General features: G+C 34.5%; 3 protein-coding genes and 1 long non-coding RNA gene across 10 annotated transcripts in view; 1 reads left to right on the top strand and 3 right to left on the bottom strand.

Annotated features, from left to right (window-relative positions):
- Positions 1-66,900: 66,900 nt before the first annotated feature.
- LOC145324757 (diaminopimelate decarboxylase-like) lies at positions 66,901-125,177 on the bottom strand. The gene is made up of 16 exons (XM_080167367.1): positions 125,155-125,177; positions 92,357-92,424; positions 91,551-91,657; positions 90,918-91,000; positions 89,954-90,070; positions 89,638-89,682; positions 88,712-88,836; positions 88,393-88,465; positions 87,094-87,142; positions 85,752-85,812; positions 85,254-85,304; positions 68,641-68,742; positions 68,065-68,159; positions 67,754-67,835; positions 67,354-67,454; positions 66,901-67,162 (listed from the first exon to the last, which is right to left on the bottom strand). The coding sequence occupies exons 2-16, from the start codon at positions 92,417-92,419 to the stop codon at positions 67,024-67,026; spliced, it is 1,293 nt and encodes a 430-aa protein (XP_080023493.1). The 5' UTR covers positions 92,420-92,424; positions 125,155-125,177; the 3' UTR covers positions 66,901-67,023.
- Positions 78,624-84,857, bottom strand: LOC145324758 (uncharacterized). 3 transcript variants are annotated; one of them, XR_013881321.1, is made up of 4 exons: positions 84,375-84,857; positions 83,925-84,048; positions 79,352-79,457; positions 78,624-78,768 (listed from the first exon to the last, which is right to left on the bottom strand). It is a non-coding gene; the product is annotated as an uncharacterized LOC145324758 (long non-coding RNA). The 3 variants fall into 3 exon arrangements; XR_013881319.1 differs by having other exon boundaries at positions 79,352-79,461; positions 84,375-84,856; XR_013881320.1 differs by lacking the exon at positions 84,375-84,857 and having other exon boundaries at positions 79,352-79,461; positions 83,925-84,179.
- Positions 104,809-131,151, bottom strand: tkv (serine/threonine receptor kinase thickveins). Of its 4 annotated transcripts, none has more exons than XR_013881317.1 (19): positions 131,051-131,151; positions 130,565-130,598; positions 130,342-130,407; positions 129,980-130,106; positions 129,332-129,431; positions 128,912-129,051; positions 128,242-128,294; positions 127,279-127,376; positions 126,127-126,201; positions 125,805-125,912; positions 125,230-125,331; positions 111,929-111,994; positions 111,222-111,319; positions 110,775-110,964; positions 110,220-110,297; positions 109,685-109,762; positions 108,510-108,646; positions 106,617-107,969; positions 104,809-106,466 (listed from the first exon to the last, which is right to left on the bottom strand). XR_013881317.1 is itself a non-coding variant. In XM_080167365.1 (18 exons), exons 1-18 carry the CDS (start codon positions 131,084-131,086, stop codon positions 107,879-107,881), a joined length of 1,677 nt encoding a protein of 558 aa, XP_080023491.1. In that variant the 5' UTR covers positions 131,087-131,151; the 3' UTR covers positions 104,809-107,878. The 4 variants fall into 4 exon arrangements, 2 of the variants coding, with proteins under 2 accessions (XP_080023491.1, XP_080023492.1); XR_013881318.1 differs by having other exon boundaries at positions 104,809-107,294; positions 107,423-107,969; XM_080167365.1 differs by having other exon boundaries at positions 104,809-107,969.
- A 1,504-nt stretch (positions 131,152-132,655) lies between these two features.
- The window catches only part of LOC145324754 (structural maintenance of chromosomes protein 5-like), a 25,402-nt gene continuing 13,878 nt past the window's right edge, over positions 132,656-144,179 (top strand). Inside the window, exons 1-19 of one of the 2 annotated variants that reach the window (XM_080167363.1) lie at positions 132,656-132,721; positions 133,166-133,242; positions 133,343-133,491; positions 133,915-133,950; positions 134,198-134,350; positions 134,779-134,838; positions 135,227-135,280; positions 135,488-135,634; positions 136,174-136,274; positions 137,030-137,123; positions 137,401-137,464; positions 138,478-138,563; positions 138,899-138,975; positions 139,619-139,708; positions 140,078-140,152; positions 140,626-140,695; positions 141,602-141,682; positions 142,207-142,338; positions 142,691-142,780. In XM_080167363.1, the coding sequence (XP_080023489.1) occupies positions 132,696-132,721; positions 133,166-133,242; positions 133,343-133,491; positions 133,915-133,950; positions 134,198-134,350; positions 134,779-134,838; positions 135,227-135,280; positions 135,488-135,634; positions 136,174-136,274; positions 137,030-137,123; positions 137,401-137,464; positions 138,478-138,563; positions 138,899-138,975; positions 139,619-139,708; positions 140,078-140,152; positions 140,626-140,695; positions 141,602-141,682; positions 142,207-142,338; positions 142,691-142,780 (1,662 nt within the window). In that variant the 5' untranslated portion in view covers positions 132,656-132,695. Of the gene's footprint in view, positions 132,722-133,165; positions 133,243-133,342; positions 133,492-133,914; positions 133,951-134,197; positions 134,351-134,778; positions 134,839-135,226; positions 135,281-135,487; positions 135,635-136,173; positions 136,275-137,029; positions 137,124-137,400; positions 137,465-138,477; positions 138,564-138,898; positions 138,976-139,618; positions 139,709-140,077; positions 140,153-140,625; positions 140,700-141,601; positions 141,683-142,206; positions 142,339-142,690; positions 142,781-144,179 lie in introns of both variants that reach the window. The other variant, XM_080167364.1, reaches the window with a different exon arrangement.

Raw genomic sequence — 144,179 nt, 5'->3', positions numbered from 1 at the left:
CTTTTTTTTGGCAAACAGCATTAGTGATAGATTATTACTTTTGAATGTTTAAAGCTTTTCTATACATAGGGTGTGTCCTAGAGTGTAAATAGCAGCCACTCCCCATCCCCCCCCCCCCCCGGAAGCCTCTAGGGGCACTTGAGGCTAGGGGGAAGTAGACCCCTCCCATGTTAAACTGTAGTTTTAAAAAGAAAGTTTTAAACATTTTTTGTGGGGAGGGGGTGTTATTTTCTTCAAGGATGGTGGTACCCCCCCTAAAATAGTTAGCTACACATTAAAGGAGAAGCATATCGGTTCAGTGGATAGCGAGACAGGCACACAAACAGACAAAGATCCTTTTAATTTATAATAAGGATATCCTTGGCAGGTACTAAATTATAGAATTGTTTAAATATATTTCATATTATTTAAAAGATCATTATAAAGCATAAAGCAGAATCTTAACAGAAAACATATCTTGGTTCAAAGACGGAGTTACAGACAGACAGACATCTTGTTACATATACTTAAATGTTGACTAACTTGCATTGTTAAATTAAATTCTATGTTGTTGAATGTTGCAATATATGTCTCAACTAAACAATGCTAAACTGATCACATCTATTACTATCAAAGTGTATGTAGAATGGATACAGATTTTTACATAAAATTGTACTTTGACCCTGTGGTAAGCTGTTGGCCGTTTGCTAAATCAAGACAAATCGTCAAGGTTAGCCCAAGAGCATAAGTCTTTTTTTGTCTGTAGTTTAAGATTGTGATTACTACTGACCTAAGCTGATCTGTTTGAATTCTCCATTTTAGAGAAGCTACCCACAAGTCCTGTGATGGTTTTAGACTATTTTTCCCTAGATTTAGGTATTATGATTGTTTTAGGTCATTTTTCTGTCCTTCTCTACCTAATAAATTTTAAAACTCTAGATGACAGGGGCGAAGCTGCTGGTAATTAATAGTTCAATTAATTTCAACTTTCACGTGTGGTCAAATGAAAGTTAAAGGGATTGTACCAATAAATGTTTGAAATGTACAATGAAGAATAAAAGAGAATGTGCAACAACAATAGATTTATAATTACTTGGATGTTGCACCAGATTTTCATGTACTTTAATAAAGTGATACAGCTGCACTATGTTCCTGACAGTGACAAAAAATCGATTTTTACATTTTGGAAAATACACTTTTAAACAATTGTTTAGTAATATACACAAGTTTTTGGAAATAAAGCCGAAAGAATTAGCTCTTTACTATGAAAAATAAGAATTTGATGTGTAATTACACCAGAGGTTTGGAATTAAGTTCCTTTTCATCAAAGTAAACAACTATTTTTTCGGTCAACTAAACTACATTTCAAATCAGTGTGAACCAATTATTTTTAAAGCTATTTTTAAGTATTATATATTTTTGGAATCAGTATATAATAATTTATACGTTTAGCCTTTAAAAGAAGTCAAATCTCCATTTTTTGTTGTAATTGTAGGTACTTTTCTAGACATACCCGTTTCTTGTAAGATAAACAATTTTCTTGAAATGAAAATTTTACGTTTGGGTCCAGAACTAAAAATGGCAAAGGATGGCAATAAAATCCTCTCGTATGAGTAAATTAGAACTATGTTAAATATCATAGAACCTTAGCCTAATCTCCCGAAATCTAGCGAAGTTTGCTTTTTTAAGCTCTTAAGTAACTAGGGTTAACCAAAAAATAACAATTTTTAAGTCATAAAAGTAATATATATTTCTTATTACTTAAAACACTTATTCAATTAAACTTAAAGTAAAGAAAAGTTTTAAAATCAAATAAATGATTATCCAATAATGTTTAAGCTCTTATCTGAACTATACCTTTTTATTAGGGGGGGAGGGGGGGGGGTTGCTCGATATATATTAATCTTGGATCCCATTAAAGCTAGAAGTCTAAAAATTTTGTATGTGTTTTGCTTGATCAAGAAAAAATATTCTGATTTTATATTTTTAACATTATATACTCCCTTTACTCTTTTATTGAGCAACCTTTCACAAAAGGTTCTTTAATACTTATTAACAAAGAAGAGTAGAATTTATGTTGATTAAGATAGAAACTGTTTCCTTTAAAGTAAAATGAAAATAAAAATTAAAGTCTTACATATCTATGATCTAAAGGGATAAGACAATTGCTGATAAATTAATGTATATCCCCAATGCTAATACACAAAATTGCCCCTTCTATAAATTACAATTAGTTGTTGAAATGTTTGGACACTCAACTAATAAACCAACCAATCAAATTAATAAAGTCTAAAAGTTGTTATGCCTACAAATGAGAAAACACTATTATAAAACATTGTGGACTAGAAAAATAAACAGCCCATTGTTCCACCCCTCCCTGCTAAAAAAAAAACACACAGAAAATGAGTAAGAAATTGACTGATCTGTATGTAAACTTTGTATTAGAAATCTCAAAATATAAATTTCAGGGGCAGCAGTCTGCGGTAAAACGGCTGCAGATTTTCATTAAATTTTAGTTGGTCGTGTAATGTTGTTAGATTAGCTTAAGTTTAAAATTTGAAGTCTCTAAGTCAAAAATTGAGGTAACAGGAGCTAATTAAAGATTTCTTGAGACCTGCAGGACCTCCAGGATAATACCTGGAACCGGAAATTTACTTGAACAACTAGATTTCATATTGGGATGTAGTATTATGGGATATTATAGTATTTGGTAAGATGAAATGCTAAGTTTAAGTCATGAAAAAATATTTTTGCTCTTTACCTGTATGATCCTGCCAGGTATCCTGGCATCCTGTGCCCGCCAGGATGGAGATATTCAACTTTCAGGTATGTGTCGTGCCCATTTTAAACAAGTCACTCAGTTAAAGATCTATATCTTTCACACACACAGAAAATGAGATAGAAAATACCTGTAAGGGGGGGGGGTCGCCCCCCCCCTCAACTGTTAAGGGTTACCTAACATTGATTATTGGGTTGTGCAATATCTTTTGATATAATTCCCGTCAATGTAGCTCAAAAACAAAGGAAGTTACAGCTTCTGAAATGTGCTTATTAGACTATCTTTACACCCCCCTTGACGCCCTTTGTGTAAAACCCCTATTATAAGTATTTTTCACAATTATTTTAAAAGATATATGTATACTTATTGCTTTTTAAATAAAATTTCATTAAAATGTTCAAATATACACTCTCTATGATTTTTTGTCATTTTTCGGGATTTCTGGAACACAGTGAGCTGGCTTAAATAACGATACTCCCAATCCCCCATTTACTGTATACCGTCCCCGATTACAAACTGACCAATAAATGCGGTCTTTATTAGCAACCTAAATTGACGTAAAATTTTCCCCTGTCCATATATCCACATATACTATATCCATTGCAACAACAAAGATGGAAACAGTCAATGTCAAAATCAGAACTGTGTCCAGTTATCAAGGATATGGACATTGCAATCATTTTTTAACTTTTCCTAATCTTAAAAATAGTACTTTTGAGATATTGTTTATTTTATTTATGACCTACAGAAAAGAGAAAAAAATTATTTTTGTCAATAAATGAAATTCTCTTATATACATGACAGTATTATTAAACTTTTAAACAGAAATTGTTTAATAGTTATTTCTCGTATCGTATTATAAACGGCTTTCCGCGGATATAGAATGTACAATTATAAGATTAAAACTAGTTTTTTTAGCCCCGAGGTGCCGGAGGCACCGGCTAAAAAAGCTGATTTTAATCTTATAATTGTACATTTTTATATTCGTAGAAAGCTGGATATAATACGATGCTAGACATAGTTTTTTCGTATGGATGAGAACCGGTTCCTATCCACCGGATTCGAATGAATACGAGAAATGTATATCATTACTTTTTACATATTTAAAACAAAATCATAATGTTAATGAATTAATAACTTATCACAATATTTAGCAAATACAAAAATTAAAATTGACTACCTTTTGTAAGTAAACGTTAAAAAGTGTCTAAATAAATAATCTATTTTTGTGTGATAAATCTGTATTTGCGATGATACTTTATGAGAAAAGTAAGAAGATTTTGTTTTTTCTCCCCTTGAAGAATAGTGTAGTTATTCACGTTGTGCTATTAGATGGAGAAAGGCAGGGATCTAAAGGGATAAGACATTAAAGTAAAATACATAGAGCGATAAATAGTATATGTAACAACCACCCCTTTTCAAAGACCTTCTACCGACTTTGGGTTGGGTCTTTGAAATCAGCTGAAGCTTTCAAAAATGTAAATACAGCCGGGTGCTGGCAAAAGAACCAAGAGCAAATTGTAAACTAATGTTAACACAAGGACGCCCAAGCTTTTTACTTAGAATGGGGGTAAAATGAGGATTTCTATATGTTCAAGGGGAGTAATGTAATGTATTTAAAAAAAACTTGAGGGTTGTAAGGGATAAACACCCCTTTACCCCTTTACTTTGACGTCTATGTATCAGCTATAATGATTTCTGCATTTAACCTAGTTAATTTTGTTTTTGCATTGTTTAAATACTGTTCATTTGTTGAAAAATATTTTGAAAATTATCTATTGATCTCATGAAACTGACAATAACCCAATTATTGAAATAAGGACATAGTTAATTTGCCACCACCTCAAGGGAGAGCTCAACCCTTTATGGAAAAATAATTGAAAACAACGTAAATACAGGCAAAAAATATATTTGGGAACATCTTCAATATATTAGTTTGGAGATGCGATCCTCAATTTTCAAATTCTTTGAACGTACATATGAGACTTTTACAGAAATGCTTCGCATCCACAACTATCTATCTATGCTTGATATAAAATCAACACTATATAGATCATATTATGAACCTTTGATTGACACGTGCCCTGCAATTAACTAGTAGCACTCAGGGGCAAGACACAATTACTTTAGCTAGGCCCAAGGCATTATTTGTATCAATTTATGCACTCATAGGCCTGTTTCTACCTATATGACACCATATATGGGTAACGAAAGCCTATTCATGGTAATCTGTATGTGATTTGCTAATAGTATATGTTTATTAAAGATATTATGTTTATAGTTAATGTAATCATATAAACATCCAGTACATATATGTATGCCTACAACTATGCCTGATTTACGTCACATATTAACACACAGATATTTAATTGCACAGACAAACACTAAAATCCTGGTCCAGAGCTAATGTTATAGCATGTACCTCTTGAATTTATTCAGTTATTTACTAACTCTCCTACCATCAACTTCTCTTTCTGGCTTTAAAAAGGTAATGACTTAGTTGTTTGGCATGCATTGTAGTTTAAATTTAGGCCCCTTAGTACTTAGCATGAATTGAGCTCAGGCCTTATGTTAGAACTCTAACACTTAGCACAATTCACTGCTTGGGACTTAGGGCATATTTCTGTCCTACTCTACTTATAATCTTAACACTTATCCTGTAAATATTTCCATACTTAACTTATGCACTTGTGATATAAATACACTTTATAAAAACATTTTTCCTTCCTTAATACTTAATATACTTATATGATTCTGATCGAATATAAAAACCAACCATTTATTCTTAGGTTAAAGCAACATAATACTTCGCGTGGGTCTTTTGTTGAGCTTCCACCAGCTCAACCAAATTCGTATTATACTTGTGGGAATAGAGGGTTAAGCATTCTAAACAAACGAACCGACGATGAGAATGTCTATGTGTATTGCATTAAAATTAGGTTTTAGTAGTACTCATAGAAGAGCGGTCTCCATACCTAAATATGGACAAACGCCCCATTCGCACACACAATGGTGCAACTTACCGGTTGTATCTTAGAAAAATTTTACTTCATAAATTTTTTTCTTTTTTTTCCTTACCGTACCCGAACCGCCTAAGGCAGGTATTTTTACCAAAATCGAATAATTGTAGCTATGGCAAAATCGGATTTACCAAAACCTGTGATACTATTTGAGAGCAAGGTTAGGACTATGAGGCGTTTGAAGAGATAGGGACTGAAAGGCACGACACAAATGCAATTGAGAGCCTCGTGTACGAGCAGTTGCACTAGCTGACACTCTAGAGGCCCTAGAGAATGCTAGCATATTTGTGGCCATTGGTCGCCGCCCTATAAGGACACTCGCACTGGTTGACACTCTAGAGGCCCTAGAGAATACCAGCACACCGGCACCTCCATGTCTGCCTCTCTTTAGTAAAACACTTGGGTTGGAATAATCTATGATTGAGCTATGTGCAAAATTTTGATTTCTGGACTTAGTCAGAATTTTGAAATTTAGGAGTTGTGCTAGGTGGCGGAGTATATATATAAATCTTCGGACTTAGTATGATTTTTACTTATTCGAAAATTCTCTAAGTGTTGAAATACTTGAATCTTTGATACTTAAACCAGAACTTATTAAGAATCAAGCATGGAGTAACTTTTCATTTATAAGCTATCAAAATACTATTTGTAAAGGACCATTTTGAACTGTCTTATTAAATGAAAACTTAGGAGCAAATCCTATAGAACACGGGAAACGCTGTTAGTTGGGATACATATTGTCTTTGGAGCCATGTTTCTGAAACAATATGCCGAAAGCAGTTAGTACTCTTGAGTCGTAGTAAAGGGCCAAAAGATTATTACAAACTTGTAGCATTTATACTCAAGTTAAACTGTACTAATACTTTGGTGCCGTTAGAACCGATTTTCTGAGATTTGCACTTACTTATACATGCCTAGGACTTATATTCTTAATGCAATTCTGATTTATACGCGGGTGTATCAAAATAAAACTATTGCCTCTAAAATTTTGAGTTAAACAAAATACTTCAAAGTCTCAAAGATATTCTCAACATCGATCGGTTGGAATGATATAAGTGTAGACAAATTGCTGTATGTAATCAGAGAAATAATTCCTGAGACTCTGAACAAAATATTCCACTTTTGGACTTAGCACCGTTTCTATTTCTTTTGTTACAGAGAGAATCTCGAATTTCTGGACTTATAGTAATTTTTATGAAATTGTGAACTTGGTTGGAAATTTACCAAAATTTCGGACTTGTAATAATTACGATTTTTCCAACTAGATTAACAAATTTCATTTTCCACACTTAAAAGAAAATTTTGTCTTAGAGTATTTTTGTCTTAGCCAAAATATTCCAATTATGGACTTAGAGAGATTCTACTTCTTTTGGTGAACGATAATTCTAACACTCTAATACTTTATAATTTTAAAATCCTTAACTTAGCGAGATTTGCATTTAGTCAAAATATTCCAATAGTGGACCTAGAGTGATTCTACTTCTTTTGACTTATAGGCAATCTCTAAAGTAGCTTTGTGAATGAACTGTTAGGAAATTTCATCTCGGACAAAATATTCCACGTCTGGACTTAGAGTAATTCTATTTCTTTTGTCTCAAGAAAATTCCACTATTTTTGTACTTAGCATAATTTCATTGAAAGATTTTTGGACTTAGTCAAAATTCACTAATTTTGTACTTGGTATAATTTCAAAAAAAAAAAAATCTTTTTGACTTAGTCAAAATTTGCTAACTTTTTGTACTTAAGATAATTTTTGATTTTTTTTTCAAGCCGAAATCTATTGATTTTGTACTTAGAATAATTTCATTAAAGACTTTTTGGACTTAGTCAAAATTTTCCAACTTTGGACTTAGAGTGATTCTATTTTATTTTGACTTAGAAAGTTTTTAATTCAATCTTAACTTAGAAAATCTTTTTGTTTGTATGTTCCTTACAAACACATACATAAATATAATAAGCAGTTCACTCAACAATAAGTAGGACATGAAAACTAAATTTTTACTCACTTTGCTAATGCTAACATTTCTATTTCATGTACCACCAGGATTCAGCAGTGAAAGTGAAGACAAGTTAATTACTAGTGATAGTGACCATTAGTGATATAAAAGTATAGTCAACAATATAGGCCCTATATGTACTGAATAGCACACTTTAAGAGACAAAGTTCTATACACCAAACGCAGCAGGAGGTTGCAGCAGCCTACCTTGGGAGAGTAGGACGTCTCTAAAAGAAGTAGCAGAAGTACTACGGAAAAGTACCCTACTGTCTTTAAATATCCGGAATCATAAAATTTTATATCGAGAAACGTATGTTTACTTAGGCTTACTAGCACATAGACTATAACCAAGTAACATAAAAGTGTGTCTACATATAGCCCAGAATTTTTATAACCTAACAAATTACTTTTAGATAAGTTAGAAAAAAAAGTGCACTAAAATCAGTCAGATTAGTTTTCAGAAAAAAAAAAGAATAAGTATTGCTTAATTCAAAGTTGATAGGCTCCTTTGAAGTTTGATTGACAACCTCCACATTCTAGGTTGGCCACCTAGTGTAGGATCTCACACTTCCTCAGAGTAAACTTGCACTTGAATATTGTAATACTACTAATTATAATTAGATTACATCCGGTCAGATAATTTTGAAAACAATCTTTACATATATAAATATAGGAATATCTAAATTGTATATCCCACTACAGTTATAAGAATTGAAGTCATAAGTGAAGCCCCAATTTTGCGCAAATTACGTTATAGGATTGGAAGGAAACCCCTAATACAACTATAAGTAAGAGGTGGCGAGATCTTTGACATTCAGGCAAAATTGTTGCAATATTATTAGAATATAGACGATCCTTTGGGAGTGAACCTTAGTAAGTTATATTCATAATAGCCTTACAGGAATAAGTAGATCGTAAGCTATAAACACATATCCTTGGAGTGAAGTAAGAGTTCAACAAGGATTATAAATTGCTGTTTCTTTTCTCGACAACCATAATTTGCTAGGAAAGTCGACTCCTGAGCAAACTAAAAGTTAATTTGTGATAGTATATAAGCATACCCAAATTAACTCCGCTGCAAACATTACTTAACTTAATAACCAATTTGAATAGCTAACTAGCTCAAATTGACTCCATAAATAAAGCTATATAAAAGTTAAGTAGGAGTGTTTCTACAGTTGAGCCTAATTAAGGATAAGGGTGCATTAGCGCACATCTTTAGAATATCAATCAAAAGCTCACACGTACGTATATACGACGTAGAAACAACTATAGGTGAAGCATATATCATACCCTAAACACAAGTTAAAGCAAAGAGTTGTTAACTTAAACAGATTCTTGATTGTTTTAAACTATACCCATTATTTGTAATCATCTCGAACTTCCGCTATTTTTATCATAAAAATAGTACAACATTCCACTGGCATCTAAAAAGAACTTACAATTAGTTCTAAGACTTTACAACTGTTATCATGTCATCTGCCCGCAAGCAAGGCCAGCAGGATGATGAAGCTGGTAAGGAAACCACTCCTTGTCGGGGACGCTCGACAACACCTGGTATGAACACCCCTTCAGCTAATACAGACATTAGAGACTCCGATGCTTATGAGGAAATACAAATATCCAATTTAGAAGAGTCAGAACAAATTGACAAAAGGAATATGAGCCCTGAGGTGAATGCGATATCTCTGGCCTCACTAGCAACACAAGCTAACTTATCAGACTCATGGAAAACTGTTTCCCACAGGCGGACAAAAGTAGCAGAACCAGCAGAAGAACTTCTACTCTCACAGAAACTGAACACAAAACAACTTGGTAGACCCAACAAGAGTGGTTCACTCGAAGTTGGAAGGCATCTCTGCACAAACTGTACAACGAGTATAGAACACAAGAGAATCCACACCACCAACACTCCGAAATCTAAAGAGAGAAGAGCTAACTACAGAGACAGACAAATTGCCAAAGTAGAGGCCATCTCAAATTATCATAGAAGAAAAGCCACCGTTAAAGAAATGGCTACAAAGTCACCCAATCCCAAACCTCATCACAGGGATAACAGGGACAGGCATTCTCAGAGGAATACCAAACGGGATTATCAGGCTTCTTATAGGTTATCACCTGGACGCTACTGTGTAGCATGTGGACAATATTCTCATGACATATCTGATGGATGTAGATTACTATGTGATGATACAGGGCGATTATACCCAACTGTAATGACATCAGCTTTCTGTACAAACTGTTATAAGACATATGGTAAAGAGTTATACCATTCTCGACACTTATGCCCTGGAAGGCCAGCCATGATGGAATTATACCATAGTGGTAAGGTGAGACCTAGTGGTGTCTTCAGGCAAACATATGAAGACTGGGCTAAAGCCAATGCTGAGGAATCATCTAGAGATTGTAACCTCAGTGGAATCACAGCTGCCACAGCAGAAATAGATCTCAATGAACCTAAAGATCAAGTAGGAGATAACATTACACCAGCAAAAGAGGAAGAAAGAAAATTGTACCTCCATTGCTCTGGTTGTATGCCAGAAGAAATAGATTGTAAATATGACTATGATGTACGCATGACAGCTTTACTTGACTCAGCAACAGATAAAAACATCATATCAGCCAGGTACTATAGCAAGTTGTTCGGTATAGTAATGAACGACGATGAAAATCAGCTGGAAGAAAGTCATGATCTACCAGTTACACGTGTAGATCACAAGACTCCCGAATCCAGAGAAGTAACCCTCATGATTCGCCCCACATCATTCTCAAGCCGTCACTACCCAATTCCCTTCTCAATTGTAGCTGAAAACCATGAGGATGTCGCACCTATGATAATTGGACTAAATGGTATTAGAAGCCTACAGCTAACATGGACGCCTGTCACAGACAAATACCGGTTAGCACCGTGTTTGTATTCCATTCTTCACCCTGAAGGACCGCTGAGCAGTATCTTCTGTTCTGAACTTGAGCTCCAGCTCTGTACAGGAGTAGTTAAAAAGATCAAAGCTAAAGAAACCCAAGTGATAGTAATGAATATCAACCACTTTTTCAACCTAGCACCTGGAACACAAGTAATCCTCAGCGACGATCATATTTCAAACGAAAATGCAGGCATCAAAATCTTACCTGGACAAACACAACTCATTATCAATGATGATGGACAACTCAGTGGCAGAGCTTTAATAATCAACAACTCCGATCACACTATCACCAACACAGTTATCACTGGTTACATAGAGTCCAGCGACCAATCTATTGTCAGAGAGGTAGTCGTTGATTTTGACTTCTCAGGATCATTCATATATGGACTACCTATGCTACCAGAAGTAGACGAATCTGATGACGAATTGGATCAACTTGCCATAGCACGAAACACGCCAGCTATTAATTAGATCACTCTACTTAATAGTAGCCAACCCAATAACACTCTTATTCCAATCTGAAACACAAAATCAATTATTACATTGATTAACTTATTAAGCTGATATATACACTTTAATTCATACAGCTGTCAAACAGGGCACTCACACATCATGAGTGATCTTAATCTGATTATCATCTTAATGCTAAATAACACTCCAGTCTCATCTACTCCTGAATACAGTAAATTCATTGAACATATAGATGATGATGTAGAAATTAGGTTAAGGTGTATGGTCAAGATTGAAAATTTCACACAATACTTTTTCACAAAAAAAAGAGAGAGAGAAACTTGAATAATAATATAGCTGATATTTTATGGCATAATTCTAAAATCTTCATACATTCACGTGTAGATAAAAGAAAAGATCCTGAACAATCAACAGTGCCAAAATACCACTGGGACTTTGTCTAAAAGACTATTATTACTTGTGAAGCAAACTTTACACTAAAACTCACCCTAAGACAGACAAGACAAAATTGTATAAAACAAAAATATATATTAGGACATGACCTAGATAGTACACTCCACCCCAGGAGCCCAGTATGCTTAGGGAGTATCATTAAATTGATTGAACTATCTAAAAACGAAGTCAGAATTACTGAACATATATTTTGAATATTCTGAAGAAAGTTGTGGGGAATACGCACATAAAAGATAGAAAATTTAGTTTGAGAAAATCTCACTTACCTTGAAAAGTTGTAACTTTTCCTTGGTTCTAGGCTTACATGTCTATCGCAGTATAAATTGAAAACAAGTATATCAGTTTCCAAAAGATATATGGACTTACAGATTTTACTGAAGGAAGACTTTTTATGCGCATATTCATAACAATAGGCATAAATGAACCAATAGCGCATTCGATCTCACTTATACCTTCGGGTTGGATGAACTTTTATCTCAATCCTAGCACAACGGTGAAACTTAGAGGACACTATGAAAGTTTGGCAATTGGACCAATTTTGGTAGAATTAACTAGCACATTGACATGTAAAATAACCCTGTCAAATAAAGCTAGTACCACTTCTAGCTTTTATGTAATAGTCTTATTATATACTGCATTATTAGAACTCACAAACCACTTTTACCACCTGATCTAATCTTTATATAAGCATACAATACTATATCACCCCTGGTGATAAGATACCAAACTTAGCATTGCATTTGCAAGCAAGGAAAAACAGTATTGAATCGCTTGAATTTAAAATTTTGATTATCTCAAAATCCCTATGAATTATAATTCCCAAGTAACCTTGCAGTTAATATTAAGTCTAAGAAACACATCTCGGATACCTAACCCATCAGCCTTTAATAATGACTGAAATATATGCCCAAAAACCGTATTGTGGCAAAAGTGCATCTAATTTGTATATAATAGTGATAAAGACAAAATTGATTAAAGTCTGTACGAACAAAACTATACTTTTCATACTTTTATTATGGAAACACAATAACAGTATATATTGTGATATGCCACAATTTCACCCATCAATGATTTTTATTTAAAGATCTAGTAATTACGCAAAAACCATTGCCTTCCCTTAAAGAAAATTTCAGTCAAAACAAAATTAAGTTTTACTTTCTTGCATATTGTACTCAGACTTCTTTAAAACTTTAAAAAAAAAAAAAAAAAAACTTCAAGCGAAAATTCCTTCAGAACTAAAATATAACCCAAATACCAATGCATCTTGTCAAACAAATGAATAACAGGTATATTACAATTCTAACCAAAGTAGATTTGAACTGTTATAACAACAACACAACTAATAATAATGCCATAAAATATTTAAGTTATAAACCATATGAACCAATTATAGCTCATACTATAAGAAGGGAACACTTTTGCTCTTCTTTCCTTACGCAATATTATATGCTGTACGCAATTTTTGATAAAACAGGGATAATTAAAAGTTTAAATAATAAAAACTCCCCTATATCTATTTTAAAAAGATGCCAAAACCTGTTTTAATTGCTAATTAAAAATAAGATTACAACTAAAAACCACATAAAAAAAAAATATATAAAAGTAAACTTACAGAAAATTCATGAAATTAACTAAATACTTTCCACGTGAGACCAATCCTAATATCACACATACCCTCTCACATATTAATAAATTGCAAGTGTTCAAAATAAACATGGTTGAAAGGAGATCTGATATAATACAGACAAGTTAAATACCCTTTCAAAATTAAAGAGTTTCAAACCAATTGGCTAATATTTTGACACTTTCATAGAGAATACAAAAGAGTAATTATAAAGTCTTACAATAAAGTCATGGACTAAAAGATAACTAACTAAGCGAGATGCTTCCGCTTACAAGTTTGGCCAAAGCAAAATCTGCGACAAAAAAAAAATAAAATATGTGCACAAGTCATTCCTTTACGCACAAATAAGCAACATAATGACTATCATCATAACAAAACGCAAACTTAATTAATACAAAGCCTATAATCCTGCACACGTACAGAATTCATATCTATATAACATTAAACATAAATTATAATATCAAATTTCAAGAGATATAAATCAAATCCAATAACAATCACTTGCATTTCCGTTTACCCTGTAAACTCGGGAACAATATAATAGCATGTTATTCTAATCTGATAACAGAGATATCATAATTTATGTAGAATTTTCCCACTCAAGGGTATATATCCAGTGGTAAAATTTACGTCTTCTCTCTTGACAGGGGGAGACCAACCATATACAATACATGTCGACTAAATAAGTCGATCCCTTCAAAAATATTTATACACAAAAATATATAATAAAAGGAAAATTGTATATGTATAAGTTTTGAATCTGTATAATCTAAACAGAGTCAAACGAGTAATACAAACTGTACAATTATACGCATGTCACTGCGTAACCCAATATATACAAAATTGAGTTAAAAGTTAAAATATCTAATACTTTTGTGTAAATCACGCAAGCATAAAAACATTATTAGACAACCTATATATAAATGCCTTGAATTGAGATGAACTTGATTAGTTATTAAACTTATAACCAATCTACATACAAAAAAAAATTATGTCAAAAACTTTAATTATAGTTAGAAACCGGAAACGCCCACTCAGGATCTAGCAGTAGCGAAAGTGGGATAATAAATAGATTTTGGAAAAATAAGTCAGTTTATCATAGAACTCCAAGCAGTGAAGACCTTAACTATTAGTGTAAGTGTACCAGTCAGAAAAATAGCTTTTGATTGTGGATATAAGCATCTAGTAAATAAACTTAACTGTTTAACAATGTATTCTAAGATAATATTAATAATACTAAGTATGTACTACTATAGTACAACAGCAGACACAATGACAGATTTGATACCCACTCACTATCAAAGTGGAGAATATATAGGCTACACAGCTGTAGCAATTCGATCCATTCAAGTTGATATATCTGTAGACAATACAGCGCCTGAAATAGCAATCTATGATGGCCTGAAGAATCAAGTAGACATTAGCTACGATGGACGCACATTCACTTCAGCACAAACTAAACTTATAGGCAAGTTATATACCAAAAAGATTAAGGACTTGCTTAATGACGTAATAAAACTTATTCGCGACATCAAGGAAGCTATTGAAACAATAACTCCTTTAATAAGTTCTAACCGCATTGAAGTGACTAATAACGTAAATAAGCTTTCTTATAAGCTAGATCATGATAAGTTTGACTTTACACAGTTATTGCTTGCGGAGATAGTACCACAAATTGTAAGTGGTATAATCCTTCATGCCAAAGCAGCTAACTTTGTGCAAACAGCAGAATACTCTTATGTTGATAGCTTGAGCAACTTAGCCATCACGAACTTAGAAGATCTTAAAGCAGACTTGAACTTCAGACTTACTCTAATTCAAGATCTTGCAAAGACAGACATCACAGACTCTATTAAAACTTTTGTAAGGCAAGAACTTAACTTGGACTATACTCATAATCTTGGATTAGAAGTCCAAAGTCGTTTAAGTGGTGGCACCACATCATTCACCACTATCCTATCCATGGAATTAAGTTCTGAGCCAATAAAAATCTACAGATACGCACCAATTCCTTTTGATGAGTGCTATATCGATTCCATTTATTACTTGGATAAAACCAAAAGAGTTTACAGACAATCTTATTATAACGCTTATCTACCGGTTGAAGCTGACCAGTGCCTTAAAGGACTACTTAGCGTTAATGAAACATTGATAACCAAACACTGCCCTTTGGCAAAACAGACTTATCCCTACACTCATGTGCAAGATGGAATTGTCTTTACTAGCTTGAGCGAAAATACTAATCGCAGTTTAGAGAATGCATCAATAACTATTACATCCACTCCTTTTATTATAACAGGAGGATCATATAATCTCACATTAGGAGATACAATAGCACAGTTCGCATTAGGATATGACCGACAGACCACGGCACGAACTTTACCATTTGCGTCAGAAGCACTGTGCCCACCAAAACCTAAAGAACCATTGACCATTAGAACTATCTTCGCTCATATAGAAGAAATAGCTATATACGTATCAATAACAATTATCATGGTTATAATATCAGACAGGATCACTACATTCCTAGTCAGACTCTTGAAAAGAATATTAAGAGCATTTCAGAGGAGTTTGCGTATACGCGGTAGAACGCTTGTCCCTCAACGACCAGACGCACATCATCATAACTTAACGGTAATCTACGGCCGGAGAGGTCACCCCGCCGCGCATACCGCTAGTTATCGACCTAGAAACTCAAACAGAATAGTTAGATAAATATACAAGTTAACATGTTTCCTATGACTTAACTTCTAAAGCATTCAGATGGAAAGACTAACGGACATTCCCAATGATATAAAAGACCTTGCCAAACGGAAAATATAATACTCTCGTAGTTACCTATACAATATTGTATTTGTATTCTTGTATATTTCTTATAAAAATCTCCACGTTATTATCATAGGAGTTATCTAAAAGGGTAATGATAGAAACGGTAAGAAAATAAACCACATATATAGTAACTATGATACCAAAAGAACATAGTATGTAATAGTATTACTCATTTTAATTGTTATAAAATAAGCAAGCTTTAAAACTAAGCTAAACGCTTCCTAAAGGTAACAATTTAATTTAATTATTATCACTATTAACGTGACAAACAAACAAGTAACGCTTATAGAGTAAGCTACGTAATTTTATACAATATTAAACCAGTAATTAACAAGTTATGTATGTTACTTAAAAATCTCTATATTTATTTTAACAAAAGTAGATAATCTTTAGAAAAGGTATAAAAATTTGACAAATATTTCTCTTTGGTGAAAATTATAAAGTTAAGACAATTTCGAAAACAGAATATAAACGTTCATTTAACAAAAATCGTTGGAAAACAAAATTGTGATAATAAGAAAGATTTCTGACAAGTTTTAACAAATTTAGTTAATATTTTTTTTTGGACTTAAGCTGTATATTGGCACATAAGAAAAATTCCGAGATCATTAAAAATAATTGAGCAATAAATGCAAAGACTTATATGTATATATACAGGCACACAGCTTATCAACGACTCTACTTGAATCAGGAAATTCTATTTGGCGGAAATAAAAAATTTTAGATTTAATTTTAATGACAGGCCTAAGAAAATTTTACCCCAAAACCTAAGTTTCACGGTTACTGTAGCAAGAATTAAAGGGATGTAAAGATCTATAGTTTTGAAGAGGAATGATATATATATTCTAAATTTTAATAAGTTAAATAATCTTCCTTAATGAAATTACCCGATCCATGGAACTACTTTAATTACTCAAATATTAAAATTTACAAACAGTCCTTACATATCTCTCTTATAAGTACTTGAATAAGCATATTTAAATAGCTTTGGCTAACGTCAGTCATTCAGTCTACTTAGATATTGGTTACAAAAATATATGCTATTTACAGGTCCTCTATATATATCACAGCACAATTAAAATTCACGATTAATGCACAGGGATGGATATAAATGAAAAGATCAGAGAAAAAGGTACTGAGGCGCAAGTTCGATTAAATATCTATATACATAACCCTTAAAGCTAACAAGAATGAATAAATTGTGATATAAGGCTGAAATTAAAATTGTAAGTATAATATTGAGGAAAGAAATTTAGTTCAACTAGGGCTAAAGTAATTGAGATTACACGAAGTTTTAAATTAGGGGAAATAAAATACAACCTTATACCAATATTTCCTTACATACTAGGTCCCTTACAAACTAACATGTAATGGTATAACAAAATAACAATGGTGTAAATTATTTGGTCTTGTACAGTATGAAAGTCATAACGTTTAATATTTTACTGAATAGTAATCACTATTTTGACTAGTTACATAAATTAAGAATCTTGTCACAGGTGTCTGAGCAGTCTTTGTCTAATAAAATTTACAATGTCTATGACCAAGCTAACATTCGCCACTTCAACGCGTACGCTTAGGGCCAGCAGAACCCCGTCGCCGAGGGACACCTTCAGCATCGGACTCCTCTCTGCTGTTATCCGACGAACGCACAATTGAGGTCAGGCTAGCAGTCTCTGAGGCAGTCTCTGGTGGAAGAGATGGGGTGGGAGTCTCGACTGTAAGACGCAGCCGCTCTAAACCTCCAACCACTCTCTCTGGCAATGGGAACCGAATCTCACTACCCATGGAACCGAATTGGCTGGATGGTATATCGATCTCGAACACGTTCACCAGAGGAAGGGTATTTTCCGCTTCCTAAAATAGGGAAGTAAATATTAGTGAAAATAGAAAATCTTAACAAATAATCAGGGAGAAATATAATAATGTCTACCCATATATACAATTGAGCAGCTTTGAAACTTTTAGAAAATTTTATTAATTCTGCTAAAGTCATGATGCTAACCAAGGGAACGGAAAATAGCACCCTGATTAAAATGACTTATTGTAAATACGCATAGCTAAAGTCACCAACTTCTTTACCTCACGACACGTAGCTTTGGCGACTAATAATATTAAACGAATGTAGCAAACTTACCGCTGAAAGGTCCGCTGCAGATGGGGAATCAATTCGACTCAAGCATAGGGATGAACTATAGCTGGATCCTTCTGCAGATCCTCCAGAATTGGGTGGGCTAAACCTTAGCATGTTTGTATAGTGTTCCTCCAGATTGACTGAGTTGGTCGCCTAAAATATAATAAATCTTATTAGTTTAATCGCAATATTAACAATGAGTCTAGGAAAATCAGGAAATGAGAATGCCTAAAATCCTGTAAAGCTATATGATTAGGTAGCAATTCAACCCACTTTATACTAGAATTAAAATCTTAGATCGGTTCAAAAATGCTTATGCAACCATACATTTTAAGATTAATATTCTACCAATAAAAAGAATTTTAGTTGCAAATACCTCTAGATACGTGTACAAATATGCGGTCTCTTTCTGAAAATTAATAGAAAACTAAAGCATGGATACTTACATGTAAACGCTCTGTTTGATCAACAATCAACGGCCGGAAGCCAGGACTTCCCGTCGAGGTTTCCAAGCCCACAGGCACATTTCTTCCAGTAATCCGATCCTCAGGGGCAGACAAACAGTGTACGGCAAACAGGCCAATCCTGGACCTCACTTCTGCTGGAGTCGATGGACTAGCAGAGGGAGCCTAAAACAAAAGGAAAACATTAAAGTCTTGATCCAACATTTGAACCCCAATGAGAAACGTGCGGCACGAGCAAACTCTTAACTTTCCCAGAGGGAAATAATATTAGGTTGCTACTTAAGATTTTAGTAAATGTTAACTGGTATCTCAACTTAATTGCGGTAACCGAGCGGATTTCTCTGGCGACATAAAACGACGACAAACGGTGAGCGATATATATGGAAGAGCCGAAAGTCAATGTTGAGGAAGTGAGAATAGGACAGAACAACCATACACCAACATGATGCTTTATTATACAAACCGGGTGGCTAGAAAAAAGAAAATTATACAAAACAAAAAAAAAGAAAATATACAACAGAAGAAAACTCACCTGTGTATCCGACAGAATATCATCAATCTCAGAGGACGCGGCTTCATACATGGTGTCCGACGGCTCCGCAGTTGGCGACATAGCCCCAGCTCCAGTCCTGTTAGTCCTGTTACTGCAGTGGAGAAGCTCAATGGTCCTGACGCCTATGTTTCGGAGGCGCGTACATACATCTCTTATCCAGCGAGCCAGCGACCTGTCTGAGGTGTTGTCAACACGTGTGAGAGTCTCAAGCCCTACAGCGCCGAAGAAGACCACTATAAGAGCACATGAAAACAAGCCAAACCCCAACAACATGTTAATTAAGCCATCCATGTTGAAGGTGTCCAGACTCGTCTTCTGGTCTCTCCCCAACTCGGCAGACCCAGAATCACCTCCGGCAACATCGTCACCAATGTCACCGCAGGAGTTCTGCATCACCGAATTGAGGAGAGACCAGATGATTTGTATCGTTCTACTAAGCATCAGTGAGAGATGCTCGTTGCCGAACATCTCCCCTTGATCCCTTTCGGACTCTACAGTACTTGTGCCCCCATAGTCATCGACATCAGCAAGGCTTGGCATCCCAGACTGGTCGCTGTACACTGAACTCGAGTCGTCTAAGGAGTTTTCAAGAAACGAGGAATTGGCGAGAGTGGCCGCAGCCGCCCTCATTGATTCCTCGAATCTTTCCTTAATATTCTGATGCGCGTCCAGGCTGTCAGGCACATACATTATGAGCGAATGTAAATTTAAAATAAGAGGACTATTGATTCTGAAAGGCAATATAGTGAAGTTGATTTTATGAAAAAGACTGTACACACGAATATTTTTTTTGTATTTTAAGCAACTATGGTTGAACCTCCTAACCATTAAAACTTTGATTTATCATCTAGAAGTAAAATTCTTTAAATTAAAGAATATGTAATTAATTTTACATGATTCAATGCTTGAAAATAGCTATCGTTAAGCTATTCAAACATTAAAAACTTTATTTTATTAGATTCAATTAAGTTAAAGAATATGTAATTAATTTTACATGATTCAACGCTTGAAAATAGCTATCGTTAAGCTATTCAAACATTAAAAACTTTATTTTATTAGATTCAATTAAGTTAAAGAATATGTAATTAATTTTACATGATTCAACGCTTGAAAATAGCTATCGTTAAGCTATTTAAACATTAAAACTTTGTTTTATTAGATTCAATTAAGTTAAAGAATATGTAATTAATTTTACATGATTCAACGCTTAAAAATAGCTATCGCTGAGCTATCAAAAACATATTCATTATGATGTATCAAGCAATTAAAAACTTATGTACTAGCTAAATCTGAATATCTTCAATGATGTTTTAAAAACACTTTAGATAAAGCTAGCTAAATATAATTTTTGTAAGCGACCATTTTTTTTATATATAATATGGTTGAGTTACTCGTAACGTAAATAATCTATCAATTAACGTCATTATAATTGAATTACGTAAAAAGAAAATCTTATTTTTAAAACCTATAGTAAAGTTGTTTTAGAAGATTTGAATCAGGACTCAAATAAGTTTTGATTATACAAAGGGAACGCTGTAATCAAAAGTTAAAACGAGTAGAATGATGGAATATATCTGTGTCATTATAAGTTTTGTTTACGATGAACGAATTTAACTTTTTGCAGACGGAAAACGTAAACAAAACAAGGTACGTCAATTTACTTGCTGACTCAGACATGTCCTATCAAAACTACAAATATTATATAGAACAAAATTGTCATATATTGAAGATGTACCCATATTGCTTCAAACCCACTTTCGTTTAAAAATACAGTGATAAAGGTCTTATCGACGAAGAAAAATAAGATTCTTGGGTCTTAAATAATGGCTAACGAATGCAATAATGAGCACATCAACAATCTATAACATAAAAACATTCATATAAAACAAACGAGTTACTATATTTTATCACTTTTATATAAATTCTCTTGGAATTTAGCGGTAAAATTAAAACACTCGAACGCAAGCTCCGCTCGCAAAGACAATTATTATATAAATGAGCATAATTACTGGGCCGCCAGCTTTTTATAACCTCGCTCAAATCCAACCCCTATCACTTTTGACCGCCCAAACATAAACAAAGGGTTGACAACTTATTGTTACGTAAAATTTAATTAAGGACGTCGAACGATATATTTTATAGATATTACGTTTAAAAGGTACACTTAATAGCGACGTAATGTAAGATATTAGTCTTTAAGATGATTAAAATTTATTCATGTTAGAAATAACATAAATACAGCTAATACCAACAATGGTATAAACCATATGTACATATACAAAATATACAAACAAAGGGTTACCAACTTTTGTTAGTAAAATCTTATATTTTTACATATATACGAGTAATGTAACCAAAGAAAATAATACGATATGTAAATACTAATTGTACTTATACATTTTTATATAAAATGTTGTTTATATTCAGGAAACAGTTATATTTAACAGAAATAGAGATAACTAACCAATCCATTATAGGTCTATCTGTAACGAAAGAATTTCTAGAATATCCCAGGGATAAAAGGGTTAATAAAAGATTATTAAAACTTCTTTTGTTTAGATTACCATAGCCAGGATACCCCAAGGAACCGGTTGGAGCACGCGCACTAACTCTTTTTAGGATCTACCATGGACCAGCCTGGAGATAACCTAGATGATCATGGAGTATTGGAGCCCTATCACCACCCTACCTTGGACGGATTGCGGTTGTGTTCCTGTCAACACCTTGACACAATAGACGAGAACAACAACATCATCACCACACCTGAGTACGATGGATTCTCAGAGAACCTGTCCATCACCATCAGGAATTTCTTGTTAAATACAGCCCTGACTACCAGAGAAGATAGTAGAGTGGAGACCGATAGTGACACCAGCTCCAGCAGCACACTGTCCCTCTCTACCGATGACCTCAACCAACTCTACTATGACCTGGAAAATCACTCAATCACCTTGGACGAGAATGGAAACGAGGTAGCACAAGTGGACGCCCTTGGCTACATATCTACCTCACCCCCAACCTCAACCTACACTTCGAACGAGAGCACTTCACCACCTAGTTCATCATCAGAAGAAGCTGAACTATCCAGAACAACCAATGCAAAAACATTTATTGATGTGACAAAGTTAGATAAAACTAAACCCCTCAAGAAAAGAATGTATTCTATTTGGGAGGTTTATCATCTTGTATACCCAGCTATGAAGATACGCAAATCATATTTTCTTAACGGAAAGCGTATTTAACTTAGCTTGGAATACATTTATAGTTTATTATATATGCCTATATACTGGGACTACTAAACTTTTTCTTTTTCTCTTTTTTCTTTTTTAACAACTTACCCCCATTGGAGATGCGATCCTCAATTTTCAAATTCTTTGAACGTACATATGAGACTTTTACAGAAATGCTTCGCATCCACAACTATCTATCTATGCTTGATATAAAATCAACACTATATAGATCATATTATGAACCTTTGATTGACACGTGCCCTGCAATTAACTAGTAGCACTCAGGGGCAAGACACAATTACTTTAGCTAGGCCCAAGGCATTATTTGTATCAATTTATGCACTCATAGGCCTGTTTCTACCTATATGACACCATATATGGGTAACGAAAGCCTATTCATGGTAATCTGTATGTGATTTGCTAATAGTATATGTTTATTAAAGATATTATGTTTATAGTTAATGTAATCATATAAACATCCAGTACATATATGTATGCCTACAACTATGCCTGATTTACGTCACATATTAACACACAGATATTTAATTGCACAGACAAACACTAAAATCCTGGTCCAGAGCTAATGTTATAGCATGTACCTCTTGAATTTATTCAGTTATTTACTAACTCTCCTACCATCAACTTCTCTTTCTGGCTTTAAAAAGGTAATGACTTAGTTGTTTGGCATGCATTGTAGTTTAAATTTAGGCCCCTTAGTACTTAGCATGAATTGAGCTCAGGCCTTATGTTAGAACTCTAACACTTAGCACAATTCACTGCTTGGGACTTAGGGCATATTTCTGTCCTACTCTACTTATAATCTTAACACTTATCCTGTAAATATTTCCATACTTAACTTATGCACTTGTGATATAAATACACTTTATAAAAACATTTTTCCTTCCTTAATACTTAATATACTTATATGATTCTGATCGAATATAAAAACCAACCATTTATTCTTAGGTTAAAGCAACATAATACTTCGCGTGGGTCTTTTGTTGAGCTTCCACCAGCTCAACCAAATTCGTATTATACTTGTGGGAATAGAGGGTTAAGCATTCTAAACAAACGAACCGACGATGAGAATGTCTATGTGTATTGCATTAAAATTAGGTTTTAGTAGTACTCATAGAAGAGCGGTCTCCATACCTAAATATGGACAAACGCCCCATTCGCACACACAAGTTCAACATTTGTTGCTAGATGTCACTAAAAACTTGATAATTTTGATTTGCAACAAAGTATTCACATCATTAGGAAAATGTCTTATTAATCACAAATAACTAGGTTTAAAAATGCAGTAGTGTAAATCGAAAAAGATGATTATGAATATAATTGTATAGTCAGGAGCCTAGTTGTGAATAATTGATAATGGCAGTTTTAAATACTTCACTTCAGTTTAGACAGAAATGGCAATTTTACACAAAAATTGTCCCTTTCTTTTTCAAAAAGCAGAAGAAAGCATTAAACAGCTGAAATTAGAAAGCAAAGTTTAATGAAATTATTTTTGTCTGCAACGCTCTAGGTCTTTGCAATTGGAAATCAAATAGTAAGCTCTTTATACATCTATACTATAAATTTATTGATAAGACAATGTCTGATACCCCTTAGATAGATCATAATTAGTGGTTGAAACGTTTGGATACTCAACTAAATGAACCAACCAATTAATATTCAATAAAAGTTCCCATAATTAATTGTTAAGCCTATGAATAAAAAACCGTTATAATAAGACTTTGGTTACTGGTGTTATAAACATTCAAATGTCCCCTCTCTTCCTGATAATAATCCCTCAGGTGATTCACCTTCTTGGGTAATGGGTAATTTTGTGCATCATCATTGGAAATAACACCTTAACTTTCTACTATTATGAACCTAGTGTGAATTCTCAAGTTGAATGTGGATGTTGAATATATAATCAAAAAATCAAAAGAAAGTATTCAACATTCATTTCAAATAGAGTAGGATACATACACACACCAAAAACAAGGATTAATTTATACATACCACAGTTATGGAATCTTGACGACGAAGATTTTTTTATCCAATCTTGACAAGTGAGGTATTTTTGGAAAGAGGAATATATATAGAAAATGCCTATGAAAATTAGAAAATCCGCAGAAATCATATTTGCAAGTTATTTGCAAAAATCTGCAATGCTAATTTGCAAAATTAATTTCATGCCTTAAATGACTTATTTAGAAAAAATCTTTTTATGAAATGTGTTTATTTATAAGTTTAGAACATACTTAGGGCAAAAAAAATTTCTTTTGTGTTACTTTTTTCACCTTATATATGAAAAAAGCAGTTTCTCACATTTTATGATAAAAAAAGGTATAGGAACAAAAAATATGATTTTTCTTGATGTAAAAACAATAATTGGCATAAAATCTATTATCCTAAATGTAAAAATCAGATATAGAATCCTCTTTAGAGCAAAAATAGTGCAAAAAGTAACCAAGACATTTTTGCAAAGCATGAAAATCTGAAGAAAATAGTTCTTTTTGATTTTGATATACATATCAGATAAATGTATATAAAATTAGTGATCAAAAACTATAAAAACAAGTTATAACTTTTTCAACCCTATCATTGATTAAAATGCACTTTTAGGTTTACTTATTACCAAAGTAGCACATAAAAACTCTTTTTATTAAGTTATTGAACATAATAAATTCAAATCAACAATTAGGCGTTTTTTATAATGCAGTAGACCATTTTGTAGTTGGTTTTTTGACATTTATTTTGTTTAATTACATCATAAAAAGAGTTTTTATGCACTACTTCGGTAATTCTTAAACCTAAAAGTGCAATTTAATCAATGACAGTGTTGAAAAAACTTATAACATGTTTTATAGTTTTTAATCACTAATTTTATATACATTTATCTGATATGTATATCAAAAGCAAAAAGAACTATTTTCTTCAGATTTTCATACTTTGCAAAAATGTCTTGGTTACTTTTTGCACTATATTAGCTCTAAAAAAGGATTCTAATTTTGATTTTTACATTTAGGATGATAGATTTTATGCCAATTATTGTGTTTACATCAAGAAAAATCATATTTTTTGTTCCTATACCTTTTTTTATCATAAAATGTGAGAAACTGCTTTTTTCATATAAAAGGTGAAAAAAGTAACACTAAAGAAATTTTTTTTGCCCTAAGTATGTTCTAAACTTATAAATTAACACTTTTCATAAAAAGATTTTTTCTAAATAAGTCATTTAAGGCATGAAATTAATTTTGCAAATTAGCATTGCAGATTTTTGCAAATAACTTGCAAATATGATTTCTGCGGATTTTCTAATTTTCATAGGCGTTTTCTATATATATTCCTCTTTCCAAAAATACCTCACTTGTCAAGATTGGATAAAAAAATCTTTGTCCTTGAGATTCCATAACTGTGTATACTTTAGTAGCTTAGCAAGTTCAATAAATAGTTGCAAATAACTAACTAGTGGTTACCTAAAATAGCGAACCTAATCAGTTCAGTATTTATTGAGATCTTAAGCTTCAGACAAAATAAAAACTTACTGCTTTATATAATAAGATTAAAACTGACACACAAAATTAAACATGTTGTTCTATGATAGCTAAGCAATAACAAATAAACAAACATTGAGAAAAAAAAAGAATAGAGGGGACACAAGCTATATAAAACAATACCCACGGGGTTGAAACCTTGTACCAATGTTAAATTTGGTCTTTGGATATCAGCAAATAGCGTCAGAAATATAACCACAGTTAAGACGCTACAAAAGAGCAAAAAGTAATCTTCTAGCAGACGAAAAGAATCCCACAACTTGGGCCAGGTAGTTGTCTGGCCTATACTTCTATACTTATACATTTATTAAACAAACAATCAGAAGCCATCGTTGAATATAAATGTTTTAAACTTATAAAAATATCCTAGATCAGAGAATCTAAACACGAACGATTTCAGACTCCTATGTTAAATACTGGGACTTACAAACGGACAAGCTGTGTGTTGTAGAGTAGCTGCGACTGTGAAAATGATAAAGAAATAGAGAGATTATTTGTCAGAGGGGTGAAGGCAGATAAAAAGGTATTGATGGAGTAAAAATAAAATTGATAAAAATGCTTCAGATGTAAACGTAAAAATCATTATCATTTGGTAAATCAAGTATGACAAAATTCATGAAAGCGAATATTTACAAATATAATAGTGGTACAAGAAGAAAATTGAAAATAAGGGAAAATAGAGTGTAGTTTAAAACTAATTTGTCTTAAAATTGGCAGTGATGCTATTATGCCAATTTCATTATTTGTAATGGTCCTAGGAATCAATTTTAATAACCAAGTCATTACAACAACAATAGATGTATTAAGTATAAAAGTATAACCCAGACAACTACCTGGATCCAGTCTTGCTGACCTTTTTGGCTGCTAGCAAATCCCTTTATGCTCTTTTGTAGCAACTTTGCTGTGTTAACATTCCCGACGCTATTGGATGATATTCGAAGACCCAATTGAAAGTCGACACAGAGTCCACAGGGTGGGGAATTACAGTTATTTACCCCCTTCCAAATTTATTGCTTTACTTTAGTAGGAGTAAGGATATCTTTAAAGTTTTATGGTAAATTCACTGAGTGAAAAGTCTTTGATACTTCCCAGCTATTTATTGAAATATATTTCGGTTGACATTGCACCCTCTTCAGTCTTAAGTTTAGTTGGCGGATGTTAAAGCAAAAAAGATAAAAAGTGAAATAAAAAGATTTAAAAGTATCGAGATAGTTTCAAATCTATAAAAAATAATCTTAACTGAAACAAATTGAGAATGCATGGCCCTGCCCTAGATATACCACACTTTTCTGGGATCTTGCTGAGTCAAGTATCAACTGTTGGGAATATCAAAGGATGACTCCATGCAAAATTTGAGCCGGATCCGGCCAAAACCGGCCGTGAATTTTATAAAAAACCGGTTTTTTCCGGTTTTTAGGGGGTATCTGTAAATCGATTCAGCTGGAGCAAAACCGGTTGGAGGTACAAAAAATTTTACTTCACATGAAATTTAGCCAATGCAATTGCCTACAAAAATGTAATTCATCATCAACTTGATTGGACAACTCTTTCCCCTCCTAAATGTCCATTAAAACCTCGGAAACGGCAAAAATCGCCAAAAATCACGCCTTCGGCGTCGAATAACGGCTAAACGGTCAGTCGGAGGCGAATGAAACATAAATAAAGAAATGTCCGCCTCAAAAAGTTGTTCAATATCAAAGAGATGCTTGAAGTCTCTAAAACGACTCCTTCCCCTCCTTTAAGGGGAAAAACTGAAAAAACGTCATTTTCAAAAGTATGCCCACTTCGTGGGTGTGGGGGGCACTGAACCCGTCACCCCAGGGTCACCAAATATAAATTCTAGGCGGCTCACATTGCTGAATTTTCACCAAGTGAAAGTCTTGTGTCATTATCTCTTATGAGAAAAAAGTTATTAATGAATTAAAATTTCAAATTGTGATTTTTTGATGGATTTCTTTGATGAAATGACAGGCCGGTCAATTTTTAGGCCATTTTTTGCGGTTTTTGGGCCGTCACGCCCAAACGGTTTGAGATAATCTCACGGGACCTTTTGCCCAACCTAAGTCTGGTTATTTGTGAGGTCTAAGAAAAAAAAATCCCGGATTGGATGAAGCCCGACGTCGCTGCGCGCCGTCAAAAATCGCTGGTCGGCTCATTTTGCCCCCTCAAACCCTCACCTCGTGCCATTTTTCTGTGTAAAGATTATAATTATAATCTTTTGCGTAAGTCTGATTTTTTTCCCTAGACCTCACAAATAACCAGACTTAGGTATATCTACCCTGCCCTGAAAGGAGAATAATGGTTGACAGATGCAGAATATATTTACTTCATGTTTTGTGGAGTATCATCATTTCTACAAAGTGTGTCATATAACAAATCACTATAATTGCTAATAAAAGCCAAATAACAAATTGCCACTAAACCTTTGATTTTACTTCATCATAGATAACAACCTTTAAAATTAAAAGCGAAGCTTTTCTATAATTAGGTTAAATCTGTCCATACATTCAGAAAGGTAAGTTTAGGCCTGTTAGAATTGTTTTATCCATTTCATACTTTGCATGATGATTCCAGTAAGATTTAGAAAGCGAAGCAACTCTATAATCAGTACTAGAAAGTCCATTTAAATCTCATAATCATTTTTTACATGCTGACAACAATTTTTTATACGAAATATTATCATATTAATCCTAATTTTGGAACAATGATCTTTTTTGACAAAAACTTTTGCTGAAGTTCCATTATGTGGAGGTGATTGTACACCTTGTTTTGTTCTCTCAACTATCAACTGTAGAGTAAGTCAGGGAGGGAGGGGACATTGGACTGTAAATTATATCATCAAAAGTATTAAGACATCCATATATTATCCGTTACCTTAAAAACGTTGGGTACTATTATTGAATTTAATTGGTGGATACGATATAGTGGTATCCAAACTACTAAATATTAATCTACAAAGAAGTAAGTTGGGGATGTTTATCATTTTCGTTCATTGTCTTATCCCTTTATTTCCCTGATAGTAAGTAGTGTGAAGTTCAAATACTTGTTCAACAATATATAAGACTAGGTAGAATATGCAAAATTATAATATAGAATTATGTATGTAGATCTCACCACTTAATATGATACAAACAGATTTAAAACAGCCTAAAGCATTTAAAAATTCAAGCTTTTGGGATTCATATCAGTTTGCAATTGCAATTTTTCTCCTCTTAGAGCCATTAATTTTTTAGTATGGATTTTTTTAAAAACACTTTTCACACATCAATAGGTTAACACTCTTACCCTATTTTCAGCATTCTAAATGAATTAATCTCCTGTTTTAAAGATTTGCATAATTAGTAATTACATACAATATAATATACATAGTTGTCTATCTATTATATATTCTGTCCTTAATCTTATCTGTTAGATAACAATTCAAATTGCATTTCAAATAATGCATAAAAATTAGACATTATTATATCAAAGAGGGAGGGGACATTGGACTGTTTATTACACTAGTCCTAAAATTTTTATAATAACGTTTTCTTATTAGTTCACTTAACAACTTTGTGGACCATATTAAATTATGCTTGGTTGCTTTGAAGTTGAATGACCAAACGTTTCAACCACTAATTGTAATGTACAAAAGGTAAAATTTGTGTATCATTATTAGGGATGTACATCAATTTACAGGCCATTGTCTTATCCCTTCAGATCCCAGTGATTATTAGACAAATAACATCTTATATGCTTCGCTTCTGTGTATAAATCATTTGCTTTTACAATATAAATGTTTTCAAAGTAATTAATTTATAAAATTTTCTGAACCAAAATTTTAAATTAATTTTTTAAGAAAGATAAAAATTAGAACATTTAGGTCATTATTTAGTTTAGTTCATTTTAAAAGAGTAGGTTCCAAAAAGAAGATTTTAAATAGATTTCTAAAAATATTTTCTCAGCTTTTTTTAATAGTTTTGAATAAACTATGAAACATAGAATATTCATTTGATTATAATATTTTTAAAAATTTCTGCTAATGATATTTTTTGTAAACTCAAACAAATCATTTTATTTTCTTCATATATTACATCCTTATATAAAAGTAACATGATCTGTGTCTGTATGTACAGAAGAATCTCACAATTTTGATAAAATGATTATTTTTCTCGTATTAACTCAATTCCGATGGATAGGAACCGGTTCTCATCCATACGAAAAAACTATGTCTAGCATCGTATTATATCCAGCTTTCTACGAATATAGAAATGTACAATCATAAGATTAAAACCAGTTTTTTTAGCCGGTGCCTTCGGCACCACGGGGCTAAAAAAACTAGTTTTAATCTTATAATTGTACATTCTATATCCGCGGAAAGCCGTTTATAATACGATACGAGAAATAACTATTCTTAAACAGTTGAATAACTTCAATGAAAATACCCTTTATAAAGTGTAAACTACAATAAATGTATAAGTATAGATGTATAACCCAGACAACTACCTGGCCCACGTGGTGGGGATCTTTTTTTGTCTGCTCTTTTGTAGTGACTTGGCTATATCTATATTTCTGAGGCTATTGGCTGATATTCAAAGACCTAATTGATAGTCGACATAGGGTCCCCATCCCGTGGGTACAGTTACATAAAGCTCGTGCCCCCTCTTTTTTTTACTTCAATCTAACTACAAACTAATGAGTAAAACTTCCTATTTTTACACTTTCTTCTAGTTGTTGAAACTTTTAAGACAAAAACAAACAAAAATGCGAAGAGTAACAACATTCTTCAACAAATTTACAAAAATAACTTTCAATTTCAAATAATAAAACAAGGACAATTATATTCTGAAGTAGCTAGGAATAGAAATAGAAGAGTAGAAGAATATTCTGAACCCTTTTTTCGTCAAGAGAGAACATTCCTAGCAGACAAAAGTATTGTTTACTTTCGACTCAAGCTGATGTGGATTCTTAAAAAATGATATACTCGCTATTCGATAGTGAGGCAAAATTATTTTTGTGAAAAATCATCCAAAAGCACATTAAAAATCTACAAAAATTAAACAAAATCATATGTTAATAACCCTCTTAAGATTTTATTTCATTTTTGTAAATTTTTTTATTCGATTTTGGAGGATTTTTCACAAAAATAATTTTGCCTCACCAGCGAGTTGCCAGCCTAACTTTTTTTTTAAGAATCCAACTTTGTTTCAAGCTTTCAAATTGTAAACGAAATTTTTGGGCAATTAATTCTGATTCCGCAAAGCTTTCTACTAAGAAAATATACTGTTAACAGCGGACTTTTATGTATGTATGAAATGAAAAAAAACATGCCTTCGTAGGAAAATGTGTACATAATTTCAACCAATGAGATCCAATGTAAATTCCGATGCGATTCTCCTATTGGCTCAATCAGACATTCCCTCTCTTTCTTAGTACCTTTATTTAGCTAGGTATCAAATTTATCTTTCAAAATTATATTATAATTGGCAGTTCTGGTCAATAAATCATTGAATTTCTCCTAAATGTCTGATTTGATGTTTGACACATTATGATATTTTACTAATAACAGCATGGTATTAGATGGATTGACGTATTTACAGACGGACACCTAGTATAGGATGACTTTGCTACTAAAACCATGTATAAAACCATTGATTTTTCTCTATTTTTATTCTAAAAAGATAAATTCTTTCTGGTATAAAGATTATGAAAATGATATGCAAATGTTAAAAAGGTTTTATCTTAAAATAGATTCTACTTGCAAATTTTTTTTTTAAAACCTAGAAATTTATATTTTCATTAGAGGTCACTAGAGGCACTTGACGTGGTAAGTGATTGAATTCACCCGCCACCCCCCAAAAAAAGAAAAAAAAATAGGGGGAGAGGGAATTATTTTCTAAGGGCAATTCTGTTTGAATTGTGGTGGTACCATCTGCCAAAATAGTTATAAACCTTCACAGGACCTACCCTGTAAAGGAGAACCATATTGGTTCAGTTGTTAGTGAGATCCTTAGGAAAAATCTATCATTAATTTTACAAAACTATGAATTTTATACTATTATGCAATAACAAAATATTTTCCCTTATTTAAATTAAAAATTTTAACCTACAGAAAACTTCACTTACATCATTAAATTGTGTATTAAATTTTCAACATTAAATAGAAATATGGATAGATATTTAAAATGATTTAAAAGATACTATAAACCCTCTTTGAGTTTTGGCGTTATCTTGAACTTTTGGTAAACACCCCCCCTCCCCCCTCCCTCCCCAATCAAACAAAACTACTACTAGGGGGCCGAGCGCCCGCGGCTAGGCAGGCTAGGTGGCCGAGCACTCGTCTAAGCGGTCCAGATGCCGAGCGCCACGGCCAGAGATATAGTTTATACTTTTGTTAGAAGGGGGAAACTAAATTTACAAAATTGAGAGAAAAAAAAATCCTAAGAGGATAATACCCGATTTTTCTTTCTTATTAAGAATTCTGGTGATCAATCAACAGACAGAGTCTTTTGATTTATAGAGTAGCTACGTCACTAAAAGTTTTTATGTTAGAAAACTGTGTCAAATACCATTGGAAAACGTGTCAAAATACTGATCACTCCTTTCTTTTAATGAATCAAGACAAAGTTTTGCATTAACAAGGTATGGAGGATTCATTGGGCTTTAACTTATATTGGCACCAAAACTTTTGTTACCATGATTTCTTATTTGTTGGTTCAAAGTTGTGAACTCTTATTCAATTTAATTGGTTGGTTATAAACTATCAGTGTTCAAAATTAAACTGTGATAAAGAACGTTCTGAACGAAATTGAGGGGGGATGGTGCCAATTTTTGATTATTTTAAAATTATATATTTGATCCCCCCTACAAAACTAATAGTTTTAACTTAATGTTTACCTCAGCAAAACCCCTTTGACAACACTTACAAAATTTCTCGCAAGCTCTTTGGTTTCTACAAATTTTCATATCCAAAATGTTAGTGTTCATATTCCCTCCTACATACATTACATATATACTTTATTACCAGAAGTAAAAAATTTTGGGAGGGGTAAAAATATCCCCCCTTCCCCACCAAATGATAAACTGTGATAGTCCTGATTGAAGCTTCACAACTTTGTCTTGATTCCATACCAGATAGATGTGTGGGGAAATAGAAAATAAAAGTGTTGTCAAACTATTTTGTTTATCTTTAATCATGTTCAGGAAGAAGGTACTTGTCAGGGAGTGAGGGAGGGATGGGACATTGAGCTGTTTATTGCGCTAGTCCCCAAAGTTTTATAAGTCTTATTAGTTAGCTTAGCAACTTTGGGGACTTTTATTGATTTTTGATTATTCAACTAAATTAAGTGTCCAAACGCTTTAACCGCTAATTGTAATTTTAAAAATTTTGCGCATTAACATTGGGGATGTACATTAATTTATCAGCCATTGTCTTATCCCTTAAGATCCCTGAGATGCTTGTCCACTTTCTTGTTCCACCAACATTTCAACAACAACATAAACATTAGTTTAGTTTTCAAAATCAAAGCTTTTATTTTAGGGTCTACTTGTCATTGTGTCCATTTTTCAAATTAAGAGGTAAGGGGGGGGGGGGGATTCCGTCCTCGATTAACCGCCTGGAGGGAAACCGCTGAAAGGCCTCTTTCGAAAAAATTTCTGTCCGTTTGGATGTAACTAAGTATGAATTAAGATTTGCAACAATCCATGTTACAAAACTACTATATAATTATACTGTTCATACGTCAATTCCACGTCTTTATTATTTAAGAAATTTAATTTGATCTAAAGAAAAATTTAATTAAAGATTATATTCTTTGAATAATCCATCAGAAATTTATGAGTTACAAATGTATTCAAATTTTATTAACAAAATATATGTAAAAATTGCTAATAATATAAAATTTGTCAAATATAGAGCTTCGCTTTTAAGAAAGACATTTCTTCATCATTTAAAGTGCAAATTCTACACAATAAAAATGCATTTTGTTTTCTGTTTTATTATGTTAAAATCTCATAAAACAAAAGAATGTCCATTGTTTTTTTTCTTGAATGTTTCAATTTGTTAATAAAAACGATGCTTTTCTTCATATTATGTCTCTTTGCCACAAAAGCGCTAAGCATCAGTTAACATTAAGCTAGAAAAAAAATTTAGTCGAGTGATCGAAAGGGATAAGACAATGACCGATAAATTGATACACAAAATTACCCTTTCTATAGATCACAATTGGTGGTTTTATCATTTGACCACTTAACTTAATGAACCGAAATTCATTAAAGTCCCCAAGATTGTTAAGAAAACAAATAAGTAAATATTATTATAGAACTTTGGGGACTAGTGTAAAAAAAACAGCTCAATGTCCCCGCCCTCCCTAATAAAACCCCATCATATGACCTAGATATTACATGTATATGCAAGTCTTAACTGATTTTTATTCAGAATCCGTATGTCAATACTGTTAAGTACACAGGAGATATATAATTATCCAAAAGAAGGGAAAAAATAAGAAAAGTACAAATACATTGATTATAAATAAGTCCATCAAGATTTAATTCAAAAAATAAAGATTGTATTTTTAAAATTGCTTTTTATAGGTTAGGTTAGGTTATGTTGGGTTAAGTTATTGGCCCCGCAGTGTTAGAGCCCCCCGCAGGGGCTAGAAATAGGAAAAAGCTACTGTGAAAAATATGAAGAATCGCCCCTTAAGGTTCGCTGCCACGAAAAGGAATATACCCATAAAAAGTAGAGGGCTTAATTCCCACCTCTCCTCCTTTAAACAAATTTCTATAATGGCGTCTAGGGGCTGAGCCGTTTGAGTTTATTATTCCGAGTACGTATCTCTGACAGCAATTACGTGGTTACATTATTGAAGAGTCTCAACGTGGTGTGGCTACACTTTCGCACATGTTTTGCACCAGCAAATCTTCAGAACTGCATTCTATTATTTTAGCCCTTAAGTTTTGCTTACTCTTTATGATTAACACCCCTTCTAAGTTTATTTTTAGTACTTTCCCAAAATTTGGCTTTTTAGCACCAATGAACCCTTTCCCTCCTTATTTCTAAAAGTATTTTTTTTTTAAAGAAGGGTTATTTTTTTTCTTGCAATAGATCCCAACCATGCGGGGCAAGTATCCGATATAGGGTCGTAATCAATAATCAACACATGATTCTTTGTTTTGTGTAAGAGCAGTAAATTTTATTTATTTTTGAGAATTTAAAACGCCATGAGAATATAATAACATGCGTAAATGAATGAACACCATCTTAACACACGTTTGATAATTCTTCAATCTCACATCAATTCTTGGCTGGATCTTTAAATCATTTTAGTGGTGAGCCAGGTCGGTGTGAGCCAAATTTCAGCCAATCACAGCACGGCATTTCATAAAATGCTGTGCTCCCATTGGTGGAAAGTTGGCTCACCCCGATCTGGCTCACCACTAAAATGATTTAAAGATCCAGCTCTTGTGTCTCAACCAGGGATCTTAATGGATAAGACATTGGATGAAAATTATTTGTAAAAGTTACCATCCATTGTAGATTAAAATTATTGGTTGTAAAGTTTGGGCACTTTTAGTTTGGAACCAACTAACTAAAGTTCAATAAATGTACCCAAAGTTTTTGCGTCAACAAATAAAAAACGGTGTTTAAAAATCTTCGAGTACCCTTACATTTTCAGCCCAATGTCCCCTCCCTCTCTCCCTGGTCTCAACACATTACCAATGCAATGCAATGCAATGAAAGTAAAACAATAGAAAATAAAATAGATAAGTAGAATTTAAAATAGAATAAACAGAGGCTAGTAATTAATTGGGTAATTAAATATGGCAGCAATTAAAATTTTCCAGGCCCAAGACAGTCTACTATTTTTTTCATCCCCAAATGTCAATTTTATAGATATCCTATTATATTAAGTAGCAAGTTTTTCGATTTCGATTAAGATTTCGATAACTACTGAAGCGATTTAGATCTTCAGTTTAAATATGCTTCTCATGGGTCCTGGGAAGGTTTTATGCTGTTTTAAGATTTAAGTCTTGGGAGTTCCAGGCTGTTTTTTTACCAATCGCTACCCCTTCAAATACAGAGCCCATAGATGCTTATGACGCAACCATATAAAAAAAAATCCAGAAATAAGAAAAACTAAAAAATTTTATTTCTTATTTTTTGGATTGTAAGTAGAATTTGATATGCTAAAATCACTCACTTTCAATCTACTATTATGAAGATTAATATACATTTTGTACTTTAGTTCTACAATCCTTCTTTTAATGTATTCTTTACACTTCTGTAAGCATTATCAAAGAAATTCTAGACTACAGACAATATTTTTCGTAGCGCAGCTAGCTACTCTATATACAGTGCAAATAAGTCTCTTCACATCAATATTAAAGTCTGAAGCCATATTAGAAAGAAAACAAATTGACCCATCCCTTTAATTTTTTTAATCAAAAGAAAAGGGAAAAATCGGGAATGGTCACTTTCGTAACATCGCCCCATAAGGGGCGATTCGTCGTATTTTTAAAATGGCTTTTTATAGGTTATTTTAGGTTAGGTTAGGTTATATTGGGTTAGGTGATTGCCCCACAGGGTTAGGTAAATGGCCCCGCAGGGTTAGAGCCCCCCGCAGGGGCTAGAAATGGAAGAAAACCTACTGTCAAAAATACGAAGAATTGCGCCATAAGGAGCGATGTTACGAAAGGGACTATACCCGAAAAATCTTCTAGATGCAATTTTTCTTGGGATTTACTCTCTCTAAAATTATGTGAAATCTTCATGTGATTAAAGGGGTTAGTATTATATTATACTTTTTTCATATTGCCATTGCTGCGCTACATATGGAATTATTCTTGTTTTGTCAAGCTTGATTTAACCCTTTATAGTTGCGAATTAGTATGAATAAAAATAAATACATATGTATAAAGACAATTGATTTTTTAAGCTACATTTTGTAATTTTTTCCTGTAAAATATATTTCAATATGCTGTTATGTGTGAATAGCTTAAAATTTAATAAACTGATTGAGTTCTTCATTTTATAAAAGCTTCCCATAGGTCCCGTGATATTTCTATGCTATTTAATTTTATGATTGAAGTCTTGGGATAGTTTGAGGCTATTTTTCTTACCATTTGAATACGGAGCTGCTAGGGGCGCAGCCACTTGTTAAAAACAGTGTTAGGTCAATACCTTTAACAATCTATGATTTTCACTCAAAATACAAAATTTTTTGACCTCCGTGTTTACTAAAACAGAAAAAATGTATCAAACATTTTTTTAAGGTCAAACTGACATAAATTACTAAAAATAAGAATTTATAAATTTTGTTGAATTGAACCAACTCCCTGAAAGATATTCAGTGCAAGCTTTCAATAAGATTTGAATTGACAGTCTCAAGAAGACCTTTTCTCCACGGAATAAGATAACTCTTAAAATTAAAAAAAGACATTCCAGGGCGAAAAAAAAAAATATTTACAGACATTTTACAACCCTAAATATAGTTAAAAACATTCCCAGGACATAAAAGAAGCTCCTCTGTAAAGGAAAACCATATCAGTCCAGCATTAAGTAATATCTTTTAGTGCATAAATTCTGACAGACAAACATCTTGTTACGGTTATATCTATAATACAAAGTAGAACGATGTTTGTTTGTCTGTCTGTTTGTAGCGAAGGATCTCGCCAACCGCTGAACCGATCGGGTTCTCCTTTACAGGGTAGCTTCTCATAGGTCCCAGAAAGGTTCATAAATATTTTCTTGGGGTCGACTAGCCCCCCCTCCCCGAAAAAAAATCCCCCCCCCAAAAATAAAATTCTTTTTATATTTTTCTTTTAAATCTAAAATACGAAAATTTGGTTTGATCAAACCTCTTGGGGCAAAGCCCCTAGAGGCTAGGGGCGAAGCCGCTAGTTTATATTATAATCTAATATACAATATACATACTTGATACTCAATGCTATATGTTTTTTTTTAATTTAGGTTATGATTCTATATATTTGTATTTATTTTAATAAACCATCCGATCCGTGATTATATGTTTAAGATTACACACTGAATTCAAAACTAATACCAAACTTGGGGGAAAATTGTGTTAAATAAAATTCAGTCCAAGTTGTTGTGTAATAAAAATCATTGATTGGAAAAAAGTACTTTCATTCAAACATGGTTCATTTAAGAGAATTTTTAATTTTGTATACATAATATCAACGCTCGATAGCCGCTTTTAAGCTTTGAATTTTTTTTTTTAAGAAGGATTGCCATATATGGGTCAGGTTTAGACTACCAGCTATTTTCAAACTTAAAATTTTGAAGTCCCTGTGGCTTTCATGCGGCTGACACGCGGCTGTCGAGCCCTTCAAAATATCGTGTATCTAACTTAGGAAATTAAAGTATAAGAGAAAGTTGTTTGAAATACAATACAAGTAATTGTATATTATTCAAATATATGTATTAAAACATCAAAAACAAGCACCAACCAAAATAAACATTTCATTTTATTTTTAAACATTTTTTGTTAGTTGCGATGAAACTCTACAATTAAAATTTATATAAAAAGTCGGTCCACCGTAGAACGCATTAGTTGATGAATTTTAAAATTCCAAAAAGTTGAAGATCTTTATTTACCTTTGCTATATAACTGTAATTTGTTATTACTAGGAACCTAAATATATATTTGTTATTGTTTAAAAAGAAAGTAATAATTACTTTAATATTAGTTATTCTCTTTATAAAATCAGTTATACCATTATAATTTACTTTAGCATTTCAATGTTTTTTTTGTAAACTAAATTGCATTAAAATAAAAGTAATCATTGCTAACATTTTTATCATATATCCATTTAAATGACATTATGAATATAATATTATAGTACATCGTGCCCTTTTGCTTCAACGGATAAACACCGTTAGAATGATATTTATGGTGAAGGTTTTGACATAAAGTGTTTATTCACATCCACACATATTTCTCATTATAAAATAGTCATATCTGCATATTTTATTACAACAGCACGCTACAATCTCACCATAATACACACATTTCTGCAATTTGGCTATTGAAATTTTTTTGTGTCATATACCTTTGCGAAATTGAATGCACACCCTGACACAGAACTGTCGCAAAATTATTGCACAAATTCAAATTTGAAATAACCAATAAGTTTGAACAAATACTGGGTGTCCTTACATTTCCAAAAAATAGTGTTTCGCATTCGCAAAAAAAAACATTTTAGCAGATAATTGAGTGTGAGAGAGAGAGAGAGAGTGTGTGAGAGAGAGAGAGAGAGAGAGAGAGAGAGAGAGAGAGAGAGAGAGAGAGAGAGAGAGAGAGAGAGAGAGAGAGAGAGAGAGAGAGAGAGAGAGAGAAAGATAGATAGAGATAAAGAGCTCTTGTAATTTGCTATATTGATAAATTTGTGTAATTGAACGCACACCCAATTTAAATTTCAGTAACATCAAGATTAACTGACCTAATAACAATATTTCAAATATATAAATATTAATGGACGGGGTTATATTTAGCAACACGATGTCTGTCTATAGCGAAGGATCTTGCTTACCACTGAACCGAATTGTTTTTCTTTACAGTAAAGACTTATAACTATTTTGAGAAAGGGTTCAGTGAACAAAATGTTTACTTTTTAAATTTCAAAACAAAAATTTAAATTTGGGTATATAGATACCTTCCTCCCCTCTTTGGTAGTGCCTCTAGAGATCTTAAGCGTCGTAGCCGAAAAAAAAATACCCCTCGTTACAAGATTTACAAAAATTAGTGTCATCTATAGAGAAAACCAAAAATAAACCCATACAAAAATCGAAATAGATAACTTTGGTAGTTGTTGTCAATAAATTAGTATAAATTATTACAACAACTTAAAGACAAGATTTAAAATCTTTGCAAGTCTTATTTACATATACATGCAAGTATCTAAAATTTAAAGCTTTTATATTACTGTATAACATTTTACATTTCTTTTTTCATAAAAATATTGATAGCTTGTAATTGCTGCGGTACTTATGGATTTAATTGTTTTTGTAATTTTGTAAATTTGCAATACAAGTCAGCAATGCAACTTAATAAGGTGTGTTTTCAAATCTGCAGAAACAATCGAGTTTGTAAGGTTTTTTTTATATTCACTGGCATTTGCCATGAGAGAATGGATTTCATATTACTTGTATCTTACATCAGATTTTCATATTCTCCAATAAAGCGAAACTTGTAGCTGGCTAAAATAACAATCCACCCCATTTACCCCATCCCCTCTCCTTCTATTGAATGACCACTAAGTGATGTTCATGTTAGCAATATAATGCCCTCAAGATTTATTTGAGGAAAAATTGTTAATTTTTTGTATGTTAAAATCCTTAAGTCAAGATATTCTTATATAAATGTAACAGGATGAATATCTGGGGTAGTGAAAGAACTTCTGAAATATTATTCAAGCGTCTCATAGATCCAGGGAAGGTATAACTATTTTGGAGGAGGCTACTTCAAACCTCCCAAGAGAGATCGCCTCTTAAAAATCCTCATCTTATTAGAATTAAGCATGCTATTGTACAATAAACCATGAGCTTAAACTTATTATTTCTAATTTGGAGATATGTCAAATAAATTATCTTTTTGTGTATTATCCCCATCTATCATATAATCTTAATAATTGAAATTTACAAATTAATTGTAATTTCTGAAAATAGATATTAAATCTTTATTTTCATTTCATTTGAAAAGTATTTAATCTGCTAAATTTAAAATTATTTTTAACTTTAATAAGTTTTTAAATATAAAGATCTAAAAATTGTTAAAGGTAGTTAAATCTCAAATATTGTTTAGTAAATATAAACTTTATGACATTACAGGGCAGTAAGGTATCAAGCCTGCTTTAGAAAAAATCTATTTAATCATTTTTTTTTCTATCTTCTGGAAATAATGCATTGGTATAAAATAGCAGAATTATGTGACATTTACCGTCCATTATGCTATCCCTGCTAACCCTGACAGATACTACTCACGGAGGAAGGGTACATTGAACCGTGAATTACAGTGGTAATCCTCAAAACTTTGGGTACTTTTTAGGGTTGGTCGGATATCCGGCCGGATATCCGGCCATTTTCGATATCCGGTCGGTTACCGGATATTGAAACTATCCGGATACCGGATATCCGGCTGATTTTTACTACCGGATATTCGGTTATCCGGCCGGATATCCGGTAATTTGAGGATATCGAACGTTAGCCAGATATCTGGCCGGATACCGGATATTGAAACTATCCGGATACCAAATATCCGGTATCCGGTATCCGGCCAAAAAAGTATCTGGCCCAACCCTAGTACTTTTATTGAATCTTAATTGTTGGTTAAACCAATAATTTTGATCTACATATGGGGTAATTTTGTTTATGAGAATTTGGGTCTGAAATCTATTCATCATGTATTGTCCTATCCCTTAAGATCCCTGGATGTTACTGCACCACAACATTCTATGTCCCCGCCCACCACAAAACATAAGAGGGTATATTTGCCAAATGTTGCAGCCCAAAGTTATTCACAACAAGTATTTTTTAACTCTTTTTTAACACTAACAGCTTATCATCAGAGGTGGATTCTTTAAAAAAAAAATTGCCCCACTAATCGCTTAGTGGGGCAAAATTGTTTTCGTGAAAAATCCACCAAAATCACATTAAAAATCTACAAAAATTAAACATAATCATAGAAGGGTTATTAACATATGATTTTGTTTATCTTTTTTTTGTTTTTTTATTGTGATTTTGGTGGATTTTTGACGAAAACAATTTTGCCCCACTAAGCGATTAGTCAGGCAATTTTTTTTAAGAATCAACCTCAGGTCTGCTTTTGATGGTTGAGAGAGAAAGTAGAAAATTAACCTAAAACCATCCCACGAATTATAAAAATAGCCTAAAACAATACCGTTATTTATAAGAAACTTTCCTAAAATTGAGAATTCAATCGGTTAAGCAGTAGCGAGATTTTAACTTACAAACCAAAACATATGAAATCCCTTGTATTATAAGGAAACTATAACATTCATATCAAATTAAATTTTCGTAATGTGGAAGTCAGTACTTTTTATAAACACTTTGGCTACAGGTGGACTTTTTCTTATCGGGTTAAACTTTGAAGAATTCTAAACTTGGGTAGCCCCAAATATACAAGGTGACACCCTAATTTTTTTCAGATCTTAAACATTAAAATATTAATAATGCATTTAATATGATGAAAGTAAACGCAGAATAAATACTATTTTATATAAATTTTTCAAAGTTTGTCAGAGCTCTATGGGCTTTACTAAGAGATATATTATTATCTGGATGTTGAATCAGATCTATTTTTACTCTCATAAAGTTATACTAGCAGCTGACTAAAATAACGGTACACCCCATTCATACCCTTTACCCCATCTCCTCCTCTCCTACTGGATGAACGAAATGACCAATATACGACAAATTGACGACAAATTTTCCCCTGTCAATATATCCAAGTATATCCTAATTCCACTTGTACAAATCGGAATTGGCCATCAGAACTTTTATTTAGAGGCCACCCTGTTCGAATTTCACAATTTACATAACCATACACAAACACAAGGTGTTTATTATTTTAGTAGCAAACCTACATTATAACTTTTACCTTGTCTGTCCGTACGTCCGACCAATCAGAAAATGTGAAATACTCGACAGCGTTGGCTGTTTATTTTCCTCTTTATCTTAATTCGAATTTTAAATAGGATATTGATTAAAGTTTATGTGCACTCCACGCCATAACTAAAACCTTTGAATATAGGAGGAAAGTATTGACCCAAAAACAGGCGCTATATAACCTTTACATATTTTATGAATACCTATTACAATCATATAAAAAAATAAACGTCTTTTTCTCCAATATTCAAAATAAGTGGCTACCTCCAAGAGGCCTAAAGTAAATTGGTTTGATCCACTATCTTAAATTTCAATTATAAAAAGGAAAAAAATTGGAGGAGTGTTATTTTTTCTAAGGATGATTTTTCTTGTGATGTTCGAGGTATCCTTATGGAAGCTTTAGTGTGAAGCAGTAAAGTTGGGCTTTTTTGTAAAGACAGACAGATAGAACTCCTGCTACTTAAATGTATGAATAAAGTAGTATATCATTTAATGAAAAGTGGCAAAACAAAAAGGTTTTTTACTATTTTTTAATTATAAATTGTTAAAAGTTATGTTATTGTTCTTTTTTAGATTTATAAAATTTGTTTTATTGTGTTTTTGTAATGTATTTATTAGATTACATTTGTTAAAGTAATAATCTATTCTAAAATGCATACATAGAAGAATAGAAGAAAGGGTTATATGTTTAAAGCGTAAGATCTAACTAATGAACTGATTTGGTTTTACATCTTAAGAAAGTTTCACATTGATCCTTCGATGGTTTTAGGATATTCTATTTTAGATTTAAGTCTTTGGATGGTTTTAAGCTATTTTTCTAGTCCATCTCTGACCCTTTAAATACAGAGCCACTAGATGCTAGGGGCGTAGCTGCTAGAATATTTAAATATCTTCTTATCTTGTAAAATTTCTTATTGATTATTGCTTATAATATCTATTTTTATGCTTTAAAGTTATATTTCATTTAGTTAGAAAATAGCATTAACCGTTCTATCGAATTAAATTTAAAAGCATACATATATAGGATTATATCACTTTATTAATACTTGTTTATCACAACATTGAGTATTGAATATAAATGTAGTCTGCAGTCCTCAGGAGAATAAAAAATAAATTGCTCCATACTCTGTCCCATGCCCTGTTCTCTTTATAAACCTTCCCCTTTATTAACACTAACCTAACCCCCCAATAACCCCCCTGTACTAAATCTCTTCCGCGTTAAAGCAATTCCCTCGGGGCTATGAAGGGGGGAGGTGTTACGGACAATTGGTTCCACGAGGTTGCCTCTGCCGGAGATATAAGACTCGAAACTCCGACAAAAAGATTCTCCGCTGAATATATAAAACTTGGAATTTCTTAACATTTTTTTGTTAGGAGAACTTTTTGATGTATTTTAAAGTTATTTAAAAGTATTTTATGTAAAAGTACATTTTACATAAGAAAGACTTTTCAAGCTAAGAAAGAGGACCTTGTAAAATATCAAATAACTTGTAATATCTATAATTAAGTCATTGGCGGCAAACACTGAATTAGAAGATCAAGCTGAAAAATTTTAAATAAGCGTTCATATTCGACCTAAAATTCCAATATAATGAAAATTAAAAAAAAAAATATAGTATTACTCAGGGATCTAAAGGGATAAGACAATGGCCGATATGTTGATATACATCCTAAATAATGATACACAAATTATCCCCCTGTATAGTAGTTAAAACATTTGGACACTAAACTTAATGAATCAACCAATCAATATCCAATAAAAGCCCACAAAGTGGTTAATCCAACGAATAAGAAAGCGTTATTATAAACAAAGATGGGGACTAGTGTAATAAACATCATTAGTTCTGAAGGGTAAGATTGTGCATAATGTAAAAAGCAAAGCGTTTCTATAATTTTAGGTCAAAAACGTAGGTACATTATTATAAAAAATGCTGAATATATTAGATTTTTTGCGATGATTTTACATACCTTTTTGTAACAGCTAATACTTTGCTTTTATATTATCTTCCTTTTTCAGTAAGAAAGCTTTTCTATCAGTTTGTCTGTCTGTCAGTTCGTCTGTAATGCTACGAGGGAAATGTGATTATCTTGGCCTCTATTCAAGATACACGGCTGAAACTCCTTATCAACATTCACATCATTAAGGAGCACAACTAATTTAAAAACATCCATTCGGCATTCTGCAGCTTTTTGGCTACTTTTATATTTCCCCAAATCTTTGGTGGTTTTGGTTTCGATTTTAACAATTGTTTTGGATATAACAAAATATAATTTCCCGTGATTTCTCTCTCAAGTAAATGTATATTATTACTTTCAACAAATGCTCTTTAATTAGCATTGTCCATATTCTTATACATGATTCTTTTGTGCTTTGCTACTTATGTTGTCATCCTTGTTTTACTTATCAACAGGGTTGAGCCGGATATCCGGTCTGGTCGGTTATCCGGCCGGATATCCGGTCATTTTCAATATCCGGGCGGATACCGGATATTAAAACTATCCGGTTACATGATATCTGGCTGATTTATTGACGCCGGATATCCGTTTATCCGGCCGGATATTCGGTAATTTACCGGATATCGAACGTTGGCCATATATCCGGCCGAAACTGGATATTCGGCCGAAACTGGATATCCGGCATTAGAAATTAGTCGCATATCCGGTATCCGGCCAAAAAAGTATCCAGCCCAACCATACTTATCAATAATATGAACTATCTAGTATATATATAGTATTGACAAAATAGCTTTGTTATTTTATCTGCTGAGACTAAGTACACACATTTATTATATCATATTATTATTATTATTATAATTCAATATTTATATGCTCCACACAAATTAATATTATTTTTATATCTTTTTAAGAATTCTTGAGGCGCTTGAGGTAAATTTTTTTTTTTTGGGGGGGGGGGGGAGGGTGGTAAGACAGCCATCCATTTTCAATTCTTAATCAAAGAAATGCGTTATAATCTAGGGGTGATTTGATGTTTATTACAATATGATCCCAAAGTTTTAGAAAAAGTTTTATTCGTTGGCATAACAACTTTGGGGACTTTTACTGAGTTTTGATTGGTTGGTTCAAGAAGTTGAGAGTCAAACCATTTCGACCACTAATTGTAATCTACGGAAGGGGTAATTTAATGAATTTTTATTGGAGATTTACATCAATTTATCGGCCATTGTTTTATCCCTTTAGATCTCTGATAAAAAGGTAAAATTTTCAACAAGAAAACCTTGTTTGTACTTTAAATTGTCTGTTTAGAGCTAAAAGGGTAATTCTGGGCAAAAATAATATATTATATTATTTTATTGGATAGAAAACTAAATGTTTTACCACTGCCCTCTCTATTGTTTAGTCAGATACATGAATTCTGAGGAGCTTCATATCTGTCTTAATTAGAGTAGGTAGATTTTCCAAGATTTTTTATTTTAAATGTACTCTTAACATATTCTTGTTAGACATATTAAGAATACCAAAGTTAAAAACATTATTTTTGCCCATGAGGGCTAATCTTAAAATTAGATGAGGGCTATTAAACCCAGGTATAAGGTATAACCAACAAGCGAAATAAATATAAAATAATATTTGGGGGGACAAATGGAGAGGTCGTCAATTCTACGATGTGTTGCCCCCCAACGACAGCTGAAAAACACATATAGGTTTCGTGATGTTTGTCTGAATTAATTTCATTGTTGGTATAAGCTGTATTAAACCATCTATTAGAAAGGTCTGTAATCCCTTTTTGTATAAGAACATAAATTCACTTTAGAATATAGTGTAATTGAATTACAATGATATAGTTTCAAAGGTAATGATATCTTGATAAAAGAAAACGCAATAAAAATAGATTATAAAAATAATAAAATGGTACATGTATGATATTGTAATGCCTGTCCCAATGCAGAATGGTTAAATCATGTACCTAACCATAGTTTATTCCCTCTTAACATAATAATAAAGTCCAGAACAATTGCACACAAAACTTTTATCTTTTTCATTTTTAAAAGCGAAGCTTTTCTATAATTAGGGTCGGTCCGTCCGTCCGTACGTCCGTACGTCCGTCACGGATAGCTTTTTTCGTTAATTTAGACATGTTAGAATTGTCCTATCGATTTCAAATTTTGCATGGTGATTCCTTTAGTAGTTAGGTACGATTTAGAAAGCGCAGCAACTCTATAATCATTACCAAAATGTCCGTACGTCCATTTTAAACATGTTGATTTTTTTACTTTTTTAAAATAGCTTTTTTTCGTTAATTTAGGCATGTTAGAATTGTCCTATTGATTTCAAATTTTGCATGGTGATTCCTGTAAAAGTTAGGTACGAGTTAAAAAGCATAGCAACTCTATAATTATTACCAGAATGTCCGTACGTCCATTTTAAACATGTTGATTTTTTTACATTTTTAACAACAAATTTGTATGTGAACTAATTATCCGATTGGTCTGATTTTTGGTATACTGATTCCTGGGACAACAAAGTACAATATTATAAGCGAAGCAACTCTATAAGCAAGTCCTAAAAATGTAAGTATGTCCATAATCATTATCCTGTATCAAGCAGTTTTTTAACAAATTTACTTACAATTTTGCTTTGACTCTTATACATTCGTATTCTGATTATTCAGTTCTGATATTATACAAGTGTTAATGTCCGTTTGTCCTACCGTTTCAGAGCTTCGCTTTTATGGATGTTGTCATCCTTGTTATTTCAACTTTTTTTCGCGCATTATTTATTGCAAAAAGAGTTACTGAGCTGTATGCAATATTTGGTTGAAAAAAAACGTGAATGTTTTGCTTGTAAAGGTGTAATGATTGGGCATTATGATAAAAAATTATTTCATGCACTTTTGAAATTCTATTTGGATATAATATTGGTTAAGCCCCTTGCCTTAATGGGTTTAGTTAAACACATAACAATTATTTAAATTTTTATAGAGTAATTATTGGCTATGAAAAGAAATAACACAGGACAACCAGCTGCTTTAATTTACAGGCATGATTTTTTTGAATTCGTAAAAATAAATCATAATCAAACGCTTTTCTAAGTTCAAGGTGGCCTTAATGGCAATCCTTACACTAAAGAAACAGGATGTCTGTTTGTGTGTCTGTACCGAAGGATTTCGCTAACCGCTGAACCGATCGGGTTCTCCTTAACAGGATAGCTTCTCATAGGTCCTGGGAAGGTTTATAACTATTTTGGGGTAGGGTACCCCACAACCCTCCCAAGAGAAATCGCCCTTCAAATCTAAAATAATAATTGGGTTATCAAATTCAACTCTTCCCTCCTCAAGTGCCCCTTGAGGCCTCTAGGGGCGTAGCCGCTAGTTAATTAATATATATAAATCCATTGAAAACATTCTCTCAAACAAAGTAAACTCACTCCCCCCCCCCCCCCAAATATTATAAATAAATTAAGAATAAGGGGTAAGATGTATATCTTCGTTTTACTCAGGTAGGATTGGGTTATATTGGATACTGGGCAGCCCATGCCCGGCCCACAGTATAGGCTCCGCAGGGTAAGCATGAGGATAAAACAACAGCCTCCTTATTTTCAATTTATTTTGAAAATTGGGGGATGTGGTAGCACAAATTTTTGCATAACCTTGAGAAAGCACAAAAGCATAATTTATATGATGCATTCTCTTCGACTCTTTAATAAAAAGTAAAAGTAAATGAGTGGAAAAATTTGAAAAATGAAATTTCCTGCCATTTATTTTGTGGTCATCTATCTGATATTGTTGATATTTCATGTCTTGCAAAATATATCATCTAAGGTGATAAAATAAGTAATATAGAAAATATAAAACACAATTTAAAATCTACACGCACGTGTTTCAAAGTAAGATATGTTTTACAAGTCTATATACCAAATTATGATAAACAAACTTAACCCTTTGTAGATTATAATTAGGGGTTAAGATGTTCTGACACTCTAAACTTAATGAACAAACCAATCAAAATTCAATAAAAGTCCCCAAAGTTGTTAAGCCAACAAATAAGAAAGCGTCAATTTAAAACTTTAGGGTATGGTGTAATAAACAGCCCAATGTTCCATCTCTCCCTGGGTGATTTAGTTATTATTCGGCCACTACTAAAAAATTAACCTTAAATATAAGGTACCTTGATGCTCTGCACCTAATATCAGAATCTTGGACAATCTTAATTGAATTTTCAACAAAAATTTCTTTTAGTAGTGTATAGCAGGAATGGAGGGGACATTGGGCTGTTTATTACACTAGTCCTCAAAGTCTTATAATAACGGTTCTTATTTGTTAGCTTAACATCCTTGGGGACTTTTATTGTAAATATTTTAATTGGTTGGTTTATCTAGTTGAGTGTCCAAACGTTTCAGAAGGGGTAGTTTTGTATACCTATCATCATTGCAGTTCACGATAAAATATTGCTGGTAACGAATATTGCCAAAAATCTATGCATTTTAAAGGCTGCTAGCTGCCAAACAGCTGAACGTACAGATCATACCCGCAAACCATTTTAAGCGGAATAAGAAGGCCTACAAATAATTTGGAATAGCCAAGATCCAATGATGCACAGGGAAAGCTTCACTGAAGAAAAAACGCGTAAAATAGGCCTTTTCGCGCATTTCTCTGCACTGCGATATAATTATGCATTATTGATTTATGGCTATTCCAGATTATTTGTAGGCCTTCTTATACCGCTTAAAACAGTGTGCGGGCATGATCTGTACGTTCAGCCGTTTGGCAGCTAGCAGCCTTTAAAGATCATAGATTTTTTGCAATATTTGTTACCAGCAATATTTTACCGTAAACTGCAGTAGATCCTTATCTTATCCCTTTACATCCCTGACTGTGTAGGAAATATCTACCCTAGGGAGCGGCAGCCGTACACTTTTATTCCAGCCGGCTGCGGTTGTGTATTTTTAAAAATATTGTGTTTGGTACTATAAATCATCAAAAAATCAAAATGTATGTTGACAAGGATGATAGCATCCATAAGTAGCAAAGCACAAAAAATCATGGATAAAAATACGGACAAGGAGATATAAAGAGCATATATTAAAATCATGCATATCGGAGAAAAAATTCACGAAACCTTTCTTACAATTGTTCTAGGATGTGATAGTTTGTATGATGACTGACAGACTGAAGGTCAAAGTAAATTAAATACCGGATGCTCAGAACAACGAGAAATTTAATTTTAATACTATATTCTAAAAAAGTTTAAATCGAACCAAAAGCAATAAATATATGGGAAATGTGTGAAAAATATAAGAGAAACAGAAGTTTCAACCTTATATCTTTTATAGGAGCCGAACAAATCATGTTTCAGCCTAAGACATACGGACATTTCTAATGATAGAGTAGCTTCGCTATTACAAAACTTTGGCGGCTGCGGGTTTCAATCCCTGCAGTATAAAGTTTGTGGACAAAATTTGTAATTTATATTTCACAAATATCAAATATGGTTCTAGAAAATTAAATGTGAGTTTATATACGTCAGTTTTAATACTATATACTGTTTACATATAACCAAATACATGAATATGGTATTATCAGGTATCTGAAGGGATAGGACAATGGCAACAAATTCATGTACATCTCCAATGATTATCAACATAATTATCCCTTTTGTAGATTGCAATTAGTAGTTGAAACTTTTGGACACTCAACTTAATAAACCACCCAATCAAAATTCACTAAAAGTCCCCAAACGTTATTATAATACTTTGGGGACTTGAGTAATAAACAGCCCAATGTTTCCTCTCTCCTTGGGTATAACCAACTAGAAGAATAATATAATTTTGGTTTTAGATAAAATGTTATTAAAAGCGAAGCTTTTCTATAATTAGGGTCGGTCCGTCCGTACGTCCGTAACGGATAGCTTTTTTCGTTAATTTAGGCATGTTAGAATTGTCCTATCAATTTCAAACTTTGCATGGTGATTCCTTTAGTAATTTGGTATGATTTAGAAAGCGTAGCAACTCTATAATCATTACGATAATGTCCGTACGTCCATTTTAACAACAAATTTTAATGGGATCTAATTATCCGATTTATCTGATTTTTTGCATATTGACTCCTGGAACAACAAAGTATACTGTTATAAGCGAGGCAACTCTATAATCAAGTCCTAAAAATGTACGTATGTCCATAAACATTATCCTGTATCAACCAGTTATTCAACAAATTTACTTACAATTTTGCTTCAAATCTTATACATTTATATTCTGATTATTAAGTTCTGACACTATACAAGTGTTAATGTCCGTTTGTCCTACCGTTTCAGTGCTTCGCTTTTATGGATGTTGTCATCCTTGTCATTACTTACATCTATTACAAAACAGCGGAGATCACGAATTAGTTTTTTTATTAATACAGCTATTAACTGATTACTTTTAGACTTAAATCAAAACAGCACTTAATATCACGGTAAAATAATATTTAAAATGCTAGTTTTTAATTTTTATTTTTTGTATCTAGCATATCATAACACCCTTTTGACTTTCGTAAATGTATTTAACTTAACTTTAAGAATTGACTTTTTTTCTTCATAAGATTATACTCTTCTTTTTTCATGTGAACCACTGTTGTTTTATTTTGAAGCTCTGCTTTGGGATAATACGTAATTTTTCATACCCCGTAATAAAAAGTAGTTAAGATTGTCTGTATATTAAGGTTTCTATTGTGGTAATACGGCAATAGACGGACGGGTAGTTTACAGAGTTGCTACGCAGTGGCTTATCATGTCAAGCCTTCTGCACTAATCCTATTATATCACCATTCACCTCATGACCGCAGATGACCCCGTTGCGCAGCGGTCAAACTGGACTGGCTAAATAGGGGAGGGGCACGGACACTTCGCAACCCCGCCCCTCAGGCAACTATACAACCGGGAGATGGTGCCTTCCCTTTTACCACAGCTACCCCCACAGAATGTCTACCGCCGCGGGCTACGCCCTTGTCTCCCACACCCCCTTCAAACCTAACCTATTGTTATAATCTATTTGTATATATATAGTAACCACCCATTGTAAATGTATTCAGTTAAATATATAATTTCTGTATGAGTAAATCCTGCTAGTTTGTTTTGGTAGAATACTTCAAGGCTAGGGCTCGTTGGATTCGAACTCGCAACCGGTGAGGTGAAACGCTTCGGCTTACCACATCTTGGTGTCAGCGTGTTTCAATCCAGCCCTACAGAAACTAGCCAATTCTACCTCTGATTGGACCCTTTTGCAAGTAAGGGGACAGTCAGCTGCCAACTGAGAAGCCAACTGACCCGCAAGACGGCCTATTTAGGTCGATTTTCCATCATTTTGAACGCATTATGTAGGCCTCTGGCCTATGGCAAGCAGATTTAGCCTGCTAAAAGCGCCAGTTTACGGCGTTTTTCCGTACCGTGTGGGAGTAGCGCTAGGTGCGCAGCCACGGTAATCGGATAATTTAGCTCAGACGGCTACAGAACTGAGTCTAGATTGGCAAGTGTAGCTGGGACAAGCCCCAGGACACCCAGGCCAAATCTACGAGACGGACAGCTAAGTGCTGGTCTCCCTGAAAAGGCAATGTGTGGCTGCGAAGCTTTAGCACACAAGTAAGGCCTACCACTGCGACGGATAGCAGAATTTGAGCCAAAGGCATGGCAGGACGGGACATTCCCTGCCGTTGCCTCCCAGGATTCGAACCCGAGGCGCTGCAGGAAGGGCCATTCCCTGCCGCCATCTTTCGGGATTCGAACCAGCGGCGCTGCAGGACGGGACATTCCCTGCCGCCGCCATCCATTTGACCCTTGCAGGACGGACATTCCCTGCTGCCGGTGCTTCCAGATTCACACCTAGAGCTCCTAGTGATAACTACACATAAGTGTGTATAAATGTCAACCAAGTGATAAAAAGAAATATAAAATTGTTGACCCAGTGATAATTGATAAGCTCTAGTGATTCGAAGCTACAGTATAAGCCACCACCAGCGGTCTGCACACACCATGGTAAGCGATACTACCATAGCTGCGGTTCGGCCACCGCCGAAGTTTCTGCCGACCCCAGCCGAGCAGGAGGCCCCCTTGTCTCAAGGGCAGGACCTCCACTTCCCCTGCCACATCAGGGTGAGGTTCCCTACTCCTGACCCTGCCCAGCACGTACAGGTTGATGCCATGGTAGATTCTGGCAACCGTGTACCAGGGTCTGCCGTCATTTCTGAACACCTCATGCACGCAATGGGCGTGCAGCGAATGTTGGTTCCAGACAACACCCAAATCCTGACTGCTAATGAGGAAGGGCAACCCCTTCAGGTAATTGGAAAATTATATGAATTATATATGGCAGTCTCACACACTCTTATACTCCATCTGTACCACGTGACTGTGGTACGGAATCTCTCACACCCTCTGAACCTAGGAGGGTACTTTCTCAAGGAGTTCGGAACTAGGCTCTGTTTCGACATGCAACCCCCCTGCTTGTGGGTGCGTGGGGAGTTTATCCCACTCCGTGGCGTCCCCATAGACCGGGAGACAGCCGAGAGAGAGTTGAGTTACGAGGGGCCTCTGCCAGGCCCACTGCCAGAGCAGCCGCGTGTAGTCGAGAAAGGCACGCACTGGGTGGATGCTGCGCTGAACGCCCACAGGGGGACCAACCTGCTAGCCATGGGGTTGCCCCCAGTACCCAAGGTGCCTCTGGAGAACCTGCCAACGACGTTTCCCGAGATTTCCAGCCCTCCAGAGCCTATCTTCTCCGCCGACACCTTCATCAACGGCCAGCCGTGTCCACCTGGCCCCCTCTACCTGGGGCCCCCAGCCATCCAACCGGCCAAGTCCGAGCCCAGGCCCGTCAAGTCGCGGTCTGATGCACTCGGAGCCACGCCCAGCCCCCAGGAATCAGCCTCTCCCGGCGCCGTGCCCGTCAAGTCGTGGCCAGACGCCCCCGGAGCCACGCATGGCTCCGATGCCTCAGCCTCTCCCGGCACTGAGCCCGTCAAGTCGCGGCCGAACGCCCATGGAGCCAAAGCTGGCCCCGGCACCCCGGCCTCTCCCAGCGCCGAGCCCGTCAAATCGTGGCCGAGCGCCCTCGGAGCCACGCATGGCTCCGACACCTCAGCCCCTCCCGGCGCCGAGCCTGTCAAATCGCGGCCGGTGGCTCCCGGAGCTGAAGCTGACCCCGTGCCAGCCACGTACAGGCTAAGCGCTGTCACTCAAACCGATGGCCAACCACCCCAACTCCGTACGGCCAAGAGGGTGGTCTTGCCTGGCCGCGGTGTCATGGCTGTCCCTGTTGAGCTAGTGGGACACCGTACCAAGGATGCCATCCAACTATCTGCCCCAGAACAGAGGTTTGGGGAGTATCTTGTCATCCCAGAAGGCCTGTATGCGCACAGGCCTGGCTCCGCCAGTGTGTTCCGAGTGCTGGTGGTAAATGAGGGGGAGATGCCTCTCCTGCTGAACGCCGGCCTCCCCGTGGCTGGGGAGCTGGTAAAGCCCGACATTCTGGAGGTTTCCGACAAGCCTCCCCCTCGTATCCATTCGTTCCAAGAGCCTGTTGAGCCCCCAGATATGCAGCAGCTGTGGGCAGCCCTTGAGATGGAGGAGAACGAATTTCTGCGCAAGGACCCCCTGCTCAAGAAGGAGGTCTGGACCATGTTGTCAGAGTACAGAGATGTCTTCTCAGACTCTACCCCTGGCTGCACTGATGTAGTAGAGTTACAGCTGCGCCTCAAGCCAGGGACCCAGCCGATCCGCCAGAGATTTAGGGATCTGAACCCGCGGCAGGAGGCTGAGCTGGAAAAGCAACTGGACACCTGGCTGCAAGAGGGAGTCATAGAGCCTTCAGACTCCGCCTGGAGCAGCCCCCTGGTGCCCATCAAGAAGAAGGACGTGAGTACCCGCTGGGCCGTCGACTACAGGGCCCTCAACAAGTGTCTTGAGCTGGACACCCCTTGCCCAGGATCCAGCAGCTGGTAGAACGAGCTGGGGGACACCGCGTCTACAGTGCCTTAGATGCGGTGGCTGCGTACTACACCATCCGAGTGTCCGAGGACAGCCGGCCCTGCACCGCCTTCACCACCCCCAGAGGCTTGTACCAATGGAAAAGGATGCCCTTTGGCCTAGCTACAGCACCATCTGTCTACTCCAGATTTATTGCAGGGGTCCTGAACCCATTAGGCATGGCCAACCTCCAGTCATATCTTGATGACGTCCTGACCTTTCACCAAGACACCTGGGCCCACCTGGCTAGGCTCCGGGAAGTCTTGGAAGCCCACCACAGGGGAGGAATCCGCCTCAAGCCAGCCAAGACCAAGCTGTTTCGAGCCAAAGTAGACTATCTGGGCCACACCCTCAGCCGTGAGGGGATAGCCATGCAAGAGGATTATATTGACCGCATCCTTGACTGGTTGGCCCCCATCACCCCCAAGGACCTGCTGGCGCTCCTGGGGTTCTTTGGCTACTACCGCTTGTTCATCCCCGAGTATGCCGACCTCACCTATGAGATGAATCGGCAGAAAAACGGCCAAGACACAGACCTGGACGGCCGAGATGGAAGCCCAGCTGGTACAGCTCAAGGACAAGTTTCGCCAAGCCCCCATCCGAGCGCCACCCAGGTTTGACTTACCAGCCGTATTCCAGCTCACCACAGACTTCAGCAGCCGCGCCATCTCTGCCATACTCAGCCAATGCCAGGACGGCAAGGAGAGGCTCATTGCCGCCGTGGGGCGCAAGACAACCGACCCCGAAACTCGCTACCCGTCCTGGAAGGGAGAGATGGCCGCCATCATGTATGGAATTCGGAAATTTCACGGCATCTTGTCCTACCGTAGTTTCCAGATCAACACTGATTCCTCAGCCTTGCTACAGATGAAGTCGCTGAACACATCCACAGGGATGGTGGCCCGCTGGCAGGAGGAGCTAGCGGCCCTATATTTCACTGTCTGCCATCGTCCTGGCACCCAAAATACCAATGTTGATGCCCTCAGCCGCCGGGAAGACGATAATATGCCGACGGCCACCGCCGAAGAATTAGCAGAACAGGCTGAATACCTTCACACCCTTTGCCAGCTAGGGGAGCCGGCAGCTGGCAGACCCTCCGCAGCACGGCTGGACCCGGCCCGAGTCTTAGAAGCACAGACACAGGATCCCCTCCTGCTCCGTGTCCGCCAGTGGGTGGCCGACGGAAAGGCCCCAACTAAGGCTGAGCTGCGAGGCAAGGACCGGGACGAGCAGCAGTATGCCAGCCGCTTCGCAGCCCTGGGACTCGACGAGCATGGCTGCCTCACCACCACCGACCAGACCCTGACAGGGGAGAGGACAAGATACCTGCTGCCTTTGGCCCTCCAGCAGGACGCGTTTTTCCTGGCCCATGGGACCCCCATGGCTGGGCACTTTGGGATGGACGCCACTATTGCCCGCGTTGCCATGCATTTCTGGTGGCCCAACCTGTCCCGTGACGTCCGCCTGATGGTTCAGACTTGCCCTGAGTGTGTACAGAAGGTCACCAAGGAGAGGCTGAAGTTAGGAATACACGTGCCCTCCCACCAGGGGTATCCACAGCAAGTCCTGTTTATTGACCTGGTGGGGCCCCTACCAGAGAGGCCAGCCGGGAACCGCTACATCCTCACCTGTCAGGATGGGTTCAGCCGGTTTGTCAGCCTCTACGCCATCCCCAACAAGCGCACTCTCACGGTGGCTGAAACCCTACTGCACCGCCACCTGGCCACGTTCGGATGTCCCCTGAAGATCCACTCCAACAATGGGATGGAATTCACTGGCCAGGTATTCAAGGAACTGGCCTCCAAGCTTGAGATTGGCCTGACACATCCGCCGCCCTACAACCCGCAGTCCAACCGGGTGGAGAGGTTCCATCGGACGCTCAACACAGGCATGCGGCTGTTCCTGGACAGAGACGACAACAACTGGGAGCCACACTTGCCTGCCATTGCCTTCGCCTACAATACCAAAGCCTGCAGATCCACGGGCGTGACCCCTTTCCTGGCCTACTTTGGGAGAGAGGCCAAGCTTCCGGTGGACATGGTACTCCGGCTGCCAGACACTGAATATGCCTCAGTCCCAGCCAACGTCCAAGCCCTCCTGCAACGATACCATGCCGTGTACGACGCAATCCAGCAGCGAGAGGAGGGAACCATCCGAAGGAGCGCGGCCGCCTACGAAGGCACGGCCAAGTACAAAGTTGGAGACCTGGTCTGGTATCTGGCCCCCCGCTTGGTGCCAGGGAAGTCAGCCAAGATTACCAAGAGGTGGACTGGCCCTTGGAAGGTAGTGAGACAAGCCACGGACGTCCATTACGTCATCAAACCTGCCTCTCCAACAGCCAAGATCTCGGAAATCACCGCGCATGTAGGCCGACTGCGCAAATACACCGGAGATGTAACTGCCCAGCAGATTCCAACAGACATCCAAGGCAACCTGGACGGCGACGAGGACGCCACTGAGCTGCCAGCCGGAGCTGCGGCGCTGCCAGCTAGTGACCCAGGACAGTTTCCAGTGTACCAGCCGGCAGCCGCCGCCCCACAGCCTAGCGGCCAGGATCGTGACCCGGTAGAAGAGAACCTGCAGCAACAACTCAACGAACCACCGCTGCCGCCGCCAGCCCCAGAACCGCCTAGGGATGCAGTCTGGAACCCTGATGCTGACATGGAGCCCCTGCCTGCCAGCAGCGAGCCTACAGGAGGAGAAGCGGCCACTGAGATGGAAGTGGCGGCCCCAGAGGGTGAAGCTGAAGCGATGTGTCCCCTACTGATGACAGCCGTCCCCATCCGAGTGGGAGCTAAGAGGCCGAGCAACCTGGACCAGGCAGGCGCCCCCATGGAATTCTACGCGCCTTCCTCCATCGTTGTTCCCCCCTTGGGAGCCTCTAGAGTGAGCCTAGGCCTCCGTGTTCAGTTACCAGCCGAGACAGAGCTAGTCCTGCAAACAAGGCCAAACTTCCAACGACGGGGCCTGGCTGTCGCCAACCCGCGGCTGGAAGCCAACCGGGAGTTGACAATGCTGATATCCAACCACAGCCAGACCGAGCAGCGAGTGTCCCGTGGAGCCTGTATAGCCAGAGCTGTCCTGCACCGAGCTGTGCCCCAGGAAGATGTTGTTGTTCGCAGACAGAGGCTGCCGTATCCCCAGGTTCAAGGCCTGGTGGCTCGGGAGCCCCGCAGCCCTTGAAGGGGAGGTTGTGGTAATACGGCAACAGACGGACGGGTAGTTTACAGAGTTGCTACGCAGTGGCTTATCATGTCAAGCCTTCTGCACTAATCCTATTATATCACCATTCACCTCATGACCGCAGATGACCCCGTTGCGCAGCGGTCAAACTGGACTGGCTAAATAGGGGAGGGGCACGGACACTTCGCAACCCCGCGCCCCTCAGGCAACTATACAACCGGGAGATGGTGCCTTCCCCTTTACCACAGCTACCCCCACAGAATGTCTACCGCCGCGGGCTACGCCCTTGTCTCCCACACCCCCTTCAAACCTAACCTATTGTTATAATCTATTTGTATATATATAGTAACCACCCATTGTAAATGTATTCAGTTAAATATATAATTTCTGTATGAGTAAATCCTGCTAGTTTGTTTTGGTAGAATACTTCAAGGCTAGGGCTCGTTGGATTCGAACTCGCAACCGGTGAGCTGAAACGCTTCGGCTTACCACACTATAACTGATGAGTCGATTGATGTCCCCATTTTATGGAAGCTTCACACGAGTCTCGGGATGGTTTTAGGCTATTTAATTTTTAATTTTAAGTATTTTATGGAAGGTTCTAAGCCACTTTTCTGCTTTCCCTACTCCTTTAAATATATAAGTATACATATATAAAAACTACTTGTTTATTTAGCAGATAATTAAAGCAATACATCTTAACAAAACGGTTGTAATAATAATATGTAATAATCTGTTGTATTTCCAGCTTTATAATGATAGATAGGTATTGTTTAGTAGTGCACTTACTATACCTTAAATATATATTGTTTACAATTAGATATTAATGTATTTATTTGAAAGGATTTGAAAGGATAAGACAATGGCAGATAAGTTGATGTACATCCCCAATAAAGATACAAAAAATTACCCGTCCTTTACATTATAATTAGTGAATAAACGTTTGGGCACTCAGCCTAATGAACCAACTAAAACTAATTCAATAAAAGTCCCAAAAGTGGTTCAGTTAACGAATAAAAAGTTATTATAAAACTTTGGGGACTAGTATAATAAACATCTCATTGTCCCCTTCCTTCCAGATGGTTATTCTTAAAATAAAACAATTAATTTATGAATTTAATTATCGTTCATAATCTTTGTTAAGTCAAGTTTATTTCAGCACAATGAATAATTTACATTTTAAACTAGGAAGGAAAGGTACAATGGGCTGTTTATTACACTAGTCCCCAAAATTTTTAATAACATTTTCTTACTTTGGACTTTTATTGAATTTTGATTAGTTGGTTTATGAAGTAGAGTGTCCAAACGTAGTAGCCAATAATAGTAATCTACAGAAGGGGTAATTGTGTATCATCATTGGGGTTGTACTTTAATTTATCGGCCTTTATTGGCTTTTTTAGAATTTTTTAGAATTTGCACTCGCAGTTATACACTTATCTGCGCAAATTAATTTTTCTAATAAAAAAAACATTAAAGATTAATGTAGAGAATGAAATAGATAGATATATTTATATAAATATATTATTATCATTTCATTAAATATATTCATATCTACTCTATTTTAGACTAGCGGCTACGCCCCTAGAGGCCTCTAGTGGCATTTAAAGTTTTTTTTTAAATATCTAATTTGAGAAATAATCTGTCTATGGTCAATCAGCTGTTAAATTCATGTTTCTACGCAGCGCCACTACGCTACGTAGAGACATTCATACGCTAGCGACACTATGCAGCAGAAATATTTCAATTTTTTTTCGATTTTATTGTGATTTCTCTTGGGAGGGTGGTGGTACCTTCCCCCAAAATAGTTATAAACCTTCCCAGGACCTATGAGAATCTACTCTGTTAAGGAAAACCCGATCGGTTCAGCGGTTAGCGAGATCTTTCGGTACAGACACACAGATACACAGACACACAGATTCACAGACACACAGATACACTGACACACAAACAAACATCCTGTATAAGGATAAGGATACAATATATTACTATATTAAAGTAAAACAATAGATGGGAAGGTGTTAATAATTGTAAGTCCCCACCACATTGACCCTGTAATATTAAAACAAGTTGCTACAAAAGAGCAGAAAGCAATTTGCTAGAAAAAGGTCCCCAACACTGGACCCTGGTAGTTATCTTGATTGTACATCTATACTTATACATTTATTATTACTTTATAAACAAAATAATGCTATTAAATTGATGACCACTAGAAAATTGGTATTATGAAGTCTAACATTCTACAAACAAACTGACTTTTAAGTTTTGCTAAGTCTTAACTGTATGTAATACTAAGAATGTCAGACACCTAATGTAGCAGCAGAATAGAAAAATAGGAATCATTACCATAAAGTACAAACGTTCATTTTAAACTGGCTGATTTTTAACCTTTTTTGTCAAAAAATTTTTATGTGATATAATAATTCTATTCATCTGATTTTTGGAATGGTGATTCCTTCTACAACAAGGTAGAATGAAATAAGCGAAGCATCTCTGCAACCAAGTCCTAAAATGTAAGTATGTCCTTAAACAGTATCCTGCTTCTACTCAGTTTTGCAACAAGTTTACTTTCAATTTTATTTCCACAAATGTATTTATATTCTGCTTATTCAGTTCTGACACTCTTCAAGTGTTTATGTTCGTTTGTCCTAACATTTCAGAGTTTTGCTGTTAAGGACGGTGTCATTCTTGTTTAATTGATTATCCTATTATAAGTGCAAGGTACTCGTGTTCCAATAAGCAACGTGAATAGACAATGATCTTAGTAACAAAAAAAAGTGCGAATTCACTTTCGCATATTGTCACACCAGAAGAGTGTATTAATGGATATATTATTACTTGGATCTCACACCAGATTATCATATACTCTAAAAGTGAAACTTGTAGATTGTGCTAAAATAACGATCCCCCAATCTACACCTTTTACCTAATTCCCTCCCCTCTTACTGGATTAACGAACTGAAAAATAAAAGATGTCATTGTCCATGTTAGCAACCTAAATAGACAAAAAAAAATCCCCTGTCATAATATCCACTTGTATATTCTAATCCATTACTAAGTATCTTTAATAAAAAATTGTTATTAAAAAAGTAAAAAAAATCAACATGTTTGAAATGGACGTACGGACATTCTGGTGACGATTATAGAGTTGCAACGCGTTCTAAATCGTACCTAACTACTACAGGAATCATCATGCAAAGTTTTAAATCGATAGGACAATACTAACATGCCTAAATTAACGAATAAAAGCTAACTATCTCGGACGGACCGACCCTAATTATAGAAAAGCTTTTCTTTTCATAATGTTAATGAAGCAAAGACAAAGTTTGTTTTAATACATTGTGACTTTGTAATGTGATGCTTCAGCTGAAGGGAAGTCACACCAAGTAAAATAAATTATATATTATTTTCAACATCATGAATTCAACCAAAAAAACACAAGAATAATAACATCCATTAGTAGCAAAACAAACTATTTGGTTTGGGGAATAGTGTAATCAACATCCCAATCTCCCCTTTCTTCCTGTACTGTACATTTTAGTTTCTTAGGAGAATTTTTTTTTCCCGGAAAGAATGTACCCTCCCATTGAATAGTTTTGAACCTTTTCTAGACCTATAAGAAGCTTCACTGCAAAGGAGAACCATATAGTTCGTTTGGTATGGTATGTACAAAGACATCATGTTACTTTTATTTGTTTTTATAAGGTACCAGTAATGCATTTATCATCTTCTCTTGTAAAGTGAAACATGTAGCTGGTTGAAATAACGATCCCCCTCCCTTCCACTCCTCTCCTACTGGATGGATAAGCTGCCCAATAAATGATGTCCATGTTAGCAACCTAAATTGACAAAAATTTATCCCCCTGTCATTATATCCATGTATAATGTATATTCTATATCCATTGTACAAAGATAGTTACAGAGATGATATTTAGTTAAACGTAGATAGTAAAAAATCACACATACTTTTTGTGAATTAAAATTTGACTTCTAAAGTAGTTTTTCTACTGCAAAAAAAAGTTATGTTTAATAGTAAACCAAATATTCTTGATGCAAAAAAACAATGATAGTTTTATTCTGTTTGCATTTTCGCACGTTTTATTTCAAGGTCAGGTTTTTGCGAAAATTTTTACATTTGGATAGTGCGAAAATCAAGAAAAAATCTTTTAGATTTAAATATAATCAATTTTAAAGAGAATGATGTTTTTCACTTAAACAATTTAAGAGTTATAGGAAGCTTTTTAATGGATTGAAAAGATAATTATTATTACATAGATATAACTACATAGTTAGTAGGCCCGGAAATTAGGTACTAATTACTTTATTTTCAACTAGAGGCTGCGCCCCTATCATCTATTCAAATGGGTAGGGAAGAACAGAAAGTACAGTAGAACTCAATCAGTTAAGTAGCTTTGAAATTTTAAGATTCAGAACAAAAATATAGTATTTTATCTAATAGGATAGTTTTGTGATTTAAAGTGCAATTATAAATAGCTGAGCAATCGACAAATTTACTGAATTGTTACAGGAATACCCATCTGAAGTTTAAACAAATAGGATGACTCTAACATTAATAGTCAGAACTACCCGAAACAAACGAAACAGATCTACCATAATCGTAGAAAAGCTTAGCATTCGAAAATGAAAGAACTAGTTTAACTTTATGCATAGATGAATATTGATTGTTGTGTTTTGAATGAAAGTTAGGCTTGAAACACTTGCAATATTTTGACGAAATCATCGCTTCACTCAAAACAACACCATATTTTACTGTACAAAATTATTATTAATTAAACATTTGCTGGTCGTACCTTGTAGCTTGTTTGAAGCAAGTTACTTAGAACATCCTATTACTATCTATAATGCAAAGTAGAATGATGTCTGTCTGTCTGTCCGTCTGTCTGTCTGTCTGTCCGTCCGTCCGTCCGTCCGTCCGTCCGTCCGTCTGTCTGTCTGTCCGTCCGTCTGTCTGTCTGTCTATCCGTCCATCTGTCTGTCTGTCCGTCCGTCCGTCCGTCCCTTAAGATCTCGGTAACCACTGAACCGATCGAATTCTACTCTTCAGGGAATATACCTACTGGTCCTGTGGTGGTTTTATGCTATTTTCTTGGGGGGTGGGACACCCCCAACCCCCCAAAAATAAAAAAATCCCCCCCCATTTTTTTTTGTTGAAGATTTTCTAAGTTCTTTTTTATTTTATTTTTTTTTTAATTTTTTATTATTCTATTTTTTATTTTATTTTTTATTTTATTTTTTTTTTTTTTTTTGCTGAAGATTTCCGTGGTCCTTTTACGAATTTCGCCTTAATTTTTTTTTTGATCACTTCTTGGGGCAAAGCCCCTAGAGGCTAGGGGCGAAGCCGCTAGTTGAATATAAAATAACTAGCAGTTTTTAAAAACCTTATAAATTATGTAATACAATTCCACGCCCCTAGAGTCTTAGCATTTAATAGTCTCAGTGGCTGCTATTCAGCCAATAAATTCCATTTGAAATTGCCGAAAATTAGATGTTTTGTTGGCGTAAATTTCTTTTAGTGTTACTGAAGGGAAGTGGGTAAGAAAGGGAGAAATAAGGGAAAGGGTTGTGGGGAACTTTTCACTTAGAATTGTTTTTCAGAATCACATTCACTTTTCCCTGAATAGCCTAAATTAGAGGCTTTCAAAAGCACAACCCAAGTAAAAATTTGAAAATATCTACTAATTTTTCATTTTTCTATAGATACTTTACTTTAAAAGATAAAAAAGTTTTTTTTGTAAAAAGTAGAATAAAAATGCTGGAAAATATGAACACCAAAAAAAGTTTGTCAAAGTCAATAGTAAGTTTGTAATACAACTATTAAGTCATCATTTTTTAATAAACAAACATTTATTATCAAGGATATAAGGTTTAAAAATTTAGAAAGTAAGCGTTAAGATAGGCCCGGAAGGTTAAAGCTTTCCGTAGGGATGATGTAACCAATGTTTTTTTTTACTAAAAATGGGGTAATATTTTCTTTTTCTCACATTAGCAAAGCTTATTTATGATTTCATTTGTTGGTCCGTCCATCTGTCAGTCCGGGAACACAGTAATAGTGTCTGACTGATTATGACGTAACAAAAAAAATTAGCCAATGAGAGACAACTATAAATTTTACCATTGGTCAATAACGACCTCTCATTGGCTAATTTTTTTGTTACGTCATAATCAGTCAGACACTATTACTGTGTTTTCAGTCCGGACTTTATGAAGGAATTGTGGCTTTTTAGGAGCTGCTATTCATGATATACTGATCATGCTACAAAAGACACAACTATACAATATTATTATATAGAGGTTTCGTGACTTCTATGTGCTTCGCTAATTATGGATGTTGTCAACATTTTTTTCTACATATTTTTAGTGTTTTATTAGAAAAATCTGCGGCATTAGCGTAAATGTTAACGTGCCTGCTTGCTGTGAGGGAGGTGTCAGGTTCTAGTCTGGTCCACACTGCATTATATTAGAAACGTTAAAAATGCAGGCGCATTTCATTAAAATAAAAAGTAAAAATAGGTCGTGCAATCAAAGGGTTAGTTTTGTGTTACTTGACCTAATATTCTTGCCCTCTCAATATGATCACTTAAAATTGAAGGAGAATCCCGCCCTAACGATGTAAGGTTTCATTAGGTATTAATAAAAGGAAGCTGACCCGATTGTTCAGAGTTATTCTATTCTCCAATGACCTATCATAGCTTTGTGATAATCGAGCAAACATACATTGATGTATGATAAACTGTTTATTTGAACTCTATTTTTAGGCTGTATATTCACTTTCGCATAACATCATATCTGAATAATAAATATATTAGTACAGATATATAACCCAGACAACTACCTGGTTCCAGTGGTGGAAATCATTTTTGTCTGCTAGCAAATTGTTTTCTGCTCTTTTGTAGCGACTTGGCTGTGTTAATATTTCTGAAGCAATTGGTTGATTCTAAGACCCAATTAAAAGTCTGCACAGTGTATCTAACCTGTAGGAAGAGTTACATACAGCTATTGCCCCTCTATTCTTTTACTTTCATTTCTGTATACAGTTTTATATTCGCACAATAGCAAACAAAATGGAGGTGGTGAAGTAAAGGGATAAGTAAGTACAAAGGGCACCCACATGATTTTGGGACCAAAAAAATCCTCTGAAAAAAAAATATTTTAAAATCCTTAGTTTTCATAAATTTAATATGTTGATTTTTATCCCATGTAAATTTTACGCTCAAGTTGGCAAAAATATTTTCTTCACTAAAGTTGAATTTTCTCCCCACATTGAAGCCCCCCCCCCCCCCCCCGACTCCTCCTCTCAAAAAAGCTTGGACGTCCTTGAAAGGAAAAGATCATTGAGGTTTTAATAACTTGTATTTCTGATCATTCAATAACATAATACGTACGCGGAAATTATTGCACACCCATTTTTTTCCGAGAGAATTATCCTATAAAATGTTGTTTACCAAGTTACAAAACTATTTATCATTGGATAAAGTCAGGGCTGGCAGGGATAGGACAATGAACTATTTAAAAATCTTCCCATCAATTCTAATATATCAATGACATCCTTGTATGGATTTAAACTCCATGGTATGGCTGAACTAAAGCTTTCAATTTAATTTCTATTTTTTTCTGAAATTTCAATGATAGAAAAAAAGGGTTGAATATGAAGTTGATAAGAGTCCCTCCACAGATTATGACGTCATACGATAGAATAACCAATGAGAGGCCAGCATAAATTTTACCCTTGGTCAATTACAGTGTATTCTGGCCTCTCATTGGCTATTCTGTAGTATGACGTCATAATCAGTGGAGGGACTTTAATCATCTTCGTTGAATATCAACTTATTGATAATAATTACAGCATGCTGTTGAACAGTACTGGCATGAAACAATACAGATTGTTCAAATACTACTTTTCACTTACGTAGTAATTTAGAGGCAAAATTGATTATCTTTAAGAATCATTTTCTTCTTATTTTACTTTTATCTGAACCTATGCTGTTTTATTGATGGAATGATCTAAAAGCCAAACTTGTTTCTATAGGTGATGGAAAACGCCTGTTTATTGGTCAAGGCAAAATGATAGGAGAAATGATAATTCTTCTTTATTAAACTATCCTTTTATCTGGTTTATAGGATCTTATGTCTGTAAGATGAAAAATGTTTAAATCAATTTAAATAGGCCTTAAGGTAAATTATTTTTGAAAACAAACTCGATATATTATTACTTTGATGTTTCACCAAAATTTCAAGTCTTTGATAAAGTGGTGCTATATTCACTAATTCAATACATAGAATATCTTTTGCCATAAATAAACCAAAAATATTGTCTAAACAACGCAGAATGAAAATATTTCTGAGAACCTTAAGGCCACTTGAATATTAGTTTTGGCAGTCTCCTTGTTACTTATCCTTGCACACAACACAAGAACGGTTTTCTACACAAAAAGCACAGAATTTATTAATAAAAAGATATGGTTTCCGTAACTCAATTCATTTATAAATATACCGTTAAATAGTTATTTTAATTTGAGTTAATTTAAGTTACTAATGATCATTCCATCAAATGCCAAAAATTCGAAAATATTTGATTAATTTAGGAGTATAATTATAAATTGTATATAATAAATTAGGGATAGTTCAATTGCAGATAATTTACTTTCCAACCCATTAACGCAATATTCATCAAACTGTTAATTATTATCATGACTGCTCATTTGTTGGTTAAAACACATTTTTATTTAATAATTGAATTGTACAGAGCTGCAGTGTCCAGACTTTTCAACCAATAATTTTGTTTATTTTAATTGCTATTCATCATCAATTTATGGTCCTTTGTCTTATCTCTTGAGATTTCTTGACGATATTAAGAAAAAAAGGAAGGATAATTAAAAAATCTTCTATTGACCTCACCTTGTATGATTATAAGCAATGAGATGTTACATCATATGTGTAACCGCATCTGTTAATGACAAAGGTGCTTGTAAATACTCCACTTAACCTATATTTCATTCTTGTATAATATGTAATTGTATTATTTACTTATGTAACTGTGTTTTTATCATAACTATACCATATTTACAGTTTGTTAATTCATCTATTTTTTACTCATCAAAAGGCACAAAGACTAATTATATTTATTAATTTTATATTTACTACTAATGAGTGACCTATGATAACAATCTATAAATTTGTTTATAATGTTTACATTTGATCTGAAAAACATTTTAAAATTCTAATTAATACAACTACAACTAAACTAATTGAGATTGTTCTTGACCCCAGAAAGCCATACACTCTTCAATAGTTTCTCTCTTCTTAAAACATTCCAGCTCAACTATTCCATCCTGTCTTCTATATCCATACACACCTCCAGCTAAGATGGAATTATACCTAGAAATATTTAGATAATAACAAGTATCTTAATAATATATTCTAGCTCAACTGTTCCATCCTGTCTTCTATGTCTTCTGTATCATGTACTAGAGAGTACATAAGTACACAAGTACTGATCTACAGTACATAGACATAGTATATGCCCCTGGATCATGTACTAGAGAGTACATAAGTACACAAATACTGACCTACAGTACATAGACATAGTATATGCCCCTGTATCATGTACCACTAGGATGTCTTCTGGTTCTGGATTGGACAGCTCAACTTCCTTTGCCAGGTAATCTCCCTAAAAATATCAAAACCTAATTTAGCCAAAACCAAAATTCTTTGGCTATCCTAAGTTTTACATATTCCTTTACATAGTCATCTATGTATGGCTAAGGAAACCATAAATTTTAGGATGGCCTATACAATTTTTTAGGATTTATCCCTTATCCCTTGAAAACATGTCTTTTATCCACAAGTCCTAAGTTAGTGGTCTAATGTGATTTGGGCTAATTCCTTTTACTGTCAGTCTTATTGTGCTCATACTAAATCCTTTATATATAAAGTTGAAAACACTAAATAGTTGCATCAAATTTAAACCTGGAAGCAAAGAGGTCCTCCAATGTCAACCATTATCTCTTCGCCTTCCTTTTTCTTTCCATCAGCAGAATAAATAGAAAACCTTAACAAAACATATGAAGATTTTTTTGTTCTGTTCTTAAAAAAAAAATTAAGAAAACCTAATTTTGAATATGGCTTTTTAGCAGTTTTTTTATTTAAGTTTTATGATTTTACAATTTGATTTAACTTCTGATAACCAACAAAATCTTTGTTTTGTAATATCCAGGATATACCAATTATTGAATGTAAAAAAGAAACTGTGTACTTTGTAACATATTATAAGATTATACCTGTGTTTTCTAACCTGTGGACAGTACACTTCAATTGGAAATTGATTTGTACCCAGATGAGTCATCAGAATGGGCTTCTGTCCTAATACCCAATTCTGAGAAATAAAAAGTTCAATATTTTTATATTATATGTACAGATTCTTTTGAACCATGTTAAAATTTAGTTTTAACATCAATATTGGTATTAGGTTAGATTAGTAACACCATTGAAGAATATGATGATTAGGAATATTGTTACATATAGGATAATTTACTCTTTTCATGTGAAGTCTATGAAAAATAATTTTTTGGATCAATGGGTTAAAAAAAATAACAAATTCATACACTTTATATAGCAGAAATAATCCAATCCTGACACCTATCCAAAAAATATGTAAATTTGTAAAGAATTTATAATAGTTACTAAAATAAACATTAACTAGCAGATACACCCCTCAGAGAATTCTATTTGATGGGGAGGATAAAATTCAACTAATTAAAAAAAGGAGAGGTTATTTTTTTCATATTGGTTTAGTGGTAAGCGATATCCTTTGGTACAGACACACACAGATCCTGTTACTTTATTATGAGGAATACTTTGACACTCTGTATTTTGGTGAGGCTAGTCCCTGCTTTCAGTAACAAACTTCTTCCAAATTCTGTCACTATTTCATATTTCCCACTAAATAACTCAGGGATCTAAAACAAAAAATTTCTTAAAGGGCGAATATAGGTTCGATATGATATGAGCTTATATGAAAGGTGCCATTTCATACTTTTAGAATATCTATGCCAAATTTAAAAATTCAAAAAAATCCTTAAGTAGATTTTGCAATTTTCTGTTTCAATTGAACATATGATAAATGAGATTGCCGACAAACCGTTTATTTTAGCCCTTTACAAGACTTTTTTTTTGACTACTTTACTTATGTTCATTCAATTAATACATTTGCACGCATCTTTTAAGATCATAAAATCATTAATTTTCGTAATTTTAAATGTAATTATTTTAATTACAAATAAGCGTACGTAGGTGTGACGTCATTGACACGTCACACATTCCACTTTGATAAATATTCATTACTAAACGTATTTTTAATGCAATTATCTACCCCTGTGCGTATATGTCAGCTGATTTCAATATCAAACACTCTTTCTAAAGTACGTAGTATTTCATAACAACTGGTTTCGGCAGGATATTGAACAATTATTTTGAAAATTATTTACTCTTTATTATTGAACTATTATGCTTTCATGATTACGTTTGGACTAGTAGCCTAAACTTCATAGATGTGTAGACTGTAGAATAACCATAATTATAGAAAAGCATTGTTTTTATTAACCTCATATTTCTATTTACCTACCTTATTTTGAATCTACCTAAGTTTTTTATTTTTACGGGAATTGTTGTGTAAGGAGCTTTACCACTTCAACCTCCCCTTTCTCTTTTTTGATTAACCTTCTCCCTGTCTCACTCTATTGTGGATTAGCTGTCTGGGATACGTCTAATTTTTGCTACTCTCTTTTTGATAATTTTGTTCTAATCATAGTATACTTTTTTATTATTTTTTACCAACTAAATATTTTTTTCCAGCAATTTCATGTTCTTGTCAGTAAAACACACTCTGAATCTGACACCCGTCTACACCCTGCTCGATTTTGGTTTAAGGGGAATGACAAATGTTTACTTTAAATATTACTCAATATGTTTGTCCATCTTATTTGATCTTTGCTTTCATGGATATTCTCATTCTTGTGAAGTTGGCTGAGACCTCAAAAGTTTAAAAGACTTAATTAAATAATATTTTTTTTAATTTCAGGTGAAAATGTTTAAAGTGGATGAAGTCTAAAAAACCAGATAAATAAAGTTCAACAATTTACAGATAAATACAGGTAAAAATAAGGGAGGATTTTTTTGAGTAGCGAAGCTACTCTATGATTCACTTTGTCCATGCGTCAGTCCGAGACGTAATGAGGGAAATTTGATTTTTTCGGCTGCTATTTAAGATACACACTATTCCTATTAGGGTTGGGCTGAATACTTTTTTGCTGGATACCGGATACCGGAAAACCGGTATCCGGATAGTTTCAATATCAGATATCCAGCCGGATATCTGGCCATTGCTTGATATCCGGCTAATTACAAGACATCCGGCCGGATATTCGTTATCCGGATAGTTTCAATATCAGGTAACTGGCCGGATATCGAAAATGGCCGGATATCCGGCCCAACCCTAATTCCTATGTATGACAAAGGCACATCTAGTCTTAATTTTTTTGCCTGTCTGTCTGTCGGTCATGAATTAGAAGACATAAAACTTTTTAAAGATAGACAGATGAAATTTTCAGTGAAGATTTATATGACATGCAATTCTAGTCTTTACACAGACATAAACCTTATTTTTTAAAGGTTTCATGATATTCTTTTAATTTTAATATATTCTCTTTCTGTCCCTTTTTTCCCTTGCTATGGCATAATTTCGCTCGTAATTTCAAGAATTAAAGATAATTTGACTCTTAAGTATGTATGCTAAACGGTTGACATATATTTAGGAAGGTGAATCCACCCCTCTGACAATAAACTAACACCGCCATTGTTGCCTGCATTATACTTCACTCAATTTGGGTTTAAGGGGGTATCTGTGCATGTCACTAATTTTTTTATTTTGAAGAAATTTCATATTTTTCAGGAAAGTTATACCATGAAGTGTCACTGAAGAAATTTAGGAAGACAAACATACATACACAGATCCTGTTACTTTTGTATAATGATAAAAATAGTAAAATAAGGGTAGAAATTCTCAATCCACAGTTTTTTTTAAAAGCTAAGCTTTTCTATAATTAGGGTAGGTCTGTCCGTCCATGACGTATAGCTTTTTTCGTTAATTTAGGCACGTTAGAATTCTTCTATCGATTTCAAATTTGGCATGGTGATCCCTGTAGTAGTCAGATACTAATCAGAAAGCGTGGCAACTCTATAATCATTACCAGAATGTCCGTACGTCCATTTTCAACATGTTCTTCTTTTCACTTTTTTAACAACAAATTTTTATATAATCTAATTATCCGATTGATCTGATTTTTGGTATACTGATTCCTGGGACAAGTACAATATTATATATAAGTCTATAATATTAATGAAGTCCTTAAAATGTAAGTATGTCCTTAAACATTAGTTGCTTTTGTGGAGAACAGTATGGAGCTGCCTTTTCCCGCCGAAATTTTTTCCCCCTGTTCTTGCCATAATCGACAATTTTCAAACATCTGAGATAAACTTTTTTTTCATAAAAATTTCCCTTATATTTTCACTTGACACTTGTAAGATTTTACAATTGCAATTTTTAAAAGCGAAGCTTTTCTATAATTAGGGTCGGTCCGTCTGTCCGTAACGGATAGTTTTTTTCGTTAATTTAGGCATGTTAGAATTGTCCTATCGATTTCAAATTTTGCATGGTGATTCCTTTAGTAGTTAGGTACGATTTAAAAAGCATAGCAACTCTATAATCACTACCAAAATGTCCGTACGTCCATTTTAAACATGTTGATTTTTTTACTTTTTTAAAAAGCTTTTTTCGTTAATTTAGGCATGTTAGAATTGTCCTATCGATTTCAAATTTTGCATGGTGATTCCTTTAATTGTAAGGTACGAGTTAGAAAGCGTAGGAACTCTATAATCATTACCATAATGTCCGTACGTATATTTTAAACATGATGATTTTTTTACTTTTTTAACATCAAATTTTTATGTGATCTAATTATCCGATTGATCTGATTTTTGGTATATTGATTCCTGGGACAACAAAGTATAATGTAATAAACGAAGCAACTCTATAATCAAGTCCTAAAAATGTAAGTATGTCCATAAACATTATCCTGTATCAAGAAGTTTTTACAAATTTACTCACAATTTTGCTTTGACTCTTATACATTTATATTAGGATTATTCAGTTCTGAAACTATACAAGTGTTAACGTCCGTTTGTCCTACCGTTTCAGTGCTTCGCTTTTATGGATGTTGTCATCCTTGTTTTAATATTGACATGTTTGAAATATTACAAGTGTCACGTAAAAATGTAAGGGAAATTTTTATGAGAAAAAAGTTTATCTCTGATGATCTAGAACTGTATAATTTGGCGAAAAAAGTAAAAAAATATTTCGGCGGGAAACGGGGGTTTCAGCGGGAGCGGCTGTTCTGCCGCCGTTTCTTCACAGTTCCATATTGTTCTCACAAAAGCAACTGCTGTGCCGAATTTTAGAGATGTAACTCTTTTATGGGCTAAGATCATGTGCGTTTTACTTTTGGTTTCAAAAAGTGGCTCATCCGCCTCCCCCCTTTACAATTTTGCTTCAATTCTTATACATTTATATTCTGATTATTCAGTTCTGACACTCTACAAGTGTTAATGCCCTTTTGTCCTACAGTTTCAGAGCTTCGCTTTTATGGATGTTGTCATCCTTGTTCTTTCTATTTTGAGGTTGCTAGGTAATAGAATAAATATTCTCCGTAAAATTTTTATTTTCTTTAAAAATAAGGGGGGGGGGGGCTAATGACATTTAAACTTAAACTGTGAGCATAATGGTCTAAATATTGAGCTAGACACTTGAAAATGGTACATAAGCATAGTCCCATAGATACTACATCTAAATGAAAAAAAAAATTTTATTTTTATTTTAAGGTTAGGTGTAATTTGATGTAAAAACTCACTTTTAATTTTTTTCTTAAGCTTTTTCCTTAGAAACTTTTTGTCTATTCATAAGGACATTATTTAAGATGATTCAGCAAGTTTGGTACCAAAAATTAAAAAAACCTAGATTTGATATATGACACACAAACTTTAGAAAAAATGCACTTTACTCCTTCGAGCCACTCACCTAGCCTACTGGGGTCGGACCCCGACTTGCTGAATCATCTTAAATAATGTCCTTGTGTAATAGACATAGTGTATACAAGGAAAAAACGTAATAAAAAACAATTAAAGGTAAGTTTCTACATCAAAATAGACCAAAAATGGCCTAATAACCCCATTTTTGCCCATTTCCGCAGGGTTTTTCTTACCTGACCTAACCTAAAATTCAGTATCAAATTTTGGGAGGGACGTGTGGGCTTGTGTTTATAGTTATCGACCTAATTCTTTTTGTAAAAGCTCTTATATGACTGGATGTACACGGAAAACTTTTAAAATTAAATTTCGGGACTTTCCTTCTAGGGGCTAGTGGAGCAAAAGACCCCCCAAAACACTAAAAATATGAGTTCTGAGCTTATTTTTAGAGATATCAACCTGATTTTTTTAATGAAAACTTTTTAAAATTAACTGAACTTAGTAACCATTACACATTTCATTTTGGGACTTTCCTTCTAGGGGCTTGTGGAGCAAGAGACCCCCCAAAACTAAGAATAGGAGTTCTGAGCTTATTTTTGAAGATATCAACCTGATTTTTTTTTAAAGAAAACTTTATTAAAATAACTGAACTAAGTAACCATTACACATTTCATTTTGGGACTTTCCTTCTACGGTCTTGTGGAGCAAGAGACCCCCCAAAACTAAGAACTGGAATTCTGAGCTTATTTTTGAAGATAACAACCTGATTTTTTTAAAGAAATCTTTTTTAAAACAACTCAACTAAGTAACCATTACACATTTCATTTTGGGACTTTCCTTCTAGGGGCTTGTGGAGCAAGAGACCCCTCAAAACTAAAAATACGAGTTCTGAGCTTGTTTTTTAAGATATCAACCTGATTTTTTTTAAAGAAAACTTTTTAAAAATAACTGAACTAAGTAATCATTACACATTTCATTTTGGGACTTTCCTTCTAGGGGCTTGTGGAGCAAAAGACCCTCAAAACTAAGAATAGCTTATTTTTAAAGATATCAACCTAATTTTTTAAAGAAAACTTTATTAGAATAACTGATCTAAGTAACCATAACACATTTCATTTTGGAACTTACCTTTTAGGGGCTTGTGGAGCAAAAGACCCCCCAAAACACTAAAGATATGAGTTCTGAGCTTATTTTTAAAGATATTAACCTGATTTTTTTCAAAGAAAACTTTTTTAACATAATTGAACTTAGTAACCATTACACATTTTATTTTTGGGCTATACTTTTAGGGGCTTGTGGAGCAAAAGACCCCCAAAACTAAAAATATTAGTTCTGAGCTTATTTATTAAGATATCAACTAGATTCTTTAAAGAAAACTTTACTAAAATAACTGATATAAGTAACCATTACATATTTAATTTTGGGACTTTCCTTCTAGCGGCTTGTGGAGCAAAAGACCCCCAAAAACTAAAAAAATAAGTTATGAGCTTATTTTTAAAATATCAGCCTGATTTTTTTAAGAAAACTTTTTTGACATAACCGAACTAAGTAACCATTACACATTTCATTTTGTAACTTTCCTTCTAGGGGCTTGTGGAGCAAATAACCCCCAAAACTAAAAATATTATTTCTGAGCTTATTTTTTAAAATATCAACCTGATTTAAAAAAAAACTTTTTAAAATAACTGAACTAAGTAACCATTACACATTATTGATATCTTTAAGAATAAGCTCAGAACTCATATTTTTAGCGTTTTGAAGGTCTTTTGCCCAACCAGCCCCCAGAAGGAAAGACCCAAAATGAAACCTGATTTTTTTTAAAGAAAACTTTTTCAACATAACTGTACTAAGTAACCATTACACATTTCATTTTGGGACTTTCCTTCTAGCGGCTTGTGGAGCAAAAGACCTCCCTAAACACTTAAAATATTTTTAAGAGCTTTTTTTAAAGATATCAACCTGATTTTTAAAAAAATCTGTTGTGGCTACGTAGTTTAGTTATGTGAAAAAAGTTTTCCTCATAAAATTAGGTTGATAGATATCTTTTAAAATAAGGTCAGAACTAAAATTTTTAGTGTTTAGGGGGTCTTTTGCCCCACTAGCCCCAAGAAAGAAAGTCCCAAAAACAAAATCTGTAAAGGTTACTTAGTTCATTTATTTTTAAAAAGTTCTTTGAAAAAATCAGGTTGATATCTTTAAAAATAAGCTCAAAACTCCTTTTTATAGTTTTGTGGGGTCTTTTACTCCACAAGCCCCTAGAAGGAAAGTCCCAAAATGAAATGTGTAATGATTACTTAGTTCAGTTATTTTTAAAAAGTTTACATTAAAAAAATCAGGTTGATATCTTAAAAAACAAGCTCAGAACTCGTATTTTTAGTTTTGAGGGGTCTCTTGCTCCACAAGCCCCTAGAAGGAAAGTCCCAAAATGAAATGTGTAATGGTTACTTAGATCAGTTGTTTTAAAAAAGATTTCTTTAAAAAAAATCAGGTTGATATCTTCAAAAATAAGCTCAGAATTCCTGTTCTTAGTTTTGGGGGGTCTCTTGCTCCACAAGACCCTAGAAGGAAAGTCCCAAAATGAAATGTGTAATGTTTACTTAGTTCAGTTATTTTAATAAAGTTTACTTTTAAAAAATCAGGTTGATATCTTCAAAAATAAGCTCAGAACTCCTATTCTTAGTTTTGGGGGGTCTCTTGCTCCACAAGCCCCTAGAAGGAAAGTCCCAAAATGAAATGTGTAATGGTTACTTAGTTCAGTTATTTTAATAATGTTTTCTTTAAAAAAATCAGGTTGATATCTTCAAAAATAAGCTCAGAACTCCTATTCTTAGTTTTGAGGGGTCTCTTGCTCCACAAGCCCCTAGAAGGAAAGTCCCAAAATGAAATGTGTAATAGTTACTAAGTTCAGTTATTTTTAAAAAGTTTTTATTAAAAAAATCAGGTTGATATCTCTAAAAATAAGCTCAGAACTCATATTTTTAGTGTTTTGGGGGGTCTTTTGCTCCACTAGCCCCTAGAAGGAAAGTCCCGAAATTCATTTTTAAAAGTTTTCCGTGTACATCCAGTCATATAAGAGCTTTTACAAAAAGAATTAGGTCGATAACTATAAACACAACCCCACACGTCCCTCCCAAAATTGTGTACAAACTTCCCCCCCCCCCCCCTTAACTAAAACATCCATAACAGTCGGACTGCTTTTCCCCCTACTTCAACTATTTGTGTCGCTGATTAAGTTAGATTTTGAATTAAGAAATATAAAAGAAGTTAATACCTAACTACTTTTTATCAAAAAATGCGAAGAAAAAAATGAGATGTTACTGCTGCTATGTCTAGTGAGCGACAAAAAAAATAGAGAGTAGGGGGAATGCCTTGGCACAACATAGCCGCAACTCATTACCGTGCTTTTCAAGACAAAGGTCGAGCTATCAAAGAGTTCATTGTCTAATGGATGATCCCTTACTTGATATCCTTGGCATTTGAGGACGTTACTTTACAACACAAATTCAGTGTACGTTCAAGGTGGCGTGTAGCGGACTTGTACCCGAAGCATCACCGGGCCCCCAAAAGTTTATTATTCTTAATATCTTAAATAATCGAACACGCTTGTTCATATCAATCAACCGAAAAATTTACTTTTTTTCCTTAAATCGGCCATGGGTGTTTGTAATGCTTGGTTTTCAAAAGATTGTTGTAACCTACTTAAAAACGAAGAAGAAAGCACTCCTTCTTTCTTCGAATATAAGGAAAGGGTGAGTCTCAGAGGTAAAACTTAATCTTCTTATTATATAAAGTAGTAAGCGTTTTTTGTCTGTCCCGAAATATCTCACTAACCGCTGAAACAATATTGTTCTCCTTTACAGGGAAGCTTCTTATAGGTTCTGGGAAGGTTTTAAACTATTTTTTGAGAGGGCGTCTTCACCCCCCTCCCCCCAAAAAATATTTTTTTAATTCTTTTGAAACTCAAATTTAATATGGGATGAGGCCGACTTTTCCCCCTCCTAAATTTAGTCCCCCTAGAGGCTTCTAGGGGCGTAGCCGCTAGTCCTATTATATAAAGTAATAAGCGTTTTTTGTCTGTCCCGAAGGATCTCGCTAACCGCTGAACCGATATGGTTTTTCTTCACAGTGTAGCTTCTTCTAGGTACTGTGAAGGTTTTAAACTATTTTTGGGGATTGTGTCTTCTCCCCCCTACCCCCAAAAATATATTTTTTTACTCTTTTGAAAATCAAATTTTAAATGGGATGAGGTCGACTTTTCCTCCTCCTACCTTATCTGCCCCTAGTTTTAAATAAAGCACCACTTTTTCTTTACATATGTTTGTTTCTCATCCCTATACATGAAATTACACCCACACAATAATAAAGCCTCTCAATTTTAATATCTGAAACTATTAAAAAAATAATGAATAAAGCTTTTAATAAAGGGGTATTTCCATGAAGCGCAATTCAAATGTGAAACATTGTGAAAATCAATGCTCAAAGTATTTGATATAAGATTACTTAGGTGCATCATTCACACTAATTAAATGCGAAGCTACTCCATATTTCTTTTACTGATTTTCATTTGCTTTGTCCATATGTCTGTCAAAGATTTTCAATAATAAAGTTTTTCACTTTTGGAATGTGGCTCTCATTTGTGTACAGTCCCCTTTTGTTACAGCTTAAAATAGATGAGCTTCTGTCCATGAAACTTTAGGTCGGGTCCAACAACCAAGGAGAGTCTATCCAGAGAGGGATTGGACAATAGGCTGTTTATTACACTAGTCCCCTGAGTTTTATGATAACGTTTTATTACTCATTGTACATTTCTTTATTGACCATTGTCTTATACCTGTAGATCCCTGGAGCCTAAGCTAACTCTCCTTTGCTATCCATACACCCTGATTATGATGCAAGTAACAGACAACCTACTCTTTGATTGCAGAACCTTTGTCTGCAAGTCTTAACTATGCATTATAAAGGTTAGCCTATTTTAAGGCATGGCATTCCCCCAACTCTAACTATTAAAGATGCGCTTTTGACATAGCAGCAGGAGGAAACATTTATGACATCTTTCGTTAGAATCTCGGCCCGACATCATGTCATAACTAAATACTTTAATAGTTATTTCTCGTATCGTATTATAAACGGCTTTCCGCGGATATAGAATGTACAATTATAAGTTTAAAACTAGTTTTTTTAGCCCCGTGGTGCCGAAGGCACCGGCTAAAAAAACTAGTTTTAATCTTATGATTGTACATTTCTATATTCGTAGAAAACTGTATATAATACGATGCTAGACATAGTTTTTTCGTATGGATGAGAACCGGTTCCTATCCACCGGATTCGAATGAATACAAGAAAATGTTTCTACTGCTGCTATGTCAGGCACGCGACATAAATAGTTAAAGTCTCGGGAATGTCTTGGCCCAAAACAGGCGCAACTCATTACCATGCACTTAATACTTCTCAAAGGTAGTGCAATCAAAGGGTTGGTTGTCAGTAGCAAGATTTGGTTCAGAGATACACCAAAACAACACCTATCGGTGTATCCCATCCTCAAGAGTTTATCTAGGTTATCTGTATTGTATAATCAACCTAAAATTTATAGATGTTTTCATTCTTATGTTAAATGTTATTTTTGCCCGCATATTCTTTGTCGCTCTTATGGCTGTCATACTGGTTTCTGTCTAATATAAGTGAAACTAAAAGAAATGGTGGACTTTGATACAATTAGTATAGTAATAGAGCAGCTACAAGTTTACATATAAATAGAGCTAGATTAGTATTATATTATTATTTTATTGAAATTAAATATATTATTCTGTAAATCGAGTATAATGATTTATGAAGTATAGAGGTAGCAAGGATTGGCTATTGCTAACGTCACAGCTATCTTCAAGATATTGGCTTTGGATCATCTCAATCTAAATATAAAAATATTATGGATTTTGTGCAGCTCACAGTATAACAGGGGTGATTATTCTGCAAAATTGACCCTACTAAAGGAGGGGGAGGGGGGGGATAAAAAATATGTGGTTTGGAAAAAAGAAAAAAAAAATAAGAGAACTGAGAAAAAAAATTTCCATTCTCCCCCCCCCCCTTCCCTCCTTGGTGAAAAAAATGTGTGTGGATAAATGAATAATATATACCTAGAGTTCTTTAAATATTTTTCCATTCCCCCCTCCCTCCTTGGTAAAAAATATGTGGGGAGGGATTTTTAAAATTTGTGGCAGGGGAAAAAACAAATCTTGTGCAGAATATACACCCCTGTCGTAGAATGCTCCTGGCATCGATTATATCACCAAAAAAAATATTATACTTTTAAGGCTACTAGCTGATTCATAATGGCCTTAAATAACTTAAAACTATGTACCTTTGAATGACAATGTAAATGCAATAATTATATGTTTTTTTCTTCTGCATATTACTGTCCACGGTAAGCTGAAAAGTCGGACCCCATACCCCTGTTGTCAATTCATTGTCCATTGTCTTGTCCCCTGTACATACCTTGGCAAGGGTGGCAAGATCCATGGTTAAACCATTCTTCTCTGTTTCCAGCACCTTCTTCATGGGCAGCTTAAGTCTTGTCTTTCTCATGCACCTCCAACTCTATCTTGCTGATAATAAGAGTGATTAGGTCCATAAGAAGCGCAGCAATAATAAGGATGAACGTTCTTTTTACAAAAAAAAACTCTTTAGGTACTATAATACAATCATGGATGGACAAAAATTCGTTATATAGCAGATTTTCAGTAGTCCTAGAAAATTAAGACACTTTGAAAATTTTGGTACCCATTATTCCTCCCCCCCCCCCTCCCCCCAACACCCGAGAACAATATTTTTTATAATTAGGTTAGGTTATAGACTAGGGGGCTAAAAAAAAAGTTTTTAATGTTATAATTGTACCTTTTTCATCCGTGGAAAGCTATTTATAATACGATGAAATAAATAACTATTATAGCCTCTTATTATAGACAGCTTTACGTGGATATACAAATGAAAAATTAGATTAAAACAAGTTTTGTTAGTCCAGAGGGGCCGATGATTTTGTTTTAATATTCGTGGAAAATTTTGTAATACAAATGTGGCTGAGAATCTAGGGGTATAGTCCCTTTCGTGGCAACGCACCTTAAAGGGCGATTCTTCGTATTTTTCACAGTTGTTTTTCTCCTATTTCTAGCCCCTGCGGTGGGCTCTAACCTTGCGGAGTTAATTGCCTAACCCTGTGGGGCAATCACCTAAAGCTAACCCAATATAACCTAACCTAAAATGACCTATAAAAAGCTATTTAAAAAACACGAATCGCCCCTTAAGAGGCGTTGCCACAAAAGGGACTATTCCCGAATATTAAATACCTAGCAAAGCACAACAATATTTAACTACTATAGATGTTCAACTTTCACTCCCGATTCATAAATTAAAGGTGCCAAGAAGAAGCCTATCCGCGGTGCACCTATCAGTCAACCAACATCCCGGCTGCAAAGTTCTTCGTTCTCTCCTCAGCACTCAACGTCATCAACATCAAGGACGTCATCAAGCCATCCTACTTCTGAACTTTCTTTTTTGCCTCACACCCCTCTCCAACATTAATTAGACTTTTACTAATTATGGCTGGAATTGAACCTAATCCTGGACCCCAAATATTTCCTTGTGCAGTATGTCCTCAAAACGTTACCTGGGCCTCTCCATCAGTAATTTGCTCCAAGTGTCACAGATGGTGCCACGTCAGAAAAACAAATAATTGTAGTGAACTAAAAAGTGTTAAAGAATGGTCATCTAACTGGCAATGCTCCAAATGCGTCAAGAAAAGTAAAACTCCATATATTGTCAAGGACAGTTTCAAACTACTTCAATTCAACTGTAATGGGCTTAGAAGTAAAATTATAGAAATTATCTCATTTATGAAAGCAAATCAAATTAAAATAGCAGCAATACAAGAAACAAAACTTAATGAATCTTCAACCCTCCCCAATCTTGGTGATTATGTTTTAATAAGAAAGGACCGAACAAAGGATGCTGGAGGTGGACTTGCCTTCATTGTTCACAACAGTATTCAATACCAAAAGTTACCTGACTCACCACCTGACCTCCATATAGAAACCGCAGGAATTAAAATAGCTGACATTACCATCATAAATGTATATGTACCCCCAGTCACAAGCTGTACTCCTGGGTATAATCCAGATTTCTCCAGAATCCTATCTCTGGGCGATGCCATCATTTTAGGAGATTTTAATGCTCATGACTCACTCTGGCACTCAACCATCAAAGACACCAGAGGAGAAAAACTTTCTGAAGATATATCTAACTCAAATTTTGGAACTCTTAACTGTGATAAACCTACAAGATTACCTACATCTGGTCAACCTACCTCACCTGACATTAGTCTAGCTAGTCTCTCTCTCCTACCTGTGATAGAATGGGATGTAATAACCGCACTAAACTCTGATCATTTACCTATAGTTTTAAAAATTCAAGCAGATTTCCAAGAACAGTACAGTAATAGAAGAACATTTGTTAATTTTAATAAAGCAGATTGGGCAACTTTTTCATCATTAACCGAAGAAGAATTTAGTAAATTAGAGGATCCGGAAGATGTATATCAAGGGGAAAAGAAATTTAGAAAAATTATTAATAAAGTATCTAATCTATGCATACCTCAAGGCAGAATTAAAACAGTTTATCCTGAAGTACCTAGGGAAGCCGCAGCTCTTATTAAAGAAAGAGACGAGTTAAGAAATAATGATCCTATGTCTGATAACATCAAGATTTTAAACCAAGAAATCAGTGATTTGGTAATTAACCACAGAAAAGAAAAATGGAAGCAAGAAGTTGAAAAAGTTGATCGTTCCTGTTCTACCAAACTCTTTAAATTACTTAAAAGAATAAATGGCAAAAATCAAGAATCAGGAAATCAACCAATAAAATTTAAAGGAAAATATATCTCCAATCCATCAAAAATAGCTAAATTCTTTAATAAGCAATATTCTTCAGTTGTTCACCATAAAAGCTCTAAAGAGAGTAGAAAGATCACCAAAGATATCAGGAAAAATAACTTAAATGACCATCCAACTCATACAGCTGAACAAACCAAAGAAGCTATTAAACAGAGTAAATCTTCCAAAGCCCTGGGACCTGATAAAATATCTAACTTACACCTGAAACATTTAGGACCAAATGGAATTTCCTATCTTACAAAAATTTTCAATCTCTCTTCATCAACCTGCAAGATTCCTGCAATTTGGAAATCCTCCATTATAATCCCGCTCCCTAAACCTGGAAAAGATCCTGATGATTCCAAATCCTACAGACCTGTCAGCCTTCTCTGCCCTGCAATTAAAATTTTGGAACGTCTGCTATTACCTACCCTTACAAACAATCTTGAACTTCCAGATTTTCAACATGGATTCAGATCTGATCACTCTACAGTTACTGCACTGTATGATTTTACCGAGGCTGTTGCTCAAGGTTTCAACGAAAATCTTCCACCTGATCGTACAATATTAGTCCAGCTTGACTTATCAAAGGCATTTGATATGGTATCGCTGGATAAACTTATTAAAGATCTGAATGCATCTTCCCTTCCTGAAGGTGTAAAACGTTGGCTTAACTGTTATTTAAAAGGTAGACAATCAAGAGTACAATTCAGGACCAAAAAATCAGCCTCAACTAACATCAGAACAGGAGTACCACAGGGAGCTGTAACCTCACCCCTTTTATTCAGTTTTTACCTGTCTAAACTTCCATCACCACCTGCAGGTATCAAGATCATCCATTATGCAGATGATATTTCTGTTTATACATCTGGAACTGATCTGAATGAACTATCTCTAAAACTGAATGATTATATGAAGACTCTTCTTGAATATCTAGATGAACGAGAATTATCTGTCTCCCCAGAGAAATCAACTGTCACTCTGTTTACCTCTGACAGAAAACAAGCCAACTACCATCCACAAATCTTCCTTAAAGATAAGTTAGTTCCTCTTGAAAAACACCCAAAACTCCTTGGAGTTACTTTTGATCCTCACCTTAATTTTTCTCATCATATTCAGGCAAGTTTAGATAAATATAAACCAAAGATTAATATGATGAAAGCCATTGCTGGATCTGATTGGGGCCAAGAAAAAGAAAATCTCATTCTTACCTATAAATCTCTCGGACGAAGTGTTCTAGAATATGGCACCCCTGTCTGGAGCCCAATCATTAGCGACAGCAATTGGAAGGACCTACAAATTGCACAAAACAAAGCCCTACGGATAGCAACAGGTTGCCTGGTCATGTCTAGTATTGATCATTTACACCAAGAAACTAAAGTTCTTCCCATAAAAGATCATGCTATGCTACTTACTGAACAGTATGTACTTGCCATGCACCTACCCGGCCACCCTGGACAGAAACACCTTGATAGACCACCACCACAACGTAAAATGAAGTCTACTGCTATTGATCTCAAGTCAAATGTTCGCCAATGCCTTCCTATCACCAACAAACCATCTTATAAAAAAGGTCTGAAACGTCTACACACAAAAGTAGTCAAAACATGCATTTCCAAATATTCAAATAATCGAGTCCTTGGAACCCGACCTCCAGAAGTTCACAAAAGTGAACTGAACCTGAAAAGGAAAGCAAGAACAAGTCTCGCCCAACTAAGGAGTGGATTTTCAAGAAAATTAAATAGCTATCTGTATAGAATTCAAGAATCCGCTTATGATCACTGTCCCAACTGTAATATCTCCCCACATGATGTCACACATCTTTTCAACTGCCCGGCAAAACCAACAAATCTTAAACCTATCGACTTATGGAAAAAACCTTCTGCTGTTACAGCATTTCTAAAACTGGATGGAACTTGATGACGAAATTATTAACAGAATGATGAACAGTGCCGAGGCTACACACACACACACACATTCATAAATTAAACATGAGTGGTCGTCGACAGCTCCTCCCTCCCTCTATTTTTATACATTTTTGCTTTGAATACAAGCTGCTAATAGAAGATAACTTAAAGGCTTTTTTCTCGTGCTATTTCGGTTTAATAAACAAACTGTTGATATAAGTTTAAAAACAATTTTACCTGGAACTAGTGGTAAATTCTTCTACAGGTCAAGGTTGATGTCTGAGACACCATGGAGGGTCCATTAACTGAAAAAAAGGGCTTGAATGTTCTCTTTTCTGGCTAAAACCTCTCATACAAATTCCTATAAATAAATTAGTTTAGTTGTCAGCTTATTCGTTTAGATTATATCAATCCCATTCCACTAAATTCAAAAGGATAACAGATGAAAAGTAGGTAATAAAAGTTAGGTTTTGATGTTAATTTGACTTAGGAAACAAAATCTATTCTGCAGTTTAGTTGGGGCCAATAAATCGATTAATTTTATTTTTTTCAATTGTCCACAATAAAATAAAATACAATACATGATTTTTAGTCATGGGTTTGACTTTGAACTGGTTTCATTCCAGTGGAATTTAGTCATAATTGGAACTACCTGTATACGCTACATTTAAAAAAATAAATTATTACCTAATGATGATTACAGCCAACTTGGCCTGACACACACATATAAACTTTGATTGTTTATGTTATGTATGTCGTCCCGTCTGCTATTTTAATCTCAACATGACTTTCATTTGCGTACGGGGGGGGGGGACAAATTTTCTCCGTAAATATTTTCCTAGTATTTAATATTAATATTTTCCTAAATAATCAGATTTTCAGTACTGTCTAGGAAGTTTTTTTCAGAAACCTTTTTCTCATTTATTTGTACTGCAAAATAACAACACTATTTATGCAAACTCTACACGCATCCTGTTGTGAATATGGGTATTTGAATATTGTAGGGAACCACTCCTCTTACGTCATGAATTGGCCCAACTTGGCTAGGTTTTTAGCCATAACGGCCTTATCCAATGGAATATCTTTATTTGCTTGAGTTATTCATAATGTATATAATTGCACCTTTGATATAAGCTCATATCATATCCAACCTATATTCGCCCTTTAACAAATTTATGTTGAACCATTAAGTTTCTTTTTACATAACCAAAATTTGGGAATTTCCCTTCTCCCCTCCAACCAAACAATGCTTCATGCTCCATTTACCTCCTTCCCATCGCTCTTGGACATCCCTGTTATGCACAATAAGGTGAGCAACACCTTTTCTTTGGGTCAAAAGTAAGACGCACATACCATCAAAAGTTTCAAAAATGTACCCCAGTATTTTTAAGATTTTTACTTCTCATTTTTCTATTCTGTTAGGTTAATACCATAAAATTGGGTGAAAATCTAATCCCATCCTGATATATTCAAGCTTCAAACTCCTGATGGCATAATATCGATTTGTGAAAAGGTAAAATTTGGCCTATTGCCCTATCATTAACCATTACAAAAGTAACTAAGTACCTTTTCTTGTAGTTTATCCCTGTAGGTTTGATATGTAAATGCTTTAGGTTCCTTAAAAATAGGATGAATTGCTTATGATTTAATTATTTTTAAAATTCATCATAGGCTAACAAGCTTTTTGTTTTATTTTTAGCGATTTAAAAAAAACAATTAAAAGGGAACATTTTCTAGGGAACAGTTAGCACTTTAGTCTTCCTCTGTCAGAAACAGTGATTTCTATTCGGTTCTCACTCAAGTTAAAGGGACTGAGCAGCAAAAAAAAATATATGTGTTTCTATCCATGTTTTATGTACTAAAAAATACTTTGTAATCCCTTTATGGTACAATACAATAATATCTCATTGCTTTGTATCTTTTTACTTTCTCTCTCTCCTGCCAATCTCTCACTCTCATTTTACCTTCTCTCATATAAGCACCTATATGTAGCTTTTCGGTTTTTAAAAAAAAACTTTCTGTAAATAGGAATTTATTGTCTTTTTTTATATAAAATCCTTTTACCTGACTGTCTGTATAAGATGTAGAAAGGCCACCTCCGATATCAATAGTTTTAACCTGGCCTAAAACATTGAAAATACTATTGAATTATGATATCCTTGTAGAAAAGTAACAAAATGTCTGTCTTTGTTTGTATCTGTAGCTTATGATCTTGCTAACTGCTAATCCAGTATGGTTCTCCTTAAAACACTATTAAAAATTCATGGATGTCGGACTGCTTTTCAGGATGTTTTTGGGTATTTTTGTATCTTTTAAATTTCGAGTATAGTCCCTTTTGTGACATTGCCTCTTAAGGTGCATTTCGTCGTAATTTCACCTATTTATAGCTCCTGCGGGGCCAATTGCCTAACCCTGCGGGGAAATCACCTGACCTAACTTAACCTAGAATAACCTATTAAAAGCTACAATGAAAATACGACGAAATGCCCCTTAAGAGGCATTGCCACAAAAGAGACTATACCCCAAAGTTTTCCATATTTCTAAGAGATTTTTATATCTGTAGCTGAAAGGACAAGTAATTTTTTTTATTTTTTACATAGTTTTTTATATCTTTGGTTTTTATGGTACAATAAATTTTTTTGTGGATTATAATATTTAAAAAAATAAAATTTCTCGCTGTTTTGAGCATCCAGTATGTAATCTACTTTGACTGTCATCTCACAATATGCAGGAAAAAGGATTTGTGACTTTTTCTACCTAAAATATATATTTATTTCAACAGATGCTCTTTAAATCTACTTGTCTGTATTCTTATTAATGATTTTTTGTGCTTTGCTACTTAAAGATGTTGTCATCCTTGTTGTCATACAATAAAGAAATATTTAAAATCAGTTTTACATATTAGGTTAATTTTTGGTAAATTATTTCCAAAATGAGTGTTATTATCTCCTCCCCTCCCCCCCCAAAAAAAATTTTTTAATGGGGTTATTCATCCTTCCTCCTGAGATTTTATAACATCCCCTTCCATCCATAAAAAATGTTTTGTGGTGGGGGGGGGGGGGGGGGGAGGTTAAATTATATTCTGTACTTTTTTTTTCGAAGATGCTTTCTAGCTCTCTTCGGTCATTGCAGGGTGGGGAGAAGGGATAAGGGAAAAGAGATGGGGGGGGGGGAAGAGATAGGGGATATAAACGGGAACAAGGGATGGGGAAGAAGGGATAAGGACTAGAAGGCCCATAATCAAATAATCCCACCCCTTAAAACGCCCTTATTTGAAATTAGTATATATAAATTTTACAATATCTTCAAACTGCCCCCCCCCCTAGACAAAGTGCTTCGCACGCCACTGAGACAGACATACGGCAATTAAGTCATAGAGTAGTTTCACAGACAAGAAAATATTCCTGGTACTCTTGACTCTAATTCAGATACAAACTTGTGCATTACTTCAACTCCTGAAGAAAATATTTTTTAATATTTTTAGGAATTTATACAGGGTGTTTCAATAGAAACGTTTTTTTTTAAATCTTAATTATGCATAGAAAGTAAAAACATTATATAAAATGCTTTATATATTTGGAAAACCTATTCTGGGACATTTATGTTTCAAAAATTTAAAAATTATTTTTTCAACAAACTATGCCTTAAAAACCGGTTTTTCCAAAGACCTTATTTTTGAAGATTTACAGATTTAAAGGTTGTGGAAAAAATGTTCACATTTTTAAAATTCAAATTGCGCGGCTTGTATTAATAGTAGAAAAACGTTATGCATATCGTTGGAATTGTCATAAACTCTATTTTTTGTGCTATTTGTAGTTTAGGAGCTACGTGATAAAATGTTCCAACTTACTTAAAACTTTTCAACCTTTCTCACAATTTTCAATGTAGCTTCTAAACTACAAATAGCACAAAAATGACACTTATATTTCCAAAAAATAGAGTTTATGACAATTCTAACGATATGCATGGCGTTTTTCTACTATTAATACAAGCCGCGCAATTTGAATTTCAAAAATGTGAACATTTTTTCAACAACCTGAAATCCCTAAATCTTCAAAAATAAGGCCCTTGGAAAAACCGGTTTTTAAGGCATGATTTATTGAAAAATTTATTTTCAAATATTTGAAACATAATTGTCCCAAAATAGGTTTTCCAAATATATAAAGCATTTTATATAATTGTTATATTTTCTATGCATAATTAAGATTTGAAAAAAAACGTTTCTATTGAAACACCCTGTAGGAATCACCTTCCTTCAATAACTTACTGACTCCTTCCAACAGAAACTTTGTATGCCGCTACTAGAGTATATTAGTTTAGATATAGATTATACATAAATCTATGCATCTATGAACGTTTTTATTAATTGAAGAAAATTTACATTGATCTTGTGCTTGTTAATGCTAACCTATTAAAAGATACTTGTATTCTTATATTAGGCACTAATGGTTTGAAACAAATTCCTTAATGGCTAAATTTTTCAGGGAGGGTATAATTTTTTTGGTAATTTTAGTGGCAGTTTAATGTTACAATCCTCAAAAATAGCTTAAAACCATCACATGCCGAGAAAGTGTTCCCTGAAAAGCACAAGATCTTAAGAGACAAATGAATGGACAGACAACCAATAATTGTTAGACATCCTGTTACTTTTGTAAATCGATAACTCAAGAACTAAAATAAAAAAACCTCTAAATTGAAAATGTACCCTTGACAAACATATCAAGGGGAATGCCTTGACTTCCAACATGTATATGCAAAGCAGTTAACCATTTATTATCCTGCAAAAAGTTTTTTATTTCAAATATTTGTAAATCAGATGTTGATCTAGTATTTTGATTATTTTGATAGTAGCATTCCTGTACCAATTAGGTATTATTATTATATTACTTTTATTTCAAACACATTTTTGGTAGTCAGATCTAGTATCGTTCTATGGATTTTAAAATACTATTCCTGCAGCAATTAGGTATTATTATTGATTATTTATGATTGTTATCTATTTTATCTTCTACATTAATGATAACCTCAAAATATTTGATAATTTTCTCCCTGGTGTCCTCGAGCAATGGTAGTCCAAATTTAGATTGTTTTGTAGCTGTAGACACCATTAGGTCAGCCCCAGCCCCAACTACTGGGTTTATTCGCAGCCCTGCGGGTTAAGATATAAACAAAATTGTTAATTTTTTCATTATGGTAGTGGTCGTGAACCATAATAATGTATCGTGTCATATTACAGACAATTTTATTGAATGAAAAACACACAATTATTGGCCTCTCGGCGAAAACAAAACTAAGATTATTTTTATTGAACCCAGTATTAGTGTCGGACTGATTATGACGTAACAAAAAAAAATTAGCCAATGAGAGGCCACTATGAATTTTACCATTGGTCAATAATGTCCTCTCATTGGCTAATTTTTTTTGTTACGTCATAATCAGTCCGACACTATTACTGGGTTCATTTTTATTTGATTTTATTTTTCGCCGAAAAGATTAGTTATTTTGGAGGAGGGTACCTCCACTCTCCCAAATTGAAACACCTCTGGAAAATAATCCCCCCCTACATTTTTTTGTTAAATCTTTCTATTTAAAACTAAAAACACCCACCCTTCCCTCAAATGCCCCTGTAGCCTCTAAGAGCGGTAGCTGCTAGTAGTATTAAATTAATGTATAATAAAAGTAGCAACGCCCCTAGAAACTTCAACTAATTTTGAATTGAAGTTTTAAAAAGAAAAGGAAATAAACAATCTGGGGGTAATTTTGTTCTAGGAGTGATTTACATTGGGAGAGTGGACATTCCCCTCCCCTAAAATAGTTAAAAATCTTCTCAGGACCAATAAAAAGCTTCACTGTAAAAGAAAACCATATTGGTTTAGCGGTTAGTAAGATCGTTTACTACAGTCAAAAAGCATACTACTTTAAATAATTGATATGTGTTTATATTTTATGCCTATGGCTGGTACTGGCCCACTGTAAGTCGCCAAATATTCACCAACTAAAAAAAAATCAAATCAAACTAGAGAGTAACAAAAAATATAAATAAACAAGGATGACAACATCCATAATTACCAAATCACATCAATCATGCAAGAAAAATAAGACAAATAAATTCAAATAGCAGATGTTAAGATACTAAAAGTAATCTCGAATAGCAAATGAGAAAATCACATTACCACAATACCGTTACGGACTTGTGGATCAATAATCAAAGATTCCTTCGCTACTAAAGCTAGCTCATATAAAAATGATTTATGTATAAATATTACCTTGTTGAATTTCTAATTCATTGTCCAGGTTCATATAAAATCCAAGCTTGATTGCCTCGAACATTTCTTTCCTTGTCTTGACTGGTGAATCATACACTATCTTTGCTGGTGAGAATCCTAGTTGGATTTATTTTAAGTTTAAAAATAATGTGCTAGCTTTCCCTCGATTTACAAGTGATCATTTAGAGAATCCAGAGCATCATCCGCTTATAATGGGATGCGATACTCTAACACCCAAGGATATTAGGTTAAGCACAACCAACTCTTTGATTGCACGACCTTTGACTGTGTATGGTAATGATCGAGTTTTAACGTCTTTAGATATGACTCAGTATTGGGCCGAGATTCGAACCTATAACCTCCCCGATGACTAGCGGATGCGTTACGTGTTGAGCCATGGTGGCGGATAGAATACAGCGCGCAGCAAATTTTATTTACCCCCCCCCAAAAATTTTTACCCCAGGGGTAAAATATGCTTGGGGGGGGGGGTAATTACCCCCCAAAAATCTGTTGGCAGGGGTAAATTTAGTTTCCCCCACCAAAATTTACCCCCGGGGACCGGGGTAAAATTTTTTTGGGGGGGGTAATTTAAATTTTATTAAATTTATAGTATTAAAAATGCGCGCGAAGCACGCAAAATTTTTTTTTAATAGAGATTTTTTATTTTGGGGGGGGGGGTATTTACCCCCCCAAAATTGTTTGGAGGGGGTAAATACCTCTTCCTAGATGGTTGTTCCCAGGGTAGGGGTAAATTTTAAATGGGGGGGGGTAATCGCCCCATTACCCCCCCCCCCCCTTGGACGTCTATGGGTGGTAGGCTAGTATTCTATACCCAAAATAGTTAAAGTGATCAGTCAACCTGAAGAAACTTCATTCTAAAGACAATATCGTTTGAGCAGTTTTCGAGACCCTTCGATACACATGCAAACAATCTTTTACTTTTATATAATGATTTTAATGTTACCTAAATTCTTTGCATGTATGGCCTCCTGAAAGCTAGCACATTCAGCTCCCATGCCATGCTTTAGCACTTGCTTCAGCAAACACCTTCAAAATAGAATTCCAATTGACTTGATTATATCATTTCAGGTATAGGTATAACAAAACAAGGATGACGACATTTATAAATGCTAAGCTCTTATAAGACAGTAGGACAAACAAACATTAACACTTGTAGGGTATCAGAACTTGATAAGAAGAATTTAGTATGTAAACATATATAATTGCTTAGATACAGGATACTGTTTAAGGGGAAAAAATGGAATTAATTATAGAGATACTTCGCTTAAAACATTGTACCTTAATGTAATAGAAATCAGCATTAAAAAAAATAAGATAAATAGGATAATTTAATCATAAAAATTGTTGTTAAAAAGGTTAAAAAGCAACATGTTTTAAATGGACGAACGGACTTTCTGGTAACGATTTTAGAGTTGCTAGGATTTTTAAATCGGACCTAACTGTTATTGGAATCATCAAGCAAAGTTTAAAATCTATAGGACAATTCTAACATGTATAAATTGACAAAAAGAGCTAACCGCTACATACGGACGGACGGACCTATTCCTTAGAAAGGTTTCACTTTTTTAATAAATACCTGAAAGGGTTTGCTTTAATAGAAAGAGCATGGGTAAAGAAGTCTTCAGGGAAAGCTTTAAAAAGACTCTCAACACGTTTGTCAAAATAGTCCAAATCAAAAACATCCTGTAATATCAAATAAACAAGGTTTAATACATCCATAAGTAGAGAAGCACAAATAAAATCATAAATCTTAATACGAACAAAGTTTTTAAATAGCAGATGTTTGGTCAACAAAATTAAGAATAAAAAGTAAAAATCCTTTAATATTTATTTTTTAAATGTTTTGACATGTTATGTTTTTATAAAATAATTGACAGACCGACGGACAAAGTAAATTAAATACTAGATTCTCACTTGTATATGAAATCTTTCAGCTGTATAACTTGGATAACAGCCTAGCAAATTAAATTACTCCCATAACGTTACGGACAGACAAAGTTAATTATAAAGTAGCTACGCTACTAAAAATAAGAACAGGCGTCCAGCAAAGTGATTTATAAAGTGTATGTTTATTTGATAAGAAATATTCATTTGAAAAATCATAAACTAAATATATATTGTAGGTCAGCCTTGTAAATCGTATTTCCTAAAACTCCGTACAGACAATGTTACATATAGAATATAATTTCTCGTATTCATTCGAATCCAGTGGATACGAACCGGTTCTCATCTATACGAAAAAACTATGTCTAGCATCGTATTACATCCAGTTTTCTACGAATATAAAAACTGGTTTTAATCTTATAATTGTACATTTTATATCCGCGGAAAGCCGTTATGATACGATGCGATAAATAACTATTAAATACTAAATAAGTTAACCAGCGAAGGTTGATCATCGTCGATAAGATTTTTCTCAACTATTTTACCAATTACATCCTTCATTTTTTCTAAAGCATTATTTTTTGTCACATTATTTTTTTGTCTGATTACTTGAGCTTTGATTTCAAGGATGTTATAATCCTTGTTAGTAGCGAAGCTACTCTATAATTCACTTTGACTGTCCGTAAAGCTATTGGGAAAATGAGATTTACTGTGTTATTAAGAAGGTGGCGAGGTAGCTGTAACCATCCTTATAAATTTATTAATCTGTTGCTATAAAGGCAGAAACTTTGATTTTTCTTGTCAACATTTCCATCATTCTGGGGCATATTTGAAAAGAATTACAACTATAGAAGCCCAACTGCTTTGAAGCAGCTTTTTATCCACTTTTTTACTGATTTCCAAATATCCTTAATGTTTTTAGTCAGACTCAAAAATTTTATAGGAAATAGTATCAAAACAAAATGTCCCATCGTTCTAAGGAATTATTATAAGTTGAAGTTGAAACATACACCAGACAACTGATTTTTTTGTTCAGTTAATTGAATCAGAATATATACTAGAATAAACTAAACTTTAAAATAATAAGGATGACAACATCCATAAAAGCGAAGCACTGAAACGGTAGGACAAACTTAAATTAACACTTATAATATTGTACTTTGTTGTCCCTGGAATCAGTATACCAAAAATCAGATCAATCAGATCATTAGATCACATAAAAAATTGTTGTTAAAAAAGTTAAAAAATCAACATGTTTAAAATGGACGTACGGACATTCTGGTAATGATTATAGAGTTGCTACGCTTTCTAAATCGTACCTAACTGCTTCAGGAATCACCATGCAAAGTTTGAAATTAATTGGACAATTCTAACATGCCTAAATTAACGAAAAAAGCTATCTGTTACGGACGGACAAACGTACGGACGTTCAGACGTACGGCCGGACCGAGTCCGACCCTAATTATAGAAAATCTTCGCTTTTAAAAATATATCTATGGACGATTTTACATATGTGAATGTGTACATACCCTATCCCACCCTAACTTGTGAATAATATGAATCCTATGACAATATGGTAAAATGTTATGAGCATTGCATTTCTACTATCAGTCTTAACATGCAAGTATGTCCATCCTGTAATTGGAATAGGGAATTTTTGTTAAAACTTTGTTTTCCTGATTTTGTGGATTTTGTCATCCTTGATAAAAGATTATATAAATCAATATTAACAAAGTAAAATAAGTTGAAAAAGTGTAAACCGCAAGATATGCGTAATAGTCACTTAAACGTTCAAACTTTACAAAATAAGGATAGTTTAGTACAAAGGTAGCGTAATTTCAACAGCAAGCGGCCACGCCCCAAGAGGCCTCTACCGATGAGAAGCTCCACTGTAAGAACCATATAAGAGAAAAATATCGGTTTAGCAAGACACACATACAGTCAGATATCCTGTAACTTTTATATAAGTGGAACTATGTTAAAATATAAGAAATCTTTAGGACTGTTTATTAAATGTAATAATGCCTGTGTGCTTAGCTTTATAGTTAATATAGTGAAATAACTTTATTGTATGACAGACGTACGGGTATAGCCTTGTTGTAGAGAATCTACGCAGCTAAAGTGATAGTTTATGTCACTCTTAATTTAATTTAATTATCTTTTATCACATGAGTTATTTATGTACAGTTCTTAACTAGACATAATATTTAAAATTAGCGGCTACGCCCCCTAGAGGCCTCTAGGAGCACTTGAAATGGTGGTGGGTTGAATTCGAACCTCCCATTTTAAAGCTTAGTTAAAAATAATATAAAAAGATAAGGTGGGGGCATTTTCTAGGTGTGATTTCTCTTGAGTATCCTGTTACTTTATTATAAGGATGTATATTTGAGAGGCATATTTACTGTTTTTTAGTGGCGAAGCGACTCTATATTAACTTTGTCTATCACATAACTCTATGTGGGGAAATGTGATTTTCTCGGCTGCTGTTTATTAAGGACTGTTTATTTTTTTATGAAACATACCAAAAGGCATTGAGTATACAATTTACCTGCTGCGTATAGTCTGTCGGTCATCCTACAAAAGGCAAATGTATTTTTGAAAGCGAAGCTTTTTTTATAATTAAGGTCGTTCCATACGTCCGTCCGTTTGTCCGACCGTAAAGGTTAGCTCTTTTAGTTAATTTTGACAGGTTACAATCGTCCTATCGATTTCAAACTTTGCATGATGATTCCTATAACATTTAGGTACGAGTTAGTCGGCGTAGCAGCTCTATAATCATTGTCAAATAGTCCATACGTTTATCTAAAATTTTGTGTATGATATGTATCCTTTTCATACGATTTGTGGAATAATGTTTTCTAAGCCAACAGGATACAATATTATAAGCAAAGCATCTCTATAATTAATTCCGAAAAATGTAAGTGTATTTAAGCAATTTTACAACAAATTTTTGTACAATTTTGTTAAGAATTATAAAGTTATTTCCTGCTTATATAAGGTCTGCCACTTTACAATATTCATCTGTTCGTTTTTTGAAATTATACCGTCCCAAAATTTCGTATTATTATAAAACTAACAAATATGTTTGACTGCTAAGAATCCTTTTTCAAGTTAGATTTAGTATTGTGTCTGGTGGCCCATCTAGGGATATACATCTATTGTTAGCGCAAAGAATATTGTTATGTATTCAATGCATGTAAAAACACGTCTCAAGCAGCCAGGGGTTTGGAGCTGCATTTGTTTTCAGAGTTTATAGGGGCACTTGAGGTAAAAAGATTGGTGTCCGACCCCTCCCCCCCCCCCTGTATTTTTTTTATTTGGTGAAAACAAATTATTTTTTGGAGGGGAGGGGACATTTTTTTCTTGGGAGGGTGGTGGTACCCTCCAAAAAATAGTTATAAACCTTTACAGGACCTATGAGAAACTACCCTGTAAAGAAGAACCATTTTGGTTTAGCAGTTAGCGAGATCCTTCGTTACACACAGACATACAGACAGAGATCCTGTTACTTTATTATAAGGATTTATAGGGGCACTTGAGAGGGTGGGTTGACCCTCTCTTTCAATATTAGATCATTGGATAGGAATGGTCACTTTTCTAAGAGCCATTTCTCTTAGAAGGTGCAGGGTCCATCCCCCAAAATAATTAGAAACCTACATATATGTTCTTTTACTTTTCAACTAAAAACAGTTGTATCTATTCTCAAATGATGTTGATTTACACATCCAGGCATGCATATTTCTGATATATAAGTTCACTTAAATTGAGATATGTGAAGAAAGGACACCCATGCTTTTTATTGTGTGCTAGTTTTAGGGATAATGAGATGTTTTTTTGGGAGGGGGGGGGGGGGGGGAGAAAGTGGATAAGACCCAAGGAGAGAGAGGACATTGGGCTGTTTATTACTATAGTCCCCAAAGTGTTATAATAACATTTTCCTATTCGTTCGCTTACAACTTTGGATACTTTGAATTAATTTTGATTGTTTTTTTTCATGTGTCGCATCGTATTATAGACAGCTTTCCACGGATATCAAAATAAATATCATAGGATAATAACCAGTTTTATTAGCTTCGAAGGTCCGAAGGCGCATGGTAACAAAAATGGTATTAATATTTTATGATTTTATTTTCATATTAGTGGAAAATTGTCTATAATACATGAATTTGTAGTATAGCTGAGAACAAGTTCTAATCCAGCAGATATTAATTGGGTTTGAAGCCATATTCTATTGGATCCCCATCTCTGGTGTCAGCATAAACTTTTAAATCCAATAAAAAGTTTAAATAGGGATGATAACAACATGTACAAAATATACAAAAGCTTATGGTAAATACACAGCCTTTTTTAACAGAAGCGCCCTGTTAAAGGGAAGGTTTTCTATAATTAGGGTCGGTCCGTCCGTCACGGACATCTAGCTTTTTCGTGGAACTATTAACTCATTTAGTTAATTTTATCAGGTTCAAATTGTACGATCGATTCAAACGTCTATGCATTATGATTCCAATAACAATTAGGTACGATTTAGGAAGCCTAGCAACTCTATAATCATTACCAAAAAGTCCATTTAAAACAAATTTCTGTATGCTATAATTATCCTATTCATCTGATTTTGGAATAATGATTCCTAATACAAGATACAAAATTATAAGCGAAGCATCTCTATAAAAAAGTTCTAAAAATGTGAGTATGTCCTTAAACAGTATCATGTATTTAGGAAGTTTTCAAAAAATTTATTTACAATTTGCTTTAGAATTATGCCTGAATATTCTGCTTAATCAGTTCTGACACTTTGCAAGTGTTAAAGGTCGTTTGTCCTACCGTTTAAAAGCTTCGCTTCTATGGATGTTGTCATCCTAAATTTTAGTCAAATTATCTATACATATTTTAACCTTTCTATGTTCGTCAAAAAGTTTTCTATTTAAAACTGTTTTAATGTTTTAAAATCACGTTTATTCTCTGCGCTTATCCAATATAAAACAAGGATGATAACATCCATAAAAGCGAAGCTCTGGAACGGCACTACAGACGAACATTGATTCTTATAGAGTGTCAGACTGAATTTACAAAATAAACATATAAAAGTTTTGACAATATTATACGTATATTTGTTGCAAAACTTCTTAAATACAGAATTCTGTTCAAGGACATACTGATATTTTTAGGACTTAATTATAGAGATGCTTCGCTTTCAATATTGTACCTCATAATAATAGGAATCAGTACTCCCAAAATCAGATCAATCAGATGATTATATCACATAAAAAATGGTTGTTAAAAAAGTTAAAAATCAAAATGTTTAAAATTGACTTACGGACATTCTGGTACAAAGATTATAGAGTTCCTTCGCTTTCTACCTCGTACTTAACTCCTATATGAATCATCATGCAAAGTTTGAAATCGATATGACAATTCTAACCTGCCTTAATTAACGAAAAGAGCCAACCGTTACGTACGGACAGAGCGACCCTAATTATATAAAAGCTTCGCTTTTAACATTTTACATACATCATATAAGCTTTATGCAAACTTTTCATATAGAAAAATGTCATGAAAAAGTAGAAAGTTAAACATTTTTGAGATAATACAAATGAGAAATTATAAAAGATGAAAAGTTTGGACACTGAAGGTTTCCAAAATTAGAAAAGAACTCTTTTTTTAAGGTAAAGAATTAGATAGAGTTGTTATAATTTTAATTTACAGTCCAATGTCTTTTCATAAGCCTCTCGGCAGCATAGTGTCAAACGAAATTCAGGAGAATCTCAGCTTCAATAAGTGAAAAATATAGAAATGTATAGGGTTGACTTTTAAAGATTGTAACTCCTAACGATTATAGAGCTGCTATGCATTCTAAATCGTAAGTAACTGTCACAGGAATCACCAAGCAAAGTTTTTAATTGATAGGACAATTCCAACATGCCTAAATTAACGATATGAGCTATAATTTACATTGCATAGGGTTTTGAAAGCATTATTTTGAAACCTATTTAACCATCCTTTGATACATAATAAAAATAAGATGGTATTTAACTTTTACAGCATATACTTGCTACACAATAAGTGGCAGAATAACATTTTTCCACAGTGAATGGAGGTGAAGGCAGGAAGTGATGGGACTATAGGCTATTTATTACACTAGTCCCCAAAGTATTATAATAACGTTTTCTTATTCGTTGAATTAACAACTTTTTGGGAAATTAATTAATTTTGATTGGTTGGTTCAACCACTAATTGTAATCTACAATAAGGATAGTTTTGTTTATCATCATTGGGGAAGTTAATCATTTTATAGGCCATAGTCTTATCCCTTTAGATCCCAGAGGCAAATGGATGATATTTTTCTTCCCCCAAACACATTCTGCCATTGATTAGCTTAAAGTTATAGGGGGTAAGCTTTGTATAAGGATTGTATTGATCAAAGTAACATTCTCTAAAACTTTGATAGATTATTTTTAAATTTCTAATCTAAGAATAAATTAGAAGGCGGAAGAAGAGGGGGGGGGGTGTGCGGTGGATAGCGTTATTTTAGCCCACTGCAAGTTTCACTTAGACCTATTGGTAATGATATTCAATGTGTTTCATGTTTTTTTTTGCAAGGAGAGGGGCTTAAAATTTTTTTTTTGGTCGTTTCCCCCCTCAAAAAAATAGAAATAGCCTGGACTTTCTTGATTCCCATCCGCTGTATCACATTTTTTAGGCAAGGGAGGGGGGTTGATTTTAAGTTACCTATCTTCGATATACAGGAAATGTCGAATATTTTTAAACTAAATGTAAAATTGAAGAACACTTCATATTAACAACAGAGGTCCACACATTTACAAGTTTCACATAAAATCCATAAAGATGTAAAATCTCTGTCTTATGAAATACTAGTTGCTTCGCCTCTAGCCTCTAGGAGAGGGAAAATTGTTAGTCCTTCGCATTTCAGACAATTTCCCATGAATATTAAAATAAAAATGATAAAAATTAGCTTGTATTAACCTGGACCTTCGGGGCTTACAAAACTGGTTTTAATCTTATCAGTTTCCATTTTAATATCCACGACAAGCTGTCTATAATACGATGCGATAAATAACCAAAAAGCATTATTCATGATTCATTAATTTGTAGCATTAAAAAAAGTTATCCTTATACTAAAGTAACAGGATGTCTGTTTGTTTGTACCGAAGGATCTCGCTAACCGCTGAACCGATCGGGTTCTCCTTAACAGGGTAGCTTCTCATAGGTCCCGGGAAGGTTTATAACTATTTTGGGGAAGAGTACCACCACCCTCCCAAGAGAAATAAAAAAAATCAAAATTGTTTTTACGATTACGATTTTATAAAGAGATTCCAACGCAACATAAACGTCAACCTAACACAGACATTTTTAAAATATAAAAAAAAACATTTAAAAACCTCTAGGGGCGTAGCCGCTAGTTATAATCATAAAGTAGTGGCTGGGCAATAATTAGGTATCTAAAGGGATAGGACAATTGTAGATAAATAATTCTAGACCCTAAAATAGGAGAAACAAAGTTATTTGAATAAATTATTGGTTGAAAAGTGTGAACACTATAAGTTTGTAAACAACCAATCAAAATTCTAGGAAAGTACCCAAATAGGATAGTGTTGTTATAGAACTTTGGGAACCAGTGCAATTTAAGCAGTCCAATGTCCCCTCCCTCCCTGTGTATATGTTTTGATGACATATTTTTGTGTAAGCTCGCCAGAATTGTACTTGTTAAATGGTAATATTGTCCATGTACTATACCATACCCTACTTTTATTTTGTAGCAAAGCTACTCTATAATTTGCTTTGCCTTTCCTGTCTGATCGTCAGTCCGTGTGTGATTTTCTTGGCCCTCCCTCCTTGATCCGTATCACTCTTTCTTTTTGATTTCAACTCCCTTTATCCGTTTGGTCAATAAATGTATAAGTATAGATGTATAATCAATACAACTACCTACCACAAGACCTTTTTCGTCTGCTACACTGTTAAAAATAAAAAAGAAATTTAGAATCAGATAATACTATATATTCATTTCATTACTGTATAGCATCATCCCATACGTTCTTGCAAAAAAACCTCATTACGATATAAGGAAGATTCCAATACTGTATTGAGTACTAGTGGCTTCGCCCCTAGCCTCTAGGGGCTTTGCCCCAAGAGGTATAATTACATCTTCTATTACTTACCCAGCAGAACGGATCACAAATTTTCGCACCTACCCAGCAGGAAAACATTTTGCGATTAAATTTGCAAAATTCGTAAAATTCGTACGTTTCGTAAAATTCGTAAAATTCATAAAATTCATAAAATTTGTAGAAAAAAAAAAAAAAAAAAAATTGGGAGGGGGATTTTTTTGTTTTTGGGGGGGTTGGGGGTGTCCCACCCCCCAAGAAAATAGCTTAAAACCACCGCAGGACCAATAGGTATATACCCTGAAGAGTAGAATCCAATCGTTCAGTGGTTACCAAGATCTTAAGGGACAGACAGATGGACGGATGGACAGACATCAAGCTACTTTGTATTATAGATTACTTAGTGTTCTATGGAGTAATATGTATTACTAAATAAAGAATGTGCATTTTATAGTATCATTTAACCCATTAGTGCCGAACCGGGTTTTAAAACCCGGTTCCAGAAAATGTAAAAAAAAACGGTTTTCGGCTTCATAATTGCATCATTCTCAGTATGAATCCCCCCTCTACTACCCTGGCTTTCATTTCCCCCTGGAGCAGGTAGTTTTGCTTACTTCCGTTTGCCGGTATAGATCAACAAAGTTTGAAAATCATGAAAATTCAAAGTACCCCATCTAACTTTTTTGTTTTTATAGTAAAGTCGCTGATTTTTTTCGTTAAATCTAAAGTTTATTGACAAGTACATCTATTTGTGAATTCGTTTTATTTAAATTATCATTTTTTATATGATTTTTTTATCGTTTTTTTACGCCCTATATAAGCCCGGTTCGGCATTTCCATTTGGAGTCTGAAATTTTTATTACCCGGTTTCACTAATAGATCTTTTTTGACAACAACAACAAAACAGGGTTAACACTAAATTTGAAATAAATTGCTTCGTTTTATACTTGTAGCTCTATAGATTACATGAGGTTGTGTAGTTTTCAATTATGGATCGTATCAAAGTTCTAAAAAGTGTTCATCTTACTTTTGGCGTTCAAAAATTACACTTTTCGATTTTTGGTCAAAATAACCGGGTTTTTACAGGAAAACCGGGTTTTAACGCCGGGGGAAAGCACCAAAAACGGGTAATAATGCCTGGTTGGTATTTATGGCCGAGCCGAACTGGGTTTTTTTGCAACTTTCCTGTGCGCGCCACTAGAGCAAAACAAAAAAATACGAATTCCGTTTTGACCATTATAAAGCTTCCCTGAAACTTTCAGCTCGATCGGCCCATAAAAGTGGCACTCGGCACTAATGGGTTAATACTCTCTATGAAATAAAATTCATTACACTAGAAGAAAGTTTTTAATACTCTGGTTCCTAATTTTTGTTACTCTGTAATATTTCTGTATAGTAATAGTTATTACGGTATGTACTACATATTGTTAGGTATTCATTTTGTTAATACAGCACACTTACGGGTCCAGGTCTAATACAACCCCAGCGTATCAATTGATACTAAATTAAAAAATTATTTTTTTACAGTGTAGCAAATTGCTTCTGCCCTTAAGTAGGGACTCGGTTGTGTTTATATTTCCGATGCTATAAGCTGATTTTAAAGACCCAATACAAAATCGGGGCAGAGGACCTACTCTGAGGGTTAACTTACGTATAGCTTATGCCCCCTCTATTCTTTACTTTAATGTTTGTTCATTTAGTATTTTTTGTATGTGCTTCCCAACTTACGGAAGCTTTCATCCTTGTTCTACTTCAGGTTAAAAAACAACATAAAAAAAGCGCATGGTATGGTAGCCGCACAATATTAATTGGCTTAGATTGGCAGCGACTAAATTTCTGCAGCTGAATAGTTTGTAACTGCAGATTATTAACCAAACAGGACGAGGTCAGGGATCTAAAGGGATAATGATGATGATACACAAAATTTCCACTTCTGAGGCTTACAATTTTTTTGTCGGAACGTTTGGACACTCAACCTGATAAATCAACCAATCACATTTATTAAAAGCCCCCAAAGTTGTTAAGCCAACTAATAAAATGACGTTATTAAAAACTTTGGGAAACATTGGAATAAACAGCCCATTGTACCCTTCCTTCCTGGGACGAGCGGCTGCCGATCCATGAAAAAATTAATGCTCTCTTTTATAAGCGTGCAGAACTTCAGAAGGTGGGTGAATATCCATCCCCATTGTAGATGTTTACTCAAGAACTCAAAATCACCGCGTTAACACAACTAAGGAGAGTGTCAATCATACTCTTCTTAAATTTAGGGTGTGTGAACAAAATTGCAGTCTTTACGTGTCAATTTAACATGTAAAGGATGCTTGATCGACTGTTATGTATGTTTATTATGCAGGGGTGCAATATATCTATAATACAAAGTAGAACGATGTCTGTCTGTCTGTCCGTCTAAAGCTTAAGATCTCAGTTACCGCTGAACCGATTGGGCTCTACTTTTCAGGGATTATACCTACTGGTCCTGTGATGGTTTTAAGCTATTTTATTAGGGGGTTGGACACCCCCAACCCCCCCAAAAAATGAGAAATCCCCCCCCAAATTTTTTTTTTAAAAACTAAAATTCAGATAGTGGGGTCGACTACTCCCCCCCCAAAAAATTTTTTTTTCCATTTTCCTTTAAAATCTAAAATACGAAAAATTGGTTTTATTAAACCTCTTGGGGCAAAGCCCCTAGAGGCTAGGGGCGAAGCCGCTAGTCCCCATTAAAGTAAAAGAATAGAGGAGCATGAGATATGTGAATCTGACCACAGCTCGTTGACCCTTTCCAGATTTTAAATTGGGTCTTTAAAATCAGCTAATATCGTGGGGATAGAATCTAGAATTGATCTTTAATTTTTCTTTTCACCATTAGCGGAAAGCTGTCTATAATACGATACGATAGATAACTATTATCTTACTTTTGATGACAAAATAAACTACACTAATAAAATTAGATTTTCCTGCTTTTTATATGAATATGATATACATAATTTCGAACGATCATATTGAAAAATCACGTGGCCAAAAACGTCAAATGTAAAATGAAATGAAAGATTTCTAGTCAGGATCTACGCAACAGTTTGCTAAGCTTCAAATCAGTAGGACAATTCTAATATGCCAATATAAACGATAAAGGCTACCCGTTACGAACGGACACCCCCATCCTAGTTATAGAAAAGCTTTGCTCTAAATAATAAGTATGCCATAATACATATTCTGTCCACGGAGGAAGGGGACGTTGGGACTGTTTATTACACTAGTCCCCAAAGTCTTATAATAACGTTTTCCTATTCGGTGGCTTAACAACTTTGTGGACTTTTATTGAATTTTTATTAGTTGGTTCATGGAGTTGAGTGTCCAAAGGTTTCAACCAAAAATTGTAATCTACAGAAGGTTTAAGTTTGTGTTAATTATTGTGGATGTACATCAATTTATCAGCCATTGTCTTATCCCTTTAGATGTTAATACATATTCCGTCAGATTGGACAGAATAATCAAAGATATCAGATATTGGTTATCCCGTACGAGCAAGGAATTATAATAAATCCCCAGGGAGGGAGGGGACAACGGACTGTAAATTAAACTACATTATCTTATTCGCCTGCAGGATATTTTGGTACTTTTTTTGTGAATTTTGATTAGTCAACTCCAAACTAATAGTGCCTATACTTTTCTATCAATGATTTTAATCTGCAAAAGGGGTAATCTTGTTTATCATCATGGAGGATGTGCATTAAATTATCGTCCATTGTCTTATCCCTTAAGATCCCTGATAAACACTCTTCCTTCAGATTTTTATATTTTTACCTCGGATACTTAATACAAGAAATTTTATTTTATACCTGTCCAGAACTCACCTGAAAGCCTGCAGGACCTGAACCTGGAGCCAGATTTATTTTTTTTTCGTAAAAAAGGGTAATAATATTAAAAAAGATACATATTTTATTAATGAAATTAACATCTAACTCCTAAGACCAGAAATTCCATTTAATACCTGTCCAGAATCCACCAGGGCCTAACACTTTTTAAAAATACGTGTCCAGGAGACCATCAAAAAACTTTTATTACTAATAACCCACTCACCTACACCAAAGATAAAGAATACACTGTCTAAATAGATATATGATGTACGTGGATATATTTACAGAGTAAAAATTGTCGTTAATTTAGCTGGCTGATATGGATCTCATTTGTGGTCAGTTCGTTCATCCAGTAGGAGAGGATGGAATGGGGTAAAGAGGGAGTATCGATATTTTAGCCAGCTGCAAGCAATACTTTATCAGATTGCTTGAAAATAATCTGATGCAACATCCAAGAAATACTTTATCGATTATTGTCTACGTCAAAATTTAAAAACTTCTCACCTTTCCCTTTTTGATATTTAATAGTTATTCTCGTATCGTATTATAAACGGCTGTCCGCGGATATAGAATGTACAATTATAAGATTAAAACTAGTTTTTTTAGCCCCGTGGTGCCGAAGGCACCGGCTAAAAAAACTAATTTTAATCTTATGATTGTACATTTCTATATTCGTAGAAAACTGGATATAATACGATGCTAGACATAGTTTTTTTCGTATTCATGAGAACCGGTTCCTATCCACCGGATTCGAATGAATACGAGAAAACAGATTCCTCTGATTGTTTACTACTCTATGATACACAATGTCTGTCTGCCATCCTGTAATACTTTAGAAAATTTGATTTCTTTACAAGAAATCTTATTTTTCTTGACATATTTATAAATCTACCTATATTTTTATGCTTTGCTAATTATGGATGTTGTCAACCTTGTGTAAGATGAAAACATTGAATAAAATAAATTCAGATTATGGCACAAAATTTATTAATTTTATTCAAAGTAACAATTTCAGATAGGCCGTTCAATAGCATATCAGTCAATAACAAATATTTTCTTGGGTCAAAAATACGAGGGATGGGCATTATTTGATAGAGAGGGAGGGGACAATGGGCTGTTAATTACTTACACTAGTCCCCAAAGTTTTATAATAACGTTTTCTTATTCGTTGGCTTAACAACTTTGGAGACACAGGTGAATTTTGATTGGTTAAAACAACAAGTTGAGTGTTCAAACGTTTCAACCAATAACTTCAATCTACAGAAAAGTTATTATGTCAATCATCATTGGGGATGTACATGAATTTATCGGCCATTGTCTTATCCCCTTAGATTCCTGGCATTATTTGGTTTTGGTTTATTTAGAGTTTAAACGCTGGCTGTAAAATTGAAGGCCAGTCGTTTGGAAACTGGCATCCTATAGAGCACCTTAAAAACCCAGGTATCTCAAAGGAAAATGGACGATAAATTGATTCATACCCCCAATAACGGTAAGCATAACTACCCATTTTGTATATTAAAATTATTGCTAGAATGATTTTATTAATTTCCGTTTTAACAGCCCAATAAAGATTAAATGACAAGTACAACAATTTAACCAACAAATGAGAGGTTGTGTTCTAAAACTTTGGGTTCCAGTATAATTTACAGTCCAATGTCCCCTCCCTCCCTGGCAAAATCGTTTCCCTCATTTTTTCGACCTAATTCAAAATTTTTAGATTCTTAAATTAAAATTAGAGAATTTTTAAAAATATAATAAATATTTAAAAAATATCATTTTTAAAAGCGCAATACCTTTTTTATATAACTATTATATAATTATACATTAATTATAAATTTACTAAAGCAAAAAAGCACGAAATTTAAATTTTTTTGGACGGATTATTTTAAAATGGCAAGTTTATTTTTGATTAGATTTTTTAATGTTCTACATGTACCAAACTAAGAGAATTTGAAAATAATTTAAAGGGAGGGACAATTCATGTAAAAACTTTTTTGTCTCAACAATACTGCATGCAATACCTATTATTATTTATAATTTCTTTCAATTAAAAGGAAGTTGTAGGCAAAATAGTTCTCTAGATGAATCATCCCTTCAATAAAAATTATAAAACTTATAAATAAAGGATTTTAATTAAAACTAAAGAAGATACTCAAAAAGGCTCTTATAAAACTTTTTTTTAAAATGTTTAATGGTACACTAATCCTTTGTGTTAAGGTACAGAACATTCGAGTATTTCATGTAGAAGTTTAGGATCTAAGGCAGTTTACGGTAATATGTTCATAGTATCAATTATCTACAAAAATAAATTAACTTTGAAGACGACTAGCTACCAAATGGCTCAACTTTCATGTTATGGCAGCACACCGTGTTATGCGACATAAGAAGACCTATGAATAATCTAGAATAGCCAAGATCAAATGGTGCACAGGGAAAGCTTGACTGAATAAAAACGCGCAATTTAAGATTTTTTTGCGCATTTATGTATACTCCAAAAAGCATTATTGAGTATTGACTATTCAAAATTATTTGCTAACATAATCTATAATTTTCGTCGCGGCGTCTGGCCATTAGCAGCCTATAAAGTTTGAAGCATTTTTTGGAGATAATCAATACCAGAGGTGAATTCTTAAAAAAACTTTTGTTGCCCCACTAAAATCAGTTTGCCCCACTAAAATTTTAGTGGGGCAAAATTATCCCCTCTAAATTTTTAGTTTGCCTCACTGATTTTAGTGGGACAAACTGATTTTAGTGGGGCAAAAGTTTTAAAGAATTCACCTCAGGAATATTTCACAGTCAACTGCACTAGGTGCAAACTTTAATTTTGAAGCATTTAGGGTAACACAACAGAGCTGAGAATCTTAAAAAAAATTTGCCCGCTTAATCGCGCTTAGTGGAGCAAAATTGTTTTCGTAAAAAATCCACAAAAATCACATTAAAAATCTACAAAATTTAAACAAAATCATAGAAGGGTTGTTGACATAAGATTTTATTTAATTTTTGTAGAATTTTTATGTGATTTTGGAGGATTTTTCACGAAAACAATTTTGCCCCACTTAAGCGATTAGTGGGGCAAATTTTTTTTAAGAATCCACCTCTGGATCTTTAAATGTGTAGCCGTTGCCGTTGCCGCTGCCAGAGGTACAGCCACTAACCTAATAGCGATCTTTAAATCACAACCACTTTTTAAATTTTCAGTAAAAATATGAAGAAAAAATAATAGGTAATAACAATACGTAAAAACTTCAAACATTTAAAAATCAATGTTTTACTGGCAGCACTGGCAGCGGCTACGGCTACGACTACGGCTACACATTTTAAAATCTAGCTCAGAATCATCAATTGTAAATTATTAAGCTTCAAAGCATTAAATTACGGTAACAATAAATATTTTTTCAGTATTACTTCGAAACCGACTAATATCCGCTGGATTAAATTAACCGGTTCTCAGTCATACTGAAAAATGTATAAAAATGTATAGAATCGTATTACAGACATTTTTCTTCAAATATTTAAATAAAAATCATAAAGTCAATACTTACCAATTTTGTTAGCCCCAAGGGGCAAAAGGCTGTCAATAATACGATGCGATAAATAACTAATATTGTATTCTGTATACAAAAAAGGCCACTTCGTTGCTTTATTTGTTTCTTTAAATATGTACATTTATTTACATTATATTTTTAAATTAAGCTGCCTGTTTTTGAGATTTTAAATTACTACAAAGCATTGTAGCTTTTAGATTCTTTTAATCAATATTAAAATTTCGTTCCATCTTTGCAAAGGCACATTATAATGATTGTTTGATCAACTTTTCATAAATTTTTTTAGATAAAAAATTAAAAGTAAATTTTGTCATAAATAGCGCAGAATCTATGACTTACATTCAAGCAGGGGTGCATATTCTGTATGAAACTGTTGATATATTTGTGTGTGTTTTTTTTTTACAAAACTCTTGGTACATTTTCAATTTTTAACTTGAAGATTTTTTTTCTCACATTTGAACAATGTCTGAAAACTGTTTGTTTATAAAACTGTTGTTAACTGAGGGTTGTTCCCTTTTTATACATGAGCATTGGCTGTAACGATTCATGGTCAGACGTGTGACTAGTACTGACTGGATAAACTCCTAAGATTATTAAGATATTCTTTCTCTTATGTTGTTTTGTTGACTATATAATATACTAGCGGCCTCTAGGGGCACGTAAAATGGTTTCTTTTCAATCTAAGTTAAAATCAGCTAAACACAAAAAAATCTGCTAGGCGGCTATTTATATTTTAGTTTGATTTTTGACGATTTCTCTTGGGGTTGGTGGTACACTCCCCTCAGGTAGCTGTAAAGTTTACAGTGTAAACCTTCCAGGATTTGTAAGAAGCTACACTGAAGGAGAACCATAGCGGTTCAGTGGTTAGCGAGATCATTAGGTACAGACAGACAGACACAGAGAGATCCTTTTACCTTATTATAATGTTTATATAGTCTAATAATAAATATGGTGGATCTAGATCCCTTCTCATTAAATTGGACCAATTAGAACAAGGTGAAGGAAAATCTGGCCATATTATTTTTTATTCATATCAATATTCAAATGTATTACAGATACATGTACCAACACATATTTATTCATAGAGAAGCTTCGCTTCTTAAAAATAAAGAAAGAATATTTTCCTTTGAGAGCGGCTACGGCTGCCACCGCCGAAGTAACGGTGTGACCGCTTAAATCAGCATCCAGCCGACACATTGTCTTCTTTACTCTGAGAGCTGTGAGCCTGGCGCTTGGGTTCCCATGCCAACACTCAGTCATTAACTGAAATAATCATGTATTTAATGATTATCATAACATTTATCAAATCGTATTATATCCAGTTTTCAACGAATATAAAAATGTACAATTATAATATTAAAACCAATTTTGTTAGTCCGTGCCATATGCATCTCGGGGCTAACAAAACTGGTTTAAATCTTTTAATTGTACATTTTTTATATTCGCGGAAAGCTTTTAATAATACGATTCGATAAATAACTATTCCAATATGGCTTCGAAACCGATAAATATCCACAGAATTAGAACCGGTTTTCGACCATATTAAAAAATCAGCTAGGTATAGCATCGCATTAGATAATTTTACACAAATATTGAAATGCAAAATCATAAGATTGATACCAGTTTTGTTAGCCTGGGCCTTCATTCCCCAGGGCTAACAAAACTTGTTTTAAGAGTGCCTGCTTGCTGTTCAAGTCTAATTCACACATCGTCGAACTTGAGACATCAAATATTGAACTTACTGCTGCTATGTCTGAACTAATTGTAAGAGTAGGGGAAATGCATTGTCCCGTAAACAGGCGCATTGAACAGTTGGGACTTCCAACCAAAGGTTGCACAATCAAAGGGTTGGTTTATCTATTGGATGTTACTTAACACCTAATATCCAAAAGAGGGCGTTAGAGACTAGTATTGTATCCATTACAAGGGGTTCATACCCTTGGATTCTATAGATGATAACTTGAAATCGTAGGAGTATCCCGCCCGAATAGGGTAACATAATACAAAAAGTTTTATCATTAGGTATATGAACTTGCAAAGAGTACATACATTAATTACCTTGCAAAGAGTATGTAAAGTTTCACTATTATGCCATCTGTTAAAATATAATATAAAGAGTGTAATTATATCGTACCTTGCATATGTAAAGTTTTACTATTATGCCATCTAATATAAAATAATACAAAGAAGATACAGTATACAATACACATTATTTACCTTGCAAAGAGTATGTAAAGTTTCACTATCATGCCATCTGTTCAAATATAATACAAAGAGTATATATGTATACGAATTATTTACCTTGCAAAGAGTATGTAAAGTTTCACTATTATGCCATCTGTTGGGAATGCCTGGTCTTAACTGTTGAAGGCAAACAATCTAAAAATAAATAAAATGATCAAGTCGAGCACAAATTGATAACAAATACGTATCCTAATGTTCTATTATATAAAGTAGTAAGCTTTTTTTGTCTGTAGCGAAGGATATCGCTTATCTCTTAACCGATACGGTTATCCTTTACAATGTAGCTTCTCATAGGTCCTGGGAAGGTTTATAACTATTTTGCGGGAGTAAACCACCAGCATCCCAACATAAATCACCCCTAGAAAAAATTACCTACCCTTCCAACAACAAAAAAATTTAATTTTTCTAAAACTAAAATTAAAAATTGGGAGAGGTTGGTCGACTCCCCCCCCCCCAAAAAAAAGATTGTTACTTATTCTTTTTAAATCTTAAAAGATAAATTGGGTTATCGAATTCAACTCCCCCCTCCTCAAGTGCCCCTAGAGGCCTCTAGGAGCGTAGCCGCTAGTTAATGAATATAATAATAAGTCACCTGATGCATTTGGTCAAACGAGGGATCAGGGGGAACCATGTCATAATAGGGTAACTGGTAATCTTCACATTGCGCCACCTAGTAACAATAATATCAACTAAATATCAAACGAAGACTGCAAAAACGCTACAATATGGATTTGAAGTTGCTTAACCAAATTTTGCTAAAATAAATCCATGCAATTTTTCCTCTCTTGAGGTTGATTTAAAGACTTCATTGATAGCTAAATTAAATGCTTCAATTAGAAAAACAAGATTAATTTCAGTGTAAATGCGCAGAGAGAGAGAGAGGGGGGGGGGGCAATGGGCTGTTTATTACACTAGTCCAAAAGATTATTTATAATAACGTTTTCTTACGGGTTGGCTTACAACTTTGGCAACTTTGGTGACTTTTGATTGATAGGTGCATTAGGTTGAGTGTTCAAACATTTCAACCACTAATTTTAATCTACAGAAGGGATAATTTTGTGTATCATCATTGGGGATGTACATCAATTTATTGGCCATTGTCTTATCCCTTTAGATCCTTGGTAGCTGCGCTACAGTGCATACTCACATCATCAGTGGTTATTGTCCGCCTAGCAATCTCCCAGAGAACAAGACCATACGCGTACATGTCGGCGGCTTTATAGCTCTCAAATGATGTTGTCACTATAGATTCGTCCAGAACTTCTGGAGCCATGTATCTACGGGTACCCACACGGGTGTTTGGGGCTATGTCTACTTCGTTGTTTTCACTGTTGTATCTGAAAAATATGAATTAAAGAATAGATTTTATCGTATGATAGAATACCTAAATACCTACCTCCTTATTGTTTCACCTCCCACATATCTTTCAAAATTTTTTCCCCATGGAGGGTAAAAAAAGAAAAAAAAAAGGTTTTTCAGTAATCTTTATTGCTTCATTTTCCCCACTTCCAAATATTTTTATTCCCCCCTCTCCCTCTCCTTTAGCAGGGGCTCCAATACAGAATATACATCCCTTAAAACAAATTTATGGTACCTGACCGCCAATCCAAAGTCAGCAATTACACAGCTGCCATCCTTCTTAACTAGGATATTCTTGCTCTTAATATCTCGATGGGCTATAGCGGGTTTACCCTACAAATACAAAAATAGATTATTAAAACAAGAATTAATAAGATCATTTCTAATGGAATTTAAAAACTAGATAACAGATCTATAGCATAGAATAGATGTATATTGTATATACAGATAACTACCTCCCTTCCTCTTTCAATGACCTTATTCGTCTGCTACCAAATTATTTCATGCTACTTGGCTGTGTTAATACACATTACACACCACACCTTTGGTTGATTTTATATAACCCAATTGAAATTGGGCACAAGGACAGTGTGATGGGAAGATACAGTTATTTAACCCTTTCCATCTCTAGTGTTTCACTCTAACAACTAGATAATAGTCCTTTTGTGTATTGATAAGAACAACAGGAAATCTAAGTACCTACTCATTTGCAAATAAAAATTTCACGCCTGCAGAAAGAGACATATAGACATCATATTACTTAATGCATAGTAATACGATAATTGTGTTCATTTTACTTTAAGTGACGTCACAAGTTTTTAAACTTGATTGTTAGGTTACAGACATTGACAGATACACAGACAGCCTGCTACTGTGGACTTACAAACCCAAGAGAACGACTTGAAATTGAAATTACAAAAATGAAATAAAAATCTAACTCACCTTTGTACCAAAAATTTCTGTATGTAAATGTGAGATTCCTTGAATTATTGTCACTGCAAACTTAACCTAAATACGTAAAATTATGTTAATGTGTCTTTTAAAAAAGAGGCATGTCAATAATCTATAAAGTTTGTTGCTAAAGTTTTTAAAAAACATCATAACAGATGTAAAAACACCCAACGAAAACTTTTATTTTGTAACCATGAATTAATGAATCCTTTTACAAATCCTCATTGTCAATTCTTTCAGAAATTAAAGATTAATAAATATAAAAAAGCCATTTAGGTAGTTTCTTAACTTTAACAACAAAGATACTCTATAAGCTCTAAAAGGGAGAGAACGGACGGGCGGTTGTGACACTTTTTGAAACCAAAACTACAGGAATTCAACTAAAAAAAAAGTTAGAGCACTGAAATTTGGAAGGACAGTCGCTTTAAAGAGGTACAATGTGGAACTCTGAAGAAAAGTTGGTGAAACCGACGCTTTTGCCGTTTCCCGCCAAAAAAATTCGGCGATAGTGGTAGTTCCGCCGCCGCGCCGTTTCTTCACAGTTTCACATTGTACCTCTTTAAAGCAACTGCCATACCAAATTTCAGTGCTGTAACTCTTTTTTTAGTTGAGTTCCTTTGACTTCTAGTTTTTGATTTCAAAAAGTGTCACAACCTCTACCCCCTCTGTTACTTACTTACTTGATACTTGGCTTGTTAATCTTCATTTTCTACTGGTGTAGCGAGTTGAAGATGTTGGTACTGATAATTTTGTTATCTTTTGCTAATTCATATGTTTTTTCAATTTTGATCTAAAGCTGGCCACTGATGTGGCATGTTAGATATCACTTGGTAAACTATTCCATGGGTCGACAATTCTGAAGGAAAAGAAGTTTAGTCTGATGTCAGAATTAGCCCTTCCTTTCTTTAGGTTAAGAATATCAGAGGTTTGTCTTGTTGTGACTCTGTTTTGAGAAACATTTACAGTTTTAAGTCCACATTTAACATTTCCAATGTTATGAAGAATTTTGTAGCACTGGACAAGATCAGCAAAATTTCTCCTTTTTTCAAGAGTCCATAAATCAAGCTCTTTTAAACGTTCATGGTAATCTTGTGATTTCAGACCAGAGACCATTTTAACTGCTTTGATTTGGACAGCTTCGATGTTTTTAATGTCTGTAAGGTTCCAGGGGTTCCAGACAGATGAAGAAAACTCCAGATGTGGTCTCACATATTGTTTGTACAGCCTTATAAAAACATGTTTATCTCTGTAGTGAAATGACCTTGATATTTGGTTTAAAACAGCTTTAGCTTTGTTGACAATTTCATTACAGTGGCTTGATGGCTTAAGGTTGGAAGTTATTCTTATTCCAATATCTCGTTCAGAATCAACCGTTCCAAGTTTAATATTATCCATGTAATATTCATTTTTTGGGTTATTCCTGCCACAATGGAGAATTTTGCATTTGTCAATATTAAATAACATTCCCCAAGTTTTGCTCCAATCAAGAAGCTTATTTAATGAAACTTGGAATGAGTCTGCATCTGCTTGGTTTCTTATCTTGTTTGCTTGCTTGGTATCATCAGCAAACTTTCTTAATATGTCAATTATGATATCATCATCAAGGTCATTGATATATATTACAAAGAGAACTGGCCCAAGTATACTACCTTGTGGGACACCTGACCTGACCTTACCTGGCCTTGACTTTGCTCCTTGTATTTCAACCCACTGAGTTATGTCTTTAAGCCAAGATTTTATCCATTCTTGTACAGATCCAGTTATTCCATGTGCTTCCAGTTTCTGTATTAGCTTGTTGTGTGGAACTTTGTCAAAGGCGCGACTAAAGTCCAGATACACAATATCAACAGAGTTTCCTTCATCAATCATTTCAAAAATTTTGTCTAAAAATTCCAATAGATTTGTTTGACAGGATCTCTTTGGCATAAATCCATGTTGAGAGGTTTTGATTAGGTTGTTAATTATAAGGTGATCTATCATGTGGTCACGAATAATAGATTCATTAAGTTTGCATACCTGGCTGGTGAGAGATATCTGTCTATAATTGCCTGGCTTCCCTCGTGATCCTTTTTTAAATACAGCAGCTACTTTTGCATCTTTCCATTGTTGTGGAACTTTGCCTGTACTTATTGAAGCCTGAAAAAGTTTTTGCAATGGTCGGGCGATATGATTCTTAGTTTTCTTTAAGAATTCTGCAGATATCTTGTCAGGACCTGGGGCCTTGCCAGTTTTAAGTTCATCAATTTTTGATATAACATCTTGTAATCTAACATTTATATGAGATAATTCACTATTCATGTTTCGTTTTGGTATGTTTGGTCCATTGTCATTGTCATCATTAAAGGAACTACAAAAATGATCATTTAGTGTTTGGGCCATTTCAGCATTATCTGTGATAATCTTATCATCTTGGACAAGAGGGCCAACACTTGGTTTACAGGACATTTTATTTTTCACATAACTATTGAATTTTCTTTGACCACTGTTTCCACTACTTTTTGATATTTTTACTTCAAGCTTTTTTTTAGCACTTTTAATCTTTTTTTTACATTCTTTGGAAAGTTGGGTAAAGCGTTCTTTGTCACTAGGATTTTTGGTTCTTTTCCATTTCTTGTATGCCCGATCTTTTTTTCTGCCAAGTGTTATAATTTCTTTGGTCACCCATCTTGGTTTGTTGGTTTTAATGGTTTTGTTTGGGACATATTTATCAATTTTCTCTAAATCTTCATTAATTTTTTGGTAGTCAGCTTTTCCCCAATCTAGGATTTCTTGTTGTGTGTTTTCTGGTAAAATAGAATGGTCTGTAACAATTTTAATACAGGTATGATCACTATTACAAAGAGGGCCTAAATCACTTACTTCAAGTATAGAATCATTATTAGAAAGAACCAAGTCAAGAACATTGTTTTTTACATGTGTTGGGAAGGTCACAAATTGGTTAAATTGTTCTCGTTACAAGTGTCCAGAAATTTCTGGCTTGCAGTGTCGGCAGCAATATTTTCACTCCAGTTGATTTTTGGGTAGTTGAAGTCACCAATAACAATTGAATTATCTGGCATAGATGAGAGTAATTCTGTTAGTTTATCATTATTATAGTTACTACAGTTTGGGGATTTATATACAAGAAAAATGTTGGTGGTTTCATTATTTGTTTTCACACTAAGATGTAGATATTGGTTAAAGTCAATTGTGCAGTCATGGGATAAAACTGTGTGTCCTTTTTTTATGTACACTAATAATCCACCTCCAATTCCTTCTCTTGTATCACTACGATCTTTCCTTAGTTCTGGTATTATTTCATAGTTTTTGATATTTAATACACTATTCACTATGTTTTCATTGCACCAGGTTTCGGTTAGAAGTATAATATAATCAGGTTTTTGTTCATGTGTAAGTAACTCAAGTGCAGAAAGTTTACTTATTATACTCCTTGCATTGGTGTATATTATGTTGAGTTTACAGGGGGCAGACTCTTTGTTTCCCTTCCCTTTTTGTTGCCTACCCCCATCACTATTTATTCTCTGTTCTCCTCCTCCTCTGTCATTGATGGTCGTGTTCGTTTGTCTGTTGTTATACTTTCTGGAGTCCTCTGTCTCTTGGATCCTCCTCCCCTCCTGGTCCATGTTTCTCCTTCCCCACCTTTCTGTTTGATCTGTGGATTTTTTCGCCCAAATCAGTCTTTTTTGGCCTTTGGGTCCTACCACCTTCCATTCGGAGTTTAAAGCCTGTTCTTCAGTTAGCTCAGAGTTACGCTTATGCATTTCAAGAATGAGGTTGTCCTCCTCTTTCCTTTGCTGGTGGGTAAGGTCAGGTACAAGGTAGACCCCATCCCAGAATTCATTGTCAGCAAGAGATCTGCAGTTTTTCATAATTTCATATTTGGTATTTGTGTTGTGAAATCCAACTTGCAATGGTCTTATGCTGTCAACTTTTTTTTCCCCAAGGCGTCTAATAAACTTGATATCTTTATCAGGGTTTATCGTAACTTCTAGGGTGTCAGCCACCAGTCCAGTCCAAAGAATATCAAGTTCTTTCTTTTTTAACCCTGGCCAGGAATCATCAGTAACTTCAGGGATACCATGAATTATCAAATTATTTTTCTTCTCCTCTCTGTCTCTTAATTCTTGAAAGACATTTTTTTCAACATTAGATTTTAACTGTTCTTGTTTGATATCATTCTCGTTACAGCGTGTTTCTAGTTTGCTTACTCTAGTATTTGTATCATCTTTGTCTTTTTGAAGCTGGCTAATATCATTTTTTATATCTTGGATATCCTTGAACATGGCAGCTACCTTATTTGATAGGAGTTCACTAGCCACACTACATGCTTCACAACACCAATTAATGGAGAAACCTTGTCTATTTTCCTTGACAAGATATTTGTAAAGCTCTGGTGCAATTTTGGAACATTCAGTATGGGTCCATCTTTGGCATACATGGCACATGACACATGCTTGCGTTTTGGTGATTTTATTTGTGCAGACTAAGCAGGGTGGGCTTTTGGCATTAAGTCCTGTACTCATCTTGACAGCAATTTTTTTGGTATCTTATTTCTTTTTTTTTGGTATCTTTTCTTTAGTATTTTTTTGGTATATTTTTTGGTGTCTTTTTTTGGTATCTTTTTTTGGTATCTTTTTTTGGTATCTATCTTTTTTTGGTATTTTTTTGGTTTTTTTTGGTATTTTTTGTCAAGTTTAGTGTGAATTAATGGGATACATATTTAGGTTAAGACATACACCAAGCTGCTAAGCAACTAGTTGAACTACACCAAGCTGTGGAAGGAGTGAGAGGCCATGAAGAATTGAGGGGACTCGAACCAGTGATTTAATTACACCAAGTTATTATAGTTTTAATACATCAAGTTAATATATTTGTGTTAATCATTTTGTGTTATTTTATTTATTATGTTTATCCATTCCAGAGTTTACATTCTGGGGTTTTAGCTTACCTTAGTGGTTGTAAATTACATCAAGTCTGTTTATGTTTCAGAAGAGATGTGTGCATTATTGTTATCTTTATAATAGTTGGGACACCTGTCATAAATGGTCACTCTGCTCCTATTTAGGCAAGTTCTTCAATGGTAGCATTGGCCACGCAACGATCTACGGCATTGTTCTAAAGTTTTAAATTGATAACATAATTCATCTTATCTCTCTTGAAGTGAATTTCGGTTTTAGATCTCGAGAACGGTCTCTCGGTACGTATTAAAAAGGTTTTAATAAAGATACACCCCCGTGAGGGTGATATACCCCTGTGAGGGTGACACACATCAAACAGTACCCCTGTGTGGGTGACGCACCCCTGCGTGGGTGACAACTATCAAAAGTGGCGACAATACCGGGTGTTACAGAGAAAAACACCAAGGAGGACGGGGGTGACACCGTCAATAGTAGTGGAAAAGAGGGCACTGACCCTATCAATTTAAAGGGGTGTAAGGGGGAGACACACACCAAAACAGAGGGAAATAATAAGCTAACCTCAGAATTAAAAATGTCAGAGTCAGAGAAAAAGGAGAAACGGCAAGGGTATGGGAGGGGGATACCTATCCCTTACCTTGAAGATTTCAAGGATTTCAGTACATGGGTAAGATGTGTAGAGATGTGGAGTAAGACGACATCCGTGCCCAAAGCTGAACAAGGATTTCATTTGGTAAGTGAAATTCCAGTAAAATCGGCCAGATATGGTGATTCCCTGAGAGAGGACATACTGAAGGCCGTGGAAACTGATGATCTAGTAGCAAATGAAAAAGTGGTGGATAAGGTAATCACCTTTTTAAAATCGCGTTTTTGGGTAGATCAAGAAGAAGAGATATACAACACACACAGCAAACTAAAATACCTACAACGCAAGAAAAACCAGACAATTAGCGACTATATAATCGAATTTGACCAAATGTTAACAAAAGCGCGTCAATTAAAAATTCTCCCGGAAGAAGGAGATACAAGGCTAGATATGTTATTTGCTCTAGAACTAATGATAACGGCGGATTTAAATAGCTATGAATTTATGCGGCAAAAGGATGGAAGCCGCCAAACGGAAAATCATCATACCAAAACAAGAATAACCGATACCAAAATCGAAACAACACCAAGAAACAGAATAATTCGACGTCGAATAACAAAGACTACAACAAGAAAACATTTAGGTCTAAACCACTGAACCCTCCGGGACCGGATGGCAAACCTATGAAATGTCTGGGATGTAAAGCAGAAACGCATTTGGTAAAAGAATGCCCAGATGTGAAACAAGTTAAAGAGAATAGGAAGTATCAAATGGTTTACATGACTAATCCACAAACACAAGAATCAGAAAAAGTACTGATAGCTGAAACATCAGAATCTGAACAGTCTGAACAAGAGGATGAACAGGGAGTTTTTTGTTCAGTTCTTTGTGCAGCCGAAGCTCTGAATATGGCAGCGTTGGATACCTGCTGCTCAGCAAGTGTTGCTGGAGAAAAGTGGATTAAAGTGTACCTGAAGTCTTTACCAAAAGAAATGAGAAACAAAGTAGTGGGACCGCTAGAAACTGATAGAAAATTTCTTTTTGGAAATCAAGGCAAACTCGATGCAAATGCTAGATACATCATACCGGCTAGAATCGGAGGAGAAGACAACAAGCTTGAAATTGATATAATTTCGTCCGATATTCCACTTTTGCTATCTAAGAATGCTATGAAGACGCTTGGAATAGCACTAGACATGAAGAATGACAGAGGAACTATAAATGGTAAACCATTAATATTACATACAACAAGTGCAGGTCATTATGTAGTGGATTTGCTCAACAACAAGGAAGAAATGAATGAGGTCTGTATAGCTGAACTCGAAAACAACAATGAAAGAGAGCAAATTAAAGCATTGCTAAAGATCCATAAACAATTTGAGCATCGCCCAAAGAAACAGTTTGTGACGATCTTGAAAGAAGCTGGTCAATGGCATGAGAAATTCTCTGCCATGATAGATGATATAATGGACAGCTGTGAAGGGTGCATAATGAGGAAGCGTACGCCTGACCGTCCGGCAGTTGCTCCTCCCCTTTCGAATGATTTCAATCAGATCCTATGTCTTGACTTAAAAATTTGGGACAAAAACAAGGGAATATATATTTTATATATGATTGATCATTTTACCAGATATCAGATGGCCTCGGTCATCAAAAGCAAGGAACCGGAAGAAGTTGTAAAAGCCATCACATTGAAATGGTTGCCAGTATTCGGACTTATGGATAAAATTCTGACTGATAATGGAGGAGAATTTTCTAATGACGAAATGAGAGAAGTAGGCAGTTTGTTGAATGTACAGCTGCTTACCACGGCAGCTAATAGTCCCTGGCAAGGAGGAGTAGTAGAGAAAAATCACGAAACTTCCGACATCATAGTACGCACAACAAAAAGGGATTTTCCAAACATGAGCTTAGAAGTAGCTTTAGCTTGGGCTATAACAGCTGTGAACTCTTTATCTAGTGTTAGAGGTTTCTCACCACATCAATTAGTGTTCGGAAGGCAGATAAAGCTGCCAAATATACTAGAAGATCCTCCACCAGCATGGGAAGAACCAGAGAAAAGTAAATCTCTTATGGATACACTAGAAGCTATCCACAAAACAAGAGTAGAATACACCAAAGCAGAGAGATGTGAAAGGATAAAAAGAGCTTTGAGAGCAAAAATTAGAAGCTGCGATACAATCTATGAGAAAGGTGATATCGTATACTTCAAGAAAGAAGGAGAGGATATATGGAGAGGTCCAGCAAAGGTAATCTTCCAAGATAATAAAATCATTTTTATCAGGATTGGATCTGTGTATTACAGAGTAAGCGCAAATAGACTGATAAAGGCAGGAGAAGGATTGGCAGCAAAGATTGTGGAGCAAGAAGCAACAGATCAACACCAAACAGATAAAATACAATCTTCAGAAGATAGCTCTCTAAGCATCAAAACAAGAAGACAAAAAGAGTGAGAAACTATCAATGACATACCTGATATGACAGAACTAAGAATGGATGAGAAGGACCAAGACAACAACGAAAATATTCCAAGTGAGGTTGTCCAAGAAGACGAGATAATACCTATGGAACAGGAACAGACCGTGACAGCAGAACCAGGAGAAAGCACAAGAGAAAGCAATGAAAATCCATTGCCAAACCAGAACAACACCAAACAGCAAGGTCAAAAGCGTAAGAAAACAAATCAAAAACTATCACCTGAACTAAATGATGACGTCACTCTAAGAAATGCAGCTAAGGTGCTGAAAAGGAACGACAGAATAGAAATTTTCGAAGACGGAAAGTGGGAAAAAGGAACTATTCTTGGACATGGAGGTAAAGTGACAGGTAAACATAGTGGATGGTTTAATTTTCAGCTGGATAACGGTCAGGTCTTTCATGATGAAGTAGCAAACAGAGACATTAGATACGAAAAAGAAGACAATGCAGATGAATCAGACAACGAGGAAGCTTTATTCACTATCAAACTAGATTGTGGTAAAACATTAGAGATAAAGGATATAGACAAACGAAGAATATGGATAGAGAAAGAAGAAGAAACGATATCATTGCTATTGTTGACAGAAGAAACCTTGGCAGTAATGTTACCACAAGACAAAAGAGATTCACTGGAAGCATTGGTAGCAAAAATAGAGGAGCTGAACAAACTACAAGCTTTCAACACTTATGAAATAGTTGAGGACGAAGGACAAGAGAGAATCACCACTACCTGGGTACTGACAGAAAAAGGCACGGAAATAAGAGCAAGGTTAACAGCCAGGGGATTCCAGGAAGAAGGAGAATTTCCAACAGATAGTCCTACAGTTCAGAAACACTCTATTAAGATATTACTAGCTATAGCTGCGACAGAAGGTTGGGATATACAAACAACGGATATTACAAGTGCTTTTCTACAAGGCGACAAGATGGATAGAAAGGTCTATGTAAAACCACCTAAAGAGGCGCAATTGGTCAAAAAGCTTTGGTTACTGGAAAAGTGCCTATACGGCTTGAAAGATGCCAGTCGAAAGTGGTACCTAAGGGTGCTTAAGAAACTGAAAGAGCTAGGTTTCAAAACCAGTCACTACGATTCGGGACTTTTCTATCTGATCAAAGATGGTATACTCATAGGAATCATTGCCCTGCATGTAGATGATTTCCTTCACGCGGGTAACCAGTATTTCAACAAATACATCATGCCACAAGTTTTGTCCTGCTTCAAGGTAGGCAAATCTGAGACAAAGGATTTCATTTACACAGGTTTTCACATGAAACAGTGTAATGATGGAATCAGAATTGACCAAGAAAAATACATCAAGAATGTGACTATTCCAGTAATAGACCTTCAACAGCTCAAAGATAGAAAACGCGACATGAATCAAGACGAGTTGACACTGTTGAGGCAGTTGACAGGAATTGTGAATTGGGCAGCAAGAGCAACAAGGCCTGAGTTATGTTTTGAGATGATAGATCTCTCCACAAAGTTCAAGGGAGGCAAAGTGGACGATCTGATTAGAGCAAAGAACGTGGCAAGCAGGCTCAAGAAGACACAGGTATCAATTATGGTATCTAATTTAGGTAACCTGCAAGATTGCAAGATTGTGGTTTACACAGACGCGGCATATCGAAATTTGAACAATAACACGGATAGCTGTGGGGGATTCATTGTGTTTCTTGTAAACATCAAGAATGGAAAATGTGCACCATTGGAATGGAAAAGCGGAAAGTTGAAGCGCAAGGTACATAGTACCCTAGGTGCAGAAACACAAGCATTGAACAATGGGCTGGATGCAGCGTTAGGATCCAAGCTTTTGATAAAGGAACTTTTTGATGGGAAGCTTGACCTACAGGTGATAGCTATCACAGACAACATGTCAGCAAGGACCTCAATCTACTCAGAATCAGAAGTAGGAGAGAGGATCCTAAGAGGAGATATTGCCATTATCAAGGAGATGATTAAAGAAGGGAGAGTACAAGAAGTTAAATGGGTAGATGGCACCCTAATGTTAGCCGATCTACTCACCAAACGTGGTGTCAACAAGTTGGCATTACTGGATGTATTGCAATCAGGCAATCTAGGAAGAGCAAACTTGGCTGTAGTAAACAGCTAAAAATCAGAACAGAAAACACAACAAGTTGTAAAATTTTTTTTTTTGTACAAAGAAAAACACATAAATAATAAAAAGCCCAAAAACAACACAAAAACGAGTAAAAATCAAACAAAAACAACCAAAAACCAAGCAAAAATACCAAAAACAGATAAAAACCAACAAAAATCAAAAACGCAATACAGTATACAAATTCCGATTTCATGTTCATGATCACTTGAAGTATACGCCATGGATACATCAAGAAAATGTTTGTCGGCGTAATAACAGCGCGATGATTTGGCAACACTTTCATGGAGTAGAAACCCACCGGCGGAAATTATGAAAATGTAAACATTGTAGCAGACATATTGTTTCCGATGTGAAGCCAGAGAGACGCAATTTAAAGTGAAATTATTTTAAAAGTGAATACATTATTCTCATATTAGTATGTTTAATATTTTTTTTAGTGATAAACAGTATTTTAAAAGACGAACGAACATAATTTTATCAATCGCATTTTATCCCAATGTTTTAATGAATTTTTATCAAAGTTTTTCATAGTTTGGAACAAAAATAATTTTTTTTTCAAGAAAATATTTTTTTCAAAACACACCAAGTAGTTTGCTTATCATAAGAAATCTAGTTTATTTTTTTTGGAAAACACCAAGCAGTTTTTTTTTACGATTCAATTCATTTTCAAGAAAAGGACACATACCAAGCAGTTTATACAAAATAATTTTACGAATGAATCATTGTAAAGATTTTTTTTAAAGCATTGACGCACACCAAGCAGTTTTTATAAATTTTTTCTACAGCATTGACGCACACCAAACAGTTTTCTTTCATATAACTAAAGAAAATTAATTTTATTTTCAGATTAAATTTTGTTTTCTTCAAGAATAAGTGATATTGTTGAAACATGGCTAGATTCAACAATCCTACGAGAAACGTAGTTTTCAGCAGCTTCAGCTTGCTAGAGGGAGTGCTAGATCAAGAAAGAACTGGCATAACTTGGATCTCGTTGGCCGACAGGGATCTAAATTCCATGGTAAAAATCATAACTGATGCAGTGAAGGATGTCCAAGTGCCTAAGCACATAATAGTTACAAGCCTGCAAAAATTCGTAGGCGGAGCGTCAATTGACAAGTTGAAACGTGCCATCTTAGATATCAGCAAGGCCGCCTATGACCAGGATACCAACAAGCTGGTGTTCTCGACGGCGTTTTTTGTGCCGGCACACGAAAAAGTGTGGGATGCGGTGGCTCTCTTCAATAGGGAGGTACAGCTTGCTAACGAGCAGCTTGACATGCCACGTGTAAATGGCCACAAGGCGGTGATGATGCCGAATTCCGAGTTGGACATGACCAGAAGGATCAGGTTCACTCAGTGGTTGGAGAGACAGCTGGGGACCAATGTTGGATCGCATCTTTCCTATGAAGGCCAGGTAAACCATGTCAGAATGTTAATGACTGTTTTTGACAGGGCATTTACCACATACAACAATAGGCCGGCTAGTCGTGAGGCAAGGCTGCAACAGCCAATGTCATTGGCAGTCACGCCTGGCTACTGTGATGATTTGTTCATGAAACAGTGTCTAGCTAGAAAATTGATCATCACAAGACCTCTACCTGAAGGTGAAAGGATACTGGAGTGCTCCAACCAAAGGCCAGAGGGATGGCAGGACTGGGAGGTGTATAAGAAGCATGGCAGTCTGTGGCGCTACTGGGAAAGAATGGGAATTCTCGAGGCCTACATCAAGACAATGAGGAAGGGTGACGAGATTCCAACCTGGTTGATTGGTGATGTAAGTGTTGAGGAAGTTGATGCCGTTGCTGAGAAAGAGGATGAAAGTGAAGATCAGGTTGAAGATGGGATCATGGATCAGCAAGAGGATGATGATGATGAAATTGTGTTCTTGGAGGAAGTTCCAGCACAGGCCAGGGTTATTGTTGAGGAGCAGCATGATAATTCCAATGAGGAGCCTACTCGTCAAGTAGAGGTTGTGGAGGAAGAATCTGGTGCTACAAACAACAAGAGAGAAAGAGATAATAATGAGAGTGAAGATTTGATGGAAAGAATAGAGGAGCTGACAAGAAAGCAAGAAGTCATTGAAGAGAAGATGAAAGCCTATCAGAGGCAGAACGAGAATCTAGAGGCAAAGTTGGCTAGAGAAAAGACAACATCTAAGCATTGGCGTAGCCTAGTAGACATCAAGCAGCGTGAGTGCAATGAGGTGTTGCAGAAAATGGAGAATGAGAACAAAAACACCAAGGACAACTTAGCCAGAGTAACTAGGGAATATGAATTCCTAAGAAATCTGTACTCTAGTGAAAGAAAGAAGCAACAAAGATTGAAAGTCACCAGACGCTTTGCCAAGGATGAGGATTTTGAATCATATGGCAAGGATCACAAGTAAAGGGACAACAAAACAGAAAGGAGAAAGAAATTCATACTAATGTCAAGTTTAGTGTGAATTAATGGGATACATATTTAGGTTAAGACATACACCAAGCTGCTAAGCAACTAGTTGAACTACACCAAGCTGTGGAAGGAGTGAGAGGCCATGAAGAATTGAGGGGACTCGAACCAGTGATTTAATTACACCAAGTTATTATAGTTTTAATACATCAAGTTAATATATTTGTGTTAATCATTTTGTGTTATTTTATTTATTATGTTTATCCATTCCAGAGTTTACATTCTGGGGTTTTAGCTTACCTTAGTGGTTGTAAATTACATCAAGTCTGTTTATGTTTCAGAAGAGATGTGTGCATTATTGTTATCTTTATAATAGTTGGGACACCTGTCATAAATGGTCACTCTGCTCCTATTTAGGCAAGTTCTTCATTTTTTTTGGTATTTTTTTTGTATTTTTTTGGTATCTTTCCTTGGTATCTTTTTGGTAACTGTTTGGTATCTTTTTGGTATCTTTTTGGTATCTTTTTGGTGTCTCTTTGGTATCTTTTTGGTATCTTTTTTTGGTATTTATTCTTAGTATCTTTTTGGTATAGTCACTCGACACAGCTAGTTTTGCTTTATACACTTCAACAAGCAAACTTCACAACTTCCAACTGTTTCTCCAAATCTCAATCAATTCTCGACATTTTTTCCGGCAGCCGCCGGGGAAGACATTTTTATATGAAAAACCTCTTGTAGAAGTGAATCAAGCAACACTAGCCCGGTCGTTTATCCGTATGTGACATAAAAATAAAAATAACTTACCGCAGCCTCGTGATCAACAACATTAGCTTGTAAGAAATCATAGAGTGACCCAAGCTCATAATAATCTGTTATCAACAACATCTGGGTCCAACCTCCTGTGCCCTAAAGTTATACATATTTGAAAAAAGTATCTAGGTACCTAGGTACTTTTATAGGTATCTAAAGCTAAGACAATAATCAATATCATGTCTTATAAAAACAATTTGATAAATTTATTATCTACAGGGTTTTAGGGAATAAGACAATGAACGATAAATTGATATATAATAATATCCCTGTTAAGTAATCAAATTAGGTACCCCTTATATGGATTGAAACTATTAGTTGAAAAGTTTGGACAATATTAGTTACCTACCTAGTAAGTACCAATTAAGATTTAAAAAAAAACTAAACAATATTTTGGAGAATAATGTATTTGAGACTCTCTAAACGAATAATCTAACTTATTATGTAACAATCCTATCTATCTATCTTTCTATCTACCTTAATATCAGCTGTAATAAAGCCCAGAATATTATCATGTCTCTCTATATATCTTTCTATCCATCTTTTATCTATCCTATTTATCTATCTACCTTAATATCAGCTGCAATAAAGCCAAGAATATTATCATGTCTCATGAGAACCGTTTGATATATTTCCGATTCTCTAAACCAACTTGCTTCCTCTGTTGTGAAAAACACCTGAACAATAAATTTTGCTAAATCTTTTTAAAAAGTAATGGTCAAATGTACAAACGATCTTTAGAGAGAAATAAAAAAAGTAGGTACAAAACACGTTCTCTAATAAAAACAGCGGGCTAAAATAACGACACCCCAATATATAAAATATGAAAGAAGATAACGTATAGACACTCAAATCAAATGATGAAGTTGCCAATTTAATATCAAACCTTACCTTAACGGCGACTCTTTCGCCTCTCCATCTAGCCAACCAAACCTCGCCATATCTCCCTTTACCAACACTGGATACCTAAACAAGATTGGTGGTAAAATATAAGCAAAATAGATTGGGATTTAGACTCTTCAACTTATGTCAAGTAGATCTCTTCAACAGACAGATCATTGCACAATTTTTAGAGGCGGAGTGGGGGATTGACCCCCCACCCTCCCACATAAAAATAGGAGAAAGGAAAATATTATTATTATTCAATCCTCCATAATTAAAGAATGTTCTCGCTATATTATTAATAAAATTCATTGATTTTGTTTTAGAAAGTTTTGGATCATTGAAAGAAAAGGAAGCAGCGGGTTTCGTCGTATTTTCACGGTAGATTTTGATAGCTTAATTCAAGTTAGGTTGTGTGTATCTTAATGATTTACCCACGCAGTGTCAGAAAAATTGCCCCGCTGGGTTAGAAACCCCCGCAGGGGCTAATAATAGGAGAAACGCTACTGTGAAAATACGACGAAACCAGCTACTTCGTTTTTAAAAGCGAAGCTTTTCTATAATTAGGGTCGGTCCGTCCGTCCGTCCGAGATAGATAGCTTTTATTCGTTAATTTAGGCATGTTAGAATTGTCCTATCGATTTCAAACTTTGCATGATGATTCCTGTAGTAGTTAGGTACGATTTAGAAAGCGTAGCAACTCTATAATCATTACCAGAATGTCCGTACGTCCATTTTAAACATGTTGATTTTTCTAATTTTTTAACAGCAAATTTTTGTGTGATCTAATTATCCGTTTGATCTGATTTTTGGTATATTGATTCCTGGGACAACAAAGAACAATATTTTAAGCGAAGCAACTCTATAATCAAATCCTAAAAATTCAAGTATGTCCATAAACTCAATAAACATTATCCTGTATCAAGAAGTTTTTCAACAAATTTACTTACAATTTTGCTTCGACTCTTATACTTTTATATTCTGATAATTCAGTTTAGACACTATACAAGTGTTAATGTCCGTTTGTCCTACCGTTTCAGTGCTTCGCTTTTATGGATGTTGTCATCCTTGTTTTTATTTCCATGATCCTGGGTTTTTAAACAAACAATAGCCTGAAAACGAATCAATGCACTTCTAACTTAATAAGAGAAAAGGACATACCATGTGAATTTGTTTGGCAATAGTTCTCTGAACCAGCAAAGGTAGCCCAGAACCAGATCCGGAGCTTTGCTCTAGTAATTCAGATAGGGTCGAAGTTCCTAAAATTAATCATCATTAGGATAAATGTATTAATTTACTACAGATTGATTGGGTAACATTTTATTTTAAACTAGTAGCTTCGCCCCTAGCCTCTAGGGGCTTTGCCTCTAGAGGTTTGATCAAACCAATTTTTCGTAATTTAGATTTTTAAAAATAAATCTTAAAAAAAAAATTTCTTTAAGGGGGGGAGGAATTTTTTTTCATGGGGGGGGGGGGGGGGGGTTGTCGACCCCATTATTTTAATTTTAGTTTTAAAAAGAAATTTTTTTTTTTTTTGGGGGGGGGGTATTTTTCATTTTTTGGGGGGTTGGGGGTGTCCCACCCCCCAAGCAATTAGTTATAAACCTTCCCGGGACCTATGAGAAGCTACCCTGTAAAGGAGAACCCGATCGGTTTAGCGGTTAGCGAGATCCTTCGCTACAAACAAACAGACACACAGACATCGTTCTACTTTGTATTATAGATGTGTAACCATTATTTCAAAAAGTTGAAGTGTTAATAAAAATACCTATATGTTTATGAAAAAAATACCTATAGGTACATTATTTAGTTAATCATATAATACAAGGATATATTAAAAATGTATAATAAACACTGCTATAGTGCGTATAATCATAATAATTTACTAGGTACGCAACATCAAAGCCTGAAGTGGAGGATCCAATCTATGTGTTTAGATCACGTATGTTTCTAACTTCTAACATACAACAAATTTTCTGAAAGTTTTAACTTTGCAAAATATCCCCGTACTTGCGTCTTTAAATGGACTAAGCCTTCCCATCACCGAAGTACTTAACATCTTTAGTTTTAATGGGTTATTTTGCAACACTAGACAATTTATGTCTTCTTAATATTAATATTTACCTGGTAAACAGAAATCATCGTTTGTTGAGTTGGCTCCGGCTTCTGCTATGTATCTAAAAGAGAGTCAGGATTATCACAGATCTAATGTAAGATATTGCATGGAATATAGATTTATGAGAATTAGGTACAGGTACTTAGTCCCAAAAAATTAGCAGGCTATTGTAAATCATTTCATTACTCATAACAACACCAATACTTGACCCCCTTAAGGGGGAAGTAAAAAATCTAAATTTACATAAAGCTGAAATAATGAACTTTATTATGGGTTCAATCATCATCATTTGGTTAGGGTGTTGCGTTTAGATGGTGTGCCCCTTAATTCCTTGGAAATTATTGATTTATTTTTTTAGTGGGTAGCATATAATAAATGAAACATGGATGACAATTGACAACATCCATAAGTAGCAAAGCACAAAAATCATCGATTGGACAACAAAGTGAGATATAGAGCAGATGTTCAGTTGCCAAAATAATGACAAAAAGAGAGAGAATATCATGCAAAATACACAAGAAAATTACGAAACCTAAAAAAAAAACTAGGTATACATCTTTTGAAGCATGACTGACAAACAGCATCCGAGAAAATCACATTTCCCCCATAGCGTTACGGACTGACGGACCGACAAAGATAACTATAGAGTAGCATCATTACTTAAAAAGGAAAACTAACCTTTGAATTCTCTGTTCCCTTTGTTTATATCTGAGGTAGGCGAATGTGAGTAGAATGATGAAAATGACGAGACAAATGGCCAGGCTGACCGACAGGGCTACATGGTACACGGACGGGTTCAGAGGGTCAAAACCATCACTGTTATTTAAGAAAAACACTTATTCCATTGTAATAAATTAACGGGTGCACCCTAAGAATTTTAGCACTCTGTCTTCTATTAGTTTAGTAGTTGTCAAAATCTTAAGCTTCGGACAATAAAGCCTTACTACTTTATATAAAAGGATACCTACTACCTATCTTAAAATATATTAATTTTATATTTTGTTAAGTCTGAATAATGATACTAATGTTATTATTTGTAATTTGTAAATTATTTCGTATTAATTCTCAAATTCATCTTCAATAAGAGTTTTCTTTCCTTTTATTTGAATTTCCATTACCGCCAGCTCCGCTGCTTGGAGAATATGTAGGTGACAGGTCCTTGTTACATTGGTCATAGTCGGAACAACATTTTATAGACCTAAATATAATAACTTAAATTTTTCTTCAATACCCTTTATATTCAATACTCATTGGATCTTAAATATTTTAACTGGTCTGTTGAGAAAAACCAAGTTTGTATTGAAACTACAGATAATCAGGGTTCTAAAGGGATAAGAAAATAGCCGATAGATTGATGTTTGTTGACAATGATAATATACAAAATTAACCCTTCTGCAGATTACAATTAATGGTTGAAACGTTTGGGCTCTCAACTTATTAAACCAACCAATCAAAATTCAATAAAGGTACCCTAAGTTGTTAAACCAACAAGGAAACGTTATATTAAAACTTTGGGGATTAGTGCAATAAACAGCCCATTGTCGCTCTCTCCCAGCTGTTAATACCCTTTTATATTCAATACTCATTGGACTTATACTTTAATGAAACTGATCCGTATCTTGCCTTGAAACTAAAGAGAAAATAAAATAAATAGCTAAAGACCCATAATGACAAACAAAGAATAGTAAAATTATTTGTTTAATATTCCTATTTGTGGACTACAGCCTAGATTATAAAAAAACTTACCTAGGGTAAAAGTGCGGGACCAAATGGCCCTTGCACTGCAGAAGTCCAGTTTCATCTGGAGGTAAACATCCATAGGTACGTTCTGGTACCAGAGTATTTGTCTCGGGGTCTAACACCTCCTCCACAGCTGAACAAAATGGGAATCATAGAAAATCCAGTTTTTCCTCTGCTTCTAAGGATAAGATAATCTGGTCATTTAATACCTATCTACTATTTATCTAACTGTAAATATCTAGAAACCAATATAAATCTTACCACAAGAGCAGTGAGCATTCTTTTTTACTGTACACTTTCCATTTAGTTGATCATTAGAACAATGACCTTTCTATCTATCTTTCTATATAACTATCTATCTAACTTACCAGCAAAGCAGTGAGCATTCTCTTGTACAGTACACGTTCCATTCAGCTGGTCATTAGGACAGTGACCTATCGATCTATCTTTCTGTGTTTCCATCGATACAAATTTTGGCGTGGGTCAATGTATCTATCTATTTTTCTATGTATCTATCCATCTTACCAGCAAAGCAGTGAGCATTCTCTTGTACAGTACACGTTCCATTTAATTGGTCATTAGGGCAGTGACCAAAACAAAAACATTCAAGACAACTTCCAAGTCTGTGTTGAATTCAAAGTTTTCAATTTTTAAAAATCATTATATTAATGTAAAAGGATGTTTGTTTGTACCGAAGGATCTGGTTTTCCTTAACAAAAAAAAAATCCCTTTCCCCAAAAAAATCTATTTAAAAAATCTCAATTAAAAAATAGGTTTTGGGAATCAACTATCCCCTCCTCAAGTTCCCTAGAGGCCTCTAGGGGCGTATCCAATAGTAATAAAAATAGGAGCTTAAAATATCCTCGATATAAAGAATCTAGCAGGGATTTTCTTTCTGAAACTAAAGATCTCGGAAATATACCAATTGGGTTCATTATTTTATTAAGAAGCTTCTTATATATAGCCAGGTCTTTCAGGTGGTTTAAGCTATATTTTTTAGATTAAGGTCGATCGTGGGATTGTTTTAAGCTATTTTTCAATCGCTCATAGATTTAATATAAAATAGAAAACTCTCCTAAAGCAATATAAAAGTATTAAAGTTATACTCCACATTTTAAATAAAAAAATATTAGGTATAAATAAATTTTTTCATCTATTCGATCATTTTATCTGAAAAAATTAATATTAATATTTATACTAATAAAACTTCATCATTGTTTAAAAATGATAGGACTATTCAATATAATTATAAATTAAGCACAGTTTTATAAACTTCTTATCAAAAAGTCATAAAAATTGATTATTTTGTTTGTTTATTCTTTGTAAAGTAAAGAGTTAACAAGTGTGGAGTGTACACAAAAACAATGAGCTTGGGGAATTTTGGGGATTTGCACCTGATCACAGGGTGACCAAAACTGAGAATTTTATATTTCCCCAAAACTTATTTTAGAAATTATTTAAGAAATTATTTTTTGTGGTGAATCTTTATATTTTTCTTTTTATAAATTTTCAACAAATGAAGATATATTTTTTTAAAATTTTCTCAGGGTGACCAAAAGTATATTTTGATAATTTCCCCAAAAACAAATCATTTAGTTTTAAAATGGCTAAAATGGATTTTTAATAAAGGTAAACGCTTATAAATAAATTCTGATTATCTATCTATAATAGAAAGTAGTTAGATATTTTGTATGAAGCAGAATATCTCGGAAATTAATGGTTCATTGTTAATATACTTTCAGGGCAAGTTCATAAATGTCTTCGAGTGGTTTTAGGCTATTTTCTTGACCCTCTTATAAAGCTAGGGGCAAATAATTGGTATTTTCAAAACTAATAAAGTATTCAAAATTATAAAAGAATACTTTTTTTCTTCCTGTCTACGCATTTTGAAAAAAATATTAATCTAAGACGACATTTTTTTATGAAAATGCCGCGTCTTGTTATAAACTTTTGTTTACATTTTTCCACCGTTTTTTTAAAGGAAGTTCTTGTCTGCTTCTTAAATCACAAACATGCCGTATTTTGGTCGACAAATTAGAAGTCAAGTTTTTTTTATAATAAATTTTGTATAACTAAGCAGTAACAATTTTAAATTAAATTAAATTCGGTTAAAATTGAAACAATATAGTTCTCAATGTCAAGCTATGTATAGGTCTGAATACGGTTAATTTGATTTAAATCAGGGTTTTGTGGAGGATTTAAGCTTTTTTTCTGGATAAAGAGCCAGCGCAAAATTTTTCTCACTTGATATATGCTCTTTGATTAACTGTCAGTTTGTCATTAAATGATTATATTGTCAACCTTGTTTAATTATGCATAAATATATATATCGATGCATTATTACTTAGATCTTACACCAGATTTTCATATTATCTAAAAAGTAAAATACGTAGCAGGATAAAATAAAACAATTTTCCCCTTCCACCCCTTTTCCCCATTGATCTCTTTTCCATATACTGGACGAACATTTAAACTGACCAATAAACGAGTGTCATTAGCAAGCTTTAAAAATTAAATAATAATAACTGTTTATTCAATAACTCTCTTCAATCCTGTTATGAGTAGATCACATAGACATTATAGTTAATATTACAAAGATCATATTAATGTTGAATTTATATGGGTAACTATTCATGTTTTGACGACAAGTTATCTCCTGTCATAAAAAACATCCATTATGCAATATTTTGATTTATTAATAACATTGTTTGCAGATGGAAAAATGGCAGAGGATACGAAAAGATTAAGGTACTGAGTAGCGCAGCTGCTATAAAACTAGGGTCTCTCTCTCTCTGATCGTCACCACATTTAACTCAGGGAGGGAGGGGACATTGGAGTATTTATTTTATATATATACGTACGCTAGTCCCCAAGTTTTATAACAACTTTTTCGTATACGTTTACTTAATAACTTCGGCGACTTTTATTAAATTTTGATCTGTTGGTTCATTAAGTTGTGTGGCCAAGGGTTTTAATCACAATTTATTTTAACCTACAGCAGGCGTAATAAATTTTGGGTATTATCGTTTGGGATTTATATCAATTTATCGACCCTTTACTTATTTCCTCACTACATAAATTATTTTTTAGTGTCATTGTTATTAACCGCTTAATAACATGTTCTAAGTACCAGAATGTTTAGATTAAAATTGTATAATTAATAATGCTTAATTATTAAAAATGATTTTTAAGGTTTACTAAGGAGGGATCCGTTGTGCGAATAACACTGAAGAATTTTATGACATACAAAAATGAATCAATTTTTCCAGGTAAAATATTATATCTGTAGGACGGTATTTGATTTTTCAATCAATGATTAGAGGTGTAACACTAAACGCCGAATTAATACTAACATTGATTTTAATTTAGGCCCGAATTTCAATGTGACTGTTGGTCCCAACGGTTCTGGCAAGAGTTCCATTGTAACAGCGCTGTGCATCGCGCTTGGTGGAGACTTAAAATCATTAAATAGACAACAGGACTTACAATCTCTTATTAACAACAATTGTGGCAACCAGGTAAATATTTGTAATAGTACCTCCTACTGATGCCAGTTTGTGAAGTTTATTTAGAATTATTTTTAGTATGGCTTCGAAACCGATTAATATCCGCTGGATGAAAACCGATTCTCAGCAATACTTTAAATCATGTATAGCATTGTATTACAGATAATTTTCCAGGAATATAAAAGTAAAAATAGCAAAATTAATATCAGTTTTGAAAGTCCGGAATTCCATCCCCCCCCCCCCCCTCGGGGCTATCAAAACTGGTTTTAATATCCGCAGAAAGCTGTCTATAATACGATGCGTTAAATAATTAGGTATTATAAGGTTACAACATTGAAGTCAAATATTTATTAAAAATGTATAATTTACCTATTTCAAATTGCACTATAGTCGCCTATCTTGCTAACTAAGAAATTCAACTACATTTTGTTTCAGGCGGCTGTAATTGAAATTGAACTATTTTCTGAAAAGGTAAACTTTTTATTATTGATATGTAATCATATTTCGCGAATAAATAATGTAATGTTTATTGGTTCCTAAGGGGTCTATATTTTCCATAATTCCATTCCCGGACGTTAAGTTTAAGCTATTGAAAAGTTATCTTTTTCAAACAAACTTTTATAACAACATTAAAAAAGGAACTCGATTAATAGATATAATACATAGGTACCTACGTATAAAGTTTTTTTCTAAATTATAAAAGATTAACTCTTTTCAGGGAAACAACACTGTGGTAAAATGTATGATTAAAAACAATGCAACAGAACCAAGTTGGCAAATCAACGGAAAGAATTCAACCAAAGATAAACTTTTAATCTTGACGGATAGATACCAGATCCAACCTGGCAATATGTGTCAGTTTCTACCACAGGTGTGATTCTGCTAAAATCATCTCTACTTCACTAGCCGCTGCGCTCCTCTAACATATATTAGTTAAGCAAAAAAACATTTTGGGGTCTTTCTAAAGCTTTATTTAAAAGAAGAACTCAATTGTATTAGTATTTATCAAAATCTTAAGGTGCGGACTAAAATACCTTACTATTTTATAAAATAAGATTGCTTGGTTACATTACAATCTTTAAAAGAAAATTCTGAAAGAAAAGATTTATCCACAGGGTTTTGCAGCTATATTTCATGAAGCACGACAGGACATTGTTTTAAAAGTGCCAAATTAATGTAAAAATAAATCCAAAAATAAAGTTAACGTTTTAAAATTCATTTTGCTATCCCTCTTCAACAATGTTCAGTGACCATAAGAAAAACTATTTTAGAATGTTAATATCCAATTAAAATATTAAGGACGTGGTACGACAGTTTCCTCAGATGAAACCTCCAGAGATTTTTGAGAATACTTTAAAGGTGAAATTTTTAATACTTTATTAAGGGGACTTTTACATTGACATTTACTTGGTTTTGTTTATATTGATTTGTCTTCAACACTAAGATAAGGGTTACTTAATGACTTTTTTTTCGAAAAGTCATCTAACATTATATAATTCGGTGCTTTTGGAACAATGAACCCCTCTCCCATTTATTTTTTAACAAATGGAAAACAAGAAATAGTAAGTAGTTTTTTCTACTATGCATAATTCCCTTGGGACTACCCAGTATCCAATATAATCTGACCTAAAGACATTAACCCCCCCCCCCCCATTTTGATTTTGATTTTGTTTAAAAGATAAGAACGGGTTCTTTGCTCGGCAAGGCACTTTAAAAAATTCAAATTGCTGATAATCTTTTTTCTTAGGCTGTTGGTAATCAAGACATGTTGGAAAAATTACACCAGGGTGCAAAAATACAGGTAAGAAACTTTTTGACATCAGAATTATTTCCAATTTCTCTGAATTATCCCATGACCTCTGCGCATTAACATATTCTATAGATCGTTTTTTCAGTCTTTCTGTCGTTCATGCTTTAAAAGACTTAAGTACCTTTTTAAAAAGGTTTTGTGATTTTATCCATTTTCATTAATTTGTGACAAATAGACATCCTGTTACTTTATTATTAGGATAGCATGGAGGGTATCAATGAGGATATCAAGACAAAGGAGAACACCATGAGCTCCCTGGAGCAAAGAGAAAAAAGAATGGAGGACCAACTCAGAAGGCTGGAGGAACAAGAGAAAATGGAGGAAAAGAAATCAATCGTAGAAAAGGTTAGTTTGGACCTTAAAAATGGAGTTCTCTGAAATGTCAGTATATTACAATTATCAAACCTTCACACCGCGCCGTATTCCTAATATTGTTTGTTTGTTTAAGAATATTAATGTCATGTCATAGCCAATTTTCATCACATTTTAAAGTTTTTTGTACCTAAAATTTGTTTTATATTGGATTATATTTTTTTACATGATGCGACTAAAAACTTTTGTTTTGAGACCTTGTAATCTTCCTTTGATTTGATAGGAAGTTATGATAATATTAAAGTAAAATAATAGAGAAGCTAGGGGGTAAATAATTTTTTGCCCCCACCGTGGACCCTGTGCCGACTTTCATTTGGGTCTTTGATTATCAGCCAATAGCGTCGTCGTAAATATTAACACAGCAAAGTCTCTACAAAAAAAAAAACAGAAAACGATTTGCTAGAAGATAAAAAGATCCCAAATACTGATCCAGGTAGTTTTCTGGAATATATATCTATACTTATACATTTTTTATAGAATTTAGAATTGGCCCTAATATTGACTCAATTCAGGCACTTGCTTGGGAGAGATTCTACATTGCCAGAAAAACTGCCAAAGAAACCCGAGAGAAAAAACGAGAATTAGACGCTAAAAAATCTAAACTTGAAGAGGAATATAATACTTGAATATTACAAGAATCTTTGAAAATGGCAAATCTTCTTCATTTAGCACTAGCCTCTAGGGGCTTTGCCCCAAGAGATGATAAAAAAACTAAGGTGAAATTCGTAAAAAAAAAGAAGGACCAAGGAAATCTTCTACAAAAAAAAAGGACGAAGGATATACCTTCAAAAAAAAATATAAAAGATGGGGGAGGGATTTTTTTGTTTTTGGGGGGATGGGGGTGTCCCACCCCCCAAGAAAATAGCTTAAAACCACCACAGGACCAATAAGTATATACCCTGGAGAGTAGAATCCGATCGTTTCAATGGTTACCAAGATCTTAAGGGACAGACGGACAGACAGACATCGTTCTACTTTGTATTATAGATAGAGAAGGAACTGTACTGCTACCCAAAGTTTTATAAACTTAATTGAATCCTGATTTGTTGGTACAATCTAGCAGTAACAAACTATATCATCAATTATTGTCGTCAAGTTTGGTTGCAAACATGGACATCACTTATTGGTCAGTTCGTTCCTCTAGTAGGAGGGGAGGAGATGGGGTAAAATTTGTGAATTGGGGGATTCGATATTTTAGCTAGCTAGAAGTTTCACTTTATTAGAGTACGTGATATTCTTGTGTAAGATCTAAGTAGTAATAAATTCATTCCCATAAGAAATAATTTAAAGCCAATAAGTATTTCTGTAGTTTGTAGACACAATTTTCCATCCTTCTATTCAAGTAATATTTTGTCATAACTATCAGGAGTTGCAAGTCCATAAAGAATTTCTAGTTGGCTATAACAATAAAGTGGAAAATATTAAGAAGAACATTGAGAACTGTGAACAAGAATTTAGAAAGGTAACCTAGTTTTTTTACTTTTGGCAGCAAAGCTAGTCTATAATTTACTTTGTCTGTCTGTCCGTCCATCAGTCCATAACGCTTTGTTGGAAAGATAATTTTCACGGATTCTATTCAAGATAGAAGGCTGAATTAAAAAAAAGATTCCCTTTACTATTAAGCATCTAGTATATGATTTACTTGGTCCGAAAGTCTGTCATTCATTCTATAAAAATATGGATATTAAAGCATATGAGAAATTTCAATTGGTTTGCATTATTACTATATTTCTTTGTAGAAAGGAGACTTAGTTGAAAGAGCATTGGATATTAGCCAGTTAGAAGAACAAATTGAACATCTAGGAACATTACATTTATAGTAATTAAAGTTTTCGTTAATGTTATCTCAGTTTTAACAGCATAGGCTTGATTCATGTTTATTTTGTTTCATCGCAATTACTAGGTATTCTAATAATTGACTCTCAATTTTGTTAGCATATTAGGAACATAATTGTCCTTGTTATTAAAACAGAGGTGTCTACTGTAAGATGTATTTTCTTATTTAGAAGTAGCGCAGCAATAACTGTTAAACAACATTTTTAAAAATAACACATTTTTTAACCCCTGCAGGAGACATTGACCTTACGGGCCTCTACTTGCCTTTAGTAAGTAACAATAAATTTGGGTTGGGAAGTGGGTATTAGAGGACCATTTATCAAACCTTTGAAAACGTCCAATTTCTATAATTTTCTTGGACAAACAAACCTTACTTTTTTAGTAGTTTCACTACTTAAAAAGTGGATTTTTAAATAAAAGTTTTTTTTTTAATGCAACCATCTCGTAACATATGTATAAATGGCGTTTAGAATTCAATTTTCGATCTGAAATTTTGCATGGTTGATCCTTGGTAGGTCTATTTCCCTAAATCGAACAAAAAGTTGGAAAAGTAACGGCTGGCGGCTCAGCCGTTTAGCCATTTTTTGGCTATTTTCAAGGCAAATACATCACGAAACCTATCTCCACATTGCCATTACAAAACGTTTTCAAACGGTTCTAGCCGGTAGTTGCTGCTGGTACTAGAAATCTATAAAAAAAAATTTTTGTATCATTTCACATGATTTAAAGCAAAAATAAGTTTCAAAAAGTTGATTTCTACGTAATTTATGACAGATTTGCCCCAAAATATGCCACAAAAAACGGCTAAACGGCTGAGCCGTTAGCCGTTACTTTTTCAACTTTTTGTTCCATTTAGGAAAAATATACCTACCAAGGATTACTCATGCAAAATTTTAGATCGAAATTCGAATTCTAAGTGCCATTTATACATTGATTACGAGATTGATTATTGTAACAAATGTAATAAAAATTGCCACCAGATTCAAGTGAAAAAGACCTGGACAACACGGAGAAGGACAGAATTAAACAGAAAAAGAATTTACAGAAAGAAATCACCGAGTTTAAGGTAGGAACAAATTAAACTGCCATATGATGATCACTCTAAATCTTATATTCAGGGAAGGAGGGGACCCCAAAGTTTTATAATAACGTTTTTTTTTTCATTTGCTCAACAACTTTTGGGACTTTTATTGAATTTTGATGAGTTGGTTCATTTAGTTTAGTGTCCAAACGTTTCAACCACTAATTGTAATCTACAGAAGGGATAATCTTTGGGGATGTACATTGTACTTCAATTTATCGGTCATTGTCTTATCCCTGACATGCATCAATATTGAATCTTCTTTGCACTGCGCACATTCAACATTTTATAATAATAATAAGCTGAAAATCTTGTTTAAGAAATATTTGGAAACAGAACAATGGTCGGCAAATGATGAGGAGCATTTAAGAAAGATTAGAAATGATAGAACTACAAGGTTTGTATTTATTTTGTCTACCTGTCTATTTCTTTACGTATTTGATGGGTTTAGGCAATTTATAATTGCACTTAAAATAGGTAAGGTATACAAGCAACTAAGATCATAACCCTATGTGCTATTTGTATGCTATTTTGTTTTTAAATTAAATCTGTATAGGTACTATCGTCCAATTCTTTCTATATCAATTTCATCAATCTATCCATCTTTCCATCTAACTATCTATCTATTATAGAAATGAACAGCTAAGTAACAATGATGTTCAAGTAGAAGAAATAGATATTTTCATTAATATGTGCCAAAGAGATGTTGACTGACACTCTATCTTCTATCATTCTATTTATCTATTTATTATCTATCTATCTATTATAGAAATGAACAGCTAAGTACCAATGATCTCCAAGTAGAAGAAATAGATATTTTCATTAAGATGTGCCAAAGAGATGTTGACTGACACTCTATCTTCTATCATTCTATTTATTTATTTATTACCTATCTATCTATTATAGAAATGAGCAGCTAAGTAACAATGATGTTCAAGTAGAAGAAATAGATATTTTCCTTAAGATGTGCCAAATAGATGTAGAATGACTATCTATCTATCATTCTATTTATTTATTTACTATCTATGTATCTATTATAGAAATGAGCAGCTAAGTAACAATGATCTCCAAGTAGAAGAAGTAGACCTTGCCATCAAAATGGGCCAAAGAGACATGGACCGTCTTAAAAGGAAAGAAATTATTAATCTATTTAAAGCTTAAATCATAAATTTGAAGTTTGAAAATATTGGCTGAAAGAATATTTAGTTTAAGAAGTAAAACACAAATTTAATTTGTGATAGTTAAAATTTTAATCTATAATAAAAGATTGTTAGCATAAATTACATGAATATCGGTTCTTTCCCACCAAGATTTTGTTAAAAACTGAAAAACAAGCTCTCTAGGTACCTATTTTTAAAATAACTAAAGAATAAGAGGCTTTAGGGTTATTTTTCCTTTTATTAAAATCCCACGGGGTCTCTAAACCTGCAGGGCTACTTAACCCAATATAACCTAACCTAAACCGAAGACCTAGAGTTAAAAAGAATAATTTCTTGCAGAGAGTACCAGTCATTAGTAGACCAAAAAGATCAAAAGCTAAGTGTCTTACAAAAGGAGAATCCAGACGCATATAGGTAAAAAAAATTGCATCCAATACCTACCTATTTGAGTTTGTAGTTGGGTTTGTTTCAACGACGTTCAAGCTTTTACTGGGGGGAGGGGGTTGACTTTTTATCGCTTCCACAAAAAAGTTTACCTTAGGGGTAAAATGTACATTGGGAGGAGGGTTAAAAATCCACATTTTGTTAAAACGAAAGGTTATGAACCAAAAACAAACTTTTGTGTATTCGTCTGACATAACAATAGATGGATTGTTTTAAAAGTATTTATAAATTTGCTTCAAATACTTCGGTTTACTTTGGTTTGGTGGGGTTGAATTAATACCCCCACATTTTTTAAAAAATTTTGATTTTAAAAATGTAGGTATTTGGTTTGACCCCTCCAAAAAAGTATTTGTTGTGGGGGGGGGGGGGGGGGTTGTACTTAAAGGGAAAAATACTGTAACTTGTAAAATTCACATTGAAATATTACTTATTTTATTTTTCAGTGGAGTGATGTGGTTGCGACAGAACAGACACAAATTCAACAAAACTGTACATGAACCTATCATGCTTGTATTAGGAATGTATTCATGACATTTTCTTAAACCAACAATACTTTTATTAAAGTAACAGGATGTTTGTCTGTGTTTGTTTTGTAAAGGATCTCGCGAACCGCTGAACTGATATGGTTCTCCTTTACAGTGAAGCTTATTTAGGGGAATTAGAATTGAAAGTAGAGGGTCGATTTACCCAAATCCCTCAAGTGCCCCTTGAGGCCTTTTGAGGCTATTTATATTTATGGAACATAGATGACAACAAAATGAAAATGAATCTCTTGTATGAGAAACTAATGGACTCAATTAAGGCGGGGGGGGGGGGGGGGAGTTTTGACACATTTGCGTAAACCTAGCACCTAGGCTTTATCTTTGAACTGAGAGGATAGGTTATTAATGTTGAAATCATTCTTATATGATGAATTTCACGAAGTTTTCAGATTTTTTGGATAGGCCTCCTGGTTCCGGAGCTCCAGGCCTCCAGGTGGTCTCTGTACAGGTAAAAATGAAAAAAATAAATTTTTTTAAAGTTACAGGTCAACTTATAAAACAAAATATGCATCTTTTTTAATATTATTCACATATTTGAAGAAAAAAGATGTATATTTTGTTTTATAAGTTGATTTGTAACTTGTAAATTTTTTTTTTCATTTTTACCTGTACAGAGACCACCTGGAGGCCTGGAGCTCCGGAAACTAAAGGCCTATCCAAAAAATCTGACAACTTTGTGAAATTCATTATATAAGAATGATTTTATCATTAATAACCTATCCTCTCAGTCCAAAGATAAAGCCTAGGTGCCAGGTTTGCGCAAATGTGTCAAAACTCCCCCCCCCCCTTTGTCTATGTAGAATCAATTAAATTTTTACCTAGATGCATAAAATAATAATAAGAATTTTTTGGTTGTAAAATGTCATGTACATTAATGCTAGATGTTAAAAACCGAAATTTTGTCAAGATACTGGAGCTTCATATTGGTCGGGCAGACCTGGAAGGATTTGTTTGTGAGGTATTGTATTCTATTTTATACAGCTACTATTCTTACACAAAAGTAACAAGATGACTGTCTGTGTGCGTGGTGTGTACTTTAATTTATCGCAAATCGCTAGACTATTCTGGTTCTCCTTTACAGTGAAGCTTCATATTAGTCAAGATATATAGCTATTTTTGTAGAGTGTACCTTCAACCTTCCAATAAAATCGCCGCTTAATACATTTTATTTTTAAAACTAAACTGGAAAGTAGAGTGTCGACGTAACCCTCTTTACCTAGATTCCTCTAGGAGCGTAGCTGCTATTAACCTATCGATATTTTATTACTGTTTAATTTTTCTGTTTATCGAACACTTTATTAGAGTCTAAAGTGCTCATAATTATTCAAATGTTCGAGAAAGAGGCAATAAATGTCGTAATTAAAATTAAATCTTACATGCCTACAGAAAACAATTTTTAAAGGGTTTTTATAGAATATATTCTAACTCGCTTCCAAGTCCAAAGAATTAAGCAAGAAAAAAAATAATCTAGTTGTTATTTAGGATGTTGACGATATGAATTTCTTACTGACAGAGCTGCGAGAACGGATGAAGTTAAGAAAGATAAATGTTTTCCATTCCGAAGCACATTCAAAGGAGGCCTTCAGAAAACCCTATTCTTATGATCAATTACAGGTAGATAGATAGATAGATAGATCAATACATAGATAGGCAGATAGATAGATAGAATCATATACAAAGGAGGCATTCTGAAAATCCTATTTTTATGATCAATGGCCAGTAGATTGATAGATAGATCAATAAATAGATTTATAGATAGATAGATGAATGAAAAGATATATAGATAGATTTATAGATTGAAATATATCTAAACGTAAGAGTTGCTTATGATTAAAGTAAAAGTAGATTTGTTGATAGATTAATAGATCACAATAGATTATTTAAAAAAAACCAATATTTATTCAGAAGCTATTTCTAACAAATGCGTTTATAAACCTAAATTGTTAATACATTGATTTGTTTTTAGAAATATGGATTTCTTGGGTATCTAAGTGACGCTTATGACGCACCTGACGCAATCAATGCTTATCTTTGCCAGCAAAAGAATTTACATGAGGTAATTTTACATCATTCCTTTGATGATGTTAGCAAAGATAATGCAAGATCCTGCGGTCCCACACGGTCATACGCAAAAGTAGAAGGATGACACAATTTACAGATATCAATTTTTGCATTTAAGTCACCTGTCCAAGCCCCATGTAAAATTCTACGCTCCTGAGTTTATGAAAAGGGAATAAATCATGCTTTGTCTAAGGTTAGGTAATAATGAGTAAGGTTAGGTTTGATAGGTATCTGATGCTGCTGAATTATCTATAAAATGGCAGACTAACATCTTATTCCTTAAACATGACGCGCTTTGCTAACAGCGTTGGGGAGCCGGAGCCGTTATTTTCGTTCAAAACGGCTCCGGCTTCAGGTTAGCTAAAAAAGAGATTTTACTAATTATAAGGGGGGGGGTTAATGCAACCATCTCGTAATCAGTGAGCAAATAGCACTTAGAATTCGTATTTCCATCTCAAATTTTGCATGAGTAATCCTTGGTGGGCAGGGTGGGGAAAAACCCAGGGTTTTTTAAAAAAGCCCAACCCAACCCGTAAAAACCCTTAAAACCCTGGGTTTTATTGGGTTTTTTCGGGTTTTATTGGGTTTTTCATTTAGGAGTCAAATACATTTGATATATTGATGAAATATTAATGTTAATGTTGTTGTAGGTAAAAGGTAAGCAAGATTTCACAATAAACAAGATAGATAATGAAAAAAAAACTGGCATTTCGATCAATTATAAACCCTTATTAGCAATGGTGCACAAAATATTCTATTAAGGGGGAGGAGAGGTTAAAAGCTTAAAAACATGGAACCTCTTTCTATTCCTAAGCTGTCAACCCCCCCCCCCCCCTCCCAGAAATTATTAAGTTATTCCCCTTTTTACATCCCCTTAATAAAACCCTCTGCACGCCACTGTAACTATTTCCTTTCATAAATTGTTATGTTTTAGTTAAAAAAAACAATTATGATTATGTAATTTACACAATTTATATATCATCAATTTAGTAGCAAAGCGTTTTCAAAAATTAAGTTTTGAGAGAAAGTAATTTCATAAACATTTGAACAATAAGTAGAGCATCATTTTTATAAGGGGGGGGGGGGGGTGGGGATTTAATGCAAGCATCTCGTAATCAATGATTAAATAGCACTTAGAATTAGAATTTCGATCTGAAATTTTTCATGAGTAATCCTTGGTAGGTCTATTTTCCCGAAATCGAACAAAAAGTTGGAAAAAGTAATGGCTGGCGGCTAAGCCGTTTAGCCGTTTTTTGCCTATTTTGAGGGCAAATTCATCATTAATTACGTAGGAATCAACTTTTTAAAACATATTTTGGTTTAATTCATGTTAAATGATAGCAATAACCATTTTTAAAATTTCTAGTACCTACAGCAACCGGCTAGAACCGTTT

This window comes from Acartia tonsa, chromosome 7 (assembly GCF_053477335.1).
Source record: "Acartia tonsa isolate MP-2025a chromosome 7, ASM5347733v1, whole genome shotgun sequence".
Lineage (NCBI taxonomy): Eukaryota > Metazoa > Arthropoda > Copepoda > Calanoida > Acartiidae > Acartia > Acartia tonsa.
Note: the sequence above shows the minus strand (reverse complement) of the source record. Positions and strands in the feature narration are given on the sequence as shown.

Bases quoted from the DNA above. Each gene is read 5' to 3' on its own strand.
- LOC145324757 (XM_080167367.1), bottom strand. From the start codon at position 92,419: ATGAAGGATGTAATTGGTAAAATAGTTGAGAAAAATCTTATCGACGAT. The intron at 90,071-90,917 runs GTAACATTAAAA...AAATCCAACTAG, and splicing joins CATACATGCAAAGAATTTAG to GATTCTCACCAGCAAAGATA. The intron at 85,813-87,093 runs AGGAATATTTTC...TTTCAATGTTTT, and splicing joins GAATTAGAGTCAAGAGTACC to AGGCCAGGTTAAAACTATTG.
- tkv (XM_080167366.1), bottom strand. From the start codon at position 131,086: ATGTGGAGTATAACTTTAATACTTTTATATTGCTTT. The intron at 125,332-125,804 runs GTAGATAGATAA...GTATAACTTTAG, and splicing joins TTATTGCAGCTGATATTAAG to GGCACAGGAGGTTGGACCCA. The intron at 111,320-111,928 runs GTGAGTTAGATT...TTGTATTTGTAG, and splicing joins CAGAAATTTTTGGTACAAAG to GGTAAACCCGCTATAGCCCA.